At 44.5% G+C, this 144,179-nt stretch overlaps 1 long non-coding RNA gene and 1 pseudogene across 2 annotated transcripts; one reads left to right on the top strand and one right to left on the bottom strand.

Moving 5' to 3' along the window:
- Window positions 1-40,954: 40,954 nt before the first annotated feature.
- Window positions 40,955-111,677, bottom strand: LOC113430823 (neuroligin-2-like; annotated as a pseudogene). Its single transcript, XR_015746208.1, has 6 exons — window positions 110,942-111,677; window positions 100,677-100,733; window positions 61,130-61,279; window positions 51,457-51,642; window positions 44,344-45,129; window positions 40,955-41,893 (listed from the first exon to the last, which is right to left on the bottom strand). The product of XR_015746208.1 is annotated as a neuroligin-2-like (transcript).
- On the top strand, window positions 78,142-79,993 carry LOC148128654 (uncharacterized). The gene is made up of 2 exons (XR_015746209.1): window positions 78,142-78,321; window positions 78,394-79,993. It is a non-coding gene; the product is annotated as an uncharacterized LOC148128654 (long non-coding RNA).
- Window positions 111,678-144,179: the final 32,502 nt, after the last annotated feature.

Here is a 144,179-nt window from a genome sequence, read left to right as displayed (position 1 = left end):
CTTGGGCCTGTTGGCTTTGGGGAGCCAAGCTGCGCCTGGATGAGAGGGAGAGATCTAGGGGAGGAGGAGGGTGGGAAGAGGTAGACGGACCTGGACTGGAGGAGGGAAAGTCCTGTGAGACCTTGTGCACCTCCCGTGTGCACTTATCTGTCTTTGTGAAGCTTTATGGCGCCTGATGGCATCCCTTTCTGAAGTTTTAGAATTCCCTTTAGCCTGCTTAGGTTTGTGCTGAGATTTGCCTTTGAACTTCAAGGATGAGGTCTGAGAGCTGCTACCGTCTGCCATTTTGATTGAAGTATGAAATTGGAATTGCAGTATGTTTGTTATACAGTGCAATACTGTGAAGGCGGTTGGCACGCCCAGGGGCCTGATCTGAGGACAGACCGGTTGCCCTGATGTTTTTATTGCCCCCTTTTCTCTCTCTTTCTTAAATAATACCTATGTATAATGAGTTGCATCTCAGTAATAATAATTTATTGATATTAAAATATTATACCGAATAGATTATTATTATTATTATTATTATTATTATTATTATTATTATTATTATTATTATTATTGTATTGTTATATAACCACTAATAAATAAATAAATAAATAAATAAATAAGTAAATTTATATATATATATATGGCCTTCAGCTTTGTTGGTATTTTCCCACGTCATTATAGTTGTGCTTTTAAAGTTGTGCTATAATGACATGGGAAAATACCCGAACAAAGCTGAAGGCCATACATGTAAGTACCCGAAAACTTAAGAATATATATATATATATATATATATATATATATATGTATGTATATATATATGTATATATGTATATATGTATATGAATATTAATTAAATGGCACGATGCTAAGTGCTGAGAAACCAAACAGCCAAATTGAGAATGCCTAAAGGCCCAGATTGATAAGGGTAGAGGCCTTCAATAGCTTCCCTGCACAGGCGGACACAGGCCTAGGTACTCACTGTTGTGCCGCTGGGTTGATTGGGCTGTGAGGGTTAAGCCAACAATTTAACTGTAGGAATAGCCTCGAATGTAGAAAAAAACCAAGACGAGGGTATAACAATCCCAAGTGTTCCTGAAGGAAGCCTCTGCTCAGGACAGAGTTACCTCACACAGCATGAAATGGAATACAGTCAGCGCGGCCACGAGGTCTTTGTAAGAAAAGATGGCCTCCGGCCGTTAATCTTTGGCGCGCTCCCCAGCAGCAACTCCCGCGTGTGAAGGAATAGCCTCCAATGGCTCTTCCTACAAGGCTAAATGGCGGGGGAGGGTGGAAGGCACTAAGCGTTTGAATCTTCCACCCCAAGTGGTGTTCAGAGGGGGAAGGAAAGCGATACGACTCCATTGTGAGCAAATAGCTCACGCCGCTGTTCGGGTAAAAGAAACTGCGGCTATCTGTTGGAATGGCAGGGGTAGAAAGATCGGTTGTGGGGAGGGGGCGCGGAGCAACGTCGAAGCCTCCCGCCGCTTTGGGGCACGAATCAGCACTTCCCTGTAATGTGAGCGATCTCCGACTGTCCGATGTTTAGGAGCCAACATCAAGAGATCGCAATGCGATTAGAAGGCTAAAGGATTCTAAAGACAAGCTGATTAACTTTCAAACCTGCTAGCAAGGAAATAATTTTTTTTCTGTTTCGGCCAAGGAAGAATCACAAGCACTGCCTATCTCTCACAAGGCTGAGCCAAAACTGGGGAACGCTGGGGGAGTCCCGTGGAGGAGGAGGAGCGTTCCACAAATTAAGCTCAGCCTAGACATGCAGAGACTGAAGCACCTCCCACTACTGGATGCTCTGAACAGCTCATGGGAGAAATGACTTTCTTTCCTTGTTTTTTTTTCCTTGTGTGTATGTGTTTTTGTGGGTTCTCCAGTCCGCTTCGCTCACGAGATGGAGCTTTATAAGGTGTCCCAGGATTTCCCCAAGGCACTGGATCCACCAACTATAGATGGCCCCATTTTGGCCTTAGTATCTTCCACCTTCCTGCCTCACTGCGAAGTGTATGCTCTGAACCGAGAGGATAGGACAGCGGAGGATACCCTCTGCAAGGTGCACCAGGTGCCCTGGGCAATCAAAGCATCGACAGCCGCCTCTTTCTTCAACAGGGCCTCATTGATTTGGCTCCACCAGATACAAGCAAGGGTTCCCCCTGGTGACCTCCTCTTTCACCAGGACATCAACAAAGTGATAGTGGGAGGGCAGAGCTGGCGTCGCGACGGTACGGCTTGCGATCTCGGAGGTCTGGGATCGCAGCCGATATCTTTGCCTCTGGACGGCCCAAACGGACCTAAACCGTCCCAAAGAGACAGCGACAGTGAAGAGTGCATCCTGTAGATCCCAGGGAGACCACAAAGTCCCTGGTCGATCCAGGAGAAGCTCTTCTTGCCGGCGGCAGAGAGGCAGCCATTAAAGCTGCTGAAGTTGGGACAGCTCCGAAACGGAAGAGATTAGAAACAGAAAGTGTGCCAGTTTGGTGAGAACTTTTTTTATTATTATTTTAAGACGTAAAAGGACACCCTAATGGAAAAGAAGAATCTGTAAAAGTTTTTGACTGAATTGAATAAGTGGCGGCTTTAAACGGAAGTGTCAAAGTAAGGCTTCGGTTTTTTTTCGTTTTTTTCTTATTGCTGGACTTCTATTGTGATTTTGCATTTGCTAACTGGACTGGTTTTTTTTTCTATTTACATCTACTTTTTCTTCTCTTTTTTTGATTTTGCAATACTTTAGGTTAGAGGCTCCCTTTTATTTTTTTTTTTTAATATATATATATATATATATATATACTTTCTCCTTTTTTAAAAAAACTTTCATTACGTTTTGTCTGGGAAAGGAGGGGGAAAGTGAGAGAAAGAAACTTTGTAACACTGCCAACTAGAGGCTTGTAAATGTTTTAGATGAAGCTGAGAAAGCTGAGAAAGAAAGATCTGAGACTCCCTTTCAAGGACATTGCAACCTGATAAGATAGAGGGAAGAGTACGGGAGAGTGTTATTGCAGGTGTTCTTCTGGATTTCTATCAACATTGAAGCTTGGTTTTGAAGTTTGTGGAGAAGAGAGTCATAATAAGAGCTTTGGACAATTAAATAAAGTGCAGTGTGTCCTTTTTATTTTTTCTAAGTTGTGCTACCCCTCCTTACCAGCTTCATTGTACTTTTTTTTTTTTTTTTTTGAAACCTTTATTTTTGTAATATCCCCACTTTTGCTTTTTATTTTAAAGGGAAAGCCTCAAAAATTTTCCTTTTTCTTTCTTTTTTTCTTCTTTGGGATTTTTTGCTCTTCCATCCATTTTTCTTGGTTCTTTTTTATGTCTTTTTTTTATTTGAGACTTCTTAACTGGATTAAGGTGTTGAAGAACCTGAAGAATTTCTTCTCTTCTTTTTTGTTTTTTTAAACCTCTTTTTGTTTTATTTTCTTTCCTTTTTACTTAATTACTGATTGGATTAAGGTTCAGAAGAACCTGAAGAATTTTTCTCTCCTTTTCTTTTTACTACTATTGGGCCTTTTACTCTCTACCATTTTTACTTTTCACCTTGGATTATAATTGGCTACTTCACCAATCGGATTAAGGTTTAAAAGAATTTGAAGATTTTGAATCGTCTAAAATGAGTAGGAAACTCATAGCTTCTGGCGCCTCAACTTCTACTTCCACCTCCCCGCCATCTGGAGGACAACGTTTAATTCAGACAATGTTAAAGCAAGATAAAGAACAAGAAAAAGTGACTCTACAGATGATTATGCAAGGAATCCAAGACCTTAAAACAAAACCAGACACCATTGAAAAGAGAATGGAGAACATTGAACAAAGAACAGAGAACATTGAACAAAGAACAGAGAACATTGAACAAAGAACAGAGAACATTGAACAAAGAACAGGGAAGACCGATGAAAAAATGGAAAATATTCAACAAATGATGGTGAAGTATGATGAGAGATTCCAAAAAATTGAAGAAGAAGATAAACAAAGAGACAAGAAGATTGGAAACATTGATAGTAGATTAACAGTGGTTGAACAAGATAAAAGTGGGATGCTGAAGTGGGAGATGGACAGATCAGAATTTTATCTCAGATTTCAAAATATAGAGGAAGAAAAAGGACAAAATCTAGCTGCGATAATGATAGAAATACTGGCTGAAGCTTTGGAAATAACAGAGGAGAAGTTGATGGATGGAGTAGATGTGGTATATCTCGAGTCTTTACAAGATATGCGATGAGAAACAAGCTACCAAGAGAAGTTCACATTAGATTTACAAAAAAGCCATTAAAACACAAATATTACAAGTGGTAAGAGAGAAAACGCTGAAATACAAAGGCAAGGAGATTGTGGTTTTAAAACAAATACCTAGAAGAGTGAGAGAGATGAGAAGAGAATATCGATTCCTGACTAAAATGCTACTTAAAAAGAGGTGAATTATAGATGGCTGATTCCAGAAGGACTAATGTTTCCATGGCAAGAACAGAGACATTGAATTGATTCAATTAAGAAAGCAGAATTATTCTGATTTCGGTTTGTCGGCTTTGCGAGCGGTAGGGATTCGCGAGCTGCGCGATCCCCGCCGCGCTTAGCTCGCTTTTGGGGCTCCGATCCGAAAGGGTGCGGAGCAAGGCTGACTGCAGGGGCAGCTGAAGGTAGGGGGATCCGGGAAAGGGTTTGGGGTGCTGCAGACCCCTCCCTAGCCGGCAGAACCTCCTTTTACCAAGACGGTGCAGCGGCGGTCCGTAATGGCCGCCACAAAGAAGCCGGCAGCTGGGCAAGTATGCGCTGAAAGAAGAGGAGAAAGTTTTTAAAAGTGAAAGTCTTCTTGGTCGACCCAGGACTCTAAGATATATTTAATTTAATTCCTGAAAATGATGGCTTTTGGATGATTCTTTCCACAAGAGAAAATAAGCGGCAATTCTGAGGTGCTGAAAGGAAAGTTTACTCTCCCCGACGGAATTAATAAATGGATATTGAGAAACCTGTTTTTTTTTCAGGTAAAACTAGCTTTTTGGGATAAGTCGGAAGGAGAGGACAAAAAAATATATTTATCTGGTTGGATTTTGTTGGAGGAGATGCCTTAAGGATTTGAAAATAGAAATAAAATCTTAATAAGGCTTCAAAACACAGATTTGAATTTTCTTTTTCCTTTGTTTGATACTACCCCTGGAAGAGAAAGGGGAATTTTGGCTTGGCTTGGATTGATTGAGGATTGTGGACTTTGGGATTGTCTTATTTTTCTTTTGGAATATTTTGGTTGGTGTGAGAAGAAAGAGGGAAAAAGAAAAGAAAAGATCTATAATGGCTTTTTCTTTGAGGAACTGAGGGATGAATATGAGCAAACAAAAGCAGCCTGTAAAGATGGTATGGAAAAAGCTTTTCTTTTTTAGAAATGGTGTTGGTTAACTATGAACAGACAATACAGATGGAAGCTGAAGAACAACAAGAAGAAGATGAAGACGCCATCTTCAATGAATCCCAAAATTCATCTAAGAAAGAAGGAAGGAAGAAAACGAGGAAAATGAAGGATTTAAGATCTAAAAACATTTAAGAAAGAGAAAAATATGATGCAAAATAAATACAATGATAGCAAACAAGAGAAAAAGGGAATACAACAGAGAAGGGATGCCGGCAAGACAGAGGTTAGAAGAAGGGGGTAGGAAGATTTGGTGGGGAAGAAAGAAAGGGGAAAGGCGGAGAAAAGCCACAAAGTTTTAAAATTAGATGGGAAAAGAGGAATCTTTTTTAGGGATAATGGGTAAAGCATAATTTTTTTAAAAAAAGATTCTGCAAGGTACACAAGATGGTATTGTAACATTTGTATTAGAAATAGAAAATTAGAATGGCTTAAGAGTTAATAAGAAATTAAAATGTTGAAATGTTTAATAATGATTGATTTTTAAAATGTAATAAAATATTGAAGGGAAAGGCAATGAGAATGCTATAAGATTTATTATTTAGATTTATTATTTAATTACGTATTTAGGAGGATATTATGTATTTAAACATTTTTGATTTTTACTCTGTTTTTATTGTTACTAAAAGTAAAAATTAGTAGATAGGATGTACCAAGCAGAATCAAATTGGGTATTAGGTGTTATTTTAAATGTTAATCTAATTAATTTAGGGAGAGGATAGAAAGGCATCATACTCTGATTAGTGATTTCAGGAGAAATTCCTTTTTTTTTTCATTATAAGGAAGGAGATAGAGGGATAATAAAGGATGGGCAAAAGATACAAATATAATGATTTAAATTAAGATGGATTGAATAAGATAGAATTATGAAGAGTGAAATGTGTGGAGAAGTTTATATAGAAGATACAGAATGGTAAATAAAATAAGTAATGATCTGTAAGATGAGCATGAATATAATTAAAGCCCATATAAAGAGAGGTACCTGGGGCCAAGTTACTTTACTAAAAGATTTTTTTATATGTATGTTTGTGTCTGTTTATGTCTTTGAGAGTATTGGTGAAACCTTGTAGAAACATAGAAAGAGAGTGACGATAATCAAGTCAGAAAGAAATAGATGAAATAATATAGAAATGTATTGTATAAGATAAGGTTTTATCTGACTTGTTAAATCTATAATGGAAAAAGGTTCAAATATGTAATGGTTGATGATGATTTGTTTGTTTTTTGAAATTAATAAAACTTGTTTAAAAAAAAAAAAAGAAAGCAGAATTATTCTACGCAGAATTTTTGGGAAGGAGAGAGGAAGAGGCAGAAAAAGAAATCTCACTAATTGAATTCCAAGAGGATCAAATGGGGACTGAAAAAGAAGAAGGCGCAGTAGGTGGACAGGTGGAAATTAAAGAACAACGTGAACTAAGATCTACAAGAGCTGCCAAACCTAATTACAAAATATAATCATGGAAGAGAAAAAACTGATTACAATGAATATAAATGGACTAAACTCAGCTGTTAAAAGAAGGAATTTTTTTCATAAATTAGAGAAATTAAAATTTGATATAATTTGTCTACAAGAAGTACATATTAAAAAACAATATGAACAACTGTTGGCACAGCCAAAATTAGGGAAAATATTTACTTCTTTGACTCAATGTAAGAAAAGAGGAGTGGTTTTATATATTAAAGAGACTATCCCAGCAAAATTGATTCATACTGATGAAGATGGAAGAGTATTAATGGTGGAAATAATGGACAATAATATGAAAACACTCCTGATTGCAATTTATGCTCCGAACAATAAACAAGAAGAATTCTACAAAAAAATTACACATGAAAATAATTGGACTGGACTATGTTAATATAGTTATGATGGGAGATTTCAATGGAATTGTAGACAATAAATTGGACTATACAGCAACAACAACAAAGCAAAACAGAAAGACTCTCCCTAAATCCTTTTTTAAAATGATAGATGAAATAAACTTAAAAGATATATGGAGAGAAAGAAATGCTAAAACCAAACAATATACTTTTTATTCAAATAGACATTTATCATGGTCCAGAATAGATATGATTTGGATCTCAACAGAACTAATATCTAACATTCAAGAAACAAACATTGAAACAAGTACTAGGGCAGACCACAATCCAATGACAATTAAATGGAAAGGACAAAAAAGAAGATCGAGATGGACGCTAAATAATACTATTTTAAAGGAAAAAGACTTTACACAATGGATGGAGAGAGAATTGGCCTTCTTCTTTAGAGAAAATAAAAAAGAAGATACTTCAATTCAGAATGTCTGGGACACAATGAAGGCATATGCCAGAGGCTTGATAATAGACTATACAAGGAAAAGGAACATCAGGAAAAGGCAAGCCACTAAAGTTTTAGAAGACGAGCATAAAAGACTTGAAAAAGAACTACAGAAAACGCTACAGAAAAAAGACATCAAACTAAAATTGGACATAATTAAACATAAAATGGGTCAAATAGAGAAAGAAGAATTCGCACAGAAAATTAGAAGTGCTAAACAGAACTACTTTGAAGATGCAAACAAACCAGGTAGATGGTTAGCATACAAATTGAGAAAGGAGAAAGAATCAAGGAAAATATTGCAGTTAATAGATGATCAAGGCCAAGTTTGAAGTTATGTCAAAGAAGAAGATACCTAAAACATGGTCAGAAGCCTATATTACACTTATTCCAAAAGAAGAGGCTGATCCACTGCAAATCAAGAACTATAGACCTATTTCTTTACTAAATGCAGACTATAAAATTTTTGCTTCAATTTTGGCAGAAAGACTTAAAAAATACTTAAATAACTTTATTCATCCAGATCAAAATGGATTTCTGCCAAAGCGACAAATCAAAGATAATATGAGAGTAATTCTGGACACTTTGGAATATTATGAGGCACATCCCGAAAAGCAAATGGCTTTGATATTCTTAGATGCGCAAAAGGCATTTGATAATGTGAATTGGAGATTCATGTTATTATTATTGGAACAGATGGGTTTCGCTAGAAAATTCATTCAAGCAATAGAAGCCATATACCATAAGCAAATGGCAAAGGTAATGATAGAGGGAGAATTTACAGATTTTATCAATATAAGAAAAGGTACAAGACAAGGATGCCCACTATCACCTTTGTTATTTGCATTAACTTTGGAAGTGTTGAATAGAAATATTAGAGATGATAAAAGTATAAAAGGAATGAAAATCAAAAAGGAAGAATTTAAAGCCTTTGCGGATGATTTGGCTTTTATTTTGGAAGACCCTTTAGAAACAGCACCAAAATTGATAGAAAAGATAGAGACATATGGAAAGGTGGCTGGTTTGAAAATAAAGATAAAACAAAGATTTTGACAAAGAATATGCTACTAAGACAAAGAGAAGAACTGGCAGACCTATTGAAAATTCAAGTCACGAACAAGGTTAAGTATTTGGGGATACATTTGACACCAAGATGTAGTACATTAAAAGAGAACAATTACTGTTAGTGTTTGGGGATAAACCCCTAGCAGAGTATGCAGCAGCAGTCAAGCCAGGCAGCCAAATGAGAGAGGAAGGGTTTTAGAGTATACACACACTGAACACAAACACTGTTTGTAGTTTAAATAGTTTTTAATCCAGTTAGAGTTTAAGCATTGTCAATCAGTCCGTATGTCATTCACAATATATCCATTCAGTAAGACTCACTAACTCAGTCCAGATAATAGTCCTTACTATATCTTTATCATCCGATAAAGATATCTTCTCCTCCTCCGATGCCTTTCTCCAGAGGATAACGCTGGATATTCAGTAGAACGATCAAACAGTAGACAGTCGCAGTAAAACAGTAATAAACAGTTGTATCCAGCAGTAAACAGCAGTAAACAGTAAACAGCAAACGGTAAACAGTAAAACAGTAGGCAGTAAGCAGTAAGCTTTCCAGCTTTCTCCTGCTTCCTCTTATTGCAGTTTCTAACCGCACCCTTAATTGGCTAATTACATGCAGTGTGGTGCTTAAAGTTACAAACACTTAAACTATGATACCTTAGTTTATATATTTATCCATCCAAACCTTGTTGGGTATCAATGTTATACCTAACATTCTCCCCTTTTGGGTGATATAAATATATAATACCTTTACAATCTAACCCCATAGTTTTCACAACTCTCCTGGTGCTTCCTGGCACCTTGGGCTTTTGTAAAATTATCAGCTACATTGTCCTCTGACATGCAGTACTCCAGCTGTATCATTTTACTTCTCACAGATTGTCTAACGTTTAGGTACCTTAAATCTGTATGCTTGCTCCTAGTTTTGACTGCAATATTTGTGCCATTTGAATTGCTGCCTGATTATCTTCATGTATAATTATAGGATAATTCACAGTTATGCCTATATCATTCATCATTTGCTTATACATAATCAATTCTGTACATAATAGCGATAAACAGGAGAATTCTGCCTCCATAGTTGACAAACTTATATGCTGTTGTCTTATTGACTTCCAACCTATTAATGTCTTACCCAGCATTATGGCTGTTCCTGAAGTCGACTTTCTTGTGTCTCTTTCTGATGCAAAACTAGCATCAGCATAAGCACTCAGAATGAGATCACCTTTTGGTTCTAGATACAATGAATAATTCATTGTCTTTTTAAGATATCTTAATATTCTTTTAGCTGCAATCCAGTGTCTTTCACTTGGTGCAGAATTGAAACGAGCTAACTGATTCACACTGTACGATATGTCTGGTCTAGACCAATTGCTAATATAAGACAAACTACCAATTAATGATTGATAAATTACCTTATCAAACCCCGGGCTTTGTGCATCAGTGTTGCTAAACTCCTGACTCATTGGAGTCTTAGCCGGCTTACAAAGCTCCATTTTATAATCTATTAGCAATTTGCATATCTTATCTTCCTGAGATATCTTAAAGCCCTTCTGTGTTTTCTGTATATTTAAACCGAGATATTTTTTTATCTCCCCTAATTGCTTAATCTTTATTTTCTTTCCTAATGATGCTATTATTTTATTGGCCTCATCATTAGTTTCAGTAATCAATGCAATATCATCAGTGAACATCAATAGTAATGATATTTTCCCATTTGTCTCCCTCTTAAATAGACATGGATCGGCTAACCCAGCTTTGAATCCTATATTGTTTAGTTCCTTTACAATATACTGGTTCCATTCATAGCCTGATTGTTTAAGACCATAGAGGTTTTTTTTAAACAACCAACAATCATTATTATCTATTATTTCACTTTTAATTCCAACAGGTTTTTTCATATATATAGTGTGTCTTAATGGGGCGTGCAAGTAAGCGGTTTCCACATCTAGGTGGTTAATTATATATTTTTTGCTAGCTGCCCACACTAAAGCTGCCCTCAAGGTTGCTGCCTTAAGACTAGGTGCAAACACCTCATCATAGTCATTGGCATTCTGTCTAAAACCTTGGGCTACTAATCGTGCCTTATGGATTATATTTCCATCTTTATCAGATTTTACCTTAAAGATCCATTTGCAGCCAATGGACTTCATATCTACAGGTAATCTCGCATTCTCATATACTTTCATATTCCTTAATGAGTTCAGTTCCTTATTCATTGCTGCATACCAACTTTCATTATCCTTAGTAGGATACATTTTTATTTCATCTACAGTACATGGAACTTTATTAATCTGGCACACTGTGTTAGCCTGGTACCTATCAGGCGGTCTAGATATTCGTGTAGTTCTTCTGGGAATTACAGGGCTTGCAGGAGGACTTTTTTGAACTACTACCTGTTCATCTTCCTCATCCTGCTCAGCTATTGGATCTATTTCTTCCTGTATTTCTCTCTTTACTTTATTCTTAAAGTTACAGGGATAACTAATGGGATTTCTATAGGATTCAATAATTACTTCTTTATTGGTACCCTGTTCTAACTTCTCCCATCCTACGTGCTCTAGAAATTGGGCACTAGCACTACATAACACCTTAGATGTGCCTTTCTCCCAAAATCTATATGCCCTATGGTTTGCCTGGTAACCAACGAAGAAAAATCGTTTAGCTCTGTGTTGCCCTTTATGCCTGAGTTGTGTAGGGATATGCACCCATGCTGGTGCACCAAATGTGTGCAGGTAACTTAGGTCAGGTTTCCTGCCATGCCACTTGGTGAATGGTATTTCACCTGTCGTTGTGTTAACAACGTTGTTCAATATGTTATTAGCACACATTGTAGCCTCCCCCACAAAGAATCAGGTAATCCAGAATCAGTTAACATTGTTCTAACCATTGCCTGTAGTGTTTGGCCTCTTCTCTCTATGAATGCGTTGTGTTCTGGCCTGTATGGTGCAGACTTCTTGTGCTCTATTCCAGCTACCTTTAGTCTGTTCTGGAATTTGTTGTTAACAAATTCGTACCATTATCTGTCACCAGGGTTATCAGTTGCCGTTTAGTCTTTCTTTCTGCAAATTTAAGCCAGTTGAAAAATGTTGATATGTTTCAGTTTTGCTCTTCATTAAGTAGCAAACCCATATCTAGAATGGTGGTCCATAATGCTCAGTATATATCGAGCACCCCCATACTGGGTTTCTTTGGACCTATGATGTCTGCAAATATCACTTCTAAAAGTTCTTTGGTTTTGAAACCATTTAACCTATTTGCAGGCAATACTTTGCTCTTATCTTCACAGCAAACATTACAACGCAAATATTTATCACAAGGTTTTAACCTTATTCCATCAGATAACTCCACTGTACGTTTTAGCATTTTAAAATTTACATGCCCCAAACGCCTATGCAATAAATGGATACATTCATTATGAGGCTTTATATTGTTAAATACAGTCTGTGCCTCCCTTTCTTACTATCATCTAAGACGTATAACGTTCCATTTAAAGCTGCAGTTACCCTTTTTTTATCCTTCTCAATTATGCAATTATTATTTTTAAATGTAATTACATAACCTAGTTTGACTAATACCCTTACAGAAAGCAAGTTGAACTTTAGTTGCAGTACATACAACATTTTTATATCCTGATTTATGCACGGACAATGTGCAGTACCTTCTCCTTTCGCTTTCAGGTTCCAGCCATTAGCAAGTGATATATGTTGAGAGCTTGTAGACATTTTTACAAATTTTGTCTTATCTCTCGTGATGCCGTGGGATGCACCACTGTCCACCACCCATAAATCATTCTTCACATCACAGTTGCTAAACATGGTTAGTTCAAAGGCTTTCTTGGGCTTTTTACATTCTGGCTTTTTCCTTTTTGCAAAAACTTGCCAAATGTCCTCTTCCTCCACAATTAAAACACTTTTTAATTGTGTATGCCGTCAAGATAAATTCTCTTCTTCCGGTGCTTTCCTTTACTAAGCTGGTTTCTATCAAGCTTTGAAGATAATTTCTCTTCTTTCTTAGATTTATCTTCTCTCAGCTGGTCACGTTCACACCTTCTTCTGGCTTCTTCTAGTAGCCTGCCTGTAATCTCGGTTAATGAGAGGCTATCCTTAGGCAATACTTCCAACGAAGTCACATAGTCATCATAGCTTTGATCTAATGAAGATAATATAATGTATACTTGTTGCAGCTCATTAAAGATAAGCTCTTTTTTCTTGTAATTCTTGAAAAATGCTCTTCATACAGTTTAAATGAGCTAACATGTCTCCATTCCTTTGAAGATGTGTTCGAAACAGCTTCCGTGTAAGATTTATTTGTGCTCCTACACTGTCCCGAACATATATCTTCCTGAGGTTCTCCCAGCAGTTTGCAGCATTTTCTTCTCCACGAATATGGACAAGCTGCTGGTCACAGAGAGTCAGTCCTATGATGCATAAAGCCTGCTCATTCTTCCATTTATAGTCTTGTAACTTTTGGTTATCCTCTTCATCATCAGGATTCCAGCTACTCACATCTGGTGGGTTTGTTATTATGTCCCACAAACCTTCTCTACGTAGAAGTAAACTACATTTCATTGACCATGAAACATAGTTTGTTCCATCCAGCCTGGATATCAGGGACAGATGTGGTAGATTTACTTGTGCCATTACTCTTCAGATATATGACTATTTTAAACTAATAAAAACAGTTTGTTTTTACAGTAATGTGCAACTCACACCAACTCTCACTGCTATATCCTGGTTAGTTAGACTGTGCAGCTGGGCCCATAACCATTGTTAGTGTTTGGGGATAAACCCCTAGCAGAGCATGCAGCAGCAGTCAAGCCAGGCAGCCAAATGAGAGAGGAAGGGTTTTAGAGTATACACACACTGAACACAAACACTGTTTGTAGTTTAAATAGTTTTTAATCCAGTTAGAGTTTAAGCATTGTCAATCAGTCCGTATGTCATTCACAATATATCCATTCAGTAAGACTCACTAACTCAGTCCAGATAATAGTCCTTACTATATCTTTATCAGCCGATAAAGATATCTTCTCCTCCTCCGATGCCTTTCTCCAGAGGATAACGCTGGATATTCAGTAGAACGATCAAACAGTAGACAGTCGCAGTAAAACAGTAATAAACAGTTGTATCCAGCAGTAAACAGCAGTAAACAGTAAACAGCAAACGGTAAACAGTAAAACAGTAGGCAGTAAGCAGTAAGCTTTCCAGCTTTCTCCTGCTTCCTCTTATTGCAGTTTCTAACCGCACCCTTAATTGGCTAATTACATGCAGTGTGGTGCTTAAAGTTACAAACACTTAAACTATGATACCTTAGTTTATATATTTATCCATCCAAACCTTGTTGGGTATCAATGTTATACCTAACATTTACATTAAACTTAAACAACAGATAGCGTTAGATTTGATGAAATGGGAAAATCTACAATTGTCATTAATAGGGAGAATCTCAACAATCAAGATGAATATACTACCCAGAATTTTATACTTGTTTCAAACAATACCAATTAGGCTTGGAAAAGACTATTTTGAAGATTTAAATAAAATTGTGTTGAAATATATATGGCAAGACAAGAAAGCGAGAATAAAGTTAAAACTTTTACAAGATGCTAGAATTAGAGGAGGATTTGGTTTGCCTAATTGGGAGTTGTACTACCAAGCTACAAATTTGATGTGGGCTAAGGAATGGATAACATTAAGAAATACTAGATTGTTGACACTAGAAGGACATGATTTGTTGTTGGGCTGGCATGCTTTTCTATGGTATAAGGGAACTAAAACACAGGGCTATTTTAGAAGACATCATATACGGGAGTCTTTGTGGTTAAATTGGGAGAAGATTAAAAGACAATGTTATTTGAAAATTCCAGTCTGGTTATCGACTATTGAAGCATTTTCCTATCCTATAATATACAAGAAGGAACAAACAGTTAGATATGGGGAAATATTGGATGAAAAGGGTGAACTTAAATCGATACAAAATCTAGAGGAACAAGGTATAAAGATGAATTGGTTTTCATATGCGCACATACACTCAAGGTATGATGAAGATTTTAAAACAGAAGGATTCTATGATAAATTGACTGACTTAGATAAGATTTTGACAGGTACTGATGAAAAGGTGATTAAAAAATTGTATGGTTATTTATTGGAAATTAAACTAGAGGAAGAACAAGTTAAAGAAACTATGATTGCTTGGGGGAAGAATTTTGGATATGGGATTGATTTAGAGAAATGGCAAAAATTGTGGTCTCAAAATTATAAAATGACAATGTCAACAGCATATAAAGAAAATTTGTATAAGATGTTTTACAGGTGGCATTTCCCCCTGACAAGAATAGCAAGAATGTTCAAGAATAAATCCAAAAAAATGTTGGAAATGTCATCAGATACCTGGCTCATATTACCATATGTGGTGGACTTGTGAGGACGCTAGAAAATACTGGACTAAAATCCGCATGTGGTTGGAAAAAATGATAAAGAAACATATAGACTTGAAACCAGATATTTTTTTTATTGGGAATTGTACCTGATACATATAGTAAAGATTTGAAATACCTGATTGTAAATGTATTAACAGCGGCTAGGATTGTATTTGCTAAAAACTGGAAAAATGAGAAAATACCATCGCAGGAGGAAATCATTAAGAAAATATTGGAATGTGCTGAAATGAGTAGATTGACATTTGAAATTAGAGAACAAGAGGATAAACAGTTTTATAAAATTTGGGACCTTTTCTATCAATGGTTAGATAATAAAACACAATAATAGAATATCTAGAATTTTAGAAAATAATGAATATATAAAGATATATTTCTTTTTTTGTTATATCTATAAAATGTTTTTAGGATAGATTTGGTAGGATTATATGAATTGTTATAAAATAAACTAAGTAAATTATAGTTATCTCGCAAAGTATGAATGAATAAAATTATAGTCAAATGATTGTTTAATAATGATACTAGGGTATTCAATCTTTGATTGATAATATGAGTTATCATGCAATGTAACTGTAATTGAGGCTATGAAATGGATGCACAAAAAATTGGTAAACCAACCGACACACTGCTTGTACATTTATGAAAGAAAGCTAGATGTTTTTATGTTTTGTTTGTTTTTGTTTGTCTTTAAAAACCAATAAAACTTGTTTAAAAAACAACAACAAAGTGATAGCAGCTATGGAATTCTCGGCGGATGCCACCTTGAATGCAGCCAAATTTGCTTCCAGGGCCATTGCCTCTTCGGTGGTGGCCTGTTGACTACTGTGGCTTCGCTATTGGGAGGTGGACACGAAGCATACGTGGAACCTAGCCTCTGCTCCCTACAAGGGGGGCAAGCTGTTTGGAGAGGCCCTAGAACCCCTTCTGGTGAAGACTAAGGGTGGGAGAAAGGTCCTGTCTTCTCTCCATAGACCAGTTGAGAGACATGGAAAACATTTCCGTGGGCCTTCCTTTCAGCCCACAGACAGGGAGTTTGATGCCCCTCAATCCCAGAGGGCATATACCCACAGACCAGACTGGGAACCAGACGGATCCGAGTTCAGGGGCAGAAACAGAGGACACGTCCAAGGCAAGTGACCATTTCGGGGCAGAGGCCGTCACCCCTTTCGCCGCTTAAAGTGACAACAGATTCAACTCTCCCATTGGCAGGCTATTCGCCAATCAATCTGCCCACTGGAGATTGACCAGGCCGCCCTGCCTTGCCAGCCCATCCCCTTAACAGCTCCCCCGGCTCTTTCCCTCCCCCCACGACTTCCAGTGCCGCTTCTATTTCTTCTGCAAGGGGCACCCCAGGACGCATTGGTGATCAGCCTCGCCGGATCTCAAGCGCCTGCCAGGCTGCCCCCTTCTCTTTTCTTGATGTGCCACGGCTGCTTCTTCACCAGGGGTGGAAGCGGTAGCTGGACTAGCCCCCTCCCTCTCCCACCAATGAATGTTGGAGTCTTTCAGAGGGCCAAAGAGCCCCTTTCCCCCAAATAACTCCTGTAGTACTAAAGTGATCTTGTTTCAACAGAGTTTAACTTTTAAAAAAGTTGAGTATGTATGTATGTATGTATGTATGTATGGTATTCAGCTTTGTTCGGGTATTTTCCCACATCATTATAGTTGTGCTTTTAAAGTTGTAGCAATGTTTCGGCAGAATCTCATCTCAGGCTGAAGCCTGATGATGGCAGATGAGATTCTGCCGAAGCGTTGCTAAACTTTAAAAGCACAACTATAAATGTGGGAAAATACCCGAACAAAGCTGAATACCATACATGTAAGTACCAACGAAAACTTTATATATATATATATATTATATTATATTATATTATATTATATTATATTATATTATATTATATTATATTATATTATATTATATTATATATGTATGTATGTATGTATGTATATGTATATGTATATGTATATGTACCCTGTTTCTCCAACAATACGGCCTCCCCCAATAGGAAGTCCCAGCATGTTTTATAGGCATGAAATGAAATTAAGCCCCTCCCCCCAAATTAAGGCCTATATTAAAACATGCGAAATGGGGGGGAATGGTGGGGGGGCTTGCCGTTAGGAAGTACTTTTGTTGCACACCCGGATATGGTGCTGCCTGAGTTGACCCCGATACGAAGTGCCCCACCAACGCCGAGGTTAACATTCAAGCCATCACTGCCTGCCCACCCGAAGATGCAAGGGGGGGGGAATTAAGTCACCCCCGAAAAGATGGCCTAGCCATTTTTTCAGGGCTCAAAAAAAAATAAGACCCGGCCTTATTATATGAGAAACACGGTATATGTATATGTATATGTATATGTATATGTATATGTATATATGGATCTTTGGTTATTCGGGTTTTCTCCCGCGTAAGATTCAAAGTATCTAGCAACGTTTCGGCGAGGTCCCACTCGCCATCTTCAGGCTGGTGCTTTCGGCTTAGTGCCAGTGCAAGCAGTGTGTGACCGGAGCTGCCATCTCTATATATACAAGTGGTGGGGGATGGTGTGCTGGGCTATATATATATATATATATATATATATATATATATATATTTATTTATATATATATATATTTATATATATATGGTGTTCGGCTTGGTTAGGTATTTTCCCACGTCATTGTAGTTCTTTTAAAGTTGTAGCAACGTTTCAGCAGAATCTCATCTGCCATCATCAGGCTTCTGTATTGTGTCCGTCTGTGAGTCAGACTTTTACAGTACCAATAAACACAGACCAAGACTCCCAACCAATCAGGATGAAGAAAAAACCATTCTGGCACAGCAATAGGCTGCCCCAAATTCAAATCTGAAACTACTGTAAAAGTCTGACTCACAGACGGACACAATACAGAAGCCTGATGATGGCAGATGAGATTCTGCTGAAACGTTGCTACAACTTTAAAAGAACTACAATGACGTGAGGAAATACCAACCAAGCCGAACACCATACATGTAAGTACCCGCGAAACTTAAGAAAACATTTATATATATATATATATATATATATAAAACTTAAGAAAACAAATATATATATATATATATATATATATGTATGTATGTATGTATGTATGTATGGTGTTCGGCTTGGTTCGGGTATTTTCCTACGTGCTAGCAGTTAAAAGGAAGAAGCAGCTGCAAGCTCACATCACTCTGAGAAGCACAGAGCTGAAGACAGAAGCCTGAAGATGATGAATGAGACTTCATCAAACGTTGCCTAGATACTTCCAATCTTACGCGGAGAAAACCCGAATAACCAAAGATCCATATATATATATATATATATATATATATATATATATATATATATATATATATATATATATATATATATATATATATGGGGCATTCGGCTTTGTTCAGGTATTTTCCCACGTCATTGTAGTTGTTCTTTTAAAGTTGTAGCAACGTTTCAGCAGAATCTCATCTGCCATCATCAGGCTTCTGTATAGTGTTCATCTGTGAGTCAGACTTTTACAGTGGTTTCAGATTTAAATTTGGGGCAGCCTATTGCTGTGCCAGAATGGTTTTTTCTTCATCCTGATTGGTTGGGAGTCTTGGTCTGTGTTTATTGGTCTCGGAGTTTGCTGTGTTCTGCTTGATTGGTGTCTCTAATATCTTCTGTCTGTTTTTGGCTCTTTTTGTATCTTGATTGGCTGGCAGCATTGTGTTACTTTATTGGAGGCCTTTAGTGCAGCTTGGCTTCGGGTAAATGGACGGCTATCATTAGTTAGGAAGCTGGGTTTCATCTGGGTGCCTCGTTGGGGTGTGTTTGAGCTGGAGGTATCAGGGGGATCTGTTTGTGCCCAGGTGTTTGCCTGGCTTGTGGTGTGGAGATTTTTTGTTTGTGAGTGCAGGCTTCCAAATGATTGACAGCCTGGTGGAATCATCTCTTCTATTCATGCTTTCTGGTCTTTTTTCAATCTCTATGGCTTCTCTGATGATTCTGTGGCTAGGGTTTTCTATAGTGGCTAGGGTTTTGGTGCCATTGAAGTTGATGCTATGACCTGTGGCTTCCATGTGTTGGACTAGTGAGGAAGTGTGTTCCAGCTTTTTGACTGCATTTTTGTGTTCATCCAGGCGGGTACTTATTCTTCTATTGGTCTGTCCAATGTATGTGGCTGGGCATGATGCACAGGGGACTTCGTATATGCCTTGGTCCATTTGGTGAATTGTATTTTGGGGTATAGGCTGTTGAGGTGTGTGAGGAAGTTGTTCAGTTTTTCTTTCCCGTGTGGCCAGATTATGAAGGTGTCATCTACGTATCTGAGCCAGAGTTTGGGTTTGTGATCATATTTTTCTAGAGCTTGTGTTTCAAAGTGTTCCATGTAGAGGTTTGAGATGACAGGTGAGAGGGTGATCCCATGGGTGCTCCTTCTATTTGTTTGTATTTTTGTCCGTTGTAGGTGAAGTATGTATTGGATAGACAGTGGTTGGTCAGATCTAGGATGTGCTGTGGGGGGTTGTATTTGTTTTGGATGGCTGTCAAGGCTTCTTTTATTGGCACTTGGGTGAAGAGGGATATGACATCGAAGCTCACTAGTAGGTCGCTGGGTTGTAAGTTTTGTTTCTTTATGATCTTGATGAACTGGAATGAGATTCTTACATGTGAGTTGATGGATTCTGCATAGGGCTTGTTAAGCCTGGATTCCCCAACGGGTGTTAAGGAAAACAAACTAAACAGAACGTACAGCGAAGTCAGATAGGAAGACAGGTAAATGTGTGAGATAAGTTTTCTAGTTAACACGCAGTAAAAATACAGATACGCTTGTGCTATCAAAAATATTGTTTATTCCATTTAAGAATTATAGCATAGTCAAAATAACGGTCCATTAGTCATATATCAATTTCAGTCAAGTCTTGTCGGGGATACTCTATTTGCAAAGTCCGTGTTGAATAGCCAATGTCAGTTCACTTACAATAAATCAGTCCAATCTTTATTTTCTCTCCGTTGAGAAAAATAAACACTCCTTTATCTCTCCCCGTTTCAGCAAGAACGCAGTCATCAATCCATTCAGTAATTAGGGATCAGTAAGCCAGAGAGAGAGAGCTGCAATTGCCTCGCTTCTTATATAGTGCTTTTACAACCACACCCTTAATTACATTCTTGCTGTTAAAGTTACACACACTTTAACTAACAAACCATGATACCTTATTTATTATTTTTACCCAAAACAGTTAGGGTAAACAATGTTATCCCTAACAGGGCTGTAGTTGTTTGGCGAGAAATTTGGCTAGGTTTTGTAGAGGTGAGCCTATGGAGCTGACTATTGGTCTAAGTGGAGTTCCTTCTTTGTGTATCTTGGGGAGACCATAAAGCTTAGGGCATCTGGATGATTTCTCTCTGGGTATGATTCTTTGCTGGATTTCTTCACTGATGGGGGAGGCTTTTATTTTGGATCTGGTGGTTTTTTCTAGGTAGGTGGTGGGGTCTGTCTTTAGGGGTTTGTATGTGGGGTCTAGGAGTAGGTTGGTTAACTTGGTTTGGTAGTCAGATGTGTTCATAACCACTGTTGCGCTGCCCTTGTCTGCTGGTAGGATTATTATGCTGGTGTCTTCTTTCAGGTTACGAGTGCAGTTTGTTCTTCTTTGGATAAGTTGCTTTTGGGTGGTTTGCTAGTGCAGAGGATGTTGGTGATTTCGAGTCTGATTCTATTAGCATCATCAGGGTTGGTTTTGGTCAGGCTGGTTTCAACTCCGCATATGATGGTTTCTGTGGGGATGTGTTTGGGAGCGACAGCAAAGTTGAATCCTTTTGAAAGGACCTTGGTTTCGGCTTCGGTGAGGATCTTGTCTGAGATGTTGTGCACTGTTTGTTTCATGTGTGGCTGTGAGGGGGAGGAGTTGGTTTCTGGCGTTGTTGTAGTTTTCTGAGTTTGTTGGTGTGTGTGTCTGTCTTGAGGGTGGTCTGTGTTTCAGCTCTCCAGACAGCGAGTTGTTTGGATTTGTCCCAAAGTAAGGGGTGAATCTTGTTGCTGAGTCTGAGGTGAAGTGTGAGGAGATCTTTGTTGATTTGGTCTAGGAGAAATCTTTTGTGTGAAGTTCGTTTCTAATTAGGGCCAATTCTGTTCTTTTTAGGATGCGTTTGGTGGCTGCTGTGTTGGTGTGGAATTTCAATTGGAAGCTTGTGGGAATTAAATTTTGATCTCGGCAGTTGCATAGGAATGCGAGGTCACATAAAATGGAAGCTCTTTGGACTTCAAGTTTTCATAAGTCCTGGTCAGATGGTGGGTTTCCTCCCGTAGAGGTGCAATATTTGTTTTCTGAGGTTCTCGGGTATTTGTATGTGGATCTTTGGTTATTCGGGTTTTCTCCCGCGTAAGATTGGAAGTATCTAGGCAACGTTTGATGAAGTCTCATTCATCATCTTCAGGCTTCTGTCTTCAGCTCTGTGCTTCTCAGAGTGATGTGAGCTTGCAGCTGCTTCTTCCTTTTAACTGCTAGTGGGGTGTGACTTGATTGGGTGGGGGCATGGCTGTGTTCTGATTGGGTGGGGTGTGTTCTCATTGGTTGGGGTTTGGCTGTGTTCTGATTGGTTGGGGGTTGGCCATGTTCTGATTGGCTGGAGGTGTGTTCTGTTCAGGTGGGGGCTTGGTTGTGCTCAGGTTGGTCTTAGTTACTGGGGGATTTGAGCAGGTGAGCTGTGATCTTGCTGTTTGGCTTCGAGTTCGTGGTCGTGCTGCATGGGATCACCCCTCTCACCTGTCATCGCAAACCTCTACATGGAACACTTTGAAACACAAGCTCTAGAAAAATATGATCACAAACCCAAACTCTGGCTCAGATACGTAGATGACACCTTCATAATCTGGCCACACGGGAAAGAAAAACTGAACAACTTCCTCACACACCTCAACAGCCTACACCCCAAAATACAATTCACCATGGAAACAGAAGCTAACAATCAACTTCCCTTCCTAGATGTCTTGGTATACAAAAACCCAATGGCTCCCTAGGACACACCATCTACCAGAAGAAAACACATACAAACCGCTATCTACATGCACTCTCACACCACCACCCAGCACAGATCAATTCCGTAGCTGAGACACTCATCTCCAGAACAAAATGCTTAGCTGATGAACAACACCTAAAAACCGAACTAAACACTCTCACCAACGTACTAACAGCCAATGGATTCCAAAGAAAGAAGATTACCCACCTAATCCAAAAAGAAACCCCAACCAAAATCCAAGACAGAGAACAAGAGAACGGCAAAGCCCTCCTCCCATATATAAAAGGCACTACAGACAAAATCAGCAAGATCCTCCAAAAACACAACATTAAAACAGCATTCTGCACAAACAGAAAAATATCCACCATCCTAAGAAACCCTAAAGACAAAATCGAGTTAGAAAACCAAGGAGTATACGAAATCCCTTGCACCGCCTGCCCCACCACATACATTGGACAAACTAACAGAAGAATAAGTGCACGCGTTGAAGAACATAAGAACTCAATCAAAAAGAAGAACCGACCTCTTCCCTGGTCCAACACCTCAAAGCCACAGGACATGAGATTGACTTTAAAAATACCAGAACTATCGCCAAAACCGAACACTTCAGCAACAGAATAATCAGAGAAGCCATAGAGATAGAAAAACGCCCACACAGCATGAATAAAAGAGATGACACCTCCCGCTTACCAGCCATTTGGAAACCCGCCCTCATGAACAGACGAGTGCCTAACATGATGAATGACACCAGACCCACACCCACAAGGGCCACACAAGATGCCACCACCATACTTCCACGTAAAAGCAGACTCACACCCACACAGAAGATGAGACCCGACCACAGACCAGAAGCCGCACTGCAGCTGCATCACTACCCACTTCAAACCCCTCTGAGCCATACATGAAGCGAACTGACCCCCACCATGAAGATGCAGCACGACCACGAACTCGAAGCCAAACAGCAAGATCACAGCTCACCAGCTCAAATCCCCAGTAACTAAGACCAACCTGAGCACAACCAAGCCCCCACCTGAACAGAACACACCTCCAGCCAATCAGAACATGGCCAACCCCCAACCAATCAGAACACAGCCAAACCCCCTACCAATGAGAACACACCCCCACCCAATCAGAACACAGCCAAGCCCCCACCCAATCAAGTCACACCCCACTAGCAGTTAAAAGGAAGAAGCAGCTGCAAGCTCACATCACTCTGAGAAGCACAGAGCTGAAGACAGAAGCCTGAAGATGATGAATGAGACTTCATCGAAACGTTGCCTAGATACTTCCAATCTTACGCGGGAGAAAACCCGAATAATCAAAGATCCATATATATATATATATATATATAATGTTGTGACTGGGAGGTTTGAGCCTGCTGTGCGCTTTGAGTCTGATGTGTCAGAAGACACAGGTTCGAGTGATGAGGAGGGTTTGGCATTGGGATTTGAGCCTGCTTTAATGGGAGATGCAGACGTGAGCCAGGAGGATGAAGAAGTGTCGGAATCACCCTCCTCTCCAGAACCTTCCTCATCAATTATGCCTCAGGTGTCAGCAAATGATCGACAGAACGTGCCGGAGTCCTTGGGTGATGATCAAGCCGATGAATGTTGGGTTGATGTAAGGACTAGACGTAGGCTGAGACGTCAAGCCCAAATTGAAAGGAAACGTCAAATCAGGGACTGAGTAGAGAGACTGACACGCCCCTTCAAGGAATCCCCGTTCAGGTCAAACTTTGTTAGTTACGTTCGCAGTTTAGAAAAAGTTTTCTGTTTGCCGTTCAGCTCTGATTTATAGTGCTGCTCATTATCTGGATTTGCAGACAGCTTCTGGGAAAGCTGCCAACGACGACTTCAGCCAGAGGAAAGTTAACTCTGTTGTTCCTGATATTGTCTGTTCGTGTTTTTTCCTTTGGACATTTGGACTCTCACCTTGTGGCCACAGGTGAGACAGAATATATATATAATGTTGTGACTCCGAGACTTGAACCTGGTCAGTCAGCAGATGAAGGCTCGAGTGATGAAGAAGATTTGGCATTGAGATTCGAGCCTGCATTATTAAGTGACTTAGAGGGGAGTCAGGAAGAGGGGGAGGAGTTCACTCTGAGAGATGAGCCTGCTTTACTGGAGGTTTCGGAGTCCTCTCCCTCCCCTGAATCTCCCTCCCTGATTACACCTCAGCTGTTAACAATCAGGAGAACGTGCCAGAGGTTTCGAGCGATGACGACACTGACGGATGTTGGCTTGATGCTAGGACTAGAAGAAGATTGAAACGTCAATCACAATCTGAAAGGAGACGTCAAGCCAGGGATTAATTAGAGAGACTGACACACCCCTCCAGGGGATTTAAGGAGGCATGCTGGCTCTCAATCTTTGCTTGGAGTAAAGTGTGTTTTGGTGTGAAAGAATTGCGTATGACTCTTTTGGCTGCGGCGTCGTGATTTATGGACAGTTCAGACTTGCCAGACAGATTCCAGGAAGACTGCCAAGGACTGTGAAAACAGAAGCAGTTAACTCTTTTGGGTCTGGTTTTGTTTGTTTGAGTATTATAACTGTGGAACTTTGGATTCTCACCTGTGGATACAGGTGAGACAGAACATATATATATATATTATCCGCTGCTGTGCCAATTGCTGAAGGGGCACAGTTGGCGCTAAAGCGAAGTTCTGAACACTCAACTTGCCCCCTGCCTGCAGTTAGTCCTCGACTTACAACAGTTCATTTAGTCACCGTTCAAATTTACAATGTTACCGAAAAACAGTGAATGGTGGCCCTTTAAGGAACCCAACTTGAGACTCTGGCAAATATCCAATAGAAAACGAGTTTCCTCGGGTGTTTTTTTTGTTTTTTGTTTTTTACTGTTTCTTTGTATTTCTCTCTCCCTCTGTGAGTAAACGTCCCTTTTCTAAGTGGTGCCCTTTCCTTCCTCTGGCATCTCTGCCTCCCACACGTGGGTTTTCAGTGCTCTGCTTCCCCTATTCCTGCATGGGAGGGAGGTGCGAGAGGGGAAACGGGAGACCCACGTTTGCCTTTCATGCAATGTCACACATTCCTGACATCCCAATCCCAATTCCTTTTTTTTTTTTTTTTGCACGTGGAAACACCAACATTTTTCTTGGACGACCAATCTGGATGCTGCTGAGCTGCAATGACGAGTTTGGACCGCCAGGGGGCCAGCAGGAGCACAGGGATGGTTTGTAACACGGGGTGGGGGAGCAGCAGGGCGTCTCCATCTTGAACCACAGCTGCCCTGATGTTCCAAGCCCGCTCTTCCCCCAACATAGAGCCCTGCGGGTGTCGCTGATGGACCTAACTGCGACCATCACCCGCTCAAACTCGCATGCAAAAAACCCTGTAACGTGTGAACGCGGCATCTGCGTCGCTGCGCAAGGAAATGCACGGAGGGAAAGCCACTGCCCGCTGACACCCCCGTCACCTTTCTCAGATGCCCAAATAACCCCAAAAAGCCTTAGGGAGCCCGGTGGTCTTACAGTCCACCCCACTCCCACCCACCCCCATGCAAGAGCTGACTCTTCCAGTTTCCACCTGGGGTCAGGATTCCCCACTCAATCGGCCCGAAACGCCCCTCCCCAGGCTTTTTTGACCCCTCTCCCCTCCCATTGGGAAGCTCCGCGTTCGCTTCTGATGCTCCAGCACCCAACTGGCACGCATGTCCGGACACATGGGGAGGGGGAGAGGAAGCCCCTTCCTCGGGAGGGGGGAGAAGCCCCTCGTTGGTCCGCAACCCGGGGCTGAAGGAAACCCGTGTGGCCGACCACCTGTAACATATTCTTCCCCCCTGCCCAAAAAAGCTGCTTGGGCGCGGGGGGGGGGGGTTGGACTAGATGACCTCCAAGGTACCTTCCAACTCTTGTTAATCTACACTGCTCAAAAAAATAAAGGGAACACAAAAATAAGGCATCCTAAATCTGAATGAATGAAATATTCTTATTAAATACTTTGTTCATTACATAGTTGAATGTGCTGACAACAAAATCACACAAAAATTATCAATAGAAATCAAATTTAGCAACCCATGGAGGTCTGGATTTGGAGTTACACTCAAAATTAAAGTGGAAAAAAACACTACAGGCTGATCCAACTTTGATGTAATGTCCTTCAAACAAGTCAAAAGGAGGCTCAGTAGTGTGTGTGGCCTCCACGTGCCTGTATGACCTCCCTACAATGCCTGGGCATGCTCCTGATGAGGTGGCAGATGGTCTCCTGAGGGATCTCCTCCCACACCTGGACTAAAGCATCCCCCAACTCCTGGACAGTCTGTGGTGCAACATGGTGTTGGTGGATGGAGCGAGACATGATGTCCCAGATGTGCTCAATTGGATTCAGGTCTGGGGAACGGGCAGGACAGTCCATAGCATCAATGCCGTTGTCTTCCATGAACTGCTGACACACTCCAGCCACATGAGGTCTAGCATTGTCGTGCATTAGGGCCAACCCAGGGCCAGGGCCAACCCAGGGCCAGGGCCAACCGCACCAGCATATGGTCTCACAAGGGGTCTGAGGTTCTCCCATGAGCTGTTCAGAGCATCCAGTAGTGGGAGGTGCTTCAGTCTCTGCATGTCTAGGCTGGGCTTAATTTGTGGAACGCTCCTCCTCCATGGGACTCCTCCCCAGCATTCCCCAGTTTTGGCTCAGCCTTGCGTGGGATAGGCAGTGCTTTTTGTTCTTCCTTGGCCGAAACAGGAGTATTACTCAGCAGGTTTGGATATAGTCCAGTTTGGTTTTTTTTTCAGGCTTTTAGCCTCCAAATCACATTACGATCTCCCGACGTTAGCTCTCTCCATCTGGTCGTCGGAGATCATTTGCATTTTCGGGCAGCACTGTTTCACGCCTGAAGCGGCGGGCAGCTTTGGCATTGCTCCGAGCCCCCACCATCTGCTTGTTCTACCCCCTGCCATTGTGATTCCACGTTGCCTTTCTCTATATTGGCAATAGTGGCATGGGCGTTTTCGCTCTCATCCGAGTCATATCGATTGATTTTTCCCCTCAGAACGCCATCTTGGTGTGGAAAGCAGTAAGAATTCTTTCCACCCCTTTCCCCGCCGTTACTTTTAGCCACAAGGAGAAGCCGTCGGAGGCATTTCCCCACGCGGTGGGAGTTTGTTGCTGGGAAGCGTGCGCGCGCCAAAAGTAACGGCCATTGTTTTTGCCTTGGTTATTTGTAACTCGAGCTGTGTGAGGTAGTTTTCCTTCCCGATCAGAGGTTTTTCCTTCTGATAACCTAAGGAATTATTACACCTCGTTTTCTTATTAGATTTGAGGCTATGCATGTATTATTGTTGGCTTAACCCTCACAGCCTTACCCAACGGCACAACAGCGAGCACCCAGGCCCATGTCCGTCTGTGAAGGGAAGCTGTTGAAGGCCTCTCTTTATTATCTTGGCCTTTCAGGCGTTCTTAATTTGGCTGTTTGGATATTCACTATATCAAGCTGTGTCTCCATTAATTTTATATATATATATATATATATATATATATATATATATATATATATATATATATATATATATATATATATATATATATATATATATATGTTTTCTGAGGTTCTCGCTGGTATTTGTATGTGGATCTTTGGTTACTTCGGGTTTCTCCCGCGTAAGATTGCCTAGATACTTCCAATCTTACGCGGAGAAAACCCGATAACCAAAGATCCACATATATACATACATACATACATACATACATACATACATATATATATATATATATATATATATATATATATATATATATATATATATAATCATTCAGCTTTGTTGGTATTTTCCCACGTCATAGTAGTGGTGCTTTTAAAGTTGTAGTAACGTTTCAGCAGAATCTCATCTGCCATCATCAGGCTTTTGTATAGTGTCTGCCTATACAAAAGCCTGATGATGGCAGATGAGATTCTGCTGAAACGTTGCTACAACTTTAAAAGCACCACTACTATGACGTGAAAATACTCCTAACAAAGCTGAATGCCATACATGTAAGTACCAAAACTTAAGAATATATATATATATATATATATATATATATATATATATATATATATATATATATATATATATTGGTGACTTTCATTCACTCCAATAATAATAATAATAATAATAATAATAATAATAATAATAATAATAATAATAAAATATTCAGTATTAATATCTTAATAAGGAAAGATATTATTACTGTGATACGACTCATATATACATATATCTTAATTAAAAAAAACAAAAACAAAACAAGGGGATAAGATATTAGGGCAACCGGTCCCTTCTTGGATCAGGCCCCTGGGCATGCCAACCGCCTCAACAGCATCGCTTTGAATAACGAGCATACTGCATCTCTTTCAATTCAAAATGGCAGGCGGTAGTAGCTCTCAGACCTCAACATCAAGGGTCAAAGCTAAATCTCAGCACAAATCCAAGCAGACAAAAGGTCATTCTAAAGCTTCAGAAAAGGATGCCAACAAGCGCCATAAAGCATTAGAAAAGCAAATAGATAGGTGTGCAAGGGAGGCACACAGGGCCTCACAGGACCTTCTGCCCCCAGTCCAGTACCATCTACCTCTTCCCATCCTCCTCCCCCCCTAGATCTCTCCCTCTCATCCAGACACAGCTTGGTTTCCCAGAGTCAACAGGCCCAGTTACCTGGAACACAGACCACGCGAAGGGCTCCTGAAGCTACATTCACTCCGATGGCTGCCAGTCTTCGACAGGACGACATTCTTCCAGAGGAAGTTCCAGAGAGAATAAAGGCATGGATGGAGCTGGCAATCCGCCAGGGAATCGCAGCAGGTCTTCAACACGCAGTTCTGACCAGGGAACACCCGGTAACCACTATGATTCTCAATCTCCAAGGTCGTTGACCAGATCGGAGCAACACTATACCCAGGTACAGTTTCAGGGGGACAAGGCCCTCCAGGGGCTACAGGAGGAGGAGGCAGAAGAAGTGGATCACATTGATCAAATGGAATAGATTGGGTCAGGATCAATACATGACAGTGACCTGGCTCTGTCAGAAGCAGACACCCTAGAAAGTGGGATGTCTGAGGATGAGGGCCTTATTCCTGATCAACCGGTATTTTCAGGCTTATTCCGCCCACAACTATTCAGATCACTTTTGTTTAAGGCAAAAAATATTGCACGCTTGAACAAGTCAGCCCCTTCTACCACTCCAACTCCTACAGAAGTGGGACCAGAAGATCTAATTTTCAACCAACCGGTAGTCGAGGCAGATGTGATTCCAGTTCCTCACATATTTTCAGACCTGGTACAGAAACAGTGGGTGTCTGCAGCGGTGTACCCTGCCCCCATGGGATATGACAGGAAATATTTTAATTTGGCCCCTGATTTCTCAAAATTGTTGAATACTCCCGAGGTAGACGAACCTATAGTGGGATTAGTGTCCTCGTCCTCCATTCCCAGTGAAGCGCTGGAGGCATTAAAGCCGGAGGAAAAACGGGCTGAGCTTGCCCTATGCAGAGCCCATCAATCTGACGCGTGGGCCATCAGAGCGACCATGGCCTCTTCCTTCTTTACCCGTGCTTCTCTCAGGTGACTCCATCTCTTATGGGAGCATGTCCCTAATTCCAAAAATAGAGCGCACCAAGATATTGCAAAACTTATAGCAGCTGCTGAATTCTCAGCTGACGCAACTTATCATGCAGTCAAGTTTTCAGCCAGGGCCATTACTTCACATGTCACAGCGCGATGCTTACTATGGTTAAAACATTGGCAAGCGGACTTTAAGCACAAATGCAAGCTGGCTTCATCTCCTATTGCGGGAGACAGACTCTTTGGCCCTGCCCTCGACCCACTGCTAATCGAAACCCGAAACAAAAAGAAAATTCTTCCTTCCCTTTTTTGGAAGTCAGATTCTAGAAACCCTCAGTCCTTTCAGAGGGGATCCTTTCGGCCCTTTTACCAGGGACCCTTTTCACCCAGATACAAGACCCCCATCATTCAGACCAGGGCAGCAGCCAGAGAGGTCCGACTTCGGGGGTAGGAACAGAAGGGGTGGCCAATCCAAGAGATCCTTTCGAGGAGCAGGAAATAGGTCTTTCCAGCATCCAGGATAACTCCCTGGACCCGGCTCCCATTGGCGGATGCCTTAAATTATTCACGGACCAATGGGACTCCTCAATGTCTGATTCCTGGGTCAGAGACACGAACAGATTTGGTCTTCCGCTTGAGTTTCAATCCACTCCCCCAGACTTTTTCATGTCATGCCCTCTCTCCAGAGATCCGGTTAAACGTAATCTCATGGAAACAGCTATCCAACACCTACTGGACATACGAGCCATCCAACCAGTAGCTACCAATCAACGAGGACGGGGTTTCTATTCACATCTTTTTGTTGTTCCCAAAAGTTCGGGGGTGGAGAGCAATATTGGATCTGAAACGTCTCATCCGTTTCTTAGTATATCGCAAGTTTAAAATGCACACCCTGCAATCTATCTTACTTTGCATTGAAAAGGTGACGTCCTTACGTCCATAGATCTGACGGAGGCACACCTACACATTGCTATTCGGCCTTCCCACTATAAATTTCTGAGATTCTGTTATAATAACCACCATTTTGTATATGTGGCCCTTCCTTTCGGACTAGCTTCTGCCCCCAGGACCTTCACGAAGGTTCTCACAGCGCTAGCTGCTAATCTCCATGATATCCCCGTATGACTCCAGTGTTATCTTGATGACATCTTGATTTTGTCATCTTCCGATCATTAAGCAGTCAGAGATACTCAGAACACATTACAATCCCTACAAAAACACGGGTTCTCAATAAATTGGAAAAAGAGTCATTTAACACCATCGACTCGGTTAACCCATCTGGGGGCAGTCATAGATACGGTGGAAGGCAAAGTTTACCTGTCACCAGATAGACTGAATAGCATTCAGCAATTTGTTAAGGAGATCAGGGGTCTTAAGAGGGTGTCCCTAGCGGAACTATCAAAATTGTTAGGCAAGATGATCTCATGTAACTCTATCATCCCTTGGGCCCACCTCCACACTAGATTCTCTGCAGTGGTTCCTGCTCCCGTACCAGCGCTCCGGCCGAAGCAACTCCAAATACAAGGTCAAGGTACCATCAAAGGTCCTCATATCTCTCCTCTGGTGGACCAGAACAGTCATCAACAGAGACTGCCTCTTCAAAGAGCCACACAGACTTACCATCACCACCGATGCCAGCCTGTTTGGATGGGGAGCGCACGTTCAATCGCTCACAACCCAAGGCCGCTGGTCCGTCATAGAACAGTCGTGCAGCATAAACTGGCTGGAGCTTCGAGCAGTACACCTGGTTCTCCGCAGCTTCCTTCCACAGGTACGCAATCAGCACATACTAATATTGACTGACAACGTAACAGCCAAAGCTCACATAAACAAACGGGGGCACACGGTCAAAACATCTCATGCAGGAAGCGGAGCGCTTGTGTCTTTGGGCTGAGAGCAACCTACTTTCCATCAGAGCAGAGCACATTTCGGGCCTGTCGAATACACAGGCAGACTGGCTAAGAAGGGCCACGATCGATCAATCGGAGTGGCGCCTCCATCCGACCCTGTTTCAAGAGGCGGTCAGGACATTTGGACAGCCGGTGGTGGACCTGTTCGCTTCCCCCTCAACGCTCAGCTCCCGATATTTTTTTCCAGGTACCCCTCGCAAGGAGCGGAAACTTCAATCGCTCCGCTGTCGTTGGCCCCTGGGGCTTCTGTATGCATTCCCGCCACTTCCACTGCTTCCCAAGGTCATCCAGAAACTGCTAGACGAGAGGGCGGAGCTGCTTCTAGTAGTTCCTTACTGGCCCAGACGGCCGTGGTTTGCAGACCTCCGCAGTTTATCCATATCAACACCATGGAGAATTCCACCAGACAGGGTCTTGCTAACCCAGGGACCCCTTCAACATCCGGACCCTCAATGGTTGCACCTGACCGTCTGGAGGTTGAGCGGAGTCGTCTGAAGGGCGAAAAGTTTTCCAACAGAGTTATAGCCACCATCCAAGCCACCAGACGCCCCTCAACAACTCGCATTTACAATGCCACATGGTCCAGTTTCTACAAATGGTGTACCAAGTCTCGAATTGATCCCATCTCTCCATTTGTGGCTCAAATCCTAGAGTTCTTGCAAGAAGGACTTGACAAGGGATTATCACTTAATACGTTGAAAAGACAGGTGGCGGCCTTGGCGTCAGTTCTCACTTGTGAAGTTCTACTATCTCTTTCCCATCATCCACGCATACGGAGTTTTCTTCGAGGAGCCACAAATTTACGCCCTCCAGCGGTACACCGTTATCCCACCTGGGACCTTAACAAGGTCCTCGTTGCACTCACTCAGGGCCCTTTTGAACCCTTGAAATCGTCAAGTCTCCAATTTCTGACGTATAAAGTAGTTTTCCTTGTAGCGATCACTTCTGCTCGTCATATTTCGGAACTTGCCGCTTTGTCTATCAGACAAGATCTTTGTGTTTTCCATTCTGACCAGGTGGTCCTTCATCCTGATCCTACGTTTATTCCCAAAATTAACTCGGTTTTTCATAGGGCACAAGAGCTGATACTTCCTAATTTTTGTCCCAGACCATCCCAAGGGCTGGAACTACAATGGCATAGGCTTGATGTGAGGCGAGCATTGCGAATATATATTAACCGCACAGCAACTTTCAGAAAAACGGAAGCCTTATTTGTGTCATTTCAGCCCAACACTCAGGGATGCAAGGTCTCACCTTCTACAATAGGCCGTTGGCTACGGGCCGCGATAGCGAAAATGTATCAGACTCAATCACTGCAGGTGCCCAGGGGCATAACAGCTCATTCAACAAGGAGCGCCGCAACATCGGCAGCGTGGGCCACACAGGCACCAATAACTGAAATTTGTCGAGCCACAACCTGGGCCTCTCCATTGCCATTCATTAAGTATTATAAAATAGATGTGTTTGCATCCGCTGAGGCCTCCTTTGGCAGAAGAGTTCTGCAATGGGTCCACAGGGACCAGGAGGGGATTCCAGGCCAGACGGAGTCCCTCCCGTAGGACAGGCCAAGCTTTGGTATGTCCCACTACTGGATGCTCTGAACAGCTCATGGGAGAAAGGGCGTTGGTACTTACCTGACACGCCCATTCTCTTTGAGCTGCGAAGAGCATCCAGCCCCACCCTTTTTCCGTCTGGTGGGGTCCTGTTTCGGCCAACGAATTGTCAGGGCATTGAGGACGAGGGCGTTTATTTCTCTTGTCTTCACCAAAACTGGAGAACGCTGGGGAGGAGTCCCATGGAGGAGGAGGAGCGTTCCACAAATTAAGCCCAGCCTAGACATGCAGAGACTGAAGCACCTCCCACTACTGGATGCTCTTCACAGGTCAAAGAGAATGGGCGTGTCAGGTAAGTACCAACGCCCTATCTCATCTCGGTACCTAATAGCAGTCAGGCTACCTCTGGTGAGCACATGGAGGGCTGTGTGGCCCCCTAAAGAAATGCCACCCCACACCATTACTGACCCACTGCCAAACCGGTCATGCTGGAGGATGTTGCAGGCAGCAGAACGTTCTCCACGGCGTCTCCAGACCCTGTCACGTCTGTCACATGTGCTCAGTGTGAACCTGCTTTCATCTGTGCAAAACACAGGGCGCCAATGGAGAATTTGCCAGTCTTGGTGTTCTCTGGCAAATGCCAAACGTCCTGCACGGTGTTGGGCTGTAAGCACACCCCCACGTGTGGACGTCGGGCCCTCATACCACCCTCATGGAGTCTGTTTCTGACCGTTTGAGCAGCCACATGCACATTTGTGGCCTGCTGGAGGTCATTTTGCAGGGCTCTGGCAGTGCTCCTCCTGTCCCTCCTTGCACAAAGGCGGAGGTAGCGGTCCTGAGGCTGGGTTGTTGCCCTCCTACGGCCGCCTCCACGTCTCCTGATGGCCTGTCTCCTGGTAGCGCCTCCATGCTCTGGACACTACGCTGACAGACACAGCAAACCTTCTTGCCACAGCTCGCATTGATGTGCCATCCTGGATGAGCTGCACTACCTGAGCCACTTGTGTGGGTTGTAGACTCAGTCTCATGCTACCACTAGAGTGAAAGCACCACCAGCATTCAAAAGTGACCAAACCATCAGCCAGAAAGCATAGGAACTGAGAAGTGGTCTGTGGTCACCACCTCAGAACCACTCCTTTATTGGGGATGTCTTGCTAACTGCCTCTGCTTTCCACCTGTTGTCTATTCCATTTGCACAACAGCATGTGAAATTGATTGTCAATCAGTGTTGCTACCTAAGTGGACAGTTTGATTTCACAGAAGTGTGATTGACTTGGAGTTACATTGTGTTGTTTTAAGTGTTCCCTTTATTTTTTTGAGCAGTGTATAAAAGAAGATATTGTAAAGGCTAGCTGATGCGCTGCGTGGCTCGAGACCCTCGTGGGTTCCCAGACGGGCGGGCGTGTCCCCGAATCCCCTTCCCCCTTGGGGCGAGACCAAAGCAGCCCACCTCTCCCCACCCCGAAAAGCGCCCAGCTGATGCTGCGCGGCCTCTCCATCCTCCACCAGCTCCCCACCTTCCTGGTCCGCGCGACCTCGTGGCTTCCCAAGCCCCTCCCCAAATGCCGCTCCCTCTTTCTGCTCTGCAAGAGAGCGGGCAGAGATGACGTCCCTCCCCCCCACTTCGCCGACCGCCCCTCCCTCTCCCGACCCGGAGCGCGCATTTCGCTCGCTGCCTCCCCTTTTCCCGCGACTGGCGCAGCCTGGCTATTTTTAGCAGGCGAGGAGGCTGAGGGTGGGGGCCTCCCCGCCGCCCTTTCCCGCATCGCTGCGGCTCCCTTCTCCTGCCTCCTGCGCACCCGCGCGCGTCCGAGCTTTGGAACCGCGCAAAAGAACAGAAAACTAACTCTGGTGCAATTCCGCCCGCTTGGAGTTGCCCCCTAATTGCACGAGTGGAGAGAAAATTAGGACAACCCTCCCTCCCTCGGGAAGAAGCGGGTGTGGGGGGTCACGGGTGGGCAAGGAGGACCGCGCAGCCTGGGGGTTTCACAGGATGGGGCGCAGCAGCTCCGCCAAAGCCGTTTAGTCCAGCCAAGCCGGGGTTTACGCGAATCCGTGGCATAATCGCTTGGGGTTCACCCCTCCCCCATAAAGGAGTGTGACGTCGTGTGGGATACATAAACTGAGTTGGAAGGTACCTTGGATGTCATGTAGTCCAACCCCCCCATTACCCCCTCTGTTTCTGGGGGGTCTGTTCTCCCCTTTTTTTCACCCCCATAAAGGAGTCTGACGTCGTGTGGGATAGACGATGGATTAACAGAGTTGGAAGGGACCTTGCAGGTCATCTAGTCCAACCCCCATTAGACCCTCTGTTTCGGGGGTGTCTGTTCTCCCCTTTTTTTCACCACCCCATAAAGGAGTCTGACGTCGTGTGGGATAGACGATGGATTAACAGTTGGAAGGGACCTTGGAGGTCATCTAGTGCAACCCTCCCCATTAGACCCTGTTTCTGGGGTGGAGTGGTCTGTTCTGTCCCCCTTTTCCCACCCACCCCAACCCTGCCGGGGTGGGGGGAGGAGAAAAAAAGCCGATTCAACAATTAAATCTTTTTTTAATATTTACAATATCATTTTCCATTTCTTGCAAGGTTTTTTTTGTTTAAAAATGTGTACAGCGTCTCAGCTCCATCCCAGCCTCCCCTCCCCCCGCCCCTCTTGGGAGGGAGGGAGTGTGTGTGCAAACGACCACCCCTCCCTTACTCCCCCCGCCCCCACAAATACGTACCGGAACTTGCTCCATCCAGCCATCATCCAGGTCATAACAAACCAAACCGAAGATAAAGCAGCACCCTCCATTTTTCAATCGGTTGCTCGATTCAAATCCCAGCAGCTGGAGAGGGAGGAGAAGCCACCAACCCCCACTTCACCGGGCTGGGAGGGGGCTACAAAGTCTAAAAGTTTGGGAGGGGGGTGCGGAGGCTCTGTTGAAAAAAGGGGAGGGGGACATTTTGCAAGATTGTTCTTCAAAGTCAGGTGCAGGTTGATTGAAAAATTGATCCCCTCCAAGTCTCATAAAAATATATATTTTTTTCTCTCCATGGGGTGGGGGGTGGGGGAGGGAGGGAGAGGAAGGAGGAGAGGGGTGCCCAGCCGTCATGCCCAGAATGAAAATGTCCACAGCAGACAAGGGAGGAGTGGGGGGAATGTGGGAGCCCTCCTCACCTTTCCGCAAGAGGCACCTCCTGACCCAGGTCATCCATCCGCTCCCTTTTGACCCCCCCAGGGTGGGCTGAGGAGGGGGTGGGGGGAGCAGACCTCCCCGTCCTCTTTCTGGAAGAGACCCCCTAAGGTGGGCTGGGGAGAGGGCACCACTGGTCAGGAGGGAGAAAGTCTAATGGGGGTGGGTTGGACTAGATGACCTCCCAGGTCCCTCCTTGGAAAATATTCTGGGAAACCACTTCCGAAGGAGAGGGAGGGGCCACAAAATTTGGCTCGAGATGAAGAGCAGAAAGACTGCAACCCCCTCCTCGCCCCCACAGGAGCCATGGGTGGGTCTCCCCCAAGGAAGCCAGTGGGGTGGAGATCCCAGCCAAGGTGTGAGTGGATTCCAAAGGGATCCTTTGTAATGGCTGCCCCACCCAACTTGTGGGTGCTTCTAATGGCGGAGGGAGAGGAGGGGGCAACCTGGGGAGGGGCATGAGTGTAGAGGAGGTGTGTATATATATATATGTGTGTGTGTGTGTGTGTGTGTGAGAGAGAGAGAGAGAGAGAGAGAGAGAGAGAGAGAGAGAGAGAGATGGTCAAAGTGCCCCAGGCGAAGGTTAGGATGGCATTCCTCCCTGGCACCTTTCCAGCTGTAGCAAAACGACCCTCCTCCGTCTACCACCCTGCAACCCCCCACACACACACACACTGCTGCTGAGTTTGGCACAAAAATGTTTGCTTTTTAGGTCTTTTGCTCTTTTTTGTTTTGTTACAAAATAATTGTTTTCCTTTTAAAACAAAACAAACTGGAATATGTATATTTATTCATAATAAAGTCTCTTTTTCTTTTCTTTTCTTTTTAAAGGAAACCAACGTTGCAAAGAGGTGGGGGTCCCCCAAATGGCTTAGAACGAAACTATCCCCCTCCAACTCTTCCTGTCACCCCCCCAATCTTGCTTTTCTTCTCTGACCCTTCCTTTCCTTCCTCCCATTTTTCCTTCCTTCCTTTCCTTCCTCCCGTTTTTCCTTCCTTCTGTCCTTCCTCTTTTCCTCCCTCCTTTCCTTCCTCACACTTTTTCTTCCTTTCCTTCTGTCCTTCCTTCATTTCCTTCCTTCCCTTCCTCCCTTCTTTTCCTTCCTTCCTTTCCCTCTTCCTTTCGTTCCTTTTCTTCCTTCCTTCCGGATGACAGCAAACAAAAGAGGAAGGGATCCTCCAAGAAAGCAGAGACAAAGAGGCAACAGATGGAAAATTGAGGGGAAAAAAAAACCAGAGAAAGGAGGATGGTTTGACCTCTTCACGGGGCTCTGGGAGAGAAAACACACTGAATTAAAGGAAGGAATGTCTTCCAGGCAGTCCTCAACTTAATGACCGTTCATTTAGTGACTGTCCAAAAGTTACAGTGACACCGAACAATGTTACTTATGAACATTTTTCACACTTAACGACCGTTGCAGCCTTCCATTCGCGTGATCAAAAGTCGGGAGGTTTTGGCGACTTGACTCATATTTACGACGGTGGCAGGGTCCCAACAGAGCCAAATCCACTGTTTTAGGAAACAACTGTCACGATTCGCTTAAGGACCGGGGCAAGGAAGGTCGTAAAATGGGGCAAAAACTCACCCGAAGCATGTCTCGCTTTAGCAACACAAATGTTGGGACTCCACGGAAAGTCCAAGAATACAGGTGGACCTCGGCTTATGACAGCAAGTGAGCCCACACAAGCCCCGCTGCTGAGTGAGACCGTTGTTAAGCGAGCTGTGCCCCGCTTTACGACCACCCTTGCCATGCTCTCTTAAGCGAAGCCCTGCAGTGGTTTAGGGGCGAGGAAGACCATTGGTTGAAGCCACCTGGCCTGTGGAGTTTGCTCGTCCGGCGGTCGCAAAGAAGGGGACTTTATGGGGCCTTGGGGAAGGGGGCATTGCGCCCGTCGTAAACATGAGTCGCTTGCCAAGCCTCTGAATTTTGATTGCAAGACCACGGGGGGTGCTGCCAACAGTCGAAAGTGTGAAAAATACGTGCCGGTCGACCACGTATGAAAGAAAGAAAAATAAAAGAAAGAAAAAGGGTGAAGGGAAGGGAGGAAGGAAAGAAAAGAAAGTGTCAGAGAATGGAGGGAGGGAAGGAGGTTGGATGGAAGGGGGAGAAAGAGAAAGAAAGGGAGGGGGAGGAAGGTAGAAATTGAAGGAAAAAGGAAAGAAAGGAAAGTGACAGAGAAGGAAGGAAGTATAGAAGGGAAAGAGAAAGGAAAGAAGGAAGGAAGAAATGGAGGATGGGAAGAAGGAAGGAAAGGAAGGAAGGAGGGAGGGAGGGAGAGAGAGAAAAAGAAAAATAAAGAAAAAGGGAAGGAGGAAGGAAGGAAAGAAAAGAAAGTGACATAGAACGGAGGGAGGGAGGTTGGGTGGAAGGGGGAGAGAGAGAGAGAAAGAAAGGGAGAGGGAGGAAGGAACAGAAAGGAAGGAAAAGAAAGTGACAGAGAAGGAAGGAAGGATAGAAGGGAAAGAAAGGAAGAGACAGAGGGGATGGGAAAAAGGAAGGAAGGAAAGAAAAAGGAAGAAAGGGAGAGAGCGAAAGAAGGAAGGAAAGAAAGGGAGGGAGGAGAGAAAGAAAAAGAAAGGGAGGGGAAGGGAAGGGAGGAAGGGAAAGGAAGGAAGGAAAAGAAAGTGTCAGAGTAGGAAGGATGGAAGGGAAAGAAAGAAAAAAGAAAGACAGGGAAGGTGGGAAGAAGGAAGGAAAGAAAAAGAAAGAAGGAGGGAGAGCAAGAAAGAAAAAGAGAAAGGGAGGGGAAGGGAGGAAGGAAAGAAAGTGTCAGAGAAGGAAGGATGGAAGTGAGAAAGAAAAAAAAAAGCAGGGAAGATGTGGAAGAAGGAAGGAAGGAAAGAAAGAAAAAAAGGAAGGGAAAGAGCGAAAGAAGGAAGAAATAAAAAGGAAGGGAGGAAGGAAGGAAAGAGCGAAAGAAGAAGGAAGAAATAAAAAGGGAGAGAGCTTAAAGAAGGAAGGAAGAAATAAAAAGGAAGGGAGGAAGGAAGGAAGGAAGGGAGAGAGCGAAAGAAGGAAGGGGAGGAAGGAAGGGAGAGAGCTAAAGAAGGAAGAAAGGAAGAAATAAAAAGAAGAAGGGAGGAAGGAAGGAAGGGAGAGTGAAAGAAGGAAGAAAGGAAGAAATAAAAAGGATGGATGGAGAGATGGATGGAAGGAAGGAAGCTACAGACGGAGACACCCAGTACTCAAACCCCTCCCCATTTCATCTTGGGGCTTCTTCCTGCCCAGACAGGAAGTGGGGGGGTCCAGCTGTCCACCATAGAGTCTGGGGTGGGGGGAGAGATACTTTCCCTTTGGGGAAAGCTGCTTTCCTGCTTGGTGGGAGGCCCACCGGTGACCCCACCTTCATCCTCTCAGGCCCCAGGTGCCCTCAATAGACCCCCCATCAGATGGAGGGCTAGGGGGCGGTCTCAGATGGCTCTAAGGCTAAGCCACATGCTCCCCACCCAGGACCGGTGTGGAGAATGATGCCCCCAAAAATATTGAGAACCCCCTTACTGCCCCAGAGGGGTCCCCCAACCCCTCTCTCCCCAGATTGTGGCCCCAGTCCTTGGGCCATGCCCCCATTGGGACCTGGAACTGGGCCACCATGCCAGCAGCAGGTGGGTGGGCTTGCATACACGGCTCCATTGGCGCAAAACGGCGCTGGCCATTGGCGCAGGAACACTTCCTGATGCACCCCCCCAGAACCCTAGCCCCCAAGACCGGTTGCAAAGCTGGGACCCACTTCTCAAAAACTATGCGGAAACTTTGGCTGAGCCCCCCATGTCCTCCACAGGATGGAGGAGAGCAACCAGTGCTCTCTGGTGGGAACCGGTGCCGTATGTGTGGATCGAGACGACTATGAAGATGGTCATGGAAATGGGGGCAGATCCTTCCTTCTTTCCTTCCTTCCCTTCTTTCCTTTTTTTCTTTCCCTTCTTTCCTTCTTTCTTCCTTCCCTTCCTTCCTTTCCTTCCTTCCCCTTCCCCTTCCTTCCTTCCTTTCCTTTCTTTTCTTCCTTCCTTCCTTCTCTTCCTTTCTTCCTCCCTCCCTCCCTCTATACTTCACTAACTGCCATTTCAAGTTAGCTTACCCAGCACCCGAAACCGCTTCCTCCACCTTGATTCTTCTCCGGGGGTCTCCCCAAGGAAATGGTGGCACCTCCCTATTTGCCAAGGGGGAAGGCCTCTCCAAACTTCCCCACACACTCCCCAGCACGTCCTCTCTCTTGGACCCTCCCCTCAACCACCGGAGCCTCCAAACAGCCTCCAAATCCCGCTTCCTGATGTTGCTATACGTGCAAGCCGAAGGACGCCATTCTGCCCCCTCTGTCCTGTCCCCCTGTAACTTCACGCCTTGGAAAGGTGGCGGGCCACGCAGGGTGGGCTTCCAGGCCATGCTACGTCGTCACGCCGTACCACGTCGCGCCACGCCATGCCACGCCACGTCCTGCGCTGCGATGCCCCCTGGATATGGGCGATAGATTGCCGATCCCCACCAGGCTTTCCCCTCCCTCCTTTCGGCCGCCGTTACCCCTACAGTGTGATATAAAAGGCCTTAGTACGGGCCATGGGGCGGGAAGAAGGGCCTCCCCTGGGGAGGGGTGGGTGAGTGGGGCAGGTTGGCAAGAAGACGCCCTCGTGTCCCATCCCCCTCCCCTCCTCCCTCCAACCAGGGGTCTTTGGGCACCAGAGGAACGACTATACACGGGTGGTGGAGTGAGGGTGCGGGAGGGTGTTGTGTCCGGTGGGGAAAGTGTTGAATGGGTGCAAGGCCTGCATACTGCTGATGGTGCTGGGAATCATGGTGATGGTGTTACGGGCGTCATCAGGGGCACATCGTCGTAGCGCCCGCGCGCAGGCCAGGTGTAGTCGGGAGGGCAGGCGGGCCGTAGATTTCATGCGCGCGCGCAAGGGCTCGAGGTCGTGCGGCTCATGCTCCAAGTGTTTGATCTGCAGCGACATGATCTCTTCCTCCTGGCCGCCGTGCATAAGGTCATTGGCGGCGCTGCGCTGCGGGCTGAGACGCCGCCCGCTCCGCAGCTCGTGCCGCTTGTCCCGCTTGTAGTAGAGGGCGGCGAAGGCCAGGATGTTGAGGAAGAGCAAGGAGGCACCCACCGCCACCGGCCACACTCAGTTCAGTGGAGTAGTCCCGCCGTGTCCCCTGGGAAGGGCACGAGCGGGCGGGCGCCCATCCATCGTCCGGTGGCAGGGTGGCAACGGGCTGGCGTGTTGTGCTGGGGCCCAGCCGGGTGCTGGGCCAGCGTGTGGCGTGCGGGGCCACCCGGGTGGTGGTGGAGGTGTAAGGGGGCTCGTGGAGGTTGTGGAGGTGGGGCACCAGTTCCAACCAGAAGGCTACCTTGTTGGCCCGGTAGTTGTCCCGGACGCGGGTTTCAAGCCGATGTGCAGGTACTGCTTGTCCTTGGTGTTGAACTTGGTCCACACCACCTCCTCGAAGCGGTTGGGCTTGGTGTGGATGAACTTGGTGTCCTGCGGCACGGGGATGGTTGGGGTCCCTGTGGGGCAGGGGACTGACAGGCGCAGGAGAGAGAAAAACAATGGGTGGAAATTTGTCAAGGGCAGAGAAGCAACCTAGGACTAAGGAGGAAATTTTTCCTAACGGTTAGAACAATTCACCGGTGGAACTGCTTGCCACCAGAAAGTGGAGGTTTTGAAAGAGACTGGGCAGCCCTTTGTCCGGGATGGCTTAGTGCAGGGGTGTCAAACCACCCAACTCAGAGACCCCCCAAGGACACCACAGTCCTCCTCCTCTTCCTCTCTGCGAACTCCTTTCCCTCCTAGCACTGATGATGTTCCCTAGTTGGGTCACAAAACGTCTGCAAGGAAAAACCACCCAATTCAGAGAGCACCGAGGACCTCACAGTTTGCCTCTTCCTCCTCCTCCTCCTCTCCTCCTTTTCTTCCTCTTCTTTTTTCTTCCTTTCCTTTCTTTCTTTCTTTCTTTCTTTCTTTCTTTCTTTCTTTCTTTCTTTCTTTCTTTCTTTCTTTCTTTCTTTCTTCTCTTCTCTCCCTTCTCTCTCTCTCTCTCTCTCTCCTCCTCCTCCCTCCCTCCCTCCCAAAAGTGCTTTTTCCAGAGGCCACTGGACGTTCTGGTTTTTCTTCGAAGGCCTTTGTTTTAGAGAGCCATTGAGGTTACTGGGAGGTTTGTCTGATGTCCTCAGGGTCACCAGCATGGTGCAAACGGTTGCGGAGTCCACAACGCGGCTCCTTTCAGCGGTTCCAAGAAGGCTCCAAACATCCATTTGCAATGCTCAGGTGACCCTGAGGACACAGACAAACCTCCAGGTGGCCTCAACGGCTCTCTAAAAAAGAATGCAAATGGCCAGCTGTCTGCAAGGTATAAATCCTTCCCTTCCCCATCACCCTGCAGTCGGAGCTGAAGAGGCTTCTGGGATGAGAAGCGAAAGGTCTTCAAAGAAAAAAACCAGAAAGTCCAGTTGCCTCCTAAAACAAGCACCTTTGAGAGAGAGAGAGAGAGAGAGAGAAAGGAAGGAAGGAAGGAAGAAAAAGAAAAAAAGAAAAAGAAAGAAAGAAAAAGAATGAAAGAATGAGAGAAAGAAAGAAGGAAAGAAGGAAGGAAGGAAGGAAGGAAGAGAAAAAAGAAAGAAAAAGAAAGAAAGAAAGAAAGAAAGAAAGAAAGAAAAGAAAGAATGCATTTTAGAAAGAAAGAATTTTAGAATCAGAGAAGGGGAAGGGACCTGGGAGGTCTCATAGTCCAACACCCTGCTCAAGCAGGAGACCCTATATAAAGAAAGAAGAAAGAAAGAAGAAAGTAAGAAAGTAAGAAAGTAAAAAAGTAAGAAAGAAAGAAAGAAAGAAAGAAAGAAAGAAAGAAAGAAAGAAAGAAAGAAAAAGAAAGGAAGGAAGGAAGGAAGGAAGGAAGGAAGGAAATAAATAAATAAATAAATAAATAAATAAATAAATATCACAAGTCTATGAAGATTCTCAGTCATCCAGGTCAGATTTAGATTGCTTACAGACAAGCTGGTCATTTGCATCCTTTTCAAAGGGTCATTGAGACCACTTGGAGGTTTATCTTCGCCTCCCTCCAACTTCCAAGTGGCCTCAACGACTCTCTAAAAAGGACTCAAATGACCAGCTGCCTGCAAGGAATCTGAATCCTTCCCTTCCCCACCACCCAGTCAGAGCTGAAGAAGCTTCTCGGATTTCCAAGTGGCCTCAACGACTCTCTAAAAGGGATGCAATGACCAGCTGCCTGCAAGGAATCTGAATCCTTCCCTTCCCCGCCACCCAATCAGAGCTGAAGAAGATTCTTGGATTTCCAAGTGGCCTCAACGACTTTCTAAAAGGGACGCAAATGACCAGCTGCCTGCAAGGAATCTGAATCCTTCCCTTCCCCGCCACCCAGTCAGAGCTGAAGAAGCTTCTTAGATTTCCAAGTGACCTCAACAACTCTCTAAAAAGGGACGCAAATGACCAGCTGCCTGCAAGGAATCTGAATCCTTCCCTTCCCCGCCATCCAGTCAGCGCTGAAGAAGATTCTCAGATTTCCAAGTGGCCTCAACAACTCCTCTAAAAGGGACACAAATGACCAGCTGCCTGCAAGGAATCTGAATCCTTCCCTTCCCGCCACCCAGTCAGAGCTGAAGAAGATTCTTGGATTTCCAAGTGGTCTCAATGACTCTCTAAAAAGGATGCAAATGACCAGCTGCCTGCAAGGAATCTGAATCCTTCCCTTCCCCGCCACCCAGTCAGAGCTGAAGAAGCTTCTTGGATTTACAAGTGGCCTCAACGTCTCTAAAAAGGGATGCAAATGAACAGCTGCCAGCATGGAATCTGAATCCTTCCCTTCCCTGCCACTCTCCCATTAAAGCCAAAGAGGGGAAGGAGAACGGAAACCTTGGGACAATCACGACCTGGAGGACTTGAGAATCTCCTGAAACAACAACAACCACAACCACCACAACATCGGTGTCATGCTCACCCTGTCTTCGCAAAATTGGTCCAGTAGGTCATAACCACAGCACTCAACATTACGTCGTTCTTGGAGAAGTTGCAAGGGAAGAGGTCCATGGCCCCGAGCATGGGCACACCAAAACGTAGGGGATCTCGTCCCGTGGGCACGATCGCCCACTCGGGCCGCGTATCCGTCTGGCAGTGATGGTAGAAGGTGTAGAAGTAGACGGGAGACTGGTACTCAGCATGGAGCTTGGCGGTGGCCACGGTAGGCGCCACCCACTGGTGGTCAGTGAAAAGCGCCAGCAGGGTCTTGCGGCGCATCTCGCCATTGTCGCGATCGGCCCAGTCAGTGTACATGAACTTGATGGTCTCCCGCAAGATGTCCTTGCCCTCCGGTACCCGTACAGGTTGTCCACGAAGTTGGAGATGGTGAAGTCGAAGTAGCTGGCCGAGATGCCATCCTCATTCTCCATGGAGTCCTCCACGAACTTCAAGCCCTCCCCTTGGTTGACCCCGATCAGGATGTCGTAATTGAGGAACTCGCCTTGCTGCATCAGGATCTCCGGGTCGTCGGGGACCACATCGCCATCCACCACGGGGCCGAAAGCGATGTGGTAGCGGGCAGGCTGGATGTCCTGGTCCACCAGCTCCCGGTAAGGTTTCTGCCGTAGGCATTCCACCGTACTCCCAGTGTCCAGGTGGTCGCAGCCAACCTTGGAGGCCAACATCTGGGTGTACTTGAGTGGCTGATAGTTGACGGACCAACTGGAGATGGCGGTGCCGCTCTGAGCAATGGCTTTCTGGAATAAACCTGTGGGGTGGGGAAGGAGAAGAGGGGTCAGCAACCAAGGGCCCAAACGGACAACGGTTACCAGGGTTCGAAGGTTAGAGCATAGAATAGCAATGGCGCTTATATACCGCTTCATGTCTCATTTCTGGCGGAGTTTGGGGGACAGAAAGAAAGACTTCTGCAGCTTCTGCTGCTTTCCTTGCAAGCAGCCAAAAGTCTCTCTCCTCTCTCTCTCTCCCACTGAAAATGGAGCTGGAGATGGTATCCTGCGATCCCAAATAAAGAACGATGGATTGGTAGGAAAACGGGGTGGGGGATTTTTCTGCAGACTTTTTTGGGGGGATTTTCCCAGGGTCTCCGGTCCGCGGGATTTCACATGATGAGTTGGGTGGTCCCTGAGGTCCAAAAGGTGGGCGACCCCTGGTTTACAGCATTCTCTGAGTGGTTTATGGAGTCAGCGTCTTTTCCCCCGACAATCTGAATCCTCGTTTTACCAACCTCGGAAGGAAGGATGGGAGACTGAGTCAACCCTGAGCCGGTCAGGACCGAACTGCTGGCAGTGGGCAGAGTCGGCTTGCAATACTGTATTCTAACCACTGTGCCCCTACAGCTTCCTCCCTTCCTTCTCCTCATTTCCATTTCTTTCCTTCTCGTCTTCCTTCTTTCCTTCCTTCCTTCCTCCCTCCCCATTTTGTCTCCTTCCTTCCTTCTTTCCATCCTTCACAAGCAATAGCACTTAGACTTATACACCGCTTCACACTATTTCACAGCCATCTCCTTCCTTTCCTTCCCCCTCTCTCCCTCCCCATTTTCTCTCCTCCCTCCCTCCCTCCCTCCCTTTCCTTCCCAAGCAACAACTTACTTATATACCCCTTCACAGTATTTTAAGCCCTCCTTTCTTCCTTCCTTCCTCCCTCCTCATTTTGTCTCCTCCTCCCTCCCCATTTTCCTTCCTTCCTTCACAAGCAATAGCATTTAGACTTTCATTCCGCTTTACAGTATTTTACAACCTTCCTTCCTTCCTCCCTCCCTCCCTCCCCATTTTCTCTCCTTCCTTCCTTCCTTCACAAGCAATAGCACTTACTTATATACCGCTTCACAGTATTTTAAGCCTTCTCCTTCCTTCCTTCTCTCCCCATTTTCTCTCCTTCCTTCCTTCCTGCCTGCCTGCCTGCCTTCCTTCCTTCCTTCCTTCCTTCCTTCCTTCCTTCCTTCCTTCCTTCCCAAGCAACAGCACTTAGACTTATATACCGCTTCACAGTATTTTAAGCCCTCTTTTTTGTTCCTTCCTCCCTCCTTCCCTCCCTGCCTCCCTCCCCATTTTCCTTCCTTCCTTCCTTCCTAAGCAATAGCACTTACTTATATACCGCTTCTACTATTACTGTTAATCTCATCACTCCTTATCACCCATCCCCTCCCACTTGTGATTGTAGGACTGTAACTTTGTTGCTTGTATCCGTACTATTTATATTGACTGTTTCCTAGTATGATTTAATTGTTGATTGTACCCTATGACTATCATTAAGTGTTGTACGTTATGATTCTTAATTCTTAACGAATGTACCTTTTCTTTATGTATACTGAGAGTATTTACACCAAGACAAATTCCTTGTGTGTCCAATCACACTTGGCCAATAAAGTATTCTATTCTATTCTATTCTATTCTATTCTATTCTATTCTATTCTATTCTATTCTATTCTATTCTATTCACAGTGTTTTAAGCCCTCTCCTTCCTTCCTTCCTTCCTCTCTCCCCATTTTCTCTCCTTCCTTCCTTCCTTCCTTCCTTCCTTCCCAAGCAACAGCACTTAAGACTTATATACCGCTCTGCACGGTGCTCTCCAGCCGTCTGTGAGCGGTTTACACAGTCAGCCTCCTGCCCCCCCAACAATCTGGGTCCTCATTTTGCTGACCTCGGAAGGAAGGACAGAAGGCTGACTCCGCCTTAAGCCGCTCAGAATCGAACCGCTGGCAGTGGGCAGAGTATAGAGCCTGCAATGCCATACTCCAACCACTGTACCACCACGGCTCTTACATAGGGTTGGAAGGAATAATAGGGCTGGAAGGCATCTTGGAGATCTTCTAGTCCAGCCCCCTGCCCATGGCAAGAGAGCCTATATACCATTTGGGACTTTATTTGGACTCGATGGTTGGGATGGATACACATGATTGTAGAAAGAATAGCGGAATAATAGAAGGGACCCCAGAGGTCCTCCAGTCAAACCTCCCCCACCCAATCAGGAGTCCCAATGTCATTTCAGACAAATGGCCGTCGTAAGTCAAGGACAGCAATGTTCAGAGTCCCCCTGTGAGGAAGATGGTTGTTCTGACCAAGGCTGTTCCTGAGACCGTAATTAAGCACATGCTCAGTTAAAACAACTCTTTGTTTTATTGCAATGCTGGGAATTATGAGCATTCCCAGCCAGTAATGAGTCCCAAAGAGTTCTTTGAGATAAGCACCCACCTTTCTCTCCTCTGAATGGCTGCCAACAACTAAAGTGCCAAATGAACTGTAAAAAAAAACCAACCGAAGTACAAAGTCCACACAGAGCTTCAAGGTTTAATCCGAACGTTGCTTCCTGCAAAGGTTTTGTCACCTTGGCCTGACTTTTATCCCTTAGGGAGAGGCGATCATCTCCCAGCCTTGCTCCCGAATTGCCCCTTTTGTCTCAGCTGCTCTTGCCTTCTAGCAGCTCTGCGCCCTGGGAATAGGCTCCCTGGCTCCTCTTCCTAGCTGCTGCCAGGCTCTGGAGGCTCCAGAGGCACCACCGCACTCCCAGATGGCTCCTGGCCCCATCCCTGAATCGGACGCAGGACCCTCATCCGAGTCCTCTCCAGACTCCCGGACTGCTCCCCGTTCTTCCCCACTGTCCGGCTCCGCTGCTATCTCCGCACTGGCTGCCGTTGAACCACAACAGGTGGGCGGTCCTTAAATGTGATAAATACAGGTAGACTCACCCTCCAAAAAATTATGTCACAAAGCGAGACAGGTGTGAAAAGCGAGTTTTGCCCCATTTTACGACCTTTCTTGTCCCAGCTGCTAAGTGAGGCGTTGGAGACCTGAATCTGGCCATTGACTTGGCTCGTCGGACGGTCGCCAAAGAAGATGATGCTCCCCGTTCTTCCCCCGGAAGACAGCGCCCATCATAAATAGGAGTCAGAATTTTGATGACGTGACTACGGGGATGCAGCAGGGGTCGTTAAGTGTGAAAACTGGTCCTAAGTCCTTTTTTTTCAGAGCCTTTGTAACTTTGAGCGGTCACTAAATGGAAATGTTGTAAATCAAGTTTTACCTGTAAATGGATGGATGGATTAGGCATCATCTGTCTCTTTTTATGCCTTTCACTTTCATTTTTTTTTGTAAATCCCTCCCTCTCATCTCAAGGTGGACAAACCTTGTGTCAGGGTTCCGCCGATTGCCCGAATTAAATTGTGAGCTTCGAGTCAAGGTTCAGAAGAACCCAAAAGATTGATGAGGAGCAACAGGTTGGCATTGACCCATATGTAGCCCATTCTCACACGTCATTTACGTGTGACCCTGTTCCCCCCCACTCCCTCTGGGGTGTGTCATCAATCAGATTGTCCAACGAAGGATTTTCGTGGGGCGGAAGATCTGGTAACCTGGGCTACAATCTTTGTAAGAGAAGTGTGGAATGTACTTCTGGTTTTAATGACCATACTGCTCCTACACATTCCGCCCCCCTTCTCCCTTTGTTTAGGGCAATTCAAAAAAAAAGGCACAGGAAGGTTTTACGAATTGACCTCCAGTTAATGTCCCTACAAACCACCTGATCAGTGGTGGGATTCAATTTTTTTTTTACTACCGGTTCTGTGGGCGTGGCTTGGTGGGCATGGCCATGTGACTGGGTGGGCGTGGCTTTTTTGCATTTTTGCAGAGGAACCTCTGGAGGGGGGGTGTTTGCTCCCAGAAGGCTCCTCTGGGGCTCAGGAAGGCAAAAAATGGAGAAGGGGGCCCTGAGCCCTCCCTCCATTTTTTGCCTTCCTGGGCCTCAGCAAGAGGAATCCCGGCACAGCTGACCTGCTCCGCCTCCGACCGGGCCGTTTCAACCCTTGTGCTGGTTAGATAGTATATAGTTAGTTTGGGAATGAGAGCTGTCCCCTTAAGGGAATGCCTCATGGGAGATGTAGTTAATGCCTCATGGGAGATGTAGTTCATGTCATGTGGTCACATCTGTACTCCTGATTGGTCACTGAATTGACCTCTGGTTGGGGTGGGGGGAGTTTTGTTCATTCTTACCTGGACCCAGCAACGTGCTGGAGTCTTCCCTTGCTGTATCATTATGGGATGAAGATAACTATCTTTTTACACTATGAAGACAACAATGCAAAGATTGGACATTAGATGAATCTCAGCATAACTGTGAGTTAACCTTGAGGATGCTTGATCTAATCCAATAAATAAACTTTGTATGGAAGCCTTTGTAGTATTTAGCTCCTTATCCCAGGTATTTTGGGAAGATAAATATTGCTTGGGACAAGATACCCCTCCTTAGGCAACCTGGTGGCCCTCACCTTCCCGGGGATCACCATATTGATGCCGAAGTTAGTGCGCACACTTGATCGGCATAGCCCACTGCAGCCCAGAATTCCTGAGCTCAAGCGATCCGCCAACCTCAGCCTCCGGAGTAGCTGGATTACAGGCTCGCACCACCACGCCCGATCGTATGAACAGCTGATTGTCGGGAGGGGGAAAAAAAGGAAGCTGATTGTCAGGAGGGGCAAGCATCGGGCGGGCGGGGCAAGCGAGCCAGCAGCGACCAGGCGACCAGATTGGGGACGTGGCCAGCCAGAACTTACTACCAGTTCGGTAACCCACGCCAAATCCTTGCTACTGGTTCGCCTGATCTGGTGCGAACCGGCTGAATACCACCACTGTACCTCGGCAGTCGCCAACCAGTGGGCCACGAGAAAATTTTGGTGGGCCACAGAGAAATCTCACCCCCAGAGCATCCCCCAAAGCAATTAATCCAGGCTCCGCAGAAACACAAGGCTGCTCAGCCCACACATGGCCCGCAGGAACCCTCCCCGCCCACTCACTCCTTACCCAGCAAACTTGCCTGCTAAATTGCTATTTTTCCTTTTTCCGAATATCAGCTGTTCTGCTGTGCTGGGAGATTTTAGATTAGTTAGGAAGCAGGAAATGGTTGGATTTCTTGCTTTCTAGCTAGTCTTTAGATCTTCGGCTCTGCTTTTAAGCACAGCCGAACCTCCCTTAGGACTGAAGGTGCTATTATTCAGTGCAGATCACCGCAAGCAAATTTTATGTGACAGACTGAGCTAGCCAATGGTAGATAGGTAGATTAGTGAATGAATCTGTGAGCAACTCAATCTGCCTGCCTGCTTTGTGTGATTTTGGGTAAAAGTTGCTCTTTTTTTAATAAAAAATCAATATTTATATAAATATTTATAATATTCACATACAAGCCATGCCCAGCCAGTCACATGACCACCAAGCCACACCCACAAATTAGGTCACACCCACAGAACCAGTTAGTGGTCCCTGGGATTTAAAATTATGAGTTTGGTGGTCCCTGAGGTCCAAAAAGTTGGCAACCCCTGCTGTACCTGATCCATTCAGGTGGGGTTAGGGTTAGGGTTAGCATGGGCAGGTAGGACAAGAGGAAATATGGCTAGACTACATTTATCACATTATTTTTGATGGGGTATTTTTTTTAATAGATGGTAGGAATGTAGTCGACGTAATATAACTTGGATTTCAGCAATGTGAAAAAGTTTGGAGTCTCTTTGCACCCACAACAAGCTAAGGCCAGGCCTCCTTGAATTGTGTTAACTCTTACCTGCCGCTAATTTGCCTTGATGGGAGGAACATGGGCCAGTCCCAGAATCTGGGGAAGGCTCCGACGAGGGCTCTGTGTCAGAGGCAGAGATGGGGCCAGAGCTGTCTGACAGTTATCAGCTGCCTTTGGAGTCAGAGATCAGTGGGGAAGAAGAACAGCTGGAGCCTGTTCCTGATGTATGCATGCTCAGAGCTGCCAGGAGAAGGGAACAGTTAAGGAACAAGGGTCGACTCGGGAGTAAAGTCACAGGTGAACGCTGAATGGCCCCTGATAAAGGTCTGTGGTTGCAATTCACCCTTGAAAGACTGCTTGCCGGGGCTTTTCTGGATAAACCGAGGTCAGAACAAGAGAGGTCGTAAAATGGGGCCAAACTCAATTTAGCCATTGTCTCGCTTAACAATGGACCCCCATTGTGGTTCTAAGTCAAAGGACTAATTTGAAGAACCCCAGTTCCTGATTTATTTTTTTTGGCACTGGACGCTACCAGAACAACACCCCCCCCCACCATCCACGGCCGGTGCAGCCCTACCTTCCGAGTGATGGGAGAGGATGAGCAGGTTGATGCAGGAGGCCCCAGCGCCGGATCCAAAGATGGTGATGCGCTCCGGGTCGCCCCCGAAATGACCAATGTTCTCGTTCAGCCACCTCAAGGCCTGGATCTGGTCGAGGAGGCCGTAGTTCCCCTTGGCCGACTGGTCGCCGGTGCTCATGAACCCTGTTGCAAGGAAAAGGAAGAAATCAGAAAACCGGGAAGAAGGATTGGGGTACAATGGTGCCACCAGGGGTGGGGTTCAACTTTTTTTAGCCACCAGCTCTGGGGGTGTGGCTAGGTGGGCGTGGTCATGTGACTGGGTAGGTGTGGCTTCTTCTTCTTCACAGCACAACCCTCCCCCCCATTTTTTTGGGCCTCCTGGGCCTCAGGGAAGCCTCCTGGGCGAAGCAGTAAGGCGGCAAGGGGGATCCCGCACAGCTGATCGTCGGAACAGCTGATCGCTCTCTCCTTCTTCCTCTCCTTCCTTCCTCCTCTCCTTCCTTCCTCCTCCTCTACTTCCTTCCTTCCTTCCTCCTGGGCACAGTTGATCGTCTGAACAGCTGATTGTCAGGAGGAGGGGGAAAAAAAGAAATACCATAATGAGTGACTGGGCAGGGGAGAACACAGCGATGTCGGGCATGCGCACAATGTTGCGCATGTGCGATAAAGACTCACTGGGTGGGGAGGGGAGGGGAGGGCGGAGAAGGGCGAGGCCAACCAGGGCCATGATTTGCAGATTCTCCGAACTGCACAGAATCGTAACAACCAGTTCTATAGAACCGGTCCGAACCAGTCAAATTCCCACCCCCTGGTTACCCAACTCCCAGAATTCCCCAGCCAGCAAGGGTTTACCAGAATTTAGCAATGGGCAGGACAAGAAGAAATATGGCTTGACTACCTATATCAGTGGTGGCTAACCATTTTGGGCTCCTGTGCCGAAAATTGCATGCGTGCTCACTCACTTGCCAGCACCCAGAAGCCAATGCACGTGGGAGGGGGCCTCCACATCCCCTGCGCATGCACACGTGATCCCCCGTCACCCCCTTCACACTGCGATGCGTCGCCTCCCAGCTGATTTTCTGCCCTTTTTCGGCCTCCCAGAGGCTCAAGGGAAGCCTCTGCAGCCTTTGGTGGCCGAAAAAAGGGCCAGTTTCATCACTATTTTCGGAAATACACAAAATGATGAAACAGGCCTGTTTTTCAGCCTCCAAAGGCTGCAGAGGCTTCCCTTGAGCCTCTGGGAAGCCGAAAAAGGGCCCTAAAATCAGCTGGGAGGTGTGCGCATGCGCAGTGAGGTAAGTTTGCCTGGGGCTCACGTGCTGTAGGTTCGCCATCCCGGGCCTATACTGCATTTTTTAAAAATAAATAGATGGTGGGAATGTGGCCGCCATAATATACCTTGATTTCAGCAAAGTGGAAAAGTAACCGATGAAAAGCTACATTAATAAACAGGTCAAAGGTGGGCTAAATGAAATGAAAATTAAGTGGGACGCTGGTCTGCTAGCTGGGGAATTCTGGGAGTTGAAGTCCACCCGCCTTTAGAGGGGGCCAAGGTTGAGAAACACTGATTAGAGCAAGGCTGTCCCAAACTTGTGGACTCCAACTCCCAGAATTCCCTAGCCAGCAAGGTTTTACCAGAATTTAGCACTGGGCAGGACAAGGATTGTGGGTCGACTACCTTATATTACATTTTTTTGGACTGGGCAATTTTTTTTTGGTGGGAAGGTGGCTGATGTCATATTCCTTGATTTTTCCAAACATGGTGATTTTTAAAACTTGTGGACTCCAACTCCCAGAATTCCCTAGCCAGCAGAATTTAGCAATGGGCAGGACAAGAAGAAATATGGCTACGCCGCATTGATCACCATTTCATTTTTTCATAGAGTAACTTCTTGAAATAGATGGTGGGAATGGGGTCGATGTAATCTACCTTGATTTCAGCAAAGTGAAGAAGAAAAAAAGCCATGGTAAGCTGAATTAATCAAAGAGTTAAAGGTGGGCTAAGATGACAAGGCAACATAAGTGGCAAACTGATGTGCTGGCTGGGGCATTCTGGGAGTTGAAGTCTGTTAGGGATAACATTGTTTACCCTAACTGGTTTGGGTAAAAATAATAAATATGGTATCATGGTTTGTTAGTTAAAGTGTGTGTAACTTTAACTGCAGGAATGTAATTAAGGGTGTGGTTGTAAAAGCACTATATAAGAAGCGAGGCAATTGCAGCTCGCTCTCTCTGGCTTACTGATCCCTAATTACTGGATGGATTGATGACTGCGTTCTTGCTGGAATGGGGAGAGAAAAAGGAGTGTTGATTTTCTCAACGGAGAGAAGATAAAGATTGGACTGATTTATTGTAAGTGAACTGACATTGGCTATTCAACACGGAAGCGGAAGCGTGCTGGGCCCATAACCAGTGTTAAGCCTGGATTCCCCAACGGGTGTTAAGGAAAACAAACTAAACAGAATGTGCAGCGAAGTCAGATAGGAAGACAGGTAAATGTGTGAGATAAGTTTTCTAGTTAACACGCAGTAAAAATACAGATATGCTTGTGCTATCAAAAATATTGTTTATTCCATTTAAGAATTATAGCATAGTCAAATATAAACGGTCCATTAGTCATATATCAATTTCAGTCAAGTCTTGTCGGGGATACTCTATTTGCAAAGTCCGTGTTGAATAGCCAATGTCAGTTCACTTACAATAAATCAGTCCAATCTTTATCTTCTCTCCGTTGAGAAAAAGGAGTCAGTTTAACTAGGATAAAAACAGGTTTATGTAAAAAGTGAGATTTTGTATTGTTACACGTTACAGTAAACAGACAGCTGTGTTTTATCAATTATAGTTTTATATCCATATAGTGAAACATGGCACAAGTCAGTCTACAAAGTTTGTCCCTTATATCCAAGCTGGATGGAACAAACTATGTTTCATGGTCTATGAAATGTAGTCTACTTCTACGAAGAGAAGGTCTGTGGAACATAATTGAAAACCCACCAAACGTAGAAGAATGGGATTCTGAAGATGAGGAAGATAGTCAAAAGATAGAAGACTTTAAACAGAAAAATGAACAAGCTCTTTGCATCATAGGACTAACACTATCTGATCAGCAACTTGTTCATATACGCGGAGAGCAAACAGCTGTTGGGTGTTGGCAAAAACTCAAGAGGATTTATGTCCGAGATAACGTTGGTGCTCACATAAATCTAACACGGAAGCTTTTCCGCACCTATCTCCAAAAGAATGGTGATATGCTGAGTCATTTGAATACTATGAAAAGCATTTTCCAAGAACTTCATGAGAAGGAGTTAATTTTCTCTGAGCTACACCAGGTCTACATAATTCTATCTTCATTAGACGAAAGTTTTGATGACTACGTAACTTCCTTGAAATATTGCCTAAAGAAAGCCTAACTTTAACTGATATCACTGGCAGATTGATTGAAGAGGCCAGAAGAAGGCTTAAAAGAGATCAGTTAAGGAGGAGCAACCTCAAAAAAAATAATGAATCTCCTACTGCATACGCAATTAAAAAGTGTTTTAATTGTGGAGGGAGAGGACATTTTGCAAGATTTTGTAAGAAACCAAAGCGCCAGAATGCAAGCCAGAATGCTGTAAGCCATCAAAGAAGAAATAAGAATTATGAGTTAGCAATGTATAGTAATGGAGTTGTAAAAAATAATTTATGGGTGGTTGACAGTGGTGCGTCCCACTGTATTACAAATGATAACAAAAAATTTGTAAAAATGTCCATGAGTTCACAACATATCTCATTGGCAAACGGATGGAAAATGAAGGCAAAAGGTGAAGGTATTGCTCATTTTTCTAGTATAAATGAGAACATAAAAATGTTATATGTACCTCAACTTAAATTTAATTTGCTTTCTGTTAAAATGTTGGTTAGATTAGGATACATAATTACCTTTAAGGGAGATACTTGTTTAATTGAAAAAGAAGGTAAGAAAATTACTGCATCTTTAAGAGGTGACTTATATGTGTTAAATGATAATGGTTTAGAGGTGGTTAACACGGTTTATGATAATAAGAAACCTCATGATGAATGTATTCACTTGTTACACCGAAGGTTAGGTCATTTAAATTTTAAAATGATTAAGAGAACTGTTCAACTATCTAAAGGAATAAGTTTGAAACCTTGTAATAAGTATTTGCAATGTTCTGCTTGTAATCAAAACAAAAGCAAAGTTATACCGGCAAATAGAGTTGATGGATTTACTACCAAAGAGCCTTTAGAGGTAGTATTTGCCGATATAATAGGTCCTAAAAGCCAAGTGTAGGTGGTGCTAGATACATATTAAGCATAATGGACCACTATTCTAGGTATGGTTTCTGTTTTTAATGAAGAGAAAAACTGAAACGTATACAAATTTCTTTAATTGGTTAAAATTTGCAGAGAGAAAAACTAAAAAGAAATTAGTAACTCTTATAACAGATAATGGTGCGGAATTTACAAATAATAAATTCCAGAGTAGACTTAGAATGGCAGGTATTCAACATAAAAAGTCTGCACCATATAGGCCTCAGCATAATGCATTTATAGAGAGAAGAGGCCAAACACTGCAATCAATGGGAAGAACAATGTTATCTGATTCTGGATTACCTGACAATTTGTGGGGAGAAGCTATAATGTGTGGTAATCACATATTAAACAATGTTGTTAATTCAACAACAGGTGAATTACCATTCACTCTGTGGCATGGTAGGAAACCTGATTTGAGTTATATTCACACATTTGGTGCTCCAGCATGGGTGCATATCCCTACACAACTCAGGCACAAAGGACAACATAGAGCTAAAAGATTAATTTTTGTTGGATATCAAGCAAACCATAGATCTTATAGATTCTGGGAACCAGGTACATCTAGAGTATACTGCAGTGCTAGTGCACTATTCCTAGAACATATAGGATGGAATAGATTAGAGCAGGATTCAGATAATGATGTTATTATAGAACCTTATAAGAGGCAGAAAGAAAAGACTAGTTATAAGAAAAGTCCAATTAAAGAAGAAATCCATGAAGAGCAAATAGAACCAGATCAAGAGGAAATAATTGATCAAGAAGAGATAGATAGACATGAACAGGAAATAAAGGAAAGTCCACCTGTAAGTCCTGTTATACCTAGACGCACAACGCGTATAACTAAACCACCTGAAAGATATCAGGCAAGTATTGTTTGCCAAGTAAATAAAGTTCCTACTAGCATAGATGAACTTAAGATGTATCCTGCTAAGGATCAGGAGAATTGGCATAAGGCAATGGAAAAAGAGTTAAATTCATTAAAGGAAATGAAGGTTTATGAAGAAACCAAATTACCTCCAGGAGAAAAATCCATTGGGTGCAAATGGATATTTAAAGTAAAGACTGGAAATAATGGGAAAGTAACTTATAAGGCTAGGTTAGTAGCACAAGGATTTAATCAAAATGTATTTGATTATGATGAGGTATTTGCACCAAATCTTAAGGCTACAACTTTAAGAGCAGCTCTAGTATGGGCAGCTAAGAAGAATTATATAGTTAACCATTTAGAAGTAGAAACTGCATATCTGCATGCACCATTGCAGCATACAATATATTTGAAAAAACCGGTTGGTATAAATGATAATAAAGTAAATAGCAATGATTGTTGGAAACTCATGAAGAGTTTATATGGATTGAAACAATCTGGCTATGAATGGAACCAATATATTGTGAAAGAATTAAACAATATAGGGTTTAAATCTGGTTTAGCAGATCCATGTATGTTTAAAAGAGAAAATAATGGAACAGTGTCATTATTGTTATTATTTACAGATGATATTGCTTTGATTACTAAGACCAATAATGAAGCTACTGAGATTATTTCATTATTAGCCAAAAGGATAAAATTAAAGCATTTAGGTGAAATTAAAAAGTATCTAGGATTGACAATTAATAAAACCACAAAAGGATTTAAGATATCTCAAGAGGATAAAATTTGCCAATTAATTAAATTGTATAAAATGGAACTTTGTAAGCCTGCAAAGACTCCAATGAGTCAGGAAATTTGCAAAATTGATGCTCAAAGTCCTTTGATTGGTAGCTTATCATATATAAGCAATTGGTCTAGGCCAGATATAGCTTATAGTATAAATCAGCTGGCACGATATAATAATGATCCACATCAATGTCATTGGCAAGCATTAAAGAGAATTTTAAGATATCTTAAAGGAACAATGCACCATGCATTGTATCTAGAGCCAAAAGGTGATTTGATTCTTAGTGCCTATGCAGATGCAAGTTTTGCAACTGACATAAACACTAGAAAATCAACATATGGAATGGCTATATTATTTGGTAAAACTTTAATAGGGTGGAGGTCAATCAGACAACAGCATATTAGCTTGTCCACGATGGAAGCAGAATTTTCATGTCTGTCATTACTATGCACTGACTTAATTCTGTACAAACAGTTATTATTAGACATGGGTATAACTGTTAAAGATTCTATTATTGTGTACGAGGACAACCAGGCAACTATACAATTAGCTACTAATATTGCTGTAAAGACTAGATCAAAGCATACTGATTTAAGATACTTAAATGTTAGAGAATCTGTAAAAAATGGTCTAATTAAACTTGAGTACTGCATGACGGAAGAAAATATTGCAGACCAGTTTACAAAAGCTCAAGGTGTTGTAAAATTTAAAGAGAGTTGTAACAATTATGATTTAAAGGTGTAAATAGTTATATTATTGTAATATTATTATTATTACCCAAAAGGGAGAATGTTAGGGATAACATTGTTTACCCTAACTGGTTTGGGTAAAAATAATAAATATGGTATCATGGTTTGTTAGTTAAAGTGTGTGTAACTTTAACTGCAGGAATGTAATTAAGGGTGTGGTTGTAAAAGCACTATATAAGAAGCGAGGCAATTGCAGCTCGCTCCCCTCTGGCTTACTGATCCCTAATTACTGGATGGATTGATGACTGCGTTCTTGCTGGAACGGGGAGAGAAAAAGGAGTGTTGATTTTCTCAACGGAGAGAAGATAAAGATTGGACTGATTTATTGTAAGTGAACTGACATTGGCTATTCAACACGGACTTTGCAAATAGAGTATCCCCGACAAGACTTGACTGAAATTGATATATGACTAATGGACCGTTTATATTTGACTATGCTATAATTCTTAAATGGAATAAACAATATTTTTGATAGCACAAGCGTATCTGTATTTTTACTGCGTGTTAACTAGAAAACTTATCTCATACATTTACCTGTCTTCCTATCTGACTTCGCTGCACATTCTGTTTAGTTTGTTTTCCTTAACACCCGTTGGGGAAACCAGACTTAACAAAGTCCACCCATCTTATAGGGGGCCACGGTTGAGAAAAACACAGAGGAGGGGTCAGCAAACGTGGCCCCTTTTAAAGACTTGTGGACTTCAGTTCCCAGAATGCGTCCCAAGCCAGCAATGTCCATTTCCCATTTTAATTGTCATACCTGGCTTGGGGCATTCTGGGAGTTGAAGTCCCACAAGTCTTAAAAAATGGCGGAAATGGCTTTCGCGTCTCATTTTAAACTAAAGGAGCAGCAATCAATGGGAAAGCATCTTTTCATATCTTTTCTTCTCCTTTTTCTTTCTTCTCCTCTTCCTATCTTTCTTTCCCTTTTTCTCTTTCTTTCTTTCTTTCTCTTTTCTTTCTTTCTTTCTTTCTCTTTCTTTCTTTCTCTTTTTCTTTCTTTCCTTCTTTCTCTTTCTCTTTTTTCTTTCTCTTTCTTTCTCTCTCTCTCTCTCTTTTTCTTTCTCTCTCTCTCTCTCTCTTTCTCTTTCTTTCTAGTTTCTTTCTTTCTTTCTTTCTTTCTTTCTTTCTTTCTTTCTTTCTTTCTTTCTTTCTTTCTTTCTTTCTTTCTTTCTTTCTTTCTCTCTCTCTCTCTCTCTCTCTCTTTTTCTTTCTCTATTTCTTTCTCTGTTTCTCTCTCTCTCTCTCTCTCTCTCTCTTTCTTGCTTGGGCTCAACATTTGCATTGCCTTCCAAAATTCATCATCCCTCCTCTGTCCCGGGGCTCTTTTGCTGGAGATTACGAGGCCCAGGCCATTCATTATTCAACACTTTCTGAATGAAATATTAATTTCTGCTGCATCTGGGTAAAAATTTCACACCCAGAGAGGGAGGTGAAAGGGGAGGAGGAGGAGGAGGAGGAGGAGGAGGAGGAGGAGGAGGAGGAGGAGAGGAGCCACACCCCACGCCAATGCGACGGACGGTGCTCATTTTAAGGCCGCAGCCCTTACGCCCAAGCCGGCATCGTTCGGCCTCCAAAACCAGGAGTCCTCCATCTTGGCAGCGGCACAACCGTTTTGTTGTACTACAGGGCCCATCCTCCACAGGAAATGGTTGCACAAGGAGGCTTCAGGGCAAAATGCAATGTTTTTAATAATATGCTGTTCCAGATTGTGTGTGTGTGTGTGCGCGCGTGTGTGTGTGTGTGCATTGGTTACGAGAACAAGGAAAACATGAGATTGTCCACACAGGACCAGGTAGGAAAAAATAACTGAAAATCAGGGATTGTGTGTTTTATTGCACAACAATGCTGCAGGGTAGGAATTGGGCCATCCCAAACAACCGTTTTGAAAGCCATCCTTTACCTCCCACAGCCCTTAATTCCGTGTTTCTCACCCAGTCTATATGTGTACTTAGGCAAGAAAAACCCAAAGTCCACATGTAGACCTATAGGTGAAACCAGGCTCAATAGCAGTCACTGTAATAAGAGATCTTGGAGTCTTAGTGGACAACCAGCTAAATAGGAGCCAGCCGTGTGCAGCAGCCGCCAAAAAAAGCCAATGCAATCCTAAATTGCGTTAACAGAGGGATACAATCCAGATCAACGGAGGTGCTACTACCACTCTGTAAAGCCTTAGTAAGGCCACACCTTACCACACCTTCATCCAGTTTTGTTCACCACATTACAAAAAAGATGTTGAGACTCTAGAAAGAGTGCAGAGAAGAGCAACCAGGATGATGAGGGGACTGGAGGATAAAACATATGAAGAACGGTTGCAGGAACTGGGCCTGGGTAGTCTAGGGAAGAGAAGGACCAGGTGAGGCAGGAGAGCAGTTTTGCAATATTTGAGGGTGGAGGGTTGGACTAGATGACCTACAAGATCCCTTCCAACTCTGTTAATCTGACTTTAATCTGATTTTAATGAACAAAAGGACCAGGGGAGGCAGGAGAGCAGTCTTCCAATATTTGAGGGCAGGGGGGGTTGGGCTAGATGACCTACAAAGTCCCTTCCAACTCTTGTTTAAAAATAGACTTGTGGGCTTCAATTCCCAGTACACACACACACACACACACACACAATTCCAGAAGAAAGTTAAAATGCAAAATGCAAGTCTTAAAGGGGCCGTGTTTGCTGGCTGAGGAATTCTGGGAATTGAAGCCCACTAGTCTATTTTTAAACATGTTTCTTTTTTTTAATATATTTTATTCCAAAAGAAAGTTAAAATGTAAAATGCAAGTCTTAAAGGAGCTGCATTTGCTGGCCTGGAGGATTCTGGGAGTTGAAGTCCTGACGTCTTTTTAAAAAATGGGGTCTAGTTTGGAGAGGCCCTGATTTATGGGAAAGGAAAGGGGTCACCCTTCTTCTCCCCGTGGCAAAGGCCTAGCCTGGGACAACCCCCCTCCCCCCCATACCCAGCACGCCGAGCCGGTAGTTCAGGGTGACAACAATCACATTTCCATACGCAGCCAGCACACTGCCATCAAACATGTTTCCAGTGCCTTCCATGTACGATCCACCATGGATGAACAGCATGACGGGTTTTTTCCCACTGTCTCGGATATCTGTGGGGGGCAAGAAAAATCACCAGCATGAGGCAGAGGAACCCAAGAGAGAGAGCAAGTCCATCCTTTTACACCCCATATCCCCCAATCCTGACCAGGAGAGGCCTATAACCACAACGTCTGAAGGCCCTCAAGAAGCCGGAGGTGGCCATCTTGTCTTCTGGAGAACCACTTGGAGTTTTGGTTTTGGACCCAGAGAAGCGTCCATCAACAAGGAGAAGGGTCCTCCAAGCAAAAGAACCTCAGGCCACAAGGTTGGTGGGGAGGCGGGATAGCCTTCTGACCAAGGCCATCTCCAACTACTCAACCCAACCAACCAAGCGGTGTTGACCAGCACTGAACGACAATGCGTTAAACCTAGTTTTGGGGAATGGAAACATCTGCAAGAGAGCAACCAAGGAAGCCTTCCACCCAACGAAGAAGCATGGAGGAGAAGCTGCAGTTTGAGGAGAACCCAAGGACCACCTGAGGAGGCCAGGGTGGTCTAGCAGGAGAAGGAGAAGCTTGGCGTGAAGGGGTTGGCAGGAGGCTGAGGAAGGGCTGGAGCAGAACACACTTAGGGAGGGGGAGAGAAAGATGATGATGACGAGGACGAAGTGGACAGCCCAGGCAGTCAAGAAGATCCAGGGTTTCCCACCAGTAGGGGGTTTTGGGGGAGCAACCCAAGGTGATGAAGAGGAAGAGGACCAGTGGAGGGAGGAAGGTGGGCAGCAAGAGAAGGGGGATGATGAGATGGGCCACCTGGGCCAGGTGGGCATCGCAGGGCAAGTGTGTGTGAAAAGTTTTGAAAGGTCCACCAAACCGAGCTGCCAAACTTTTTGGAGATGATGTTCTGGAGATGATGTTCTCCTGCTTTTAGCCCCCCTTTGCTTTGCAAAACTGGCTCCCGGGTGTCAAAAGAATTCGGGCGGTGGGGGAACCTCCTTGCAAACTGCAAGTCCACCTCTATTTTTTTTGGGGGGGAGGAAAAAAAACTACCAACCCAACCACCAACCCAATGCCCCCTCCCTCCCCTCCCCCCACACCAAACCCCTGCTTCCTGTTTTTAGGTCACATCCCATTTCCATGGCAACCCAGAGCCTAATTAATGCAGCGCAAGGGGGAAGCGTTAATTAGGCGCACAAGGAGGCCTTAATTAGCAGTTTCCATTCAGCCCCTCCCTTTGTCTTTCCTGAGGGGAAGGAGCGGGAAGGGGGGTCGAGGAAAGGGCACCCCCGCTGCATCTGCATGAGGGCACTCTTGATGCACAGCTGTCTCAGGAGAAGGTCTTTGTAAATTCCTCTCCTTCCTTCATCCAATCCTTTCTCTTCCATCCTCTCCCTTGCTCCCTCCCCCTTTCTCTCCCTCTCCCTTCATCCTTCCTTCCTTCCTTCCTTTCCTTCCCCATCCCTTCTTCTTCCTTCTTCCATCCCATTCTTTCTCTTCCATCCTTTCCCTTGCTCCCTCCCCTTTCTCTCCCTCTCCCTTCATCCTTCCTTCCTTCCTTCCTTCCTTCTTCCATCCCATCCTTTCTCTTCCATCCTCTCCCTTGCTCCCTCCCCCTTTCTCTCCCTCTCCCTTCATCCTTCCTTCCTTCCTTCCTTCCTTCCTTCCTTCCTTCCTTCCTTCCCCATCTCTTCTTCTTCCTTCTTCCATCCCATTCTTTCTCTTCCATCCTTTCCCTTGCTCCCTCCCCCTTTCTCTCCCTCTCCTTTCATGCCTTCCTTCCTTCCTTCCTTCCCCATCCCTTCTTTCCTTCCTTCTTCCATCCCATCCTTTCTCTTCCATCCTTTCCCTTGCTCCCTCCCCCTTTCTCTCCCTCTCCCTTCATCCTCCCTTCCTTCCCCATCCCTTCTTCTTTCCTTCCTTCCTCCATCCCATACTTTCTCTTCCATCCTTTCCCTTGCTCCCTCCCCTTCTCTCCCTCTCCTTTCATCCTTCCTTCCTTCCCCATCCCTTCTTTCCTTCCTTCCTTCCTCCATCCAATCCTTTCTCTTCCATCCTCTCCCTTGCTCCCTCCCCCTTTCTCTCCCTCATCCTTCATCCTTCCTTCCTTCCTTCTTTTCCTTCCCCATCCCTTCTTCTTCCTTCTTCCATTCCATTCTTTCTCTTCCATCCTTTCCCTTGCTCCCTCCCCTTTCTCTCCCTCTCCCTTCATCCTTCCTTCCTTCCTTCCTTCCTTCCTTCCTTCCTTCTTCCATCCCATCCTTTCTCTTCCATCCTCTCCCTTGCTCCCTCCCCTTTCTCTCCCTCTCCTTCATCCTTCCTTCCTTCCTTCCTTCCTTCCTTCCTTCCTTCCCCTCTTCTTCTTCCTTCTTCCATCCCATTCTTTCTCTTCCATCCTTTCCCTTGCTCCCTCCCTTTCTCTCCCTCTCTTTTCATGCCTTCCTTCCTTCCTTCCTTCCCCATCCCTTCTTTCCTTCCTTCTTCCATCCCATCCTTTCTCTTCCATCCTTTCCCTTGCTCCCTCCCCTTTCTCTCCCTCTCATCCTTCATCCTCCTTCCTTCCTCCCTTCCTTCCCCATCCCTTCTTCTTTCCTTCCTTCCTCCATCCCATACTTTCTCTTCCATCCTTTCCTTGCTCCCTCCCCTTTCTCTCCCTCTCCTTTCATCCTTCCTTCCTTCCCCATCCCTTCTTTCCTTCCTTCCTTCCTCCATCCCATCCTTTCTCTTCCATCCTTTCCCTTGCTCCTCCCCATTTCTCTCTCCCTCTCCCTTCATCCTTCCTTCCTTCCCCCCTCCCTCCTTCCCCCATCCCTTCTTCTTTCCTTCCTCCATCCCATCCTTTCTCTTCCATCCTTTCCCTTGCTCCTCCCCCTTCTCTCCCTCTCCTTTCATCCTTCCTTCCTTCCTTCCTTCCCCATCTCTTCTTTCCTTCCTTCCTTCCTCCATCCCATCCTTTCTCTTCCATCCTTTCCCTTGCCCTCCCCATTTCTCTCCTCTCCCTTCATCCTTCCTTCCCCATCCCTTCTTCTTTCCTTCCTTCCTCCATCCCATCCTTTCCCTTGCTCCCTCCCCTTCATCCTTCCTTCCTTCCCCATCCCATCCTTTCTCTTCCATTCTCCCTCCCTCCCTCTTCATCCTTCCTTCTTCCTGTTCCTTCCTTTCTTCCTCCTCCCTCTCCTTCATCCTTCCTTCCTTCTCCTTCCTTTCTTCCGCCCTTCTTCTTTCCTTCCTTCCTTCCTTCATCCCATCCTTTTGCTTCCATTCTTCCTCCCTCCCCTCCCTCCCACTTTCCCTCCCTCCCTTCCTTCCTTCCTTCCCCATCCCTTCCTTCCTCCATCCCATCGTTTCTCTTCCATCCTTTCCCTTGCTCCCTCCCCATTTCTCTCCCTCTCCTTCATCCTTCCTTCCCCCCATCCCTTCTTCTTTCCTTCCTTCCTCCATCCCATCCTTTCTCTTCCATCCTTTCCCTTGCTCCTCCCCTTCATCCTTCCTTCCTTCCCCATCCCATCCTTTCTCTTCCATTCTCCCTCCCTCCCTCTTCATCCTTCCTTCTTCCTGTTCCTTCCTTTCTTCCTCCCTCCCTCTCCTTCATCCTTCCTTCCTTCCTTCCTTCTTCCTGTTCCTTCCTTTCATCCTCACTCCCTCCCCTTCATCCTTCCTTCCTTCTCCTTCCTTTCTTCCGCCCTTCTTCTTTCCTTCCTTCCTCCATCCCATCCTTTCGCTTCCATTCTTCCTCCCTTCCTCCCACTTTCCCTCCCTCTCCATCCTTCTTCCTTCCTTCCCTATCCCATCCTTTCTCTTCCATCCTTCCCTTGCTCCCTCCCACTTTCTCTCTCTCCCCCTTCATCCTCCCTTCCTTCCTCCATCCCATCCTTTCTCTTCCATTCTTCCTTCCTTGCTCCCTCCTTCCTTTTCCTTCCTTCCTTCCTCTCTCCCTTCTTTTCCTTCATTCTCCTTCATTCTTCCATCCCATCCTTTCTCTTCCATCCTCCCTCCCTCCCTTCTTCCTTCCTTCTTCCAGTGGCTGTTTGCAGTTAAAATGGACTTTCTATTACTTTCTCCCTGCTGCTTAACGATTCCTGCCTTGAGTTGGGGGAGTGGGGTTAGACTAAAAGACAACGCTCCCTGTTCAATTAAGCATGTCAAGGGAACAGGGTTGTTTTCCTTTCACTTACGAGGCTTGAGGGGTGACCTTGGCAATGCCCATGGGGCAGGACCTCCCAAAATGGCTGACCTACCTCCCCGAACTCCTTAGCCAACCATATTCACAATGAGTGGCAGTGAGCGACGGTATTAATTGTACACAATGAATTGAATGCATTAATAGTTTCAATCAAATTCTATTGATGGGCTGGCCTTGCTTACCTCTCCTACCACCACAAGCAGATTACTACACCCACGTCTGAATACATCCTCACCCACTGTCTTCTATGTTCAAGTTCAAAGATCAATTCCCAGAATTCCTCGTGCACCAAACAACCTTATTGACTTGTAAGATGTATGGATTTCAACTCCCAGAATTCCCTGCCACGAATTCATTCCTTTTGAGATGTGTATTGTGGCACGCTTAACTCTCCTGCAATCCCTTCCTCTGCAATCTCTCTGCCCTAGGGCAGTGGTCACCAATCAGTGCCCCACGGCCCACTGGTGGTCTGCGAGAAAACTTTGGTGGGCAGCAGATAAATGTCACCCCCAAAGCGATTAATCCAGGCTGCACAGAAACACAAGGCTGCTCAGCCCACATGGCCCGCAGGAACCCTCCCCACTCACTCCTTACCCAGCAAACTGGCCTGCTAAGTTGCTATTTTTCCTTTTTCCCTGACCATCAGCTGTTCTACTGTGCTGGGAGATTTAGATTAGCTTGGAAGCAGGAAACGGTTGGATTTCTTGCTTTCTAGCTAGTCTTTAGATCTTCGGCTCTGCTTTTAAGCACAGCCGAACCTCCCTTAGGACTGAAGGTGCTATTATTCAGTGCAGACTCACTGCAAGCAAATTTTATGTGACAGACTGAGCTAGCCAATGGCAGAGAGATAGATCTCTGAATGATTCTGTGAGAGACTCAATCTGCCTGCCTACTTTGCCTGATTTTAGGTAAAAGTTGCTCTTTTTTAATAAAAAAAATCAAATTTATATAAATATTTATAATATTTACATACAAGCCATGCCCAGCCCACATGACCACCAAGCCACACCCACAAATTAGGCCACATCCACAGAACCGGTTAGTGGTCCCTGGGATTTAAAATTATGAGTTTGGTGGTCCCTGAGGTCCAAAAGGTTGGCGACCCCTGGACTAGATGATCTCCAAGGTCCCTTCCAACTCAGTTATGCTCTTAAGGAATGGTTCTCACGCGTTCAAGTTGTATGGACTCTTTGTTTACTCCCAGCTAGGCGCTCCTCACGTGACAATAGGGTGTCTGAACCTTTTTGCTTCTCAGCCAGCGGACCCCCCCCCAAACATCTGGAAGGTGTCGCAGCTATTCAAGGTACTGCTAAGAGTCCAAGCAGGAGGGAAACAAAGGGAGAGCTAATCTCCAGAAGACTTGTAGGTGGGAAATGTGGCCTCCTGCCAGCCAGCACCGTAAAGCCACCAATGTGCCAGCACATTTCCAAAAGCCATGCCTTGGGGAAATCCCCAAGTCAATTCAAACTCTCTCCATATTCTTCTCCTCGTGGAAGCCGGGGAACTGATTTGGGGAGCTGAAACATCTCGAGAACTTAGGGAAGGAAGTTCACACTTGTAGAGAGGGCAGCTCATCGCTGGTTCCAATTGTCTTCTCATTCTGTTGGATCATTAATGGTGGGGGGGTTCTTCAGTTGCCACCATGTGACAATAGACCAGAGGTCTTCAAACTTGACAAGCTTGAAGACATGTGGACCTCCAAGAATTCCTCCCCCAGTCGTGTCAGTTCAGGAATTTTGGGACAGTTGGAAGTCCACCAGCCTTAAACTTGCCAAGTTGGAAGACCCTTGAGATAGATGATAAGATAGATTAGATAGATAGATACTGTAAATGATTGATAGAGATAGATGATAGATAGATGATAGATAACTATAGAAAGGTAGATGATAGATGATACATAGATAGATAGATAGATAGATAGATAGATAGATAGATAGATAGATAGATAGATAGATAGATACCCTGTTTCTCCAACAATACGGCCTCCCCCAATAGGAAGTCCCAGCATGTTTTATAGGCATGAAATGAAATTAAGCCCCTCCCCCCAAATTAAGGCCTATATTAAAACATGTGAAATGGGGGAATGGTGGGGGGGCTTGCCATTAGGAAGTACTTTTGTTGCACACCCGGATATGGTGCTGCCTGTGTAGACCCCGATACAAAGTGCCCCACCAATGCCGAGGTCAACATCCAAGCCGTCGCCGCCCACCCGAAGATGCAAGGGGGGGGGGAATTAAGTCACCCCCGAAAAGACGGCCTAGCCATTTTTTCGGGGCTCAAAAAAAAAAAAAAAAGACCCAACCTTATTATATGAGAAACACGGTAGATAAGATAGATAAGATAGATCAAGGGTCTTCAAACTTAACAACTTTAAGACTGTTGGACTTCCAACTCCCAGATTTCCTCCCCCAGTCATGTCAGCTCAGGAATTCTGGGAGTTGGAAGTCCACCAGTCTTAAACGTGCCAAGTTGGAAGACCCCTGCGATAGACAGTAGAAGAGGCCAAAAAAAAGGACATCTTCCTAGGAGAAGCATCCCACTTCTGGAAACATCTCCTGGGGAGACATCCTCATGGTGTTGAATCCTGTTGGGATCAGATGGAATACTAGGTTTGTCCTTAAAACATATGAACTGACATATGAGTTTCAGGCCCTCTTCTCTAGGGTTTCGTCCTGATTGTTCTTCTTCGAATTTCATGACGCCTTCCTAAGCAACGTTGAGCAACACAAGAGGCCAGAAGACTTCCTAAACTGTTGGGCAACCAAGTTCCCCACAAATAGTCCTTCAGTAGCATCTCAAATGGAGGGATTTGGCCAAAGGGTGATCCCCACTCTCTCTCTCTCCATTCTGGTCTTCCCAGATCGTTAGATGGACGAGAGAAACCAATGTTGATGACATCTGAAGAGCTTCTTTATGTTAGTCAAGGTTGCCTGATCCATGATTAACAGGCAGGAAGCAGCAGGTGAAGCTAGGCAGAATTCGCACCTGATACCTGTACAAGTAGCCCCCCCAAGGCTGTGTCTCTCCACTTCTCTTCTACACCAATGACTGAATCTCAAACAATCCATCTGTTAAAATATTGAAGGTTTGCAGATGACACAACAGTGATTGGTCTCATTCGAGACGACGACGCATCCGCCTGCAGACAGGAGGTTGTACAACTTGCCTCATGGTGCTACCGGAACAACCTGGAACTGAACACACTCAAAACCCTAGAAATGGTGGTTGACTTTAGGAGAACCCCTCCCATGCTACTCACCTCTTACAATACTGGACGTCACAGTGTCAACAGTGGAGACCTTCCAATTTCTGGGTTTTATCACATCACGAGACCTAAAGATGGACACCTAACATCAAAAACATCAAGAAAGCCCAAAGAAGAAGGTTCTTTCTGGGTCAACTCAGGAAGCTTCAAACTGCCCAAGGAGCTGCTGATCCAGTTCTACAGAGGAATTATGGAGTCTCTAAAAAAGGATGCAAATGACCAGGAATATTAAATCCTTCCTTTCCCCTCCATCCAAGTCAGAACCAAAGAAGCTTCTTGGTTGAGAAGCGAAGCATCTTTTGCTGATCCAGTTCTACAGAGGAATTATTGAGTTTGTCATCTGCACCTCTATAACTGTCTGGTTTGGCTCTGCAACCCAACAGGACAGACACAGACTCCAGAGAGGAATTAGGATTGCAGAAAAAAAACCCATTACTACTAACCTGCCTTCCATGGAGGACCTGTATACTGCACGAGTCAAAAAGAGGGCTGTGAAAATATCTACAGACCCCTCATATCCCAGACATAAACTGTTTCAACTCCTACCCTCAAAACGATCCTATAGAGCCCTGCACAGCAGAACAACTAGACACAAGGACAGGTTTTTCCCAAATGCTAAACTAAACTATGATTCTTGACAAATGTATCTTTTCTTTTTATGTACACTGAGAGCATTTACACCAAGACAAATTCCTTGCGTGTCCAATCACACTTGGCCAATAAAGAATTCTATTTAGAGCCACTTGAAGACGGGTGGACTCCTTCAACTCCTCGAATCCCCTGGCATTCATGCATTCCTTTCGATGGGTACGCCCATTGCAACCTTGTTGTTAACTCTCTTCTAATCCCTTTCTCTGCAATCTCAGAGGAATTTCACTCTAGGGGATAGGAGGGGGAAAAAAAACAGGTGTGGCTGGCTGGGGAATTCTGGGAGTTGGAAGTCCACCCGCCTTCCAGTGTCCCCCACAAGGAGAGGGACGGGGGGAAACCCAAGATAAAACGTTCAGGCCTACATCCCATCCAAGAACATCACGAGCCCACATTCTGTTCTGGAAGGATTTACCGCTGGCTCATCTTCAGAAGAGGCTGATCGGAAAGGCGCTTCCTGGAATTTCCCCAAGTCCTCCATCTCCAACCCGCCACCTTTTTCATTGCGCCCAGAAAACGTTGGAAGAGAGGAATCCTGACGCAGACGGTTCTCAAGGACTCGGATGAGGGGCCTGCATGTGAGGCAGGGATGGGGCCAGGACCATCAGGGAGTGATGAAAAAGCAAACACAGACAAAGGCAGCAGCCCCCACCTTTTAAGGTTTAATAACGAATTCTGTTCTGAAGGCTGCTTTCCCCTAATTAGCTCCGACAAGAAAGAGCCTTGCCAAGTTGTTTGTCAAAGCTGCCAAAAACCCAGAGATAAGAACTAATTTACAAGATTCTCCAAACACGAACTAAGATGTCCACCTGTGCTGTCCAGACAGTTTACAATTAATGGGAATTGGGATAGTTAGTTAGGAATTAGGAGCTGTCCCCTTAAGGGAATGCATCATGGTAAATGTAGTTAAGGTATCCTGGGAAATGTAGTCCATGTCATGCGGCCACATCTGTAATCCTGATTGGTCACTGAATTGACCCTTGGTTGGGCTGTGGGAGGTTCCTTCACTCTTGCCTGAACCCAGCATCTTGCTGGCGTCTCACCTCCTTGCTCCTTCGATATGGGTTGAGAGATTACCATCCTTTTACACCAGAAAGTCAGCTATGCAGAGAATTGGACATTGAGATGAATCTCGACGTAACTGTAAGTTATATTTGAGGATGCCTGATGAACCAATAAAGAGACTTTGTATGGATGCCTTTGTGGAGTTATCTGTGTGTCTTAAATTCAGCTAGTAATTATAAAGAGCAGAACAGTAATAAAAGGATGGTAATCTTTCATCCCATATCAAAGGAGTAAGGAGCAAGGAGGTGAGATGGCAGAAGGCGGCAGTAGCAGAAATGGCCAAAGTCCAGGCCAACCAACAAGCAGAAATGGCCAAAGCTCAGCAGCTGAGCTTCAGAGCTTCTTTGCTGTCTGCAAAGAATGCTTTTCCAAATCTGGCTTTTATCCTCTTGAGGGAGGGGCCATTACCTTGCAGCCTTACTCCTGAGTTGCCTGTGCTGCTGTAATTGTTCTTTCCCCTGAGCAATCCTTCGTGCACGTGCATTTAGCACAGGCTCCTCGGGAACCTCCTCGTCACTGCTGCCAGCCCCACAATCTCTGAAGGCAGCAGCCCACTCCCTAATGGTCCTGGCCCTTCATCAGAGTCCTCACTCTCCTCAACCATCTACACCTGCTGCCGGCTAACCACAACAGGGAGTGGAGTGCTGCTTTCGGAGATTGTGGAGGCTGGCAGCAGCAGTGAAGAGGTTCTCCGAGGAGCCTGTGCCCAGTGTGCGTGCACACAGGGCTGCTCGAAGGAAAGAGCACCTGTAGCAGCACAGGCGACTCAGGAGTAAGGCTGCAAAGTAATGGCCCCTCCCTTAAGGGATAAAAGCCAGCCTGAGAAACCGGAGTTCTCTGCAGGAAGCAAAGAAGTTCTTGTACTTCAAGCCTTGTGGAAGTTCGGAATATCTGAGTTGGTGTTTGGAGACTCTTTGATTTCTTGTTGAGGAACTTTATCTGGTGTTCTTGGCAGCTTTGCAAAAACTTGGCCAGGCTCTTCCTAATTAGTTGGAAGCAGCCTTTTATCCGCGAAGGAACGGGATTCATAAATGAAACAGTAAAAGGTTGTGCTGGTACCTTTGTCTCGTCTTTGCTCTCTGGGAATCAGGTTTGGGTCAGAACAGTCACTTGCTGTTGTTAAGCGAGTAACACAACCGTTAAGTGGAGTCGGGCTCCCCCCATTGACTTTGCTGGTCAGGTGGTTGCAAAGACAACAAATGGTCAAAATTGGGAGCGTCCTATCAAATTCTGAACCTGTCAACAGTGGTGTCCCCCAAGGCAGTGTTTTAGGACCAACTCTCTTCATACTCTACATAAATGACCTCTGTGATCATATTAAGAGCAACTGCATTCTCTTTGCTGATGATGTAAAGCTATTCAACACCACAGGCAATACTGCTACCCTTCAAAAAGATCTTGACTATGAGGGAGAAGGCGGAGCTTCGCCACGACGATACAGCTGCAATCTCGGGGCTCCGAGATCGCAGCTGATATTTTCGCCCCTGGTCGGTCCTAACGGACCTAAGCCGTCCCGTAGAGACGGTGATTGTGAAGGGCACACTCTGTGGAATCCAGGGACATTGCAAAGTCCCTGGTTGATCCGGGAGAAGTCCTTTCGCCGGCGGCGGAGAGGCAGCCTCCATAGCTGCTGAAGTCGGGACAGCTCCGGAAAGGAAGAGGCTGAAAGTGAAAGTGTGTCGGCTGGGTGAGAAATCTCTTTTTTTTTGCTAACTTGCTGAGATTTGAAAGGACACTCTGAATATGAGAAGAAACCTGTGAGATTTTTTTTGACAAAACTGTATGAGCAGCGTTTTTTAAAGGAACGTCAAATTGAGGCTTGGATTTTTTTTTTTTCTTTCTCTTAATTTTTTTTTACTGGACTCTAGCGTGATTTTGTAGTTAACCGGACTGAATTTTCTCTTATATATATATATATTTACTTTTTATGCTCCTTTTTGATTTTTTAATTTTCTTTTAGGACAGAGGCTCCCTTTGGTTATTTTCTCTTCTTTTTTTTAATATATATATACATGTAAATATTTTCTTTTTTTTTTTCAACTTAAACTATTTTTTTTGGTAGGAGGGGGGGAAGTGTATTAAGAAATTTTGTAACACTGCCAACTAGAGGCTTGAAATATTTTATTTGAATTGGAGAGAACTGTGAAAAGACTCCTTCTCAAGGACATTTTAATTTGATAAGATAGAGGGAAGAGCACAGCAGAATATTATTACAGGTGCTTTTCTGGACTCTTATCAACATTTTAACACTTGAGGCTTGGCTTTGAAGCTTGTAGAGAAGAGAGTCATAATAAGAGCCTTGGACAACTAAACAAAGTGCAGTGTGTTTTTCTTATCTCTTTTCAGTTGTGGTACCCCTCCTTACCAGCTTCTCTGTAAATTTTAATTTTAGTAATATTCTTATTTTTGCTTTTTATTTTAAAGGGAAAGCCTCAGAATTTTTGTCTTTATTTTTCTTTTCTTTTCCTTCTTTTTACTGGGATTTTTTGCTTTTTCCATCCATGTTTTTGGACCATTCTGCCTTTTTCTTTTTATTATTGAGATTTCCTAATTGGATTAAGGTGTGAAGAACCTGAAGGAATTTTTTCTTTTTTTCCTTATTTTTGTTCTTTTTTATTATTATTATTATCTTTGGGCTTTTTTCTTCTTTCTATTTTTCATTTTTTTATTGTGGACCACTTCATAATTGGATTAGGGTCTAGAAGAACCTGAAGATTTTTCTTCTTCTTCTTCTTTTTCTCCTTTTTCCTTTTTGCCATCGAGCTTTTTACTATTGGATCTTTCCATCTTGGATTATAATTGGCTATTCTACCAGCGTCCAAAATGAGCAGGAAACCCATATCTTCTGGCGTTTCTACCTCTACCTCTGCCTCCCCACCAGCTGGAGGACAACGTTTAATTCAGACAATGTTGAAGCAAGATAAAGAACAAGAAAAAGTGACCTTACAGATGATTATGCAAGGAATCCAAGATCTCAAGATAAAAACAGATACTATTGAACAAAGAACAGAGAAGATTGATGAAAAAGTGGAAAATATTCAACAAATGATGGTGAAGTATGATGAGAGATTCCAAAAAATTGAAGAAGAAGGTAAACAAAGAGAGGAGAAGATTGGAAATATTGACAGCAGATTAACAGTGGTTGAATAAGATAAAAGTGGGATGTTGAGGTGGGAGATGGAGAGGTCAGAATTCTATCTCAGATTTCAAAATATAGAAGAAAAAGGACAAAACTTGGCTGCGATAATGATAGAAATTTTGGCGGATGCTTTGGAAATTACAGAGGAAAAGATGATGGATGGAGTAGATGAGGTATATCGAGTTTTTACAAGATATGCGATGAGAAATAACCTACCAAGGGAAGTCCATATCAGATTTACCAAAAAATCTATCAAAACACAAATATTACAAGCTGTAAGAGAGAAGACAGTGAAATACAAAGGCAAAGAGATTGTGGTTTTAAAACAAATACCCAGAAGAGTGAGAGAGATGAGAAGAGAATATCGATTCCTGACCAAAATGCTATTGAAAAAGGAAGTGAATTATAGATGGCTGATTCCAGAAGGATTAATGTTTACCTGGCAAGAACAGAGACATAGAATTGATTCAATTGAGAAAGCAGAACTTTTCCACGCAGAATTTTTTGGAAGGAGAGAAGAAGAGGCAGAGAAAGAGGTCTCATAAATTGAGTTTCAAGAGGAACAACTGGAGACTGAAAAAGAGGAAGGCGCAGTAGGTGGACAGGTGGATAGTAAAGAACAGCGTGAAGTAAGATCCACGAGAGCTGTTAGACCTAAATATAAAGCATAACCACGGAAGAAAAAAAATTGATTACAATGAATATAAATGGACTCAATTCAGCTGTTAAAAGAAGGAAAACTTTTCATAAATTAGAGAAATTAAAATTTGATATAATTTGTCTACAAGAAGTACATATTAAAAAACAACATGAACAATTGTTAGTACAGCCAAAATTAGGGAAAATATTTACTTCTTTGACTCAATGTAAGAAAAGAGGAGTGGTTCTATACATTAAAGAGGCCATCCCAGCAAAATTGATTTATACTGATGAAGACGGAAGAGTATTAATGGTGGAAATAATGGACAACAATATAAAAATACTCTTGATTGCAATTTATGCTCCGAATGATAAACAAGAAGAATTCTATAAAAAATTACACATGAAAATAACTGGACTGGACTATGTTAATATAATTATGATGGGAGACTTCAATGGAATTGTGGACAATAAACTGGACTATATAGCAACAACAACAAAGCAAAATAGAAAGATTCTCCCTAAATCCTTTTTTAAAATGACAGACGAATTAACCTTAAAAGACATTTGGAGAGAAAGAAATGTTAAAACTAAACAATATACTTTCTATTCAAATAGACATTTATCATGGTCCAGATTGGATATGATTTGGATCTCAACAGAATTAATATCTAATATTCAAGAAACAAATATTGAAATAAGTACTTGGGCAGATCATAGCCCAATGACAATTAAATGGAAGGGACAAAAAAAAAGATCGAGATGGACATTAAACAATACTATCTTAAAGGAAAAAGATTTTACACAATGGATGGAGAAAGAATTGGCTTTTTCTTTAGAGAAAATAAAAAGAAGATACTTCAACACAGAATGTTTGGGATACAATGAAGGCATATGCTAGAGGTTTGATAATAGATTACCGTATATACTCGAGTATAAGCCGAGTTTTTCAGCCCATTTTTGTGCTGAAAAAACCCCCTCGGCTTATACTCAGTCAGATTCCCTCTGGAAAAAAAATGGTGTGGAGCTCCGGAGCTGGGCAGCCGCTTCCCTGCTTCCGTGTTTCCTTTGCAACTTTTAAGCATGGGGGTAATCGGAAGCAGAAAAGTTCTTGCATGAGGATATGTTGTTTTTTTTTTTAACTGTTTTTAGGGGGGAAAGACCCACCGCCATGTGAGAATGCTCAGACACGAAATCTATCCGCCCGAAAATAAGTGTGTATGTGTGTGTGTGGGGGGGGATTTTTAACAGAGGGAAGATGTAGGGAGAAGGCAAAAGCAACGGAAGATCCTTCTGGGGAAACTGAGGGGGAGACTCACCCTTGGTCCAGATGAGCCCCTTCCCCGCCCCTAAGGAAGCAGAGGCAGCCAGCAAGGGCAGGCAAGCCCCACTTCGCGGACTCCATCCGTCCTCGCTCCCACCCAAAGCCACGAAGTCCCCCAATCGCGCAGCCCAGATTCGCCCTCCCCTCAGGGTGCAATGAAGCGCCCTGGCTCTAGGCTCGCGGGCTCAGAAAACAACGCGAGCCAAGGTGGCTTCAGGTCCGCTTGCCGTTTCCTCAGCCCCAGCTGCTTTCAGTCCACTCGGGAGAAGGAGGAGGTGGTGGTGTGGTGGTGGCTCGCATTGTTTTCTGAGCTCTGGGCTCGCAGGCTCAGAAAACGCGAGCCGCCGCCGCCACCTCCTCCTCCTCCTCCTCCTCCTTCGTGGACTGAAAGCAGCTGGGGCTGAGGAAACAAAGCCAAGCGGAGCCAAGGCACCTCGGCTCGCGTTGTTTTATGAGCCTGCGAGCCTAGAGCTCAGAAAACAACGCGAGCCGCCACCACCACCACCACCACCACCTCCTCCTCCTCCTCCCCAGCGGACTGAAGGCAGCTGGGGCTGAGGAAAACCAAGCGGGCCGAAGGCACCTCGGCTCGCATTGTTTTATGAGCCTGCGAGCCTAGAGCTCAGAAAACAACGCGAGCCGCCACCACCACCACCACCTCCTCCTCCTCCTCCCCAGTGGACTGAAGGCAGCTGGGGCTGAGGAAAAAAACCAAGCGGAGCCGAAGCCTAGAGCCAGGGCACTTTCATTGCACGGTGGAGCTTCTCGGGAAGCGCGGGCGTCGTTGCTGCCCCATGAGGGGAGGGCGATTCTGGGCTGTACGATTGGGGGACTTCGTGGCTTAACGCGGGGATTTCTGATCCCCCTTACACGTGGATATGCCGCGGGCGTTTTCTTCAAACGCCCCACTGGCAGAGAACACTGACTTTCATAGTGAGATCGTTTTCCAAATTAATAGATTCACTTATGATCTCTCTCTCCGGAATAGTCAAGCCCTTTCCAGCAGGCGCAATCCACCTCCGCCCCTGCACCTTGCAAATGCAAAATCCCGGGGTTTTGCATTTGCAAGGTGCAAAGGCGGAGGTGGATCGCGCCTGCTGAAAAAGGGCTTGACTATTCGGAGAAGAGAGATCAAAAGAACGGCTCTTGCTTTTTTTCTTGCAAGGGAGAGAGTGACTCCTGCCTCCCACTGTCATCATCGTCTTCTTCTTTTGGGTTAGTGAATCAATTAAACCTTTCATGATAGTGAGATCGTTTCCCAAATTAATTGATTCACTAACCCAAAGAAGAAGATGATGATGACAGTGGGAGGCAGAGTCACTCTCTCCCTTGCAAGCCCCCAGTGCCGGGCTGGCGAAAAAGCAGGAGCCGTTCTTATGATCTCTCTCTCTCTCTCTCCTGGAATACAGTCAAGCCCTTTCCAGCACGCGCGCATCACTTTGCACCTTGCAAATACAAAACCCCGGGATTTTGCATTTGCAAGGTGCAAAGGGCGATGGCTGATTACGCGTGCGTGCTGGAAAGGGCTTGACTTTATTCCGGGAGAGAGAGAAGAAGAGAGATATCATAAAACGGCTCTTGCTTTTTCTTGCAAGGGAGAGAGTGACTCCTGCCTACCACTGTCATCATCATCATCATCTTCTTTTGGGTTAGTGAATCAATTAAACCTTTCATGATAGTGAGGTCATTCCCCAAATTTCCCTTAAATCAGGGAAGAAATCAGAAACAAACTTTTGGACTGAGAATAAGCCTGTTCCTATGATGCCATTTTTGTTCACTGCAGTGTGAAAAGTGTGAAAAAACACACTTCTTTTTCTTCATCTTCTTGTTCCCTATTTACTGGTATTTTTCAAAGAGGAAATTGTGAACATCAAACTTATTCTCAACTGTCCTAGTGAAAGTTTTAATTAGATAATAATTCCCTCCCTGTGGCATTTTTTAATGCCAAGAGTGAATGAAGTTAACTTGCAATTGAGTATTTATGCCATGTTAATTCATGCCATCTTGACACTAATGAAAGCAACATGCCTTTTAGTTATATTTCATAGAAGTCTACTATTACTTCAGTGCTGTTACCATTATCACTGGGGCTGCTAAAACCTGAAGAAAATTAAAAAGTTGAAATGTGAAGTTTGCAACTTTTAGTTCTTAACTAAAACCTGGATTGAGCCTTATCCTGGTTTATTTTCTGATTTGGATCATGACATCTAGGTGAAACTTTTTTTCTCACTCTGTACACTTGGTCTGTTTCCTGCTTCATAGCCCACCACCTGATTGATGAAAAGTACCATTGTCAACAGAGAAAAGTATCTCAGACCCTTTATTCTTCTCCAATATATTGGAATACTGGAAGTCTAATATCCCAGATACTAAAGCCCATTGAAATGTGATTGTTTCTCAGGACTTCTGAGCCAAAATCCAAGCAGAGAAAGTTTGCCACGAGCACCATCCCTCAAATTCATTTCTTCTTTAGTTAACATGCTATTACAAAAAGAATTATCATGCACTTTAGCAATTATCATGCACTTTAGCAAGAGTCAATGGGTGGAATCTCATGTTTGTGGTATGAGTTTCCTTCCCCTCCCCCAGGCTGGCTTCTCATTTTGGGCAGCTAAATGGAAGATAGGTACACAGCTCTCTCCATGTTCAAAATATTAGTAATTTTATTTGGTCAATGCAGGTGGGTGAGAATTTTTTATGGATTATTATTTGAGAAACACTTTGCCATGGAAAAAAATTGAGATATTAAGGATGTGAACATGTTTGATTTTAAATGTAATGCCAGTTAAGATCTAAAGTTTCCTAAGAGGACTTTCATCTGTCAGGCAGTTCATCTGTCATGCACTAAAAATTAGTTTATGGAAAGCGAAACAGTGTGCATGAGTGTGTGTGAAACTAACCTCATTTACATTTTAAAGCACTCTAGCCTGAATGAATATCCACTTTTGTCCACAAATAATATGAGTGCATGCGTACTGTTCAAAAGTTTTCAAAGTTTTTTTTTTATCCTGTTAGAAATGGATCCCAATACGTCTAATCCTGGACCAAAACAAAAACGCAGGTCATACTGAAGCTGGTTTCAAACTTAAGGTTGTGTCAAGAGCAGAAGAGAGCAATAACAGTATTGCAAGTAGGGAATTTTGTGTTGACGAAAAACAAGTGAGGACTGGCGGAAAATGAAAGCTGACTTGGAAAAGATTCCAAAGGCAAAAAAGCTCGACGTGGTTTAAAGCCTTCATATGAAGCTCTAGACTGAATTGTATAAATGGGTTATGGAGTGTCGTCAAAATGGTTACTGCGTGACACGTATGGGAATTCGCTTACGTGCCCTTCAAATGGCTAAAGATGACAAATTAAAAGCACCAGGCATTAAAAATTTTGTTGTGTCAGCAGGATGGTGTACCCGCTTTATGAATAGACATGGCTTATGTTTGCGGCAAAGAACAAAGATTTCACAGAAGTTGCCAAAAGACCTTGATGAGAAAGTTATGTCATTCCATTCATTCATCATAAAACAAAGAAGGATCCATAACTTTGACCTGGGAGATATTGGGAATATGGATGAAACACCTATGACCTTTGATCTTCCTAGCAACAGAACTGTGGCAAGTTTGGGAGAAAAAAACTATTTTACTCAGAACCACAGGAAATGAAAAAACCATTTCACAGTCGTTCTGTCATGTTTGGCTAATGGAACTAAGCTGCGGCCTGTCATTATTTTCAAAAGAAAGACCTTGCCTAAAAGGTCAAATTCCCACCACGAATTACAGTGCGTGCACATATTAAAGGCTGGATGGATGAAGACGGAACAAAAAAATGGCTGGAAGAAATTTGGAATGGACGTCCAGGAACAGCCTTAAAGAAAAAACCATCATTGCTAGTTTGGGATATGTTCAGAGCCCACACATCTGATGACATTAAAAAATTGGCAAAGTCTTCTCAAGTTACTTTGGCCGTTATTCCAGGTGGGCTTACATCTGTATTGCAGCCCCTAGATGTGTGTTTAAACAAACCTTTTAAAGACCGTGTACGAAAAATGTGGCATGAATGGATGTCATCTGGTCAAGCCCGATTGACAAAAGTTGGAAATCTGATGAAGCCCGACATAGAATTAATAGCAAAGTGGGTTCGTGATGCATGGGAAGAGATTCCAGAGGACATGGTGCAACGTGCCTTCAAGAAATGTGGCATTAGTAATGCTATGGATGGCAGTGAAGACAGCACTTTGTATGAGAACGACAGCAGTGATGGTGATGACTGCGAACTCAGTGATGACGACAATGTCTATGCTGATAGCCTCACACCAGATGAAGTTGAAGCTCTGTTTGGACATACAGATGATGAGGAGGAATCCAGTTTTGAAGGATTTTAACTCTTGTGTTTTAGCTTGGTTGCTGATTGAGCTAAGGTTTTTGTACTTTTAAAGTTATTGTTGATACCATATTGGTTTTGTTGGCTCTCTTTTCCACTTACAGAGCTAGTTTACTGTTTTTCTTTGAAATAAATATTCAAAAACATTTAACCTACTGATGCCTCAATTAATGTAATTTTATTGGTATCTATTTTTATTTTTTGAAATTTACCAGTAGCTGCTGCATTTCCCACCCTCGGCTTATACTCGAGTCAATAAGTTTTCCCAGTTTTTTGTGGTAAAATTAGGTGCCTCGGCTTATATTCAGGTCGACTTATACTCGAGTATATACGGTATATAAGAAAAAAGAATATTAGGAAAAGGCAAGCCACTAAGGCCTTGGAAGATGAGTATAAAAGACTTGAAAAAGAATTACAGAAAACGCCACAGAAAAAGGATATTAAATTGAAGTTGGACATAACTAAAAATAAAATGGAATTTTTAGAGAAAGAAGAATTGGCACAGAAAATTAGAAATGCTAAACAGAATTATTTTGAAGATGCAAATAAACCAGGTAGATGGCTAGCATATAAATTGAGAAAGGAGAAAGAATCAAGAAAAATATTGAAGTTAATAGATGACCAAGGCCAGGTTTGTTATGGTAATAAGGAGAAAAAGGAAATTATTTGAGACTTCTATGAGCAACTATATAAACAAGAGAATATTGATGAGGAAAAAGTCAAACAGTATTTACAGAATGCTAACCTACCGAAGATATCTAAAGAGACTGAAGAAATGCTAGAAAGCAACATAACAATGATGGAACTAACTGAAGCACTTAAGAAACAAAATAATGGGAAAGCACCAGGTCCAGATGGGCTTCCGGCAGAATTCTATAAAACATTACAAGAATCATTGAGCATTCCATTGCTAGAAGTTATGAATGAAGCTATGTCAAAGAAGATGATACCCAAAACATGGTCAGAGGCTTATATTACACTTATTCCAAAAGAAGAGGCTGATCCACTGCAAATTAAGAACTATAGACCTATTTCTTTATTAAATGCAGACTATAAAATCTTTGCTTCAATTTTTGCAGAAAGACTCAAAAAATACTTAAATAATTTTATTCATCCAGATCAAAATGGATTTCTGCCAAAGAGACAAATTAGAGACAATATGAGAGTAATCCTGGATACTTTGGAATACTATGAGGCACATCCTGAAAAGCAAATGGCTTTGATATTCCTAGATGCTCAAAAGGCATTTGATAATGTGAACTGAGATTTATGTTATTACTATTGGAACAGATGGGTTTTGCCAGAAAATTTATTCAAGCAATAGAAGCCATATACAATAAGCAGACAGCAAAGGTAATGATGGAGGGAGAACTTACAGACTTTATTAATATAAGAAAAGGCACAAGACAAGGATGTCCCCAATCTCCTTTGCTATTTGTATTGACTTTGGAAGTGTTGAATAGAAATATTAGAGATGATAAAAGCATAAAAGGAATGAAAATTAAAAAGGAAGAATTTAAACTGCAAGCCTTTGCCGATGACTTAGCCTTTATTTTGGAAGATCCGTTAGAAACAGCTCCAAAGTTATTGGAAAAGATAGAGGTATATGGTGAGGTGGCTGGTTTGAAAATAAATAAAGATAAAACAAAGATTTTGACAAAGAACATGCTACTAAGACAAAGAGAAGAACTGGCAGACCTGTTGAAAATCCAAGTTACGAATAAGGTCAAGTATCTGGGGATATACTTGACAGCAAGATGTAGCACATTAAAAGAGAATAATTATATTAAACTTAAACAACAGATAGCTTCAGATTTGAAGAAATGGGAAAATTTACAGTTGTTATTAATAGGGAGAATTTCAACAATCAAGATGAATATTTTACCCAGAATCCTATTTTTGTTTCAAACAATACCAATTAGGCTCGGAAAAGACTATTTTGAAGATTTAAATAAGATTATGCTGAAGTATATATGGCAAGGTAAGAAAGCGAGAATAAAGCTAAAGCTTTTGCAAGATGCTAGAATTAGAGGAGGTTTTGGCCTGCCCAATTGGGAATTGTACTACCAAGCTGCAAATTTGATGTGGGTTAAGGAATGGATAACATTAAGAAAGACTAGATTGTTGACACTAGAAGGTAATGATTTGCTGTTGGGTTGGCATGCTTTTTTATGGTATAAGGGAACTAAAACACAGGGTTATTTTAGAAGACATTATATACGGGAGTCTTTGTGGTTAAACTGGGAGAAGATAAAAAGACAATGTTATTTGAAAATTCCAGTTTGGTTATCGACTATTGAAGCATTTTCCTATCCTATAATTTATAAGAAGGAACAAACAGATATGGGGAACTATTGGATGAAAAGGGTGAACTTAAATCGATACAAAATTTAGAGGAACAAGGTATAAAGATGAATTGGTTTTCATATGCGCAAATACATTCAAGGTATGATGAAGATTCTAAAACAGAGGGAATTTATGATAAACAGACTGATCTAGATAAGATCTTGACGGGTACTGATGAGAAGGTGATTAAAAAATTATATGGATATTTATTAGAAATTAAACTATATATGGGGATCTTCCTGTTTGCGAGGCTTCGGCGGCGGCAGGGTTCCGTGATCCAGCGCGATCCCTGCCGGGCTCATCGACTAGGTTCCCCCGATCCACTTGGATTTGGGGGATATAGCTGCCCTGTAGGGGCTGCTGAAGACAGGGGGATCTGGAAAGGGGGTAGGGGGTGTCGCAGACCCCTCCCCAGCCAGCTAAACCCCCTTTTCCCTAGGCGGAGGAGCGGCGGTCAGCAATGGTCGCCTCAAAGAAACCTGCAGACGGATAAGAATGTGCAGGAGGAAGAGAATCGGAGAATCGTGAGAGTTGCCTATGGTCCGGGAATCGGAGAACTGTTGGAGAAGTTGCTACATTGTTTCCAGAGAGAGTTACAAGCCGCGGATAGAACTCTTAAAGGGAAAGTTTTTTGTTTTTTTCTTTTCACTCTCCTTCCTAACGTGACAGCTGTGGAACAGTAAGAGAAATCTGAAAATCCAGGTAATTAAACACTGAAGAGATAAGGATTTCTGAATGATTTTTTTCTTTCTTAAAAAAAACACTTTTAAATTTTTTTCTTTTTATGCTGTGAGTGGGAAGGGAGAGTGAAAGCTGGACTATAATTTGGAAATGAGGAGTATGCCTGGAATTTTAATGAGATATAAATATTAACAAGGCTTCTGAAGATATATATTAAATGCAACTTTGTGATCCAATTTAACCCCAGAAAGAGAAATTGAGGAAGGAGAAGGTGCCTAAAGAAATGATCTACTTGGACTGCTTGGTGATTTTATTACTTTTGAAAATTATCTTTGATTAAAAACATCTGGGTGGTTGTTTGGGAAAACTTTTTCTCTTCACAATGACATCATTTGTGGATGATTTGGAACTTTTACATCAAAAAATTCAAGAGGAAAAGCGAGAAGGGAAGGATGTTTTTGATACTCTGTGTCAGTATTTAGAAATGGCGGTTTATGCTTACGTGGAAGGGATTGAATACCAAGAAGATTTGGAGGAAGAAGAAGCCATCTTGGAGGAACAAGTCACTTTGGCTGGGCAAAGAAAGGAGAAGGAGAAAAAGGAAAAAGAGACTTTAAGATCTGTAAAAGCAATCCAAAAAAGAAAAATAAGATGAAAAGGAGGTATTATGTTAGAAAACTGCAGAGGGGAGGAAGCTGGAGAGGAAGAGAGGTGGAGAGACAAAGGGGTAATGAGGACAGAGAGAAGAACAAGCAAGGGAGAAAAGGGATGAGAGGCCTCAGTAGTAGAGAGCAAGATGTAAAGAAACAAATCTTTTTTAGAGACAATGGGTAATCTTATTGATGAAGGGATTCTAAAGGTACACAAGATTGTTTTTATATTTGTACTTAGAAATAACTTTTAGAAGGTTGGAAATAAAGTGTAATTTAAAATGTGGTAAAATATTTAATATAACTTAGTGAAATTGGTGTTAAGGAAAGGGGAACATTTTATGAAATAAAGATTGGAGATATGATGTGGGGGGGAATAACTGTGGAAAATATAACTATTATTAAAAAGATATGATATTAAATTGAATGGATAAAATGGTTAAGGTATAAAAGAATGTTGGGAAGAGGAGGAGAAGGAGGATTGCCTTAATGAAATAATGATTTAAAATATGTGATGTGGGGGAGAATAATTGGAAAGTAGGTCCTCCCACAAAAGTATGTTAATTAATTGAAAAGCAATGTGCTAAGTTTTTTATGTTATAAAAGAATATGAATATTAATGAATAGATTAGTTCTGGTAGTGATAATATTGTATAATTTTTGAATGTACCAAGCAGGATCCCAATGTAAGTTAGGTGTTTTATATTAAATATTATAAATGTAGAGGAAAGAGGTAAAGGCGTTATACTCCAATTAGTGGACAGGAGAAGTTTTTTTTTTATTTTAAGGAAGAAAGCAAATGGATAGCTGGAAATAAACAGACAAAGAATAATAAATATTATGATTTGAACTGAGATGAGATGAATAAAATAAAATTAAGAGAATTTAAGAGAGAAAAGAAACTATATATAAAAGTGAAGATGGTAATAAGATATGAATGACATATAAAATGAATATGAATTTGAAGTTGTGTCTGTATAAAGAGTTTTGACCCGGGATTGAGCAACCTTCAGAAAAGATGATTTTTTATTTTCTTTATGTTATGTCTCATGTTATATGTATTTGTGTTTGTTTTTAAAATTAATAAAACTTGTTTTAAAAAAAAAAATTATATGGATATTTATTAGAAATTAAACTAGAAGAAGAACAAGTCAAAGAAACTATGATTGCTTGGGGGAAGAATTTTGGATATGGGATTGATCTAGAGAAATGGCAAAAATTGTGGTCTCAAAATTATAAAATGACAATGTCAACAGCATATAAAGAAAATTTGTATAAGATGTTTTACAGGTGGCACTTTCCCCCGACAAGAATAGCAAGAATGTTCAAGAATAAATCTGAAAAATGCTGGAAATGTCATCAGATACCTGGCTCATATTACCATATGTGGTGGACTTGTGAGGACGCTAGAAAATATTGGACTAAAATTCGCATGTGGTTGGAAAAAATGACAAAGAAACGTATAGATTTGAAACCGGAGTTCTTTTTATTGGGAATCTTACCAGATACATACAGTAAAGACTTGAAATATTTGATTGTAAATGTATTAACAGCGGCTAGGATTGTATTTGCTAAAAACTGGAAGAATGAGAAAATACCATCGCAGGAAGAAATTATTAAGAAAATATTGGAATGTGCTGAGATGAGTAGATTGACATTTGAAATTAGAGAGCAAGAGGATAAACAATTTTATGAAATTTGGGATCTTTTCTATCAATGGTTGGATGACAAAATACAATAATAGAATATTCAGAATGTTAGACAGCAAGGAATATCTTTGTTTTTGTTTTTTCTCTTTTGTTATTCGACATATCTACAAAGTGTTTTTAGGATAGATCTGGTATGATTATATGATTTGTTATAGAATAAACTGTTTAAAGTATTGTTATCTCATAAAGTATGAATGATTAAAAGTATAGTCAAATGATTTTCTAATAGCGATATTAGGATATATAAGTTTGGATTGACAATATGAGCTATTATGTAATATAACTGTAATTGAGACTACGAAATGAATGCACAAAACTGATGAACCAACCGACACACTGTATGTATATAAGAGAGTTGATGTTTTTATGTTTTGTTTGTTTGTAGAAAATCAATAAAATTGTTTTCAAAAAAAAAAAAAGATCTTGACTATGTATCAGAATGGTCAAAAAATGGCAACTTCAAACCTCAACAAATAAATGCTCTGTCTTACATATTGGCAAAAAATATATATCAGAAAATAAAATACAGGCTGAATAGTCAAGACCTGGTTGAGGATCCAAACTCTGTCAAGGATCTTGGAGTACTCATCTCAAATGACCTAAGTGCTAGAGCCCACTGTAACTACACAGCCAAAAAGGCGTTAAAGAGTTGTTAACCTAATCTTACGTAGCTTTTTCTCTGGTAATATTACACCAATACCTAGAGCATACAAAACATTTGCTAGACCAATACTTGAATACAGCTCATCAGTCTGGAACCCACATTACGTATCTGATATTAACACAGTTGAGAAAATCCAGAAATATTTCACAAGAAGAGTTCTCCACTCCTCTACTCGTTGCAGAATACCTTATGCCACCAGACTCAAAATTCTAGACCTAGAAAACCTAGAACTACGCCGCCTTCGGTCCGATCTAAGTATCATCATACATTGCAACATCCTACCTGTCAATGAACACTTCAGCTTCAACCAAGAGCAAACAATAGATACAAACTCAAGGTTAATTGCACCAAACTTGATTGCAGGAAATACAACTTCAGCAACAGAGTGGTCAATGCCTGGAATACTCTACCTGACTCTGTGGTTTCTTCCCCAAACCCCAAAAACTTTAACCTTAGACTGTCTACTATTGACCTCACCCTTTTCCTAAGAGGTCTGTAGGGGGCGTGCATAAGTGCACCAATGTGGCTACCGTCCCTGTCCTATTGTTTCTTTCTTTTTTCTTATTCATATCCATTTCATGTATTCATAACTATGTTTATACTTATACCTGTTATCTTATAATCGCTTGACAAAACAAAATAAAATAAATAAATAAATAAATAAATAAATAAATAAAAGGCGACCGGGAATACGAGTCGGCCACCGCGTTGTCTCAATTTGGATCATGGGGCCATGGGGATACCGCAATGGTCATCAGTGTGAAAAATGACCGCAAGTCACATTTTTCACTTTCAAATGGCCACTAAATGAATCGTTGTCAGTTGAGGACCTCAACTTACAACCAGCCGTTTAGTAAACGGTTAGAATTACAACGGCACTGGGGAAAAAAAGTGACTTATGCCTCAGTCCTCACAATTACGACGATCACAGCATTCCCCATGATCAAAATTTGGGGACTTGGTAACTGACTCATATTTATGACGGTTGTAGAGTCCTAGGGAGGGGGTCACAGGGTCCTAGCTGGCTTGGAAAATCAATGAAGGAAGCCAGATTCACTTAACAACCATGTGATCCACTTAACGGCGGCCGTAATTTCCTTAACAATAGCACACAAAACAAAAAAAGGTCATAAAAGTGAGGTGTCTCCCTTAACAACCGTCTTACTTAGCAACAGACATTCTGGCCATAAGTCGAGAAAGCTTGAAAGAGCCGTTTCTTCAGGCCAACCGTATTCCGCCCTTTCCAAGAAGAAGGGGTGGCTTTCTTTCCAATCGTGGTTTGTTCCAACAAGCCAGGGTTGCGCTGCGGCTTTGGACTCTTGGCCAGCTCTCAGAGAAACCACCGTTCGGGGAAGGTGGTTCGTTCCCATGGCTTCCGGCCTTCGAGCTAGGCTGAAGGCGGAAGCAAAAGGGCGATGCCGGCCCGTTGAAACACCGCCGACTCGGGTTGTGCGAATGGGTCGTTGTGGGTCCCTGAGGAAGGCCGGGATTTTTGGTCGGGAAGCGGAGGGGCGGCTGAAATCCGGAGGAAAGAATCTACAGCAGTCGGGTGGACTTCCAAACTCCCAGAATTCCTTGGCACGAAGGCGTTCCTTTCGACGGATATGTACCCACTGTGCTTGCTCTCTTATCATCCCTTCCTCTGCAATCTCTTCCGTTCCAGGGAATGGTAAGGAAGAGGGGAGGGGGGAACCAGGCACGGCTGGGCCAGGGAATTCTGGGAGTTGTGGACTTCTCCACACCTCTTAAAGGGACCAAGCTCTGAAGTGGTGCCAGGAAAGGAAGGAGCAGGGTTAAGCCATCAACTGGAGCTATCCAGGTTGTTACACACACACACACACACACACTGCAGAAACTAGCACGGAAAACTGTATGTAGGTTGAAGGTTTTTCTTCCTATGGTGGCTCGGAATGGACCAAAATCCTGGACCGCTTTTCTTTAGGGGGGTTGAAAGACCCCCGAGAGCTGCAGGTGAAACTCCCTCCATGAAGAAATAAGTAGGCAGAAAGCAACTGCCCCCTCCCCATCTCCCCCACCCCTTCAATCTGCTCAATCCACTCAGAGGGAACGTAGCCAATATATTCAGCCAATTTTATATATCTGCCTAGATAAACGAGACACAGTGGAAACATGATAGACAGCTAGATGAGAGAGGGAGGGAGAGAAAGAGATGGAGAAAGAGGATAGAGATAGAAAGACAGACAGACAGAATTGTTAGGTAAATGGGATGGATGGAGGGATGGAGGCAGATGATAGATAGATGATACAGATAGATAAATAGATGATAGATAGATAGATAGATAGATAGATAGATAGATAGATAGATAGATAGATAGATAGAAGACTGATGGTAGGTAGGTAGGTAGGTAGGTAGGTGGGAGAGAGAGAACTAGATTGGAGGGATAGAGGGATGCAGATGAGAGACAGATAGAGATAGACAGATGATAGATAGATGATAGATAGATAGATAGATAGATAGATAGATAGATAGATAGATAGATAGATAGATAGATAGATAGATAGATAGGCAGGCAGGCAGGCAGGCAGGCAGGCAGGCAGGCAAGCAGGAAGAGAGGTGGAGGGGGGACAGACAGACAATCAGGCCCATCCAATCCAAGCTGCCCTCCTCTCTTCCCCTTCTCAGCCTGCATAGGATTTTGCAGATCCTCTCATTTTGAAATCAGCTCTTGGCTGACCCTACCCAACCTTCCCTCCCGGTGGCAATCACACCCCTGTGGACAGCGGAGGAGAGAAATAATAATAATATATCCAGGATGTATTTTTGCCTTCCTTTGAGAACTGCTGTTTAACACCTTTCTTTCTTTCTTTCTTTCTTTCTTTCTTTCTTTCTTTCTTTCTTTCTTTCTTTCTTTCTTTCTTTCTTTCTTTTTCTTTCTTTCTTTCTTTCTTTTCTTTTCTTTCTTTCTCTTTCTTCCCTTCCTTCCTTTTTTCCTTCCTTCCTTTCTTTCTCGTTCTTTCTTTTTTCTTTTCTTTCTTTTTTTTCTCTTTCTTCCTTTCCTTCCCTTTCTTCCCTTCCTTCTTCCTTCCTTTTTCCTTCCTTCCTCTTTCTTTCTTTCTTTCTTTCTTTCTTTCTTTCTTTCTTTCTTTCTTTCTTTCTTTCTTTCTTTCTTTCTTTCCTTTCCTTTCCTTTCCTTTCCTTTCCTTTCCTTTCCTTTCTTCCCTTCCTTCTTCCTTCCTTCCTTTCTCCTTCTTTCTTTCCTTTTCTTTCTTTCTTTCTCTCTTTCTGCCTTTCCTTTCCTTTCTTCCCTTCCTTCTTCCTTCCTTCCTTTCTTTCCTTTCTTTTCTTTCTTCCTTTCCCTTCCTTCTTCCTTTCCTTCCTTCCTTCCTTTTTCTTTCTTTCTTCCTTTCCTTTCTTCCCTTCCCTCCTTTCTTCCTTCCTTTCCTTCCTCTCTTTCTCTTTCTCTTTCTTTCTTTCTTTCTTTCTTTCTTTCTTTCTTTCTTTCTTTCTTTCTTTCTTTCTTTCTTTCTTTCTCTTTCTTTCTTTCTTTCTTTCTTTCTTTCTTTCTTTCTTTCTTTCTTTCTTTCTTTCTTTCTTTTCCTTCCTTCCTTCCTTCCTTCCTTCCTTCCTTCCTTCCTTTCTTTTTTAAACGCCTTTCATTTATTTCAGGCCCTTTCTTGCCTTCTTCCCCACACCCCACACCCCACCCAGGGCAGGGAGAGGCAGATGAACCTCAGGGCTAAGCAAGGGCAAGGGGGTGGCCTAGGGTCCAATCCATGCCATGCTTTGCACACACACACACACCCCACAAAAATAACAATAACTGGCTAAATTATCCCTCATCCTCATGATTGGACAAAGCCAAGTTTCTAGTCCTGAGTGAGGTCTCATCTGTTGCTGACTCTAAAAAATAAATAAATAAATCTGCTTTTGTGGGGGGATGCAGCACAGAATCACCCAAACTCAGTTAAATCATCCCCTAATTTTTTTTGTGTTGGGGGGTTTGTCAGAAATGGTGTAGGGGGTTGGACTACATGACCTATAAGGTCCCCTTCCGACTCTGATGATCTGTTATCTGAGTAAAGCATGCCCCCCACTCCCAGCTTTTGCTGAGTATATTTCCCATCAGCCCTTGAGGCAGAAGAGGCCTGTGATGTCACGAAGCTTCTCCCACTGGCCAGATAAAGGAGCAAATCCGCCCCGAGCTGGACTGCATTGACACAACCAATCGGGTCCTTTTAGGGGCTTAGGCCTGGCTGTGCCAGCTAGTTCTGTCCTTGGGAGAGGCTGGCTTTGTTTTGGCAGCTGTTCTTTCTCTCCAGCTCTTTGGCCTGGAGGACTGGGTGAGTGGAAATGGGTTAGCTCAGGGTCCCCAACCGCCGGTCCGCATGACCGTGCACCGGGTCGCGGAACAAGCCTTACCGGGCCGCTGGTTGCTGGGCGCCGCCATCTTTTGGTAAAAAGCAATTTTTCGTCAAAAGATGGCGGCGCCAGCCTGGGTGAGCTTTTCCGGGTAGAAAGCCATTTCTACCCGAAAAGCTCACCAGAAGCGCTGGCGCCATTTTTGACGAAATCACTTCCGTGACGCCACCGGAAGTGATTTTTCGTCAAAAAGATGGCGGCGCCAGCTGACGCCGGAACCGGGTCAGCGCGCCCAGCTGACGCCGGAACCGGGCGCGGCGTCGAAAAGGTTGGGGATCCTAGGTTAGCTGACAAGGTTTTAGGCATTCCCACAATAGAAGTAGTTGGGTGGCGTTAGTTTAAGCCACTCTCCTTCCTTCCTTCCTTCCTTCTCCTTCCTTCCTTTATATTCTTTCCTTCCTCTACTTCTTTACCCTCCTTCCCCTTTCCTTCCTCCCTTCCTCTTTTCTTTTCTTCCTTCCATCCTCTTTATCTTCATTCCTCTCCTTCCTTTCATCCTCCTTCCCCTTTTCTTTCCTCCCTCCTCTTTTTATTTCCTTTCCTTCATTCCTGTCCTTCCTTTCTCCTTCCTTCTCATTCCCATGTCCTCCATTCCTTTCTTCCTCCTTTTTATCCTCTTTCCTTCCTCCCTTCCCGTTCTTCCCTTCCTTTCCTTTCTTCCTTCTTCTTTCATTCCTCTCCTTCCTTTCATCCTCCTTCCGCTTTTCTTTCCTTCCTCCCTGCCCCTTTTCTTCCTTCCCCTTCCTCTTTATCTTCTTTTATTCCTCTCCTTCCTTTCCTCCTTCCCCCTTCTTTCCTTCCACCCATCCTCTTTTTTATCTTTTCATTCCTCTTTCCTTTCATCCTCCTTCCTTCCTCTTTCTTTCTCCTTCCTTCTACTCACTCCCACATCCTTCCTTCCTTCCTCTTTTCTTACTTTTATCATTTCTCTCCTTCCTTTCATCCTCCTTCCCCTTTTCTTTCCTTCCTCCCTTCCTCTTTTCTTCTTTCCTTCCTTTCCTCCTCCCTTCCTTTTTTATCTTCTTTCATTCCTCTCCTTCCTTTCACCCTCCTTCCTCTTTTCCTCCTTCCTTCTTTTCACTTTTTATTTCCTTTCCTTCCTTCCTCTTTCTTTCTCCTTCCTTCTACTCACTCCCACGTCCTTCCTTCCTTCTTTTTCCTTCCTCTTTTCTATTTTCTATCATTTCTCTCCTTCCTTTCATTCTTCTTCCCTTTTTCTTTCCTCCTTCCCCCTCCTTTTTCTTGGTCACAAATCTCATTTTGTAACATATCTCCTCAACGGAAATCCTGCTATTGGGCCTACAAAACAACAACAACCACCCACTTCAGCCCCAGCCTCTTCCGATGAAGATCAGGGAGCTGAAGACTCTTCCTCAACAGTCCCCTCCCTCCCACCCACCCATTCCCCTTCCATTAACCCAGGATCTCCTGTTGGGCCTCCAATCCCTCTTGCTCCTATCCAACAGGAAAGAAATTCTGCCCATTTGCCATGTGGCCAGAAAAGCCGCTGCCTGTGAGGCGCCTCGGTGGTTGCCAATTAAGTAAATAGCCCGAGGCCCCTAAACCAGCTCAGTCTACTCTGCTCCAGGCAGGGAGCCTTGTTTGATGCTAGAGATTTCCTCCCTACCCCGCCGTGTCTGAATGCTCCAATTCCAGACCTTGGCCATTTTAAGACTCGGCAAGTTTAAGATAGGTGGAGTTCAACTCCAGGAATTCTTTGGCACAAATGCATTCTTTTTTTATATGTAAACCTATTGTGGCTGGCTTACTCTCTTATAATCCCTTCCTCTGCAATTTCTCTGTTCTAGGGAGTAGGAGGGGGGGAAACAGGCATGCAGTGGCTGAGAAATTCTGGGAGTTGACGTTCACAAATCTTAAAGTGGCCAAAGTTAGACACCCTTGATCTAGATCAAGGGTAGTCAACCTTTTTATACCTACCACCTACTTTTGTATCTCTGTTAGTAGTAAAATTTTCTCTAACCGCCCACCGGTTCCACAGTAATGGTGATTTATAAAGTAGGGGACAAAACCCGTACTGCCCACCATGAAAGCTGGAACGTCCACTAGTGGGTGGTAGGGACCAGGTTGACTACCACTGATCTAGATCCAGGAATTTGCCAGGAAAACTGGGCCTCTTTTCTCGGCTGCAGGTCCAGCAGTTACGAGCCTAGTGAAGAAGCCCATCGTGCAAATTCCCATCGGGAAAGTCGGCCTTGGATTCTTTCAAGATGTATCCCAGAGCCACAGCTGACACAGGACCCCAACTTTTGTGGGGTGCTATGGGCAGATCAACCTCTCCTCTCTTTACTCTACAGGACTCACAAAAGCTCTTTCTCTACTACCTTTCTCCAAGCTGTTTTGTCCAAAATGTCTCAAAATGGTTTCCGGAGGTCCATGGGGTTGCATCTATCCCTGGTCCTTCAGGACAGGGGAGAACCAAACGCAAAGCCTTTGAGATATTTACAGATTGGGTCAAGCGTGCAAACATGAGGAACTCACGTCACCAGGAAGGAAGAGAGATTCCTCTTTCCAGTCAAACCCAGTGGTGGGATTCAGCCGATTCACAGCGGTTGGGGAGAACCGGTTGTTAAAGTTCCCGAGCAGTTTGGTGAACTGGTTGTTGGAAGAAATCATGAGGGGCAGAGAACCGATTGTTAAATTATTGGAATCCCACCACTGGGACTCAAACCCCTTTCTTCTCCTCTTCCTGCCCTCTTTCTTTTAAAACAAATTCATGGTTGATTAAGGTCTCGGTCAATTCTGGGAGAGAAGGCGGAGCCACGTCGCTGCGATACAGCTGCAATCTCGGGGCTCCGAGATCGCAGCTGATATCTTCGCCCCTGGTCGGTCCCAACGGACCTAAACCGTCCCGTAGAGACGGTGATAGTAAGGGCCGCTTTCTGTTGATCCCAGGAACATCGCAAAGTCCCTGGTTGATCCAAGAGAAGCCCTTTTACCATTGGTGGAGAGGCAGCCATTAAGCTGCTGAAGCTGGGACAGCTCCGGAAGGAAGAGATTGAAAGAGAAAGTGTATCGGTTTGGTGAGGACTTTTTTTTTATTATTAATATTTGGGACTAAAGGACACCCTAAGAATGAGAAGAAATCTGTAAGATTTTTGACAAAACTGACTTAGCAGCGATTTTTAAAGAGAAATGTCAAAGTGAGGCTTGGCTTTTTACTTTTACTTTTTTTTTTACTGAACTTCTATTGAGATTTAGCAATTGTTAACTGGACTGGTTTTTCTTCTTATATTTACCTATTCTTCTTCTCCTTTTTGACTGTTTTTATTTTTTAGAATAGAGGCTCCTTTAGTAATTTTATATATATATATATATATATATATATATATATATATATATATATATATATATATATATATATATATATATATATATATACACACACACACACACACACACACACACACACACACACACACATATATCTTCTTTTTTATACTTTTTCTGGGAAAGAAGGGGGAGTGGGTGAAAGAAACTTTGTAACACTGCCAACTAGAGGCTTGAAAAATACTTTATTTGAAGCTGAGAGAACTGTGAAAAACTCTCTCTCAAGGACACTGGAACTTGATAAGATAGAGGGAAGAACACTGGAGAATGTTTTCACAGGTGTTCTTTGGGACTTCTATCAACAATTGAATATTTGAAGCTTGGCTTTGAAATTTGTGGAGAAGCCATAATAAGAGCCTTGGATAATTAAATAAAATGCAGTGTGCTCTTTTTCTATTTTTTCTTAGCTGTCTTATCCCTCCTCTTCAATCCCATAGTATTTCGTAATATTTGTATATTTATTTTTCATTTTTTTTTTCTTTTTAAAGGGAAAGCCTCAGAATATCTTTTTCTTATTGGGACTTTTGCCTTTTCCATCTTCATTTTTGATCCATTTTTATGGCCATTTTTTATTATTGAGATCTTTCAACTGGATTAAGGTGTGAAGGACCTGAAGAATTCTTTTTTTTTCTTACTACTTTTTAATACTATTGGGTTTTATTCTTTTTCTTTTTAATTTTTACTTTGAATTATAATTGACTATCCCACAATAGGATTAAGGTCCAGAAGAACCTGAAGAACCTTTTCTTTTTTTCTTTTTAATTTTGGGCTTTTTAATTTTTATTGTCTTTTTTTAATTCTTTTTTATTCTTTCTTTTTCCCTAATTGGATTATAATTGGCCACTCTACTAACTGGATTAAAAGAGCTCCAAGACCCTGAGTTACCTAAATGAGTAAGAAATCCATATCTTCTGGCATTTCAACTTCTGCTCCTGCCTCTCAAACAGTTGGAGGACGACGTTTAACCCAGATAATGTCGAAGCAAGATAAAGAACAAGTGGATTTAAAGATGATTATGCAAGGAATTCAAGAACTTAAAATGAAATCGGATATCATTGAAAAGAAAATAGAAAATATTGAACAAAGAGCTGAGAATATTGAACAAAGAACAGAGAGTATTGAACAAAGAACAGAGAGTATTGAACAAAGAATGGAGAGTATTGAACAAAGAATTGGGAAGACTGATGAAAAAGTTGAAAATATTCAACAAATGATGGTGAAATATGATGAGAGACTCCAAAAAATTGAAGAGAAATACAAACAAAGAGATGAGACAATTGGAAATATTGATAGCACATTAACAATGGTTGAACAAGATAAAAGTGGGATGTTGAAGTGGGAGATGGACAGGTCAGAATTCTATCTCAGATTTCAAAATATAGAGGAAGAAAAAGGACAAAACTTGACTGCAATAATGATAGAAATCCTGGCTGGAGCTCTGTGAATAACAGAGGAAAAGATGATGGATGGAGTAGATGAGATATACCGAGTCTTTACAAGATATGCGATGAGGAACAATCTACCAAGAGAGGTCCACGTCAGATTTACAAAAAAAACTATTAAAACACAAATATTACAAGTGGCAAGAGAGAAGACGTTGAAATATAAAAACAATGAGATTGTGGTCTTAAAACAAGTACCCAGAAAAGTGAGAGAGATGAGAGGAGAATATCGATTCTTGACTAAAATATTATTGAAAAAAGAAGTGAATTACAGATGGCTGATTCCAGAAGGATTAATGTTTACATGGCAAGAACAGAGACACAGAATTGACTCAATTGAGAAAGCAGAAATGTTCTACAATGAATTTTTTGAAAGAAAAGAAATAGAGACAGAAAAAGAGATCATCTCAACTGAACTTCAAGAGGACCAAATGGGGATGGGAAAAGAAGAAGGCGCAGTAGGTGGACAAGCAGAGACTAAAGAACAACGTGAAGTAAGATCTATGAGAGCTGTTAGACCTAAATATAAAACATCATGGAGGAAAAAAACCTGATTTCTATGAATATAAATGGACTGAACTCAGCTACCAAAAGAAGGAACATTTTTCAGAAATTAGAGACATTAAAATTTGATATAATTTGTTTACAAGAAGTACACATTAAAAAACAACATGAACAATTACTGGCACGACCATTTACTTCCCTGACTCACTGTAAGAAAAGAGGAGTGGTTTTATACATTAAAGAAACTATCCTAGCAAAACTGATTCATACTGATGAAGATGGAAGAGTATTAATGGTTGAAATAGTGGATAATAATACAAAAACACTCCTGGTTGCAATTTATGCCCCAATGATAAACAAGAAGAATTCTACAAAAATTACATATGAAAATAATTGAACTGGACTATGCTAATATAGTTATGATGGGAGATTTCAATGGAATTGTAGACAATAAACTGGACTATACAGCAACAGCAACACGACAAAATAGAAAGACTCTCCCTAAATCTTTTTTCAAAATGATAGATGAATTAAACTTAAAAGATATATGGAGAGAAAGAAATGCTAAAATTCAACAATATACTTTTTACTCAATTAGACATTTATCATGGTCCAGAATAGATATGATTTGGACATCAACACAATTAATATCTAATATTCAAGAAATAAATATTGAAACAAGTACATGGGCAGACCATAATCCAATGACAATTAAATGGAAAGGACAAAAAAGAAGATCTAGATGGACATTAAATAATACTATTTTAAAGGAAAAAGACTTTATACAATGGATGGAGAAAGAATTGGCTTTCTTCTTTAGTGAAAATAAAAAAGAAGATACTTCAATACAGAATGTTTGGGATACAATGAAGGCATATGCGAGAGGATTAATAATAGACTATACAAAGAAAAAGAACGTTAGGAAGAGGCAAACCATCAAAGCTTTAGAAGTTGACCACAAAAACTGGAAAAAGAATTACAGAAAATGCCACAGAAAAAAGATATTAAACTTAAAATGGACATAATTAAACATAAAATGGGTCAGATAGAGAAAGAAGAATTGGCACAAAAAATTAGAAGTGCTAAACAGAACTATTTTGAAGATGCAAATAGGCCAGGTAGATGGTTAGCATACAAACTGAGAAAGGAGAAAGAATCAAGGAAAATATTACAGTTAATAGACGATCAAGGCCAAATGTGCTATGGTAATAAGGAGAAGAAGGCAATTATCCAAGACTTTTATGGACAACTATATAAACAAGAGGATATTGATGAGGAAAAAATTAAACAGTATTTACAAAATGCTAACGTACCTAAGATACCTGAAGAGACTGAAAAATGTTAGAAAGCACTATAACAATGATGGAATTAACCGAAGCACTCAACAGACAGAATAATGGAAAAGCACCAGGTCCAGATGGGCTTCCGGCAGAATTTTATAAAACACTACAAGAATCGTTGAGCATTCCATTGCTAGAAGTCATGAATGAAGTTATGTCAAATAAGAAGATACCTAAAACATGGTCAGAAGCTTACATTACACTTATTCCAAAAGAAGGGGCCGATCCATTACAAATCAAGAACTATAGACCTATTTCTTTATTGAATGCAGATTATAAAATTTTTGTTTCAATTTTGGCAGAAAGGCTTAAAAAATACTTAAATAATTTTATTCATCCTGATCAGAATGGATTTCTGCCAAAGAGACAAATCAAAGACAATATGAGAGTAATTCTGGACACCTTGGAATATTATGAGGCGCATCCTGAAAAACAAATGGCTTTGATATTTCTAGATGCCCAAAAGGCATTTGATAATGTGAACTGGAGATTTATGTTACTATTACTGAAACAGATGGGTTTTGCCAGAAAATTTATTCAAGCAATAGAAGCCATATACTATAAACAAACGGCAAAAGTAATGATAGAGGCAGAACTTACAGACTCTATTAACATAAGAAAAGGTACAAGACAAGGATGCCCATTATCACCTTTGCTATTTGTATTGACTTTGGAAGTGTTGAATAGAAATATTAGAGAGGACCAAAATATAAAAGGAATGAAAATCAAAAAGGAGGAATTTAAACTACAAGTCTTTATGGATGATTTGGTTTTCATTTTGGAAGATCCTCTAGAGACAGCTTTAAAACTATTGGAAAAGATAGAGACGTACGGTGAGATGGCTGGTTTGAAAATAAATAAAGATAAAACAAAGATTCTGACAAAGAACATGTTATTAAGACAAAGAGAAGAACTGGCAGACCTATTGAAAATTCAAGTCACGAACAAGGTTAAGTATTTGGGGATATATTTGACGTCAAGGTGTACTACATTGAAAGAGAACAATTATATTAAACTCAAACAGCAGATAGCATTTGATTTGAAGAAATGGGAAAACCTACAACTGTCATTAATAGGCAGAATTTCAACAATCAAGATGAATATTTTACCGATAATTTTATATTTGTTCCAAACAATACCAATTAGGCTTGGCAAAGATTATTTTGAAGATTTAAATAAAATTGTGTTGAAGTATATATGGCAAGGTAAAAAAGCGAGAATAAAATTAAAACGTTTACAAGATGCTAGAACTAGAGGAGGATTTGGCCTTCCTAATTGGGAGCTGTATTATCAAGCTGCAAATTTGATGTGGGCCAAAGAATGGATAACATTAAGAAAGACTAGATTGTTGACACTAGAAGGACATGATTTATTACTGGGCTGGCATGCTTTTCTGTGGTATAAGGGAACTAAAACACAGGGTTATTTTAGAAGACATTATATACGGGAGTCTTTGTGGTTAAACTGGGAGAAGATAAAAAGACAATGTTATTTGAAAATTCCAGTTTGGTTATCGACTATTGAAGCATTTTCCTATCCTATAATTTATAAGAAGGAACAAACAGTTAGATATGGGGAAATATTGGATGAAAAGGGTGAACTTAAATCGATACAAAATTTAGAGGAACAAGGTATAAAGATGAATTGGTTTTCATATGCGCAAATACATTCAAGGTATGATGAAGATTCTAAAACAGAGGGATTTTATGATAAACAGACTGATCTAGATAAGATCTTGACGGGTACTGATGAGAAGGTGATTAAAAAATTATATGGATATTTATTAGAAATTAAACTAGAAGAACAAGTCAAAGAAACTATGATTGCTTGGGGGAAGAATTTTGGATATGGGATTGATCTAGAGAAATGGCAAAAATTGTGGTCTCAAAATTATAAAATGACAATGTCAACAGCATATAAAGAAAATTTGTATAAGATGTTTTACAGGTGGCATTTCCCCCCCGACAAGAATAGCAAGAATGTTCAAGAATAAATCTGAAAAATGCTGGAAATGTCATCAGATACCTGGCTCATATTACAATATGTGGTGGACTTGTGAGGACGCTAGAAAATATTGGACTAAAATTCGCATATGGTTGGAAAAAATGACAAAGAAACGTATAGATTTAAAACCAGATATTTTTTTATTGGGAGTCTTACCTGATACATACAGTAAAGACTTGAAATATTTGATTGTAAATGTATTGACAGCGGCTAGGATTGTATTTGCTAAAAATTGGAAGAGTGAGAAAATACCATCACAGGAAGAAATTATTAAGAAAATATTGGAATGTGCTGAAATGAGTAGATTGACATTTGAAATTAGAGAACAAGAAGATAAACAATTTTATGAAGTTTGGGACCTTTTCTATCAATGGCTAGATAATAAAATATAATAATAGAATATTTAGAATTTTAGGAAACAATGAATACATATTTCTTTTTTTTTCCTTGATACTATTCTTATAAAATTTTATTAAGATAGACTTGGTATGACTTTATGATTTGCTATAAAATAAATTAAGTAAATTATAGTTATCTCGTTAAAGTATGAATTAATAAAATTATAGTCAAATGATTGTTTAATAAAGATATCAGGTTATATAATTGTTGATTGATAATATGAGTTATTATGTAATATAACTACAATGGAGACTATGAAATGGATACACACAAAAAAGTGGTAAACCAACCAATACACTGTCTGTAAACTCATGAAGGACAGACGATGTCTTTATGTTTTATGTGTTTTTGTTTGTTGTTAAAATTAATAAAACTGTTTTCAAAAAAAAAAAAAGGTCTCGGTCAATTCTCGAGAAAAAAAAATCCGCCTTAAAATTACAAATACAGGACAAGACGGGCTAAAAGAATTTTCTACTTCCTTACTTCCTCACACCTCATTTTACAACCTGTTTTTGCTACAACCGTCCCAAGTACCGACAACTCGAATTGTGATCACATGACCACAGGGCTGCTGCAAACAAATCTGATAATAAATAAATCTGAGGGTCACCCTTTTTTCCCCCATCACAACCTCAAATGAATTGTTGTCCATCACGGACTCCCCGTACGTGTACACAGCCATTTAGTGACTGTTTGAAGTGAAAAATCTTATGACTGTTTTGCACACTTAACTACTGCAAGTGATTCACTAAACAACAGGGGAAAGCAAAGTCATAAAACGAGGCAACAACCATCAGCAGCCAAAATTTTGGGCTCAATTGCAGTCTACCTATACAATTCCCACACGCAGCTAAAGCACTTTTTTTAAAAAAAGCAAAATATCTTGTAAGCCCCTCTGTCTATTGATCTACTTGGATAAAGGGCATTTTCCCCCTTCCCTAAAAATGGAGAGATAGAGAAGAAAAAGAGGAGAAGCTAAAGAAAGAAGGAAACTGAACCACTGCTGAAAACTGTGAAGATTATTTTGGGGGAAAACAAGAAGGGAAGACAGGGGCTTTTTAGTTCGAAGAGAAGACCAAAAAAAGCAAAAAAAGCAAAAGCAAAAAAAAAAAGCAGGGAGTTGCCCAAAATTCATACATCTAATATTTCATTTGTTCTGGGTTTTGTTTTTTTTGTTTTTTTTAATTTAAAAGAAGAAGAAGAAGAAGAAGAAGAAGAGGAAGAGGAGGAGGAGGAGGAGGAGGAGGAGGAGGAGGAGGAGGAGGAGGAGGAGAAGTAGTTGTTTAAAAACCAAAAAACGAAAAAGGAAAATATTTTTGTTTTTTGTTTTAAAAAAAAGCAAGATTGTGAAACATGCAGAAAAAGAATACCTTCGTCTGGAGTGGGATTGTTAGCTGATGCTTCCTCACGCTTTTTTGTGAGCGGACCTACGAACAAGAAAAAGAAGAAAAAGGAAAAATGGGACAGGGGAAAAAAAAGAGAGAGAAAGATCAAGGAAAAAAAAGAGTTGTTTTTTTTTGGTGCATCAAAAAGGGGAAAAAAAACTTTTTTTTTTTAGCAAAATACAAACAGTCTTTAGGGCTGTTTTTTTGTTCGTACGTTTGTTTCATTTGCTGGAATTCCGTATCACATGTGTGCGCGTGTGTGTGTAGGCACGAGAGCGATTTACTTTGTTATTTTTATTTTCCCCACCCAAAAAAAATAATACACACACACACACACACACACACACAAACACAAAAAGCTGTTAAATGAAAGGTTGGTTACAGAGGAAGCAAATCGGACAATGGGGGAGATGGTTAAATTTGGGGAACGGACAGAAACCAATTGCCTTGGAGACCCCCTCCCCAAGAGTGGGAAAATGAGGGGTTCCAATCCTACCACTTTTTTTGTTTGTTTGTATTGTTCTGTTTTGTTTTCCTAGCTGTGCATTTCACAAGAGGTGGACAGGTAGAGATGTTCAATTGGGGGTGGAAACCCAGATGATTCGTGGGTTGAAAAGGCTACGCCACTTTGGACTCCCTGCCCCCAGAGATCTTGAAACTTGGCCACTTTAAGACCTGTGGACTTCGACTCCCAGAATTCCCCAGCCAAGTTCTTTTTCCCCCCACTTCCCTGACTTTAAGATATATTATGTCTACTTCATTCCCACTGAAGTCCACAAGACTTAAAAGTGGCCAAGGTAGGAGACCCTACTATAAAGTTAATGCAAACCATCGAGGAAAAACAGGATGCCAATTTGCAGTGATCTACTAGATTCTATACATCAATCTATTCTATACATAGAGTCTATGCTCCAAATGTGACCATTTTAAGACCTGTGGACTTCAATTCCCAGAATTCCCCAGCCAAGTTCTTTTTTCCCCACTTTCTTAACTTCAAGATATATTACGTCTACTGCATTCCCACCATCTATTAAGTATTTTTTTTAAAAAATGCAATAGTCTATCTGTTCTTGTCCAATCCTTGCTGAATTCTGGCAAACCCTTGCCGGCTGGGGAATACTGGGAGTCGAAGTCCACAGGTCTTAAAAGTGGCCAAGGTTGGGAGACCTGCTATAAAGTTAATGAATCTAGGAAAAGCAGTGCCAAGGGATGCCAATTGCCAATGGTCCACTATTCTATACATCAAGGCTCTCCAAATTTGACCACTTTAAGACCTGTGGACTTCAACTCCCAGAATTCCCCAGCCATGTTCTTTTTTCCCCACTTCCCTGACTTTAAGATATTTTACGTCTACCGCATTCCCACCGTCTATTAAGTAAGTTATCCTTTCCAAAAATAAAATAAAATGTGATAACGATAGTTCTAGCCACAGTTGTTCTATCCATGCTGAATTCTGGCCAATCCTTGCCGGCTGGGGGAATTCTGGGACTTGAAGTCCACAAGTCTTAAAAGTGGCCACCTTTGGAGACAAACACCACCCCCTTAATTAACCAATTAACCTGCCAGGACGACACCGGAAAAACAGACCCAAGGGCTAATGCAGGGGCCTGCAACCTTAAACACACAAAGAGCCATTTGGACCCATTTCCCACAGAAAAGAAAACACCGGGAGCCTCAAAACCTGGGTGGGTGTGGCCAACTCAACATCACTCACTCCCACCCAGTTGTCGCATCCTGCTCTGGAATATGGAGCGAGTCTCCATCATCCGCCATCCCCCTTGCCTTCTCAGGCCAGGTGAGGAGGGACGGGGAGGGGAAGGGACAGCCAGTGGTGGGATCGGCTGAGAAGGAGAGTCAGCAGAGGGCTGAGAGAGCCACATGTGGCTCCGGAGCCGCAGGTTGACGACTCCTTTGATGCAAAGGACTTTTGCTTAGAGGGGGAAAAAAGGCTGGATTATTGGGGTACCGAGCCAAGAAACATAGAAAACTGGGGTGGGGGGGCAGGAGTCAAAACAATCAAGATGGCAACCACAACTGCAGGCCGGTTGTGCATGAAAACGCACTGACAAAAGAAGGGAGGCTTCCATCAGGACCAGACAGGCTGCTCGGATTACGGAAGGGAGGAAGCCCTGGAGGGACAAGGATGGTTTATGTAGTCTTCTTCAAAATTGGGAGAAGCTTCTAACAAAGTTCTCCATCTTCGTCTCAATCCCCAGTGCCCCCAAAAAAAACCCCATCCAAATCGATGGGAAAGTGAGATTCTGGCCTCTGGGGTCCCCTCAGAAAGTGTTGTGGCTACCAGCAGCAGGTGTGGATGGCTGAGGACAGCGAGGACTCAGATGAGGGGCCAGGACCATCAGGGAGTTACTTGACTGTTGCCTTCAGAGATTGTGGGGGCTGGCAGCAGCGCTGAGGAGGTCCCCGAGGAGCCTGTGCCCAGGGTGCGTGCACGTAGGGCTGCTCGTAGGAAAGACCAGCTGAAGCAGCACAGGTGACTCAGGAGTAAGGCTGCAAGGTAACAGCCCCTCCTTCAAGAAGATAAAAGCCAGCTGTGAAGCGGATGTTCTTTGCAGGAAGCAAAGACATTTTGAAACTCAGCCTCGTGGACATTCCAGTATCTTAAGTTGGTATTTGAAGACTCTTGTTTTGTGAAATATTTCTTATCAGTGATTCTTGGCAGTCTCGCACAGCTGTGGCAAGGCTCGTGCTTATCAAAGTTAATTAGTTTGCAGCAGCCTTTTAACTGGGGATTCGTTAAGACTCATTAAAAGGTTTCTGTTCCCTTTGCCTCATGTTGGTTTTATTGGACAAGGGTTTGGGTCAGAACAGAATGGCTCACATATACATCCCCCGCGCACTCCATTTTGTCCCTCTCTTTTCCGGGGCGCTCCACATTGGCAAGAGGCCCTCAACAACTCATCCAACCTGGCTTGTCCCCGGTCCGAGGATCTGCAAGCTTCTACCTTCTCCAGCCAGGGGAGGCAGTGGAGGATGGGTACTACTAGCTACTGGGATGGGAAAGGCGGACTGATATTGTGGGGGAAGGGGGCCCAGCAAGGATGGGCCAGAGGGGACATCAGGAGAAGGGGGAAGAGGGGGGATTTTGCACCCCTCCTCCCAGCTCCGTTGGCCTTCATGGGTGCAAATTCTCCCCAGCTCTGTTGGGTCAAGTAGGGGAGAGGGTCCCCTTCCTTTCTCTGCCCTATATGGGGATGCTGGGGGTGTGTGAAGACAGGACCATCTTAGAACAGAGTTGGAAGGTCCCTTAGAGGTCTTCTAGTCCAACCCCCACCCCGCCTAGGCAGGAAACCCTACACCCCTTCAATCTTCAACCAAGAGACCAGGGAGAGGAGGGGAAAAAAAGCAGAAGTAGGTTGCAAGAGAAACCTCCACAGCACCCCGAAAACTCCCCTCATCCTTTCCAACTGCCCTGCCATCCCCTTCCTCCCCCCCAAAAAAAAGTCCTGGGAATTGTAGTCTTTCTCACTTTTCCTTCCCAAACTATAATTCCCAGGGTGCTCCAATTTGGGTACACAGCTTCCTTCCCTAGCTTGCTGGCCTTCTGAATTCATTTCCCCTCCAGATGTGCTAGACCACAACCCCCATCGTCCCCCACGAGGGGGGGCTTGGGCGATCCAGGGGGGAGCACCTGATCCAGGAGTTAGCTATCCTTCCCTGGAACTGCAAAAAAAAAAAAAAAAAGGATCGCCTCATTCGAAGACGTTCAGGGAGGGATCCCCAGAAGGTCTGTTCAAAAGGGATCTACTGGGCAATTAAACCAAATTAATCCCGCAATGCTTTTATTTAAAGTTCTGGAAAACATAGTGAACCCCCCCAAAATATTTTTTGCAAAATTGCAGCTGGGAGAATTTCCTTATATAGTTTTTGTGTGTGTGTGTGGGGGGGGGAGTTTTGCGGGTAGAGGACCAGAATCCCTCGACTTACAACCGTCCGAAGTTATAGCGTTGGAAAAAAGTGCCCTGCGATCGGTCCTCGCGCTTACGACCGTTATTTCTCTTGTATTTAGGACGGTCGCAGAGTCCGGGAGAGGGGGGGTGTCACGTGAGCCCCTTCGGTGACCTAATCTTAGTGATTCGCTTAACGTCTTGCGGCGAGCGAGGGCCAGGCCCCCGCTTTAAAGGTCTGGTCTTGTTTAGCGATGGAAATGGCGGTCGTAAGCCAAGGAACTCCAAGGCTCCAATTTCCCACCCACCCCCCAATGAATTATTTTTGTGGGGTCTGACTTTTAATTATAAGGGGAGAAAATCCAAACTAATTCTGAGTAAGCAACAAACCAGATTTCTTTAAGGGCATATTGGGGAGGGCGGTCTGTGCTTTTCTTGACTAAGCAGGAATTGCAGGGGGTGGGGAGGGGGAGGAGAAGGAAAGGGGGTGGATGGGAAGAACCCCGGAAAAATCTTTCATCCTGTCTGCTGCACACATCTCTTCAAAGGGGCATGGGAAGGGGAGGAGGAGGAAGAGAGAGGGGGAGGAAGAGGAAGGAAAAAGGAGGAAGAGGAGATGGAAGAGGAGGAGATGGAGGAGAAAGAAGGGAGAAGGAAGAAGAGGACGGGGGAGGAAGACGGAGAAGAGGAGGGGGAACATGGGGCAGGAGGAGTGGGAGAGGAAGGAGATGGAGAAGATGGAGGAGGAGGAAGGGAGGAGAGGAAGGAGGAGATGGAGGAGGAAGAAGGGAGAAGGAAGAGGAAGAGGAGGATGGGGGAGGAAGACAAAGAGGAGGGGGAAGGGAGAGGAGGAGTAGGAAGATGGGGCAGGAGGAAGGGGAGAGGAAGGAGGAGATGGAGAAGATGGAGGAGGAAGGAGGGAGAAGGAAGAAGGAAAAGAAGGAGGAGGAGAAAGATGGGGCAGGAGGAGGGGGAGAGGAAAGAGGAGATGGAGGCGGAGGGAAGGAAAGGAAAGGCAGGAGAGGAGAGGAGAAAAAGGAGGAGGAAGAGGAGGAGGAGAGAGGAAGAGAGGGAGGAGGGGGGAGAGGAAGGAGGAGAGGGAGAAGGAAGAGGAGGACGGGGAGGAAGACGGAGAGGAGGGGAAGGGAGAGGAGGAGGAAGATGGGGCAGGAGGAGGGGGAGAGGAAGGAGGAGGATGAGGAAGGGAGAAGGAAAAGGAGGAGGAGGAAGATAGGGCAGGAGGAGGGGGGAGAGGAAGGAGGAGATTGAGGCGGAGGGAAGGAAAGGAAAGGCAGGAGAGGAGGAAAAAGAGGAGGGAGGAAGGGGCTGACTCTGGAGCCCAATTTTTCCAAATTAAAGCCATTTTTCACCTGGTGTAAACTTGCTCAGCAGAAACCCTACTGCCTTCTTCCCCGCCACCCCATGCAGGAGAGGAGTGTTGGGGGTTAGGAAAGAGGACTCTGCTGCCTTCCTCCCCAACCACGGGGACCCCCTCCCCACAAGACCCCTTGGACAGAGGGGAGGCTGTCCTGAAAACAAGCATCAAGGATGAGAATCTGCAGAGGGCTGAGGAGGGGAGGTGTCAGAGAAGGGGGTGAAAAGGGGGAGGACGGGGAGGGGGGAAGAGAAGAGATTTGGGGGTCTGCACCCCCACCCCCTCGGCAGCAGCAGCATCAAAAAAGGGGGAGACTCAGCTGTCTGTTTTTTACTATCTCCCATTTTGCCTGAGCTGGGATTTTTTTCCCGTTGCCACGGCAACCTGATTTAGCAGCACTGCAAAAGAAAAGGTGGCGGCCTAGGAAATTGGGGAAGTGGGGGGAAACACCCCGGCAGGAAGGCAGGGGAGGGGAGGAAAGGCTGCTTCGAAGCCAGTCGACTTGCGACGGTGCGTTTAGGGGCAGCCCTCCATCCCTCTGGGATCAAACACGGGGACCCTTGGCAAACTTGTCTTTACGAGGGTCGAGGGTCGGATTTCCCTCCCCGGGGTGGGGTGGGGGGGTTTCAGGCGATCCCCCTTTTGTGACCGTCGGCAGGCCGCCTCGCTCCTTTCCAAATGGCGGGGATTTCCCTTCAGCAAGGGTGGCGAGGAAAGGGTTGTAAAACGGGGCCAAACTCTGTGGGACCCGTGCCTCGCTTAGCGACGGAGATGTTGGGCTCCGTCGCGGTCATAAGTCGAGGACTAGCTGCATTAATATTTGATACATTTTTGAATCTTCAGCTGACTGAGTTTCATGTTCAATGAATAAAAGTTTGTAATAATAATAATAATAATAATAATAATAATAATAATAATAATAATAGATACATTTTTAAATGTTCAGCTGACTTTCATGGTTAATGAATAAGTTTATAATATTTGTGATACATTTTTAAAAATTCAGCTGACTGAGTTTCATGTTTAATGAATAAAAGTTTATAATAATTGTGATTACATTTTTAAATGTTCAGCTGACTGAGTTTCATGTTCAATGAATAAAAGTTTATAATAATAATTGTGATACATTTTTAAATGTTCAGCTGACTGTTACATGTTTAATGAATAAAATAATAATAATAATAATAATAATAATAATAATAATAATAATAATAATAATAATAATAATAATTGATACATTTTTAAATGTTCAGCTGACTGAGTTTCATGTTCAATGAATAAAAGTTTATAATAGTAATAATAATAACTGATACATTTTTAAATATTCAGCTGACTGAGTTTCATGTTTAATGAAGAAAAGTTTATAATAATTGTGATACATTTTTAAATGTTCAGCTGACTGTGTTACATGTTTAATGAATAAGTTTATAATAATAATAATAATAATAATTGATACATTTTTAAATGTTCAGCTGAGTTTCATGTTCAATGAATAAAAGTTTATAATAGTAATAATAATTGATACATTTTTAAATGTTCAGCTGACTGAGTTTCATATTTAATGAATAAAAGTTTATAATAGTGATACATTTTTAAATGTTCAGCTGACTGAGTTTCATGTTTAATGAATAAAAGTTTATAATAATGATGATGATGATGTATGGTTTCCCACCATAGCAACGGGTTGGACTTGAAGACCTCCAAGGTCCCTTCCAACTCTAATCTATTCAATAATAATCATCATCATAAAATCTCTGCCTTCCGCCAACTTCCACGCAAACCCAGAGAGTTTCCCATGCTTTGGCCAGGATTGGAAGTCGCCCCGAAGGTTTTGGGACTGGGAAAAAGGGACTTTTTGGAACCTGGCACACACTCACACACACACACGCATGCATGCAAACACACACACACACCCCTGACCCCCTCCGCTGGCTGGGATCGGTTGGGTGGGGAGGGGGCCAGGTGTGTGTGTGTGTGTGTGCCAGGTTCCGAAAACCTTATGGCAAGGAAGGGAGGTTTTTTTTTTCCTGCCCAGCATTCTTATCCTTTGGGAAAGGAAGCCCACCAGTGTGCATTTGCACACGCGCGTGCAAAGAGAGACAGGACTGGCAGGAATTCCGGCAGGCGGCCTGCAAAACCCCCGACCCGGTTTTAAAGGAGGGGGGCAGGGCCTTGAGTTGCTTCACGGAGTTGGAAGGGACCTTGGAGGCCATCTAGTCCACCCCCCCTCGCTCAGCAGCCCAGACGGGTTGGCGTGTCGAGATCCAAAACGGGCACCAGGGGTGGCAGAATCGGGGGGGCATTCGGGGTTCAGGAAAAAAAAAGGGTGGGCCTGTCTAATTAAGGGGGCACCCCAAATGAAAAATAAACCAATGCTGGTAATCTTCGTTTAGTGACTGTTCAAAATTACAACGGGGCTGGGAAAAAGGGACTTTTATGGCCCTTTTTCACACTTACGACCGTCGCCGCATCCTCGGGGTCATTAATCAAAATTCAGGCACTGGGCAGTTGGCTCGTAGTTATGACGGTCGCAGCCCACGTCCATGAGGAAAGCTGGATTCACTTAATGATGGCCTGATTGACTTAATAACTATGTTGTTCCCCCAATAAGGGGGGGGAAAGGTTTGATTTGTTTAATGACCAGGGCAAAACAAACAAACAAAAAAGGTCGGGCACAACTCGTTTAGCGACTGCCTGGCTTTGGGTTCCAATTGTGGTCGCAAGTCGAAGACTAGGGGAGGGGGAGGGTAAAATCAGGAGCTTTGGAAAGGAAGAGGAAAAGGGGGAGAGGAGGAGGAAGAGGAGGAAGGGAGAAGGAAGGAGAGTTATGGGATGCCCAACTGGGCCATTCAGTGGCCTTCAGGTGGTCCTCAGCTTACGACGAATTCGCTCAGCGACTGTTTGAAGTTAGGATGGCACCGAATGGTGATTAAGGCCAGACTTGGGCATTTCTTTCCCAACCGGCACCTCTCGCCCCCCTCCCTTTTACCACCCCCTCACTTAGCGACGGAAATTTGGTCGCAAGTCTTAGAGATAAGTCCTCCACTTACACCCAAATTTTGATCTCGTGGCCATAAGGATGCCGGGACAGTTGTAAGTCCGAGGATTTTTTCCAGTGCCGTGGTAACTTCTAAGGACGGCTAAAAATGAACGGTCATAAGTGCGACAACTGCCTGTGAGGGATAGTCTCCAAGTTACGATGGAGCCCCCAAAGTTCCTGGGGCTGAAGTGAAATGTGTGTTTCAAGCCCTGTTTTACGACCTTTTCCTGGCCACCGTCGCAAAGTGAAGCGCCAGCGGTTTGTTAAGTTAGTACCATACCCCACAGTCGTTAAGCGAATCCTCTTCCCTTGGCTTTGCTCGTCGGAAGGGACGCACGCCTCACCCAGCCCCTTTCCCGGGACACTGCAACAGGCATAAGTACACGCCAGTTGCCAAGCCTCGGAATTTGGACGGGCGTGAAGTGTGGGAAAATGGTCCTTGGTCGCGGCTTTTTCAATGCCGTCGTAACTTCAGATGGTCGTTAAGTCGAGGACGGCCAGGAAAACCCACAGGTTTTCGGGTGTGCTGGGGAAACCTCCTCCAGAAGGTTGTGGGTCCTCCAGGACCATAGAGATTGGGCTGAAGAAAAGGAGAGGAGGGGGTCCCAAACCGACCCAAACTGGCCAAGCCCGAGCTTCCTTCCTTTGGGGAGGGGGTCTCCACCACCCCCACTTTCAAGAAGAGACTGGACTACCATCTGTCAGGAATGGTGTAAGGTCTCACTGCTTGGGCGGGGGTTTGGACTAGATGACCTACAAGGTCCCTTCCGACTCGGATGATCTGTTCTTTTGCAAGCCCCACCCCAGATACCCCAAAGAACAAGACCTCCTGCCTTTTGGGGCACCACCTTGCCACCTCCCCCTGACCCAATTAGTGGGATGCTGCCGGTTCAGACTGGTTCTTGCGAACCGGTATCACCAACAATCATCTGGCCCCGCCCTATCCTGTCCTATATTTCCGTGTTTTTCAGCTCTCATACAACCGGTAGTTTCCATTTACAGAAAGACCCTCATTTTCCGAATCCAAGGAGGAAGACGAAACAGCTGACAGGGAGCGGGAGCAGGGCTCCGTTGGCTGTGGAGGAAACTGGGTAAGAGCAAAGTCCAGCTGGGCAGAGCAGGGCAGAGGTGGAACAAGGGAGAGGGCGTGCAGAGGAAGACCCAGGCCCACCCACCCCCTCTCCATCCTAGGAGAGGAACGCAGGGAGGAATGGAGAAGGGAGCAAGGGGGGGGGGGTTGCCTGGCTTACGGGGGAGGAAAGGGCCCTGATTCCCTTCATTAGGAAGAGAGTTGAAAAGAGATGCGGGCTGAGAGTGGCGTTCGCTGGGAGCAAACGGGTAGTTTATCCTGGGTTGGCTTTGCTTCTCTGCGTTCCGGGTTGAATTACTTCTGGAATTCCTTCTCCTGCCCTTCTCCTGATCATCTGAGTCGGAAGGGACCTTGTAGGTCATCTTGATTGGACTTTAAGTTACCGTTTTTGTTGACCATGTTTTGGACTTGAATCTCTGCTGGGAGAGTTTTTCTCTGGCCCAGAAGGTAATCAGGCAACCAGGACATTGGGGGGCAGGGGGGGCAAAGTTGGAGCTAATAAAGGGATTATCTGATTGGGTTGCCTTTGGGCCACGCCCCTTTGGGTCATCGCAGGGGGCTTCGTTGGCCCGCTGGAAGAAAACTGTTTGCGCCCCCTTTTCCTCCCTCCCAAGAAAAATTGAGGTGGGCACACCTTGGGCGAAGAAGGGGCGCAGTTGGCACGCTGTGTCGGGTTGCAGGTGTGGGACAAATTCAAACAGGGACAGAAATCGAGAGAAAATAAGAGGGGGGGTGTGCCTTCGGTAGGGAAGACCCCTCTGGATGCCCAGCAGGACCCGAGAAGGGTGCTAAATACCCACCAACAACACTACCGTGCCCACCCACTTGCCCGCTGCTTACCATCCTCCATGGGGACGTAGACGTTGAGGTACAGGCAGTCTTCACTCTGGTTCTGGACGTAGCCGGCCACAATCTCCAGGTTGTCGGTGAACCAAACCGGCAGCATGATGGCGGGTAGCATACCGTGGATGTTCTGCGGGCACACCGGGGCGAACGTCGTGGCATTGCGCACCTCGGACCAGGAAGCTGGTGCCTCGGGCGGCTGGAAGCGGCGCTCGCCGACAGGCGGCGTGGCGTAGGGGATGCCCAGGTACTGCACCACGGGGCCGAGGATCTCGTTGTTCAGGCCTTTCTTGATGCCACGCACCTTGCCGTAATTGGTGGGCACCACGGGGTACTTGTCTTCAGGCTTCTGGCCCGAGAGGGGCAACGGGCGCAAGGCCAGGCCCAGCAGCCAAAAGAGGAGGGCAGAACCCGGCCGGATGTTCAGCAACCGGCAGACGAAGCTCGGAGGCGAGAGGAACATGGTGGCTGGAGAAGGTGCCAGGCTGGAGGTCCTTCACAAGGGGAGGGGAGGAGAGAAAGAGTCAGGCACGGCCAACCCGAGGAGAAGCACCAGCAGAGGAGGAAGAGGAGGAGGAAGTAGGCCAGAGAAGTTGCAGGCCGAGCCCAGAAGTTGAGGAAATCAGGCCGTCCTAGCAGGAGAACCCCAAAATGTTCTGGCCAAGATAGGACATCTGCTGCATTCCATGGTGGGTGTGGAGCACCTCAACGGCCAGCCAGCCAGTCCGAGAGAGGCACCTAGAGGTTCAGGGAGGAAGAAGAAGAGAGAGAAGGGAAGTTGTGGGTCAACCAGAAGTAAGAAGAGAAAAAGGCAACAGGTAGGAGCAAGGTGGACCCAATGGTCCAACATGAAGAACAAATAACCTCCATCTCTGCTGAAGAGGTCTCCAGGAGATCAGTAGGGACTCACCTTCCCACCCACCCCCAAGTCTCCCAACCCCAAAACTCATTTTGGGAAACAGTCTGGGGTGAGCAGAAGTGTAGGAGGAGGGTTTAACGTTCAGGCCAAGTTCTGGTGGTGGACTTCCAAGAAGACGCTGAAGCAACAGTAGGCGAGCATCTCACCGGGTTCTAGTTCCCAGGAAGAAGAGGGAAGGCCCATGTCTTCATGAGGAACCCAAGAGTACATCTCCACCAGGCCGCAGGGTGAAGTAAAAGACCACCAGGGTGGAGTCCACCTTAACCAAAAGCATCCCAAGGACCACCTACAGGATTCCAAGGTCCCTCAAGAAGAAAGAAGGATGAAAGGAGAGCTAAGGGGTCTCGAATCCAAGGAGAACCCATAACTCATCCTGTTTCGGGGAAAGGGCGCCCTCCACCTAAGTCGTCACTGCATGGGGACATCCCAGGAGATGTGGAGATCTCGAGATGTCCAAGTGGCTTCTTCTTCCGCCCTGAGGACACCAGGAGGAGACTCTCCTGAGGAGATGTCCCAAGCTCCAGGATCACCTCTAACCAAGAGGTGGAAGGACAATGGAGGTGTCCAGGTGACTCACAATTAAGACCAACTTGAGGGACACCTGGCTTATATAGGGAGTCCTCAACTTATGACCACAATAGGGGGCCCCAATTTTCTGTCACTTAAGAGAGAACACTTAAGTGAATTGTGCCCTGTTTTTACAACTTTTCTTGCTGCGTTTGTTAAGTGAATCCATGAGACACACGGTCGTTGAGTGAATCCAGCTTCCCCCCATTGGCTTCGCTCGCCAGAAAGTCGTAAAAAAAAGGATCACCCTGAGACTGTCGTAAAGATGAGTCAGGGGCGAGAGTTTCCGGTTTGTCGGCTTTGCGAGCGGTAGGGATTCGCGGCTGCGCGATCCCTGCCGCTAGCCGTTTTGGGGCTCCGACCCGAAAGGGTGCGGAGCAAGGCTGCCCTGCAGGGGCAGCTGAAGGTAGGGGGATCCGGGAAAGGGTTTGGGGTGCTGCAGACCCCCTCCCTAGCCGGCAGAACCTCCTTTACCAAGACGGTGCAGCGGCGGTCCGTAATGGCCGCCACAAAGAAGCCGGCAGCTGGGCAAGTATGCGCTGGAGGAAGAGGAGAAAGTTTTTAAAAAGTGAAAGTCTTCTTGGTCGACCCAGGACTCTAAGGTATATTTAATTTAATTCCTGAAAATGATGGCTTTTTGGATGATTCTTTCCACAAGAGGAAATAAGCGGCAATTCTGAGGTGCTGAAAGGAAAGTTTACTCTCCCCCCCGACGGAATTAATAAATGGATATTGAGAAACCTGTTTTTTTTTTCAGGTAAAACTAGCTTTTTTGGGATAAGTCGGAAGGGAGAGGACAAAAAATATATTTATCTGGTTGGATTTTGTTGGAGGAGATGCCTTAAGGATTTGAAAACAGAAATAAAATCTTAATAAGGCTTCAAAACACAGATTTGAACTTTCTTTTTTCTTTTGTCTGATACTACCCCTGGAAGAGAAAGGGGGAATTTTGGCTTGGCTTGGATTGATTGAGGATTGTGGACTTTGGGGTTGTCTTGTTTTTTCTTTTGGAATATTTTGGTTGGTGTGAGAAGAAAGAGGGAAAAAGAAAAGAAAAGATCTATAATGGCTTTTTCTTTGGAGGAACTGAGGGATGAATATGAGCAAACAAAAGCAGCCTGTAAAGATGGTATGGAAAAAGCTTTTCTTTTTTTAGAAATGGCGTTGGTTAACTATGAACAGACAATACAGATGGAAGCTGAAGAACAAGAAGAAGAAGATGAAGACGCCATCTTCAATGAATCCCAAAATTCATCTAAGAAAGAAGGAAGGAAGAAAGCGAGGAAAATGAAGGACTTAAGATCTAAAAAACATTTAAGAAAGAGAAAAATATGATGCAAAATAAATACAATGATAGCAAACAAGAGAAAAAGGGAATACAACAGAGAAGGGATGCCGGCAAGACAGAGGTTAGAAGAAGGGGGTAGGAAGATTTGGTGGGGAAGAAAGAAAGGGGAAAGGCGGAGAAAAGCCACAAAGTTTTAAAATTAGATGGGAAAAGAGGAATCCTTTTTAGGGATAATGGGTAAAGCATAAATTTTTTTAAAAAAGATTCTGCAAGGTACACAAGATGGTACTGTAACATCCGTATTAGAAATAGAAAATTAGAATGGCTTAAGAGTTAATAAGAAATTAAAATGTTGAAATGTTTAATAATGATTGATTTTTAAAATGTAATAAAATATTGAAGGGAAAGGCAATGAGAATGCTATAAGATTTATTATTTAGATTTATTATTTAACTACGTATTTAGGAGGATATTATGTATTTAAACATTTTGATTTTTTACTCTGTTTTTATTGTTACTAAAAGTAAAAATTAGTAGATAGAATGTACCAAGCAGAATCAAATTGGGTATTAGGTGTTATTTTAAATGTTAATTTAATTAATTTAGGGAGAGGATAGAAAGGCATCATACTCTGATTAGAGATTTCAGGAGAAATTCTTTTTTTTTTTTTCATTATAAGGAATGAGATAGAGGGATAATAAAGGATGGGCAAAAGATACAAATATAATGATTTAAATTAAGATGGATTGAATAAGAGAGAATTATGAAGAGTGAAATGTATGGAGAAGTTTATATGGAAGATACAGAATGGTAAATAAAATAAGTAATGATCTGTAAGATGAGCATGAATATAATTAAAGCCCATATAAAGAGAGGTACCTGGGGCCAAGTTACTTTACTAAAAGATTTTTTATATGTATGTTTGTGTTTGTTTATGTCTTTGAGAGTATTGGTGAAACCTTGTAGAAACATAGAAAGAGAGTGATGATAATCAAGTCAGAAAGAAATAGATGAAATAATATAGAAATGTATTGTATAAGATAAGGTTTTATCTGACTTGTTAAATCTATAATGGAAAAAGGTTCAAATATGTAATGGTTGATGATGATTTGTTTGTTTTTTGAAATTAATAAAACTTGCTTAAAAAAAAAAAAAAAGATGAGTCAGGGGCCAAGCGTCTGGAGTTTCGATCACGCGACCAACAGGGATGCCACGACTCGGTCGTTAAGTGTGAAAAACGCTCCTCGGTCCCTTGTTTCTGGGCCGTTGCGGCTTCAAACGGTCGCTAAACGAACGGTTGTACGTCAAGGACGGGCAGCCCTCAACCTACGGCCGCCATTGCTGTTGTTAAGTGAGTCATGCTCAGTTTTTATGGTCTGCATTGACACCGTCGTTAAGCGGATCTCCGTGGCCATTCAAGGACTCCTGCCGTACAAGGGGGTCCTCGACTTATGACCACACTGGGGCCTCAGCTCACCGTTGCCAAGCAAGGGAATTTTGTTCAGGGCATTTGGTCCCATTTGACCTTTTTTTCTTTTTCTGGGCCATTAAACAAATGGTTCCGGTCGTTAAGTGAGCCACACCGTTGTTAAGTGACTCCGGCTTCCCCTGTTGACTTTGCGTGTTGGAAGCGGGGGGGGGGGGATCACGGGACGCTGCACCCGTTCTGGACTACATGCTGCTCTAAATGTTCAAACTTACAACGGCCGTAAGTCTGAGGACTGGTCATAAACAGGGTTTTTTCCCCCCTCCGAACCCGCTGTAACTTTGACCGCTTGCTAAAGGAACGTCTACGGAGGAGGCTCAGTTTCCATAGAGTGAGACTGAGCGAATGTAAACAAATGGACGTTAAGTCAAGGACGGCCTGCAGACCAGACACTCTGTTTGGGTACCCCAGGCCCCACGACAGGGCAGGGGTCCCGGTTAGCATCGGGCCTTCCTCCTCCTCCTCCTCTGCAGAGGGCTGTGGCCTTCTGTCTCTCACCTCCTTGGCGTCACCGTGCCAAATTCTCCCCCGTCTTTAATTAAATAAAATTGGAGTTATTTTGTTGATCATTCACAATGTGGCAATTAGGAGTAGGAAACGTGTAATTAGTACCAAATTGTGTCTGGGAGAATCCAAAGGCCCAGAGAGAGGGAGCTGGGAGGGGGTGGGGCGGAACCCCACACTCTCCCCACAATGCCTGGACAGACAGGGGAAGGGATTGGGGGAGGGACGAGGAGGAAGCAGTGATCCACACCTGGGACTTCATGGGAGGGGAGAGCCAAAGGGAGGAATGGATGGATTAATACAGGGGTCCCCCAACATTGGCCACTTTAAGACTGGTGGACTTCAACTCCCAGAATTCCCCATTCAACCCTCCCTGTTGTTCTTTTTTCCCTCCTACTTCCTAGAGTGGAGAGATTGCAGAGGAAGGGATGACAAGAGAGTAAGCAGGCATACAGAGTTGAAGTCTTAGTGAAGCTGGCTGGGGAATTCTGGGAGTTGATGTCCACAAGTCTTAAAGTGGCCAAGTTTGGAAACCTCTGGATTAATGGGATGGAGAAAAATGAAGAGGAGATGGGAAGGAGGAAGGAAGAAGAAAACACCATGGATGGAGGAGATATACACGCGCACACACACATACAACAGCCATGGTCTTCTGAGACTCACAGAGGCGTTGTCCATGGCCTGCAAAGATTCACACACGTTTCATCCAGGATCTTCCGAAGTTCACACAAGAATCATGTATGGTCTTCAAGACTCACCCAGACTTCCTCCGTGGTCACCCAAGATTCACTGAATGAATCTTGGAAGTCTTCCAAGATTCGCACAACTTCATCCGTGGTCTTGCAAGATTCACAAAATCATCAACCGTGGTCATCCAAAGCTTACCCACATCAATCATGGTCATCCAAGGGTCACCTACATCAACCATGGTTATTTGAGGCTCACACACATCAATCAGGCTCATTCAAGGCTCACAGACATCAACCATGGTTAACCAAGGCTCCAACACATCAACCATGGTCATCCAAGGCTCAAACAAATCAGTCACGGTCATCCAAGGCTCCAACACATCAACCATGATCATCAAAGGCTCACACATATCAATCACAGTCATCCAAGGCTCCAACACATCAACCATGGTCACCCAAGTTTCACATACATCAAACATGATCATCCAAGGCTCAAACAAATCAACCATGGTCATTCAAGACTCACACACATCAATCAGGCTCATTCAAGGCTCACATATATCAACCATGGTTAACCAAGGCTCAAATACATCAACCATGGTTATCCAAGGCTCACACACATAAACCATGGCTTTCTTAAGGTTCATAAACATCAACCACTGTCATCAAAAGCTCACCCATATCAACCACTGTCATCCAAAGCTCACACACATCAACCATGATCATCAAAGGCTCACACATATCAATCACGGTCACCCAAGGTTCACAGACATCAACCATGGTCATCAAAGGCTCACACATATCAATCATGGTCATACAAGGCTCACACACATCAACCATGGTTAACCAAGGCTCAAACAAATCAAGGCTCATCCAAGGCGCAAACACATCAACCATGGTCATTCAAGGCTCAAACCCATCAACTATGCTCACCCAAGGTTTACACACATCAACCATGGTCACCCAAGGTTCACACACATCAACCATGGTCACCCAAGGTTCACACACATCAACCATGATCATCAAAGGCTCACACATATCAATCATGGTCATCCAAGGCTCAAATACATCAACCATGGTCATCCAAGGCTCACACACATTAGTCATGGTCACCCAAGGCTCAAACACATCAACCATGGTCATCCAAGGTTTGCATACATCAACCATGGTCACTCAAACCTCACACACATCAACCATGGTCATACAAAGCTCAAACTCATCAACCACGGTCATCACAGTCTCAACACATCAACCATGGTCACCCCATACATCAACCATGGTCACCCAAGCTCAAACTCATCAACCATAGTCATTCAAGGCTCAAACACATCAACCATGGTAATCCAAGGCTCACAAACATATCAATCAGGCCCATTCAAGGCTCACATATATCAACCATGGTCACCCAAGGCTCAAACACATCAACCATGGTCATCCAAGGTTAACATACATCAACCATGGTCACCTAAAGCTCAAACATATCAACCATGGTCATCACAGTCTGAACACATTAACCATGGTCACCCCATTCAGGACCACAACCTGCCCCCATAAGCTGGCACAGCAGGCCATCTAGAGCAGGGGTCCCCAACCGCCGTCCGCGGACCGGGACCGATCCGCAGAACAAGTCTTACCGGGCCGCTGGTTGCTGGGCGCCGCCATCTTTTTTGATAAAAAAGTGCTTCCGGTGAGCTTTTCCGGGTAGAAAGCCATTTCTACCCGAAAAGCTCACCGGAGCTTCAGCGCCGCTCATCTTTTTGACGAAAAAGTGCTTCCGGTGAGGTCACCGGAAGCACTTTTTCATCAAAAAGATGGCGGCTCCCAGTTGATGCCGGTACTGGGCCGCGGCGCCCAGCTGATGCCGGTACCGGGCCACGGCGTAAAAAAGGTTGGGGATCACTGATCTAGAGACTTTGCAAGCTCTACGGCTGAGAAGAGCATTCCCCTGCCCAGTGGGCAGGATTTCAACACCCATAATCCAGGGTTTTAAAAAAAACAGAATGGACGAATGCATCAGGTTGTCTATGGACTTCAAACCTGACCAGCTCTTTAAACTGCAACTCCCAACTTCCTTCAGGGTCAGGCTGGCAGGGATTGCTGGGAGTTGCAGTTCAGCAGGACAGGGCAAGTGCCTTTACGGCAGGGATCTTCCAACTTGGCAACTTTAAGACTTGTGGACTTCAACTCCCAGAATTCCTCCTCCAGTCCATGTAAGCTCAGGGATTCTGGGAGTTGAAGTCCACAAGTCTTAAACTTGCCAAGTTTGAAAGACCCCTGGCTTTTATGCCAAGGAAGAAAACCTGTTCATTCTACATGGGTGTCTTTCAAACATGGATGCTTTAAGATGGGCAGACTTCAAATCCCAGAATTCACCATTCAACCAGGCCTGGTTTTTTTTCCCCCTTTCCCTCCTACTCCCTAGAGTGGAGAGATTGCAGAGGAAGGGATTACAAGAGATTAAGCAGGCATCGACTGGTGGACTCCAACTCCCAGAATTCCCCAGCCAGCTTCTCTACACTTGAGAAGCTGGCTAGGGAATTCTGGGAGTTGGAGTCCAGCAGTCTTAAAGTTGCCAAGGTTGAAAACTTAACTCTTCCTAATCCCGAACAGCTGTAAAATGAGGATTGGCTGTAAGAGCTCGGAAGGGACAGGTTGCAACGAAGAAAACCCGTCTCGATATTTGATACGGCGGATCTGCCAGAAAGTTAAAGATCTGCCTTGCAATTTATTCTTTCGGATTTCCCGGCCGTGGGAGGTTGATGCAAAAAAAATAATTCAGAGGAATCTGTTGCCCCGCGTTGCTCTGAGTGCTTGTTGACTCCAGAAACCATCATGCTGGGCTGACATAGGCCGCCAACCATGGTTTTATCTATTACAAAGCTGAGGTCAACTAAACCAGGGGTCTCCAACCTTGACAACTTTAAGACTGGTGGACTTCAACTCCCAGAATTCCTCAGCCAGTTTCGCTAGACTTCAACTCTATGCCTGCTTACTCTCGTCATCCCTTCCTCTGCAGTCTCTCCATTCTAGGGCAGAGGTCTCCAAACGTGGCCCCTTTAAGCCTGGTGGACTTCAACTCCCAGAATTCCCCAGCCAGCTTCGCTAAGACTTCAACTCTCTCTGCCTTCTTACTCCCTTGTAATCCCTTCCTCTGCAATCTCTCCACTCTAGGGAGTGGGAGAAAAAAAACACCAGGCTAATTGAATGGGGAATTCTGGGAGTTGAAGTCCACCAGGCTTAAAATTGCCATGGTTGGGGACCCCCTATTTAAGACTTGTGGACTCCCATAATTCCCCAAGCCAGCTTTCACTAAGACTTCAACTCTCTATACCTGTTTATTCTCTTGTAATCCCTTCTTCTGCAATCTCCCCACTCTAGGGAATAGGAGGAAAAAACAACAGGGATGGTTGAATGGGAAATTCTGGGAGTTGAAGTCCACCTGTCTTAAAGCAACCAAGTTTGAAAACTTAACTCTTCCAAATCCCACCAAAACCTTATTTTTTTCCCCATTCTTAAGAATCTAACAGCAAAAAGACATTTTCCTTCCAGCTTCTGCATCCCTGCATCACAACAAACACACAACACAACTGACAAAGGTTCCGGGGCTCAATTAGGGACTTCTGAGGGGGGGTCCCGCTAAGCTGTGGGGATCTGCAGGGGAGGGGAACATGACCTCACCCCTCCCACCTGTGACACACCTAGGGAGTCTACAGAATATAATACAGAATAGCAGAGTTGGAAGGAACCTTGGAGGTCTTCTAGCCCAACCCCCTGCCCAAGATCATAGAAACATAGGGCTGGAAGGGACCTTGGAGGTCTTCTAGTCCAACCCTGCCCAAGATCATAGAAACATAGGGCTGGAAGGGACCTTGGGGGGTCATCTAGTCCAACCCCCTGCTCAAACAGGAGACCCTACATCATTCCAACCAAACAGTGTCCAATCCCTTCTTGGAAACCTCCAATGATGGAGCAGACCCAATGTCTGGTGGCAAGCAGTTCCACGCGTGAATTGTTCTCACTGCCAGGAAAATTGCTCCTTCGTTCTAGGTTGCTTCTCTCCTTGGTTAGTGGGGTATAATTTGCATTTTTGCAACAATGAAATCATGGTTTTCGCACCTCTGAACCGCTGCAAGACATTAAGTGGGTCGCCCAGTTGTTAAGTGAATCCGGGGAAGGGGAGGGACATCGCGTGTTTCACCACAGCCGTCATAAATATGAGTCAGCCCACCAAGCATGGCGATTGCACAACTGCAGGGAACAGGGGGAAACGCTACGACGGTTGTCAGTGCGAGGATCAGTCATAAGTCACTTTTTTTCCCCCAGCCGTTGTCACAAAAAGTGGCAAGTTGGGGGGAACGCCCCTGCAGTTGTATCTAGGATCACTGTGGACTAGCACCTTGAACCCTCTTAAAAGTGAGCGCTCTGCCACGGCTGAGAAATCCTGATTTTATTTTATTTTTAAACAATTTTATTGGTTTTTAAAGACAAACAAAAACAAACAAAACATAAAAACATCCAGCTTTCTTTCATAAATATACAAGCAGTGTGTCGGTTGGTTTACCAATTTTTTGTGCATCCATTTCGTAGTCTCAATTACAATTACATTACATGATAACTCATATTATCAATCAAAGATTAAATACCCTAGTATCACTATTAAACAATCATTTGACTGTAATTTTATTCATTCATACTTTGCGAGATAACTATAATTTACTTAGTTTATTTTATAACAATTCATATCCTAAAAACATTTTATAAATATATCAAAAAAAAAAGAAATATATCTTTATATATTCATTATTTTCTGAAATTCTAGATATTCTATTATTGTGTTTTATCATCTAACCATTGATAAAAAAGGTCCCAAATTTTATAAAATTGTTTATCCTCTTGTTCTCTAATTTCAAATGTCAATCTACTCATTTCAGCACATTCCAATATTTTCTTAATGATTTCCTCCTGCGATGGTATTTTCTCATTTTTCCAGTTTTTAGCAAATACAATCCTAGCTGCTGTTAATACATTTACAATCAGGTATTTCAAATCTTTACTATATATGTCAGGTAAAATTCCCAATAAAAATATCTCTGGTTTCAAATCTATGTGTTTCTTTGTCATTTTTTCCAACCACATGCGAATTTTAGTCCAATATTTTCTGGCCTCCTCACAAGTCCACCACATATTGTAATATGAACCAGGTATCTGATGACATTTCCAACATTTTTCGGATTTATTCTTGAACATTCTTGCTATTCTTGTCGGGGGGAAATGCCACCTATAAAACATCTTATACAAATTTTCTTTATATGCTGTTGACATTGTCATTTTGTAATTTTGAGACCACAATTTTTGCCATTTCTCTAAATCAATCCCATATCCAAAATTCTTCCCCCAAGCTATCATAGTTTCTTTAACTTGTTCTTCCTCTAGTTTAATTTCCAATAAATAACCATATAATTTTTTAATCACCTTTTCATCAGTACCTGTCAAAATCTTATCTAAATCAGTCAATTTATCGTAAAATCCTTCTGTTTTAAAATCTTCATCATACCTTGAATGTATTTGCACATATGAAAACCAGTTCATCTTTATACCTTGTTCCTCTAAATTTTGCATCGATTTAAGTTCACCCTTTTCATCCAATATTTCCCCATATCTGTTTGTTCCTTCTTATAAATTATAGGATAGGAAAATGCTTCAATAGTCGATAACCAAACTGGAATTTTCAAATAACATTGTCTTTTAATCTTCTCCCAATTTAACCACAAAGACTCCCGTATATGATGTCTTCTAAAATAGCCCTGTGTTTTAGTTCCCTTATACCATAGAAAAGCATGCCAGCCCAACAACAAATCATGTCCTTCTAGTGTCAACAATCTAGTATTTCTTAATGTTATCCATTCCTTAGCCCACATCAAATTTGCAGCTTGATAGTACAACTCCCAATTAGGCAAACCAAATCCTCCTCTAATTCTAGCATCTTGTAAAAGTTTTAAGTTTATTCTCGCTTTCTTGCCTTGCCATACATACTTCAACACAATTTTATTTAAATATTCAAAATAGTCTTTTCCAAGCCTAATTGGTATTGTTTGAAACAAGTATAAGATTCTGGGTAGGATATTCATCTTGATTGTTGAGATTCTCCCTATTAATGACAATTGTAAGTTCTCCCATTTCATCAAGTCTAATGCTATCTGTTGTTTAAGTTTAATATAATTGTTCTCTTTTAATGTACTACATCTTGATGTCAAATGTATCCCCAAATACATAACCTTATTCGTGACTTGAATTTTCAACAGGTCTGCCAGTTCTTCTCTTTGTCTTAGTAGCATGTTCTTTGTCAAAATCTTTGTTTTATCTTTGTTTATTTTCAAACCAGCCACCTCACCATATGTCTCTATCTTTTCCAATAATTTTGGAGCTGTGTCTAAGGGGTCAGAAATCCTGATTTTTCTCTTCCTCTACACAGTTCTGTTGGCAGCAGCACCGGGTCCTGGCTGGGTTGGCATCGCATGGCTGGCCAAGTGTGCCAGGCCCTAGCCAAGACTCCCAGGCAGGTTGGTTGGTTGGTCCCCGGCCTGCTTCAATGGAGGCCCAGAAGATTAGAATGCGGACTACAGAATACAGAATAACAGAGCTGGAAGGGACCTCAGACGTCATCTAGTCTAGGGGTCGCCAACCTTTTGGACCTCAAGGGACCACCAAACTCATCATTTTAAATCCCATGGACTGGAGCCCCTGGGAAAACCCCTCCCCCCAAAAGTCTGCAAGGAAATTCCTCACCCCGTTTCATTATTTGGGATCTCCAGCTCTGTTCTCGGGGGCGGGGAGAGGAGAGACTTTTGGCTTCATGCAAGGAAAGCAGCAGAAGCCGCAGAAGTCTTTCTTTCTCTCCCCCAAACTCCGCCACAAATGAGTCTTTGCCAGCGCAGCCTCTTGGAGCAGGAGGCCTTGCAGGGTCCCAAAGACTCATTTTTGGAGGAGTGGGCACTGCCATCCCTGGGGATTTTTTTAAGAAGACTGGACAAGTCACTTGCCTGACATGGGCTAGGTTCTCCTGCTTGAGCTGGGGGAGTGGACTAGAAGACCTCCAAGGTCCCTTCCAGCTCTATTCCCTGGTCAATTGCTCCTTTAGACCTCCTTCCTCAACCTTAACAACTGTAAGACGTATGGACTTCAAGTCCCAAAATTCTCCAGCCGGGCTGCTTTCAGACATGTGGGTTTCACTTCCTAGAATTCCCCCACCAGCAACTTTTAAGACATGTGGACTTCCACTCCCATGATTTTATCTATTACAAAGCTGAGAACTAAAGCCAGGGGACTCCAACCTTGGCAATTTTAAGACTGGTGGACTCCAACTCCCAGAATTCCCCTGCCAGCTTTGCTAGACTTCAACTCTATGCCTGCTTTACTCTCTTCTCATCCCTTCCTCCGCAATTTCTCCACTCTAGGGAGTAGGAGTGGGAGGGAAAGCAGGCATAGTTGAATGGGGAATTCTGGGACTTGAAGTCCACAGGTCTTAAAGGTGCCAAGGTTGGAGACCTCTGATTTAAGACTGGTGGACTTCAACTCCCAGAATTCCCCAGCCACCTTCGCTGCACTTCAACTCTATGCCTGCTTACTCCCTTGTAATCCCTTTCTCTGCTCTAGGGAGTAGGAGAGAAAAAAACAGGCTAATTGAATGGGGAATTCTGGGAGTTGAAGTCCACCAGACTTCAAGTGGCCACGGTTGAGGACCCCTGATTTAAGACTGGTGGACTCTGACTCCCAGAATTCCCAAGCCAGCTTTGCTAAGACTTCAACTCTCTGCCTGCTTATTCTCTTGTCATCCCTTCCTCTGCAATCTCTCCACTCTAGGGAATAGGAGGGAAAAAAATCAAGCAAGCATGGTTGAATGAGGGTCTTTAACATCTGTGCAAACACACACAAACACACACAAAGGCACCTGGAGAGTTGTGGTGGCAGATCCCGGCACGCAGTCGGTTTCTGCAAAAGGCTGGGAAGAAGGAGCAAAAGCCGGTGTGTGTGTGTGTGTGTGTGTAAGCCACGATGACATCATCGCTCAGGACATCGGACCCTCCGCCAGTTCTGAAATTCATCCTCTTGTTCTCCTGAGAGCTGTTCGGATCATCCAGAGAGTGGGAGGTGCTTCAGTCTGCGTCGTTGTAGGCTGAGCTTAATTACTGAGGATCGCTCCACCCTTCATCACGTGGCTGCCTTGCGATCCCCAGTTTACGCTCAGCCTTCGTGAGATTAGGCTGTGTATCTCCCACTCTTTGGCCGATTCAAGCATACTCCTTATTATTTCAGGTTTGCCTTTTATTCCTGGTTCTCCCTTAGCCTCTGCGCAATTGGGGTGGCTGTAACAGGGGAGCGCGTTTCTTCGCCCCCAGGGGGATAGAGAGCGGGCGGCTTTCGCGCTCCGGCGCCAATCCTCCCCCTTTCAATTCGGCTCCTTGCCTGCCGCCTGTTTCGCGCCGCTCTTATAGCGGCTCTACTGATCGCGCGCTGATAAGCGCAGCTGGTGTTCCCCCACCAACGCCGATCGCCCCAGCAAGGGGCGAAAATTACTTGGCTGCCTCGCTCGGCTCCTAGGTGTGCCGGAGAGGCTTATGTAGTGCTCTGAGCGGCCCGAGATTAAAGACTAGGTGGCGGCCGCCATTTTGGGCGCCGCCGCGCGTCGGGCGTCATTCTAATAGGCCTCGCTGGGCTGCGAAGGGGCTAGCTCCTGTTGTAGGCCTGCCAGCCTATGAGAGCTACTGCAGATTCAATATAATTGGCTATCTTGTTGGCTTTCCGCAGCATGCTCAGGGCAGAAAATCGCAGCCTATCCCTCCCGGTTTGTGCCTAGGAGCTCCAGCTGCCAGAGGCCTCACTCCAGCCTCAGGCGTTTATTTGGCCAATTGGAGATTTTTAACATTATATCTGAGGTCACTCCCTCCTGGGAGCACTGAACAGATCCCTGTTCATTTCTTGTATATGAAAAATTAATAAATAATAATAATAATAATAATAATAATAATAATAATAATAATAATAATGAAATATTATATAGAGATATACATATATATCTATTGGTACATGGCAATAACGCATTACCAACACTGATTGGATTACATATACAGTGCTTATACGCAGGTATATATATTTATATTAATAATTATAATAATAATAATATTGTAGAACTTACATATCTAAATTCCAAAAGGGGGCGCGGGCCAGCTGAAAGGACACCCGGCCTTTGTTGTAGGCCGAACCCTTGGCGAGCCGACCGCCTTAAATTGGAGCTATAGTCCTTTCTTCTATAATGGCAGATGACAATTCCACTAGAGGCCCTTCGTTGAAGGCCAGATCTAAGTCCTACCACCTGCGCAGACAGGCTAAGGAAGCCTCTAAGGAAACTTCCAAGGCTTCTCAGAGAGACGCCCTAAGGCGCCATAGGGCACTGGAGAAAGAATTTGACAGGTGATCTAGAGAGGCACAACCAGTGCCCCCAGCCCTCCCACCCTCCCTTCCTTCTATCTCCAGACACCCCCCCTCCTCCAGATTCCTCTTCCCTCTCCAGGCGCAGCTTACAGGGACACCAGGTGCCCGAACCAACGACCAGACGAACGCTCGGGCCACTTTCACGCCACGGCCGCTGGCCTGCGCCAGGAGGCCGCCTCTGTCGAGATTCCTGCGCACATGCAGGCATGGATGGAACAGGCTATCCGCCAGGGGATAGCAGAGGGCCTTTAACAGATGTCCAGGTCCGGTCCCCCCTCGATGGCGCCCGAACACGACTCGCCATCAGTCAGGTCCTTGCCTAGATTGGACCCTACTCATGGTCAGGTACCTTTATAGGGGGACAGCCCTCTCCCAGAAAGGGAAATGGAGAAGGCTATAGAGGACCTGGATCGGTTCGGGGAGGAGGAAGATCTTGAATGGGGGTCCATACACCAAGGGGAACCCCTATCGGAGATAGACCCGATGGCAGGGGACATGTCCGAGGACGAGGGCCTCACTCCCGATCAACCCACCTTGTGGGTTTGTTCAAGCCACACATGTTTAAATCCCTGATATTTAAGGCCAAGAGCATTTCTGGCCTATCTGTTCAGTCCTCCTCGCTCTCCCCTCCGGCAGGGGGACAAGAGGACGCCGTTTTTAGGTAACCCGTGGTGGAGGCGGAAGTTATTCCGGCCCCACCCATATTTCATGACCTAGTTTCAGACCAGTTGGACTCTATAAGAGCTCCCCCTGCCCCATCCAGCCAGGACAAGAGGTTCTTAACCTCGATTCGAGCTTCTGCAACTTGCTTAACACCCCCGAGGTAGACGAACCCATCGTTGGCTTAGTATCCTCGTCCTCCCCCAGTGACCCCTTGGAGGCTCTAAAACCCGAGGACAAGAGGTCCGAACTGCCGTTGAGTAGGGCTCATCAGGCTGACACCTGGGCTATCAGATCGGCCACGGCCGCTTCCTTTTTCACCAGGCCCTCGATCCGGTGGCTCTGCCAACTGAAACAGCATGTTCCCCCTCTAACACTAGGGCACATCAGGACATCGCAGTTAACGGCCGCAGCAGAATTCTCGGCCGACGCCACCTACCATGCGGTTAAGTTCCCGCCCGAGCAATAACCTCTCACGTTACAGCTCGCCGCCTGCTCTGGCTCAAGCACGGGCAGGCGGACATAAAAAACAAGGTTAGGCTGGCCACTGCCCCCATTAAGGGGGACAGACTATTTGGCACCGCCCTTGAGCCATTGCTATCCAAAACCCGAAGCAAGAAAAAATTCCCCCCCTTTTTTTCGGAGGTCAGAGTCAAGAACCCCTCAAGCCTTTGGAGAGGTTCCTCCCGACCCTCCTACCAGTCCCCTTTCCAGCCCAGGTATCTGAGACCCCCCTCCTTCCGGCCACTCCAGCCCCAGGATCAAGCCGATCCAGATGACAGGAACAGGAGGGGCGGCAGCTACAGACGGCCCTTCAGGGGTCCCGGAGGGAGGCCTTCCGGCGCACCAGATAGACCCTGTTCCTCCCTTCCCATCGGCGGACGCCTCAGGCATTTCGCTGACCGATGGGACCCCTCCACTTCTGATACCTGGGTCCGTGACACCATCAGACTTGGTCTCGCGCTTGAATTCCAGCGCGCCCCCCCCTGACTTCTTTATGGCATCCCCTCCTTCGAGGGATCCCACCAAACGCAACTTAATGGATTCAGCCATTCAGCATCTCCTCAACGTACAGGCCATTCACCCGTCCCAACATCCCAGCGGGGGAAGATGGTTTTTACTCCCACCTCTTCGTGATCCCCTAATCCTCAGGGGGATGGAGGGCTATTCTAGACCTGAAACGCCTGAACCGTTACCTGATCTACCGCAGGTTCAAGATGCACCCTACAGTCCATGCTACGGGGCATCAGGCAGGGGGACCGGCTAGCCTCTATAGATCTTTCAGGGGCGTATCTTCACATCCCAATCCGGCCCTCCCATTCCAAATTCCTCAGATTCTGCTACAACCACCGCCACTTACAATATGTGGCTCTCCCCTTGGGTTGGCCTCTGCCCCGAGGACCTTCACTAGGGTCCTCACGGCTCTGGCGGTACACCTCAGGAACCTCCCGGTTCGTCTCCATTGTTACCTGGATGACATTCTCATCCTGTTCCACTCCAGACTCCAAGCAGAGAAGGATGTCAGAGCTACCCTCTCTGCCCTCCAAGACCATGGGTTCCTGGTAAACTGGCAAAAGAGCCGACTGTTACCATCTACACCAGGGGTGGGCAAACTACGGCCCGCGGGCCACATCCGGCCCGTTGGTCTGTCCAATGCGGCCCGCCCTGAAAAAAAATCGCTGCCATTGGTCTGTCCAATCCGCCCGCCCTGAAAAAAAATTGCTGGGCCGTATTGCCGTATTGCCCTGTGCCGCGTGGCCCCCAAAGCTGCAAAACAGTGCGGAGCGATCTAGGGTAGGAAAGAAAAAGAAATTTGCAAAGGCCTCAGCTGGGAGTTCGAAATCACCTTGAAAGTGCGACCTCTCCGAAGGTGAGTCCCCGCCGATCCCTCTTTTTTTCCGGGGCTTCCAGGCTTAAACTTTGCAAAGGCAAAGCTTGCAGGCTGGAGCGTCTTCCCGCCGAGGAGCGGGAAGGGTTCCACCCGCGGGCGGGGCGGGCTGCTTGGAGCCACCTAAAGCTAGGCCGCTGCTGGTGGAGCCTTGCCCTGCCTTGGTGCCCCGCTTCCCGGCTCGGCGGTCCTGCTCGGGCGGCACTTTAAAAAGCCTGCTCCCAGCACCCGAGCAACTTCCCAGCAAGTTTCGCTTCGCTTTTAACTCGCGGGCGCTCGCGCCTGGCCCTGAGCCGCGGCGGAGGGGAAGCCCGGGCGGGCGGGCGGGCAGGCGGGCTGCTTGGAGGAGGCGACCGCGGCGCCCGGGCTTCCCTCCGCCGTGCGTTCGGGCGAGGTGCAAGTGCCCGAGTTAAAACGGCCGAAAGTTGCTGGGAAGTTGCTCGGTTTTCCGGGCTTCCAGGGCTTTGCAAAGGCAAAGTTTGCAGGTTGGAGCATCTTCCCGCCAAGGAGCGGGAAGGTTCCGCCGCGGGCGGGCGGGCTGCTTGGAGCAGGCTGCTGTGCGGCTTGGGGCGAGGTGCGAGCGCCCGCGAGCTAAAACGAAGCCGAAAGTTGCTGGGAAGTTGCTCAGATTTCCGGGGCTTCAGGCTTAAACTTTGCAAAGGCAAAGTTTGCAGGCTGAGCGTCTTCCCGCCGAGGAGCGGAAGGGTTCCGCCCGGCAGGCGGGCGGGCTGCTTAAACTTTGCTCGGGTGGCACTTTAAAAGCCTGCTCCCAGCACCCGAGCAACTTCCCAGCAACTTTTAACTCATGGGTGCTCGCGCCGCCCTGAGCCGCACAGCAGCCCGCTCAAGCAGCTCCGCCCCGCTCGCTGGCAGAACCTTCCCGCTCCTCGGGCGGGAAGACGCCCCGCCTGCAACTTTGCCTTTGCAAAGCCCTGGAAGCCCCGCAACCCAAGCAACTTCCCAGCAACTTTTGGCTTCCTTTAACTCTCGCGGGCGCCGCGCCTTGGCCCCAAGCTGCGCCGGGCGGAGGGAAGCCCAGCGGCGGGCGGACTGCTTGAGGAGGCTCCGGCTTCCTCCGCCAGGCACGAGCGCCTGCGAGTTAAAAGGAAGCCGAAAGTTGCTGGGAAGTTGCTTGGGTTTCCGGGTTTCAGGCTTAAACTTTGCAAAGGCAAAGTTTGCAGGCTGGAGCGTCTTCCCGCCAAGGAGCAGGAAGGGTTCTCGCCCGGCGGGCGGATCGGGCTGCTTAAACTTTGCTCGGGTGGCACTTTAAAAGCCTGCTCCCAGCACCCGAGCAACTTCCCAGCAACTTTCGGCTTCCTTTTAACTCCGCGGACGCTCGCGCCTGGACCCGAGCCGCGGCAGAGGGGAAGCCTGGCGGGCGGGCAGGCTGCTTGAGGAGGTGACCCGGCGGTGCTCCGGCAGCAGCAACAGGCAGTTTTGCCCGGGCTCCGCTCAGGTGTCCGGCTGGGGCTGTCAGGAGTTGCTACCGCCGGCGCAGCTCGCAGTGCGGCTCCAGTCCCGCTGTTGCCTTGGGAAGGAAAAGGCAAAACCAGGAGCCACTGAGCCTGAGCCTCCGGTGCCGCTGCTCCCGTTGCAAAGCACCGCCGCAGCTCTTCCTTTTGCCTTTCCTTCCCGAGGCAACGCGGACTGGAGCCGCGTGAGCCGCGCCGCGGTAGCAACTCCTGACTCAGGGGCCTCCGAGGGGAGGGGAAGGAGGAGAAGAGGGGGGAGGGGGGGCGATTCCCAAAAATCTTGTGCTGACCCGGCCCGGCTCTGTCAAATTTTAAAAGTCAATGCGCCCCGAGCCAAAAAGTTTGCCCACCCCTGATCTACACGGATCACCCACTTGGGGTCCGTTATTGACTCGGTTCGAGGAAAGGTTTCCCTTCCTCGGAAACATTCCTTAACATTCAGGAAACCGTCAAACACATCAGACGTTCAGGAGGGTGACACTTTTGGAATTGTCTAAGCTACTAGGTAAATGGTCTCATGTATTTCCTTTGTTCCCTGGGCCCGGTTACACACTAGGTCCCTACAGTGGTTCCTGCCCTGCTCCAACGGTCCGGCAAGAGCAATTCAAAGGCCACGGTCAAGGTGCCTCCAAAGGTCCTCAAGTCTCTCCTCTGGTGGACCAGTCCCGCCATCTACAAGGGACATGGCTTCAAGGAGCCCCAGCGCCTCACCCTCACCACAGACGCCAGCCTGTCCGGAGGGGGCGCCACATCCACTCGCCTCGCAACAGGGCAGATGGTCTCAGGTAGAACGGGCATGCAGTATAAACTGGTTGGAACTCCACGCCATGCACCTGGCCCTGGCAACTTCCTCCTCAGGTACGCGGGCGGCACATGTCCTCATACTCACGGCCATCATCACCGCCACATGTCAACTGACAAGGGGGCACCCAGTCCATCCATTTGATGAGAGAGGCCGAGCGCCTCTTCCGTTGGGCGGAGCGCAATCTCCTCTCTCAAAGTCGAGCACATCTCAGGGGTCTTAAACACCCTAGCTGACTGGTCGAGCAGGACCATGGTGGACCAGGCCAAATGGCGCTCCACCCATCACTGGTCAGGAAGCGACTCAAGCTGGGTCTCCCCGTCAGTGGACCTCTTCACATCCCCCCTCAACACACAACTCCCCAGGTTCTTTCTCGAGGTACCCCTCCCACGGGGCTGAGAACTACAACACCCTCCGTTGCCCCTGGCCCTCAGGGTTTCTATATGCATTCCCTCCCTTAGCCCTGGCACCCAGAGTTATCCAGAAGCTCATCTCCGAGATAGCAGAACAGATTCTGGTGGCACCCTACTGGCCCAGGCGCCCATGGTTCACAGACCTCCGCAACCTATCGGTGGCCCCTCCCTAGAAAATCCCTCTGATCAGGATATCCCTTCTCAGGGTCCCTTCCAGCACCGGATCCTCAGTGGCTCCAGTTAGCCGTTTGGAGGTTGAGCGGGAGCGCTTAAGAAAGGAGCAGTTCTCTGACCAGGTTATCGATACTATTCTAGCCGCCAGGCGGCCCTCCACAACCTGGATATACAATGCCACTTGGAATAGTTTCTGCAAGTGGTGCTCGGTTTCCAGGTCAACCCGCTTTCACCCTCCATCACTCAAATGTTGGAATTCCTCCAAGAGGGTCTGAGGAAAGGTCCTTCTCCGAACACCCTGAGGCATCAGGTCGCAGCCCTTTCAACCGTCATTGTCTTGACAATCTGGGGTCCCTTTCCCTCCACCCTCGCATTAGGGCATTCCTCAGGGGAGCCACTAACTTGTGTCCCCTGATGGTTCACAGATACCCTACCTGGGACCTCAATAAGGTCCTGGTGGCCCTTACTAAACACCCCTTGAGCCTCTCAGGGAATCCACTCTCCAGTTCCTAACATTCAAAGTAGTGTTCCGGGTGGCCATTACCTCGGCTCGCCGAATATCAGTGATAGCGCCTTGTCGGGGAGGAAGGACCTTTGCATCTTCCATGCCGACCGGGTAGTTCTCCGGCCGGATCCTACCTTCTTGCCCAAGGTCAACTCAGCCTTCCACAGGGCACAGGAACTCACACTTCCGAACTTCTGCCCCAATCCCTCGTGGGAAAGGGAGAAGCTCTGGCACAACCTGGACATAAGACGGGCCCTTCGCATTTACATTAATGTACCCAACCCTTCAGGAGATCCGAATCCCTATTCCTCTCCTTTCAGCCCAAATCATTAGGCCACAAAGTGTCCCCGTCAACCATCGGCCGCTGGATTAGAGCTACTATTTCCAAAGCGTACTTGTCCCAGGCCCTGCCGGTTCCCAGCGGAATAACGGCACACTCCACTAGAAGTGCTGCTACCTCTGCAGCTTGGGCCTCCCAGGCTCCAATTGCTGAAATTTGTCGGGCGGCCACTTGGGCCTCCCCATCTCCCTTCGTCAGACATTATAAGATCAACATATTTGCTTCGGTGGAGGCTTCGTTTGGTAGACTGGTTCTACAGCGAGTCCTCAAGGAGCCGCAGAGAGCAGGACCAAACGGACTCCCTCCCGTAGGACAGCCAAGCTTTGGTATGTCCCACTCTCTGGATGATCCGAACTGCTCTCAGGAGAATGGGCGTTGGTTCTTACCTGACACGCCATTTCTCTGGAGCCGTGAGGATCATCCAGCCCCACCCTGATTAGTTTCTCCATCTGGTGGGGTCTTGTTTCGGCCAATGAATCCCTTAGCATAGTAAGATGAGAGCAAGGTATTCTCTTCACTCTCAACTTCGCGTAAACTGGGGATCGCAAGGCAGCCACGTGATGAAGGGCGGAGCGATCCTCAGTAATTAAGCTCAGCCTACAACGACGCAGACTGAAGCACCTCCCACTCTCTGTATGATCCTCACGGCTCCAGAGAAATGGCGTGTCAGGTAAGAACCAACGCCCATTTTGTTTCAACCTGGGGGGAATGTAAAGGTGGGCGGACTTCCAAACTCCCAGAATCCCTTGGCACGGAGGCGTTCCTTTTGATGGGAGATGGGCTATGTCCCCACTGTGGCCTGCTCTGCTCTCTTATCGTACCTTCCTCTGCAATCTCTTCCCTTCCAGGGAATGGAAAAAAAAAAGAAACGCAGGCGTGGCTGGCTGGGGAATTCTGGGAGTTGAAGTCCACCTGTTCTTTGACCTCCAAGATCCCTTCTGACTCTGGTATTCTATATTCAATGGAACAGAAGTTGCCTTCGGAAATTGTGGGAGATTCATCCCTGGAGGTTTTCAAGAAGAGATTGGACTGCCCTCTGTCAGAAATGGTGTAGGGTCTCCCACTTGGGCAGGGGGTTCGACTAGATGACCTACAAGGTCCCTTCCAACTCTGATGATCTGTTATTATTATTTGTTCCAGAGACTGAAGGAAGGTAGGTTTACAAAATGCAGGTAAGCCTCCCTACTTCTGACCGTTCAGTTACAACGGCACGGGGGCAGGGGGGGAAAAGGGACTGTTTTTCACACTTGACAACCATGGCCGGGGGATCAAAATCTAGACGCTGGGCAACCGACTCGTGTTTACAATGGTTGCATTGTCCTGAGGTGTGTGTGTGTGTGTGTGTGTGTGTACGTGTGACATGATGCCCTTTGCCGACCTTCTGAAGTCAAACGGGGAAATCGGGTTCACTTATTGACTGGGTGGAAATTGGGTTCACTTATTGACTGGGTTCCTCACTCACCCAGGCAGGGTTTCACTGAACTGCTGTAGCCGGGAAGGTTGACAGATAATAACAGATAATCAGAGTTCGAAGGGACCTTGTAGGTCATCTAGTCCAACCCCCCGCCCAAGTGGGAGACCCTACACCATTTTGGAAGACAGCAGTCCAGTCTCTTCTTGGAAACTTCCAGGGATGAAACTCCCTCAATTTCTGAATAACAGAATAACAGAGTTGGAAGGGACCTTACAGGTCATCTAGTCCAACCCCCCACCCAAGCAGGAGACCCTACACCATTTCTGATAAAATGGCAGTCCAATCTCAAATGAGGCAAACCTCCCTTCATCGATCGCTCACTTAACGACAGAAAGGTTGGGGTTCCGTTGTGGTCGTAAACCGAGGACTACCCTTTTTTTTTCTTTTTTTAAACCCGGGACTCGACGTCCCCAAATTTAACCAGCTATGCAAGTCAGAGGCCTGACCTGCTTTAAGGAAGGTTGTGTGAACCAGGGCAAGCCATCCTTTTGTCGAGGGGAAAGAAACAGAAACAGATTAACAGAGTTGGAAGGGACCCTTGGAGGTCATCTAGTCCAACCCTCCTCTCCTCCCAAGCGAGAGACCCTGCACCATTTCTGACGGATGGCAGTCCAGTCTCTTCTTGAAAGCCTCCAGGGATGACGCTCCCACAATTTCTGACTAAGAGAATAATAAGAGAGGTGGAAGGGAACCTGGAGGTCATCTAGTCCAACCCTCTCCCCTGCCCAGGCAGGAGATCCTACACCATTTCTAACAGGGGCACAAGGGGCACGGGTTTCCCACCCACCCACCCCCGCAGCCCTGGGTCTTCCTGCCTCCGTCTCCGGGCCTTGTGGGGAGGGGGGTTTCCAGCGGTTGGCTGCCTCTCCGTGCAGCTGGCCGGGAGGGAGGAGGGGGCTCCAGGCGGAAGCAGGAGCTTCAATAGAAAGAGCCACATTGGATGCCCGCCAGAGCTGGGCAGCCACCAGCTCTGAAGCGGGCACGGGGCCAGAGTGGGCATCCAGAGAGGCCCGGATGCCTCCTCATCCTCCACCTGAGCCTCTCGGCCTGCTGGGGGAGCAAGGTGGGAGGGGGCTGCCAGGGAAGGAGCCCCTCCCAACACGGCTCCAGTTGGGGTCGCTGAGAGATCACGGGGAGGGGTTGGGTAGTGGGGTAGAGTCCTGGAGAGAAGAGATGGAGAGAAGGAGGAAGATGGAGAGAAGTGGAGGAAGAGCAGGAAGAAAAGAAAGAAGAAAAAGAGGAAGAGGAAGTGGAAGTGGAAGAAGAAGAGGAGGAGGAGGAGGACAAAAAGAAGGTAGAAGTGGAAAAGGAAGAGGAAAAAGAGAAGAGGAACAGGGAGATGAGAAAGAGGAAAAAGAAGAGGGGGAAGTGGAGAAGAGGAAGAGAAGAGGAGAAGGAGGAAGAAGAGGAGGACAGAGAGAAGGTGGAACAGGAAGAAGAAGAGGAAGAAAAAGGAGGGAGAGGAACAGGAAGAGGACATAGAGGAAGAGGAATACAAAGAGAAGGAGGAACAGGAAGAGGAAAAAGAAAAAGAAGAGGGCGAAGTGGGGAAGAGGAAGAGAAGGACAAAGAAGGTGGAAGTAGAAGAGGAAGAAGAAGAGAGGAGGAGGAAGAGAAAGTGGAACAGGAAAGAAAAAGAGGGAGAGGAAGAGGAAAAAGGAAAAGAGGAAGAAGTGGAAAAGAGGAAGAGAAGAGGAAGAGAAGGACAAAGAAGGTGGAAGTAGAAGAGGAAGAGGAGGAAGAGAAAGAGAAAGTGGAACAGGAAGAGAAGAGGAAGAGGAGGAGAAAGAGGAGGTGAAAGGAAGAGGAGGAGGAAGAAGAGAAAAAGGACAAAGAGGAAGAAGAGGAGGAGGAAAGGGGAGGCTGGCCTAGGAAGGCCTGCAGGGGAAACCCCCAAAAGAGCCAGACCACCAAGAAAGGGGTGGCGCGCCAGGTTGGGGAAGACAAAGTCCCCAGGTTGGGACCACCGGGGTGCCTTCTCCAACCTGGTGCCCCTCCAGATGGGCTGGCTGGGCCTCTCTTCCCCTGCTCTTCTTCCTCCACCTTCCTCCCCAGCCAACTGGAGATGATGGGTGGGGGGAATACAAGACGCCCCCACACCCCCAAATCCCCGAGGGCAAAAAGAGTGGGGGGAGAACTGGAAAAGCCTTTGAAGAAAGACTATTGGCTGGTCTGGATTTTTTTGGGGGCCACCAATGAAGGCATTGAAAGGGGGCCTTGCACAACTGCCCAGATGCAGGGAGGGGAGGAGGAGGGGGGGTCGTGGCCAGGAGTCCCCCCCTCCTTTTCAGGGCTTTTTAGGGGTTCGGGGCTGGGGAATCAGACACGCACAGCTCACTGCAGGGACACTCGCGTCGCGAACGCACGCCACACATCCACACGCGCGCGCACACACACACACACGCACACGACTCATAGCCACGTAGGAGGGACGTCAAAAGCAAGGCAAGCGCCCCCTCCCCTCCTCCCCGGGCCTGCGGACGACCCCCTCCCTCCTCCTCCTTGGGAAAGCAGCCAGGAGGCACCCCAGACCCATCTTCCTCCTCCTCCAGAGCAGCCCCTCCCCACCCAACCTGGTGCTACTACGCGGATGGAGCCGACAAGAGAGGAAGGGGAGGGGGAAATTGGGGAGGGGGGAGAGGAAGACCCCTGAATTTCCCCCTCCTCCTCCTCCCTGTTCGGGGGCAAAGCCGAACCAGCCCCCTCCTCTGTTCGCTCCGCTCTTCCCGCCTCGGAGCCTGGGGCGGAACCCCCTCCCTCCCCAAGGCTTGCAAATGGGGAGGGGGAGAGAGAGGAGGGGCTGCTCAGTCCCCAGCCCCCTCCTAAATTTTGCTCCCCAGCCCGCAGGCCCGTTTTGCGCGGGGGAGGGAGGGAGGGAAGCAGGGATGCTCTGCTGCAGGAATCGTGCCTGGCACAAAGACCCCCTTTTTTTTTTTCCCCTTTTCCTTCCCCCTCTTCTCTTCTTTTCCCCCACTCCCCACAATCTCCATCAACCCCCTTACCGCTCCAGCTGTGCCACGGGGAGCGGAGCCTGGGAGAGAGGAAGGGAGGAGGGGGCCGCCTTCCGCCCTTCCTTTCTCTCCCTCCCCTCCCCGCTGCTGCTGCTGCCTCCCAGCTGACGGCTTTCTTAGCAACAGCCAGTCAAGGGCCAGGCTTTTTTGGGGGGAGGGGGAGGCCAGCCCTCCCCACCGGTCCCAGGCAACGGGAGGGGGTTTCCTCTTTCCCCGGGTGGGGGCTGCTCATGCACAGCGCCTCCCCCCTTCCCCCTGGACCGGAACTCTAAGCCCCCTTACCTTTTCTTCAACAGCAGATAATCAGAGTTGGAAGGTACCTTAAAGGTCATCTAGTCCAACCCCACCACCACCCTGGCCCAAAGCGGGAGACCCTACCCCCATTTCTGAAAGAAAGGAGAGAAAGGGAAGGGATGGAGAAAGGAAGGAAGGAAAGAAAGAAAGAAAAAAAGGAAGAAAGAAAAACAGAATACCAGCGTTGGAAGGGACCTTATAGGTCATCTAGTCTAACCCCCTGCCCAAGCGGGAGACCCTACACCCCCTCCCCCCCCAAAAAAAAATAATCCTGGAGGATGGACCTTTATAAAGACCCTTCCCCAAACTTCAAATCTGGGGCTGCAAAGCTTTGGGATCCCCCCCTTTTTGTAAGCCCCCCTAAAAAACAACATCCTGCAGGCCTCCTGCAGGCCTGGGGGACAACTACCCAGTCCATAAGGCCCTGCCAAGCTTCTTCGTCAACCAAGTTGAATAATCCCCAATCCCTGTTATTGCTTCTTCCCTCTGCCTCAGGAGGGGTTTTTTGGGGGGCAGGGGGAGATTATACATGACTACTTGGGCTATGCTCAAACAGCCCCCCCCCCCATTCCCTTATTTTGTTCAATGGACTTGGGGGGGTTGAGGGAAGATGGGGGTGGAGAGGAGGAAGGGGAGAACCAAAGCTTCTTTGGCTTAAAAGCCAACCCATTTAAAACCACAGGAGTACAAACTGGGAGGGGGGGTCTGAGCCCCCCCCACCTGTTTCACCCTCATGAGAAACTGCCCCCCCAAACCCCAGTATCCCCAGCCAGGCTGACTGGAGAGGCCTCGGCCTAGTAGGGGGAAGGGCTGGGGTCTCTCGAATAGAGCAGGCCCAAAATTGCACATGGCCTGGAACCAGAAATGCCGGGGTGGGGGGGGCTCCATCCGGCCCCCAAAACCGCCCCACACACTGAAACACCAGTCCCCCTTTTATTTACCTTTGCCTGTTATTTCATTTATTCGTTTTAATCGATTACATTTCTAATTCGGAGTCCACACCCTGAAACTCGTATCACAAAACCACCACCAGGCTTCAAAAAAACCAACCAGATTTTTTATTATTATTATTATTATTATTTATTATTATTATTATTATTATTATTATTATTATTATTATTATTAATTATTATTATTATTATTATTATTATTATTATTATTATTATTATTATTATTATTATCGATAATCTTTGGTGAGATTCACAGCCTTTGGGGCTAGTAGGAAGCTCAAAAGCTCAAATCCTAACCAAGGACCTAGGAACTGTTGTTATTATTATTATTATTATTATTATTATTATTATTATTATTATTATTAATGGTGTAGGGTCTCCTGCTTGGGCGGGGGCGTAATCTGATAATCTGTTACCTGTTCTCTATTATTATTTGCAAGTCTCGTTTTTGGAACATGTGCTCCCATTTCACAAAAAAATTCGCTAATATACCATAGTCTGATCATTAATATTAACAATCATTTATATCTTAAACATTTTATCCATTTCAATTAAATATCATGCCTTTGTGGGAACAGTTATGCTTTCCAAAAATTATTACCCCCCCCCCCAATCACAATCTTAAATCATATTTCATTGCAGTACTCCTTTTTTCTTAACAAAAAAATCACTAGTTTATGTTAAATATTTTATCACATTTTAAATTACATATTATTTCCAATTTTCTATGGTTATTTCTAAATACAAATATAAAAACATGTGCTCCCATTAGACTTCCTTGAGGCCTGGAAGAGGAGGATGGGGGAGGGAGGGAAGAAGAGAAGCTGAAGGCGCTGAAGCCCCCTCCCCCAGACAAGGAAGGGAGGCTTTCAAGAAGAGACTGGACACCCATTTGTCTGGAATGCCATATAGAGGTGTCCTGCTTGAGCAGGGGGGGATGGGCTAGAAGACCTCCGAGGTCCCTTTAAATTTTTTTTATTTTATTCTGTAGATCTCCTGGGCAGCTCAGGCCCCCTTTCCATTTGGGTAGAGCCCCCACCACCACTACTCCTTCCTCACAACTTCCAAGGCTTGTGGGGGAGACAGGAAGGGGGAATGAATTCACTTTGTCCTGCCTTGAACACCCAGCACCCGTGTCCCAGAGCCAGGAGGGGGTCCTTGCAAGTGGGGGCGCCCCCTCCCCACAAAAACCAAGACTTTGGAGTTTGAGAAAGAAAGCGGAGGGGAGATGGGGGGTTTCCACCTCCACATCCCACTTGGGTCTTTCTGCAGCCCTCCGTCCTCCCCGCCTCTCCCCAAGCTAGAACCCACCCCCTCCTACAAGTGGGGTTGGACTAGATGACCTAAAAGGTCGCTTCCCAACTCTGAGATTGTTTTTTTTTCTTTCTTTTCTTTCTTTCTTTCATAATAAGATACATAATCATCATAACTTTCATCCAATGAGGAAAGAATGATGTAAACTTAAGCAAAGTCCAAGATAAGCAGTTCAAGTCATTCACAGGTAAAGCAGTCAGTGTTCAGTTCAGGGATAATCCAAATATCAAAGTCCAGTATCAAAAAACAGTTCAGTAACAGACTTACATCAAATCCAAGAATAACAGTCAATAGGAGGAACGGCAACACTCTTCCAACAGAAAGGAACAGAAACTCACTGAGACTAAACAACCCAGGTTTCTGGCTCCATCTATGGCCATTTGGAACCACACCCAATTACAGTTTTAGCATTTTTCTCAAAGACATAGTATTAAAATGTCTATCCTAGTTTATATATTTCCAACCCAAATAACTGTTAGGTGACTTACATTCCTAACGGGGCAGTCAGGAAGGCCTGTTTGTGTGTGTGTGTGTGTGTTGGGGTCTTCTGGAGCCCCCCCAAAAGTGCAGGTGGGTGTTTATGGGGATGCTACAAGAGGGGAGGAGGGGGGAGAAAATCTGGAAACACCACCCCTCCCTTCTCTAGTTCCTGGAAAGATGGAGGGCGCAGGTGTGGGGAGGGGAGGGGAGAGTAGCATTCCCACAAACACCCACCTGCACTTTTGGGGGGGGCTCCAGAAGACCCCAACACACACACACACACACACACAAACAGGCCTTCCTGACTGCCCCCTGTTAGGAATGTAAGTCACCTAACAGTTATTTGGGTTGGAAATATATAAACTAGGATAGACATTTTAATACTATGTCTTTAAGAGAATGCTAAAACTGTAATTGGGTGTGGTTCCGCAAACCGCCATAAGATGGAGCCAGAAACCTGGGTTGTTTAGTCTCCGAAGGAGTGAGTGAGTCTCAGTGAGTATCTGTTCCTTCTGTTGGAGAGTTTTGCCGTTCTTCCTGATCGTTGATGTAAGTCTGTTACTGAACTGTTTTTTGATACTGGACTTTGATATTTGGATTATCCCTGGATTGAACAATTGACTGATTTAACTGTGAATGAGTTGGACTGCTTATCTTGGACTGTGCTTAAACGTTTATTGGAAGTAAAAACCTACATTAACTGTACAGTGCATCTGTGTGCTGTGTGTGTGTGTGTTATTCTTCACCACTCCCACTACGTCTCCCTGTGTGCGCTCATTCTCCTAACGGGGAATTATCTCAACACTGGTTATGGGCCCAGGCCATACCAGGCTCAGATAACTGAGAGTTAGTGTGAATGCACAGTACTGTATACAGACAGCTGTTTACTGTTTAATTGTGGTTTACTATCCTGGAAAAGATGGCACAAGACACTTCAACAAGGGCGGAGCTGGCGTCGCGACGATACGGCATGCGATCTTGGAGGTCTGAGATCGCTGCCGATATCTTTGCTCCTGGATGGTTCTATCGGATCTAAACCGTCCCGAAGAGACGGTGAAAGTGAAGAGCGCATCCTGTCGATCCCAGGGATACCGCAATGTCCCTGGTAGATCCAGGAGAAGCTCTTCTTGCCAGCAGCAAAGAGGCAGCCATTAAAGCTGCTGAAGTTGGGACAGCTCCAAAACAAAAGAGAACAGAAAGAGAGAGTGTGCCGGTTTGGTGAGAACTTTTTCTTTATTCTAAGATCTGAAAGGACATCCTAAGGAAAAGAAAGAATCTGTAAAAGTTTTGACAGAAGTGATTAAGCGGCGATTTTAAACAGGAATGTCAAAGTAATGTTTTTTCTCATTGCTGGATTTTCTATACATGAGCTTATATTTTGAAACTGGACTGGTTTTTTCTTTTCCATCTATTTTTTTCTCTTTTTTGATTTTGTAACATTTTAGGCTAGAGACTCCCTTTTAGTTATTTCTTTTTTTTAAATAACTTTTTCTTTTTTTATTAATTCTTATTATATTTTGCTTGGAAAAGGAGCGGGAAAGTGAAAGCAAAGAAACTTTGTAACACTGCCAACTAGAGGCTTGAAAATATTCTATTTCCCCTGTGACCAGACAAAGCTGAGAAAGAAAGAACTGAGACTTTTTTTCAAGGACATTGCTATTTGATAAGATAGAGGGAAGAGCATGGGAGAGTATTATTGCAGGTGCTCTTCTGGGTTTCTATCAACAGCTGGAGTCTGGTGTTGAAACCTAGGGGGAAAAAAAGGTGATAAGTTTTTGGAGAAGAGAGTTATAATAAGAGACTTGGATAATTAAACGAAGTGCAGTGTGCTCTTTTTACTTTTTCTAAGTTGTGCTATCCCTCCTCACCAGCTTTATTTTATTTCATTTTATCTTTTTATTTTTTTTGTAATAGCTATTTGGATCTTTGGCTTTGTTGGAGCTTGTCTTTGTTTTTCTTTTTTTTCTTTGGAAGTCCAATCTCTACGCTTGCTTTTTATTTTAAAGGGAAAGCCTTAAAAGCCTTTTTTCCCCCTTTCCTGGTATTTTTTTTTCATCTACCTTTCTGGTTTATTCTTATGTACTCTTTTCTATTTGAGACCTCTCAATTGGATTAAGGTGTTGAAGAATCTGAAGAATTTTTCCTTTCCTTTTTTTTTTCAAGCCTTTTTCTTCATCTAACTACTGATTGGATTAAGGTATACAAGAACCTGAAGAAATTTTGTCCTCCCTTTTTTCTTCTTCTTTTTTTATCATTACTATTTGGCTTCTTTTTTCTACTATTTTTATTTCGAACTACAATTGGTTATTTCACAATTGGATTAAGGTCTAGAAGAACCTGAAGATTTTGAATTGCTTAAAATGAGTAGGAAACTTACAGCTCCTGGTTCTTTAACTTCTACTTCTTCCTCTCCACCATCTGGAGGACAACGTTCAATACAGACAATTTTAAAGCAAGAAAAAGAACAAGAAAAAGTGACTCTGCAGATGATTATGCAAGGAATTCAAAATATTCAAGCAAGATCAGATAATATTGAAAAGAGAATGGAGAACATTGAACAAAGAACACAGAACATTGAACAAAGAACAGAGAACATTGAACAAAGAACAGGGAAAACCAATGAAAAAGTGGAGAACATCCAACAAATGATGTTGAAGTATGATGAGAGATTCCAAAAAATTGAAGAAGAAGATAAACAAAGAGACAAGAAGATTGGAGATATTGATAATAGATTAACGGTGGTTGAACAAGATAAAAGTGGTATGTTGAGATGGGAGATGGATAGATCAGAATTCTATCTTAGATTCCAAAACGTAGAGGAAGAAAAAGGACAAAACTTAGCCGAGATAATGATAGAAATACTGGCTGAAGCTTTGGAAATAACTCAACAGAAGATGATGGATGGAATAGATGAGGTTTATCGGGTTTTCACAAGATATGCGATGAGAAATAGCTTACCAAGAGAAGTTCACATTAGATTTACAAAGAAAGCCATTAAAACGCAAATATTGCAAGTGGCAAAAGAGAAAACATTGAAATATAAAGCCAAGGAGATTGTGGTCTTGAAACAAATACCCAGAAGAGTGAGAGAGATGAGAAGAGAATAGTGATTCCTGACTAAAATGCTACTTAAAAAAGAGGTGAATTATAGATGGCTGATTCCAGAAGGTTTAATGTTCACATGGTAAGAACAGAGACATAGAATTGACTCAATTGAGAAAGCAGAATTATTTTATACAGAATTTTTTGGAGGGAAAGAGGAAGAGGCAGAAAAAGAAATCTCACTAATTGAATTCCAAGAGGACTGCCAAATGGCGATTGAAAAGAAGAAGGTGCAGTCGGTGGAAAGGTGGAAGCCAAAGAACAACGTGAACTAAGATCTATGAGAGCTGCTAAACCTAACTACAAAATATAACCATGGAAGAGAAAAAACTGATTACAATTAATATAAATAGACTTAACTCAGCCGTTAAAAGAAGGAAAACCTTTCATAAATTAGAGAAATTAAAATTTGATATAATTTGTCTACAAGAAGTACATATTAAAAAACAATATGAACAATTGTTGATACAGCCAAAACTAGGGAAAATATTTACTTCCTTGACACAATGTAAGAAAAGAGTGGTTTTATATATTAAAGAGACCATCCCAGCAAAATTGATTTATATCAATGATGACGGAAGAATACTAATGGTGGAAATAATGGACAATAATGCAAAAACACTCCTGATTGCAATCTATGCCCCGAATGACAAACAAGAAGAATTCTACAAAAAAATTACATATGAAAATAATTGAACTGGACTATGCTAATATAGTTATGATGGGAGATTTTAATGGAATTGTAGACAATAAATTGGACTATACAGCACAGAAAAAAATAAAGCAAAACAGAAAGACTCTCCCTAAATCTTTTTTTAAAATGGTAGATGAAATAAACTTAAAAGATACATGGAGAGAAAGAAATGCCAAAACTAAACAATACACCCCCTATTCAAATAGACACTTATCATGGTCCAGAATAGATATGATATGGATGTCAACAGAATTAATAACTAATATTCAAGAAATAAATATTGAAACAAGTACTTGGGCAGATCACAATCCAATGACAATTAAATGGAAAGGACAAAAAAGAAGATCTAGATGGACGTTAAATAATACTATTTTAAAGGAAAAAGACTTCACACGGTGGATGGAGAAAGAATTGGCTTTTTTCTTTAGAGAAAACAAAAAAGAAGATACATCAATTCAGAATGTATGGGATACAATGAAGGCATACGTTAGAGGCTTGATAATAGACTATACAAGGAAAAGAAATACTATGAAAAGATTAGCCTCTAAGGCCTTAGAGGATGAGTATAAAAGACTTGAAAAAGAGCTACAGAAAATGCCACAGAAAAAGGACATCAAGCTAAAAATGGATATAGTTAAACATAAAATGGGTCAAATAGAAAAAGAAGAATTAGCACAGAAAATTAAAGGTGCTAAACAGAACTACTTTGAAGATGCAAAC

This window comes from Notechis scutatus, unplaced genomic scaffold, assembly GCF_049901735.1.
Source record: "Notechis scutatus isolate UNSWTSFEM ecotype Mainland unplaced genomic scaffold, rNotScu1.2 NSCUCTG35, whole genome shotgun sequence".
Lineage (NCBI taxonomy): Eukaryota > Metazoa > Chordata > Lepidosauria > Squamata > Elapidae > Notechis > Notechis scutatus.
Note: the sequence above shows the minus strand (reverse complement) of the source record. Positions and strands in the feature narration are given on the sequence as shown.